This window comes from Tauraco erythrolophus, chromosome 22 (genome assembly GCF_009769465.1).
Source record: "Tauraco erythrolophus isolate bTauEry1 chromosome 22, bTauEry1.pri, whole genome shotgun sequence".
In the NCBI taxonomy this organism is placed as follows: domain Eukaryota; kingdom Metazoa; phylum Chordata; class Aves; order Musophagiformes; family Musophagidae; genus Tauraco; species Tauraco erythrolophus.
This window is the reverse complement of record NC_141486.1, coordinates 7,440,504-7,581,593: the sequence shown is the minus strand read 5'-3', so window position 1 is coordinate 7,581,593 and position 141,090 is coordinate 7,440,504. Positions and strand designations below refer to the sequence as shown.

The 141,090-nt window shown below is 41.7% G+C and overlaps 1 protein-coding gene across 2 annotated transcripts; it reads left to right on the top strand.

Moving 5' to 3' along the window:
• The first annotated feature begins 20,123 nt into the window (after positions 1–20,123).
• Positions 20,124–115,470, top strand: MED27 (mediator complex subunit 27). Of its 2 annotated transcripts, XM_086625105.1 has the most exons (8): positions 20,124–20,334; positions 22,923–23,067; positions 57,245–57,375; positions 86,050–86,143; positions 96,558–96,665; positions 103,647–103,688; positions 112,351–112,428; positions 114,973–115,470. In XM_086625105.1, the coding sequence occupies exons 1-8, from the start codon at positions 20,129–20,131 to the stop codon at positions 115,105–115,107; spliced, it is 939 nt and encodes a 312-aa protein (XP_086481231.1). In that variant the 5' UTR covers positions 20,124–20,128; the 3' UTR covers positions 115,108–115,470. The 2 variants fall into 2 exon arrangements, with proteins under 2 accessions (XP_086481231.1, XP_086481232.1); XM_086625106.1 differs by lacking the exon at positions 96,558–96,665.
• The last annotated feature ends 25,620 nt before the right edge of the window (positions 115,471–141,090 follow it).

The window sequence follows — 141,090 nt, the reverse complement described above, 5'->3', positions numbered from 1 at the left end:
GTGCATATCCTTAAGCAGCACACAGAAAAAATTGATGTTGGCATATACAAAAGGCACAGGATGAAACCTTGTGCTACCACAAGAAAAGGAGACTATAGGTTTTTTTAAATTAAGTCAGGCAGCGGTCTGGCTGCCAATTAATGAACACATTACTGTTAAGTGATAGCTTTAAAAAAAGTTCCTGAGTTCTCATAATGGTTCTTGCTCCCCTTCCCTCCAACCATTATACTGACTTCTCATTTACTGGAAGCGGAGCCCCTCCAGCAGCGGGATGCAGCAGCTCAGGGCCTGGCAATGAATAAGGATCCTGTACTGTAAGTGTTAGGGGGGGGATCTAAGCCTGCAGAATGTAATTCCACAAATTAATTTGCTCAAGACCCAGGGGTTAGCACTAATTTTGCTCTAAGTACCAAGAGAGCTTTAATGACCGCAAATAGCAAACACCTCACTTTTGACTTCGTCCCACTCCGAAGCCAAAACTGCCAGGTTCACAGTGCCCTCTAGTATCGCACAGGAGCATTAGCTTTCATGTGCCACCTACTGAAATGCCACATCGCAGAAGCATTGCTCACTACAGCAGATTTTTCCTTCAGTACTTTTGCAGCATAACTGTACCCGGTGCGAGAGAGGAGCCCACGCTGGCTGGAGCTGTGCTCAGAGCTCTGCTTGCCCTTGCTGGCAGGTGAAGTTCCTGACTTTCATCCTTATGAACCACTGTTTTAGGATAAAAACGTGTGTGAAGGTAAACATGCGTGCTCTGCTCAGAGGGTTGCAGTGACCAGGCTGCTCGGAAGAATGATGTTTGATAGTTTGCGGCAATTTGGCAAAGTGATATTAATAATCATTTGCCTTAAAATGGTACTTTGCAGCTGTTGCTGCATAACCACTAACTAGCAAAATGCACACTGGTGAAGGAGAAGGAAGGACAAAGGAAAAAAACCTGAGTCATATGAAACCCATTAGACATTACCGGGGACCACATCCTAGCCAGCTGAGGTCACTTAATGCAAGGACTTGTCAGAGCTGTGACCTTCAGCCTGGCAAGGATTTCTCCGTGGAGCAGATGCAGGAAAATTCCTTGGTGGAATAAGACGTGGCACCTGCTGTAAGAGTGGGCATATTTATAAAGCACCTCTATAGATTTCCAGCTGCTGAAGTAGCCTTTGGAGGCTGCCTGTCTAAAACTGAGCCAATGTTGCGGCGTGTTATCGCTGCTCTGAACGGCGCGGTGGGAACGGCACCGATTCCCTGGAGCCGTGGAGGCAGAAGGCAATCTTCAACTCCTGCTTGCCTCCAAAACAGAGCTGTGCTGTACCTGGGAGTTCTTCCCCAGAAAATCCTTTTCACAGGAGTTGAACTTCTACTGATTTGTAAAAAAGCTGCCTAGATTGTTGTGATTCCAAGAAATCTTGCCAGTTCCTGGCAGTGAATTAGTTGCTCCAGGTGGTGCCCAGAGGTTTTTCTTATGGGTAGATCTACTTAACTAGTGAACTCTAGCAGGGGCAATCAAGCTGTTCATCCATGGAAATTATTAAGTTACGTTAATTAAGCAAATTTAAAGAATAAGTTAACACCCATTTTCAGATTTTTCACATTGTTTTACGTGGCTGCTGGCAAGATTGTCATGGACAAAAACTGGATGGAGCTCTGCTAGTACCCCGCGTGACTGGTGTAGGCACTCCATGTGTCAATGGAGTTCTTTCCTTTGAAAAATGTAATCATAGGAGGAAGCTTCCTGTCACCTTAGGCATTGACTTCTAGTTACTTGAGTTCCTGGGTTATAAGACACTTGAGCTACCCTTTCTTGACTGCACAACAGAGACTAAAATCTGGTTAATAGCACCCATTGTTTTTTGAGAAGACAAATAATTCTTCCTGTTTTTAAACCACGTGTAAGTGTATAACATTAAAAATGAAAATATTATATGGAATAGTAATCAGTGTGTCTAAAGGACAGGGAGAAGAGATAGTTTTCTCTCTTTTGTATTGTAGGTCTGTATGGTACATACAAGTGCGTGTATTTTCTTAAGTGCCACTGCTGAACAACAGGACAAGGGATGTATGAGGATAACCTGCATCCCGAACAAGTATTGTCCCTTCAACCCCCCCAAACTCGTAGCACAATAACAATTTCTGAAGCACAGAATGGAAACATTATTGTGTCTAGCCAGACTCTTTTTCATCAAAATATTTCCATGCCCTCTCAGGTACTATGCATCCAATGTAAATGCTGAACTTTCATTGTTTCCAACGTGATCTCTCCACATGGAGCCACAAGAGTCTGAAATATGAGGTCTAGAGCCCTTCTGCTTTGAATTCCAACTCCTGCAACTGGTGTGCTAGAAACAAAGAGCTATCTCATTGTATATGCAATATGTAAGTAGTTTGACAAGGATGTCTCTTTACAGCTTAAGTGTCAGCTCCGAATAGATGGATCGGAGGTCTTGAAAGACACGCTACACATCTTCGCATCATCGTTTGTAAAAACTTTAGTAAGTGTCTTAAATTCCTTGCACAGCAGTACAAGCGACTGCCTCAGCTTCTCAAGGGCACTATACCTTTGATAATGAATATATTTAAACAAAAGGGGGAAAAAAACCTTTGCTGAATATAATAGAATGCGGCTTTCTACTTTCATATTTCATGGGACGTGAAGGTTCATCATTTATTGAAAATAAGATGTGGACCATCAGTAACATCCTGTCTAGGTTTCATTTTCAGAGTAAAATGCCTTTCCAGTAAAATTACATGAAACTGCTTTTCTCAGACAAAACCCTCATGTTCAAGCTGTGCTGCAGTATTCTCTGGACTATTTTCTCCCTTTTGTTGTGCTCTCTGTTATAGCTTGTTTTGCCAGCTGAGAAACTTCTTTTGCAAATCCGTTTTCTCCTTTATATTTAAAAATTATATGCTCCATGTGGGCAAATTTCCATAAGCCTTCAGGGCTTCAGATTTGCTTTTATTCCTCACTGGCCAACAGAAAAATTAATTTGATTAGAGTTCAACCCTCAAGAGAGAATTTTGAGGGAAGCAGAGTCCAATCAAGGAATACCTGGGGTCAGCTAATGAGTGAGCACCCCCTCAGTAGTATATTCTCCCTCTTTCATGAGCTGAACTCACTGTAGATGAGCAACAGCTCCAGATCCAGATGTCACAGGACATCTTCATTGCAGCAGGAGGACCAAGGAGTGTGCTGCTGGAGAGCTCACAGCCTCCAGTGATGGGCACCACTGACCAAACCCTGCAGCAGGTATCAGTGAGCTGATGTGAATGAGGCAACTGAATGTCAAACCCCAGGCACAAGCACCCGAGGAAGAGGGCTAAAAGTGACACCTGATCCCTGTCCCACGGCAACCAACTGACGCCAAACAGTACTAAGGACTGAGGATTTTGAATGAGGGGTAGACATGGCAAATAGTGTTTTCTAGCAATAGAAAAAACCAGGAAAACTATCATGTTTCTGAGGCAGTTCTCTGGCCTGCAGTACTTCTTTGACATCCAAGCTAAGTTGTGCATTCCCAGAGGATGAGGATGAGAGCATCAAATCAATGGGCTGCACCCGCATCACCTTGCAATGTGCTATTTGCAGCTCTCACAAACTAACAGGACTGATGGGTCAGTGGCTTGAGGACAGATCTCAATGGAAACCTTCTGTGCTCCAAAACTTTATTTGGGTGGCTCTGAAGCTCTGCTTCCTTAAAATCAGTTTTGGATTAATGCAGTGGTATTAGATTGGAGGCACCATGCTCTGGGAGATGCTAGCTGTAAGATGAGATATGGAACTGAAGTGTACTTGTAATACCTACTTGTAATATTTTAACAATTCAGCAACATCTTCGTAAGGCAGGTTATTAGCCAGACTGCGTGAAGCAATTCTAGCCAGAGTAGCTGAGTTCTCTCACCATGAACCTTGCCCCTGCATTTTTATTTCTGTATAATATTCCTGACTTGAGTTCTTGCACGGTGTTGCTATGCATTTTTAAACTCCCTCTGTTTTCCACTCCAGAAATGGCTGCATTTAGATTTAGGTGAAGATGCGGTGGAAAGGTTAATCTGCAAAAATGCTATATAAGTGCAAACTATTAATTACTTTACATAATAAATACTTTTGTATTTTTAAGCTGAGAACCCACAGCTGCAGGGATAAAGTTGGTGCATTGGCTCACTAAGATACTAAGTACTCATACTCTCCCTTTGGGAGAGTGATTTACTCTCCCTCTTTTTCCCTTTTCCCTTTTCCTTTTCCTTTTTTTTCTTTTTCTTTTTTCTCACAACAATATAATGACTAGATGATTTATCTTTTTTCTCATTGTGAATGGTCTCCTAAACACCGAAAGATGCCTTGGGGGGCTTGTTCAGAAGATTAGCATCTCTTCTCAGAGCCGGTCCCCAACTGTACTCACATTTATGAGTCCATACAAAGAACCCTGAAGAGTAATATATAACCTGATGATGCAACAAGCCAGGAGACAAAAAAATAGCCCATTAAGAGGACAAAGCTAATCAATACTAATAGCAAAGACTAAGATTTTAAAAGCCTCTCAATGAAGTCAAGCACAATCTTACCAGACAGTCAATGAAAAATGAAGTGTGCCTGGGGGGAGGCTGGGGGGCAAGTCAGAGAGAGAGGAGACCCTCTTTTAGGAGAGACTCGATGGGTTAGTTCCCCAGGATGGCACAGCATGTCCTGGCTGCAGCTGGGTGAGGTGGAAGGAGCAGCAGTGCTTGAAGGGGTAAAATGCTGACAGCACATGGAAGAGATCAATTTGGTCTCCTCCTTCCTTCCTCCTGCCTCTCCTTCTCCTTAACTCTTCCAAGCGCAGTTAGGATCTGAGCAGCAGGATTACAGACCCAGCGTCAATGCATCTGTGCTCAGCCTTCCTCTTGTATTCCTAGATCTGCTCACTTTTCAAGACAGGAAGTACTGCAGTTTCATTCCCTACCTGGCAGTAACTAATTCACCCAGGAAACTGGCAGATTAAAGTGATTCCTTCTCATTGCTCATCTCCATGAGGGAGGTTATAGATTCAGTATTTCCCAGTTGTGGAAAAGACATTTCAAATGATTCTCTATTATTTTGACTATATTTTTTTGTTTTGGCTTCCAGAATTCTTCCTAGCCCCTTCTTGATCTAGACTAAGCTCTTTGGTATGTTTCCTGTGCAAGCTCCCTTTCATGCCATTTAAAGTTCATCTGGTGTTCCCCAAACATCAATACTGCAGACTGTCCTTCCTCAGAGTCATGCCAATCCTTCACTCAGCCTGTCCCAGTCTGTCTTACAGCTCCCATCCTGTCCTCACCTCCAGGTTAGATTGTAGGGATTTTTTCCTGCATAGTGTCTCTAAAATGCGGCCTCTGATATCCATCCACATAGACAAAATTCAGACCTAGACTTAATCTTGTGGTTTGTGTTCCTGTGTGTTGATAAGGCCAACATCCTTTCTCTTGGCCATGGCTGACGCAGCCTCGTCCTCCCCTGCTCTTACAGAAGCTGCTGGTAGAAGTGTTTTCCTACCTTTCTTTGCACCCTTTCTTTGACTTCCCAGTATATCTCCATGAGGGAATTCTTCCGTGAGTGTTTGAGAAACTACCTCATGCTCTTTCAAATCCTTCCTACTTGCTCATTTTCTGTCCTGCTCCTGCCCACCATGTCTTGTATCCTCTCTGCTGTGTATTGCACTCCCTCTCTCTCCCATACTCCAGCTGGAGGTAATCTCCACCCAGCACCCCGCTCTGCTCTCACCCCAGCCCTGCTAGACAAATGCTGGCCCTGTGACCCAGAGCATCCTTCGCTCTCCCCTTGCAGACCTGGCAAGCTGGTGGATGGAAGGGAGAGCAGTGTCCTTCTGCAGGGATGGACTTCCAAACACAACCACCACGTCAGCCAGCCCAGCTGCATCTGGAGGAGATGGTGTAGGCAAGTCCTTAACTCTCAGAGATAAACTTTGAGAGGACTGAGCATCTCTTCACCCTGTGTTTGTGCTGTGCATGGTAGAGCAGAGACCAAGTCCAAAGGCATATGCACTACAGAATTAGTATCAATAAGGTAAAATGCCAACCAAATCTTCCCACCCTGTGTATCAGCATTGGTGCCTGGCTGTTAGCTGCCTGTGAAGAAGAGGATGGTTGTTCAGCTGCTGTAGTTCTGTCAGCCTTTGTCCCCTCTCCTGAAACTGCTACAAAGGCAGAAAATCACTTCAGCTAGGACTAAAGGACTAAAGGAAGCAGCAGTGCCATGGAGCTGCACTGGGATCATTAGGGTGGTTAATATTCTGCAGGCATATCCCTAAAAAGACAGTGCATGCTAAGGAAAAAAAGCAACAAAACCCAACACTGCATATAGGTCTTTCTGTCAGCGATATTAACAGCGGTGATGGGTTTTGTACAACAGTCAACTAGTATCCATTAAGACCGGAACCACTGCTCTGCCACATCTCACCAAGGTCATTGTGGAGCAGTTGTGAAAACAGCCCTGAGTAACATAGGCCATATGTAAGGCCATGAATTAGAGATTAATGCTTTTTACTGCTTTATTGGTCCTCCAAAGATGACTTCTCTACTTTGGCACAAAATATTTCAGTCAAGTTGGCATTGTGGCTTTGGTCAGGGGTCCAAAATAAGTGGTGCTAAACTGTACCCAAACCTGCAGGTACACATAAGATATATATTTTGCAAGAAATCTCATTTAATTAATTTAAAAAAAATCAGAACTCAAGGAACTCCTTGAAAAGGCCCTCAACTGGAGATAAAGGCTGTCTGTCATCATAAAGGCAATGTAGCTGTAAAAGGAATTTTCAATATATATAGAGACTCTGTAGTCCAAAATGTGTTATCAGGCAGAAAAACCAAATCCCTGTAAAGGGCCACCTCTTACTATAATGCAGGTCTTTTCTATAATAGAGTCAGCTCTGATATAGGACTATTGCTGCACTGCAAGCTGTAATAAATATTAATGTGTCAAACTGTACGCCACCTCTATTTCAGGATGGAGGCAAAAGCCTGACAGAGGATGAGTCGCAGCCCTGCTAGGGAGCTGGTGCGTTCCCAGGGCTTTTGGTAAAGAATTTTTATCTTTGCTGTGATTGCATCCTGCATTTCTCTAAAGAATCACCAAACCCTCCATTTTATTCTCTAAGAAAGGCATGAAATCTGTCTGTGCTTGGGGCTATGCCTTGGGGGAGTGATATTTGCACTTCATACTGTGTTCACTGAAAATCTGCCCTCGTGCCAGTCCAGCATTTTGTAATGCAACACCCCAAGGTCATTCCCCACCAACTGACAAGTCATATGTTAAAAGCCCAACATATACCACCTTGCAAAGAGATTCTGATATTTATATTGCATTTGTTTCTCATCGTGCAATTACTCTACAGAGAAAACTAAATATATATATAGTTCTGTGTCTGTGTATGTATCTTATAAACTGATCCTTTCATTTTCTTGGCTGCATCATGACACTGTATGAAACATCTTATCTAAGCACACATCTATGAGTAGTATTACTAGACCAAATACTTGAATGTATACTTGTCTTTAGACATAATATTATTCTAAACATAGGATAGAAGTGTAAATAAATATTATACTAAATATTTATATTTACTATCCCACGCAACAATAGTTTATCAAATATTTACTAGACTACTTACCTGTGCTCTTGTGGGCATAGCTGCATAACTACTTGTGCTACAGAGTGGTTTTGTGGTTGATTAAAATGCATTTGTGTGTATATCTGCAGTGTTTGGTGGGCCTAGTTGAAGAGCCACTTACAGAAGAGAGCAGTGAATGCTACTCCTTTTTAAAAAATTAAGCTTGTTGTTATAGATTCTGCAACATTCCTTAATATGAAGCTTCTATTAGCATCATGCTAGGTATCAGTGGAGCAGCAGGTGATTTTTAAAGTGTTGGGATGCCACATACAGTGTTACTCTGGAAAAAAAAAAAGGAAAAACAGCTTCCCTTTGTGATGAACTCTGATCATTAGTTTCAGCTCACAACACATTGCTGAAAGAGAACTGTTTTCCTTTCGCAGAAGCGTGTTTTTCTGTCCAGGAGTGATCCTGTTAGATTAGGAGACAGGAGAGAATCGGAAGAGTATCCCAATGTTTTCTTCAGCAGAGAGTGGAGTAATGTTGAGAATGAGATGACAATCCTGCTCTCCCATATCACAGACTGGAGAGGAAAGGAGATGATATACTTCCACTGCAGGAGGAACCAGGCAGCATTTAGTGTTTATTCCATCCTTGTTAAACTTACTGCTCTACAGGCAACCACTGTTGCTGCTGTTCACTCAATATACATGCCAGCACAAGTAATTTGCCCGCAATTAGTCAGCAATGGAACTCGGTTCTTGGGCAGTCTCAGGTGGCAGCAATCACAGTTCCTGCTCCCTCTGTTCTCTCTCTAAGCAGTTGCATGTTCTCATGATACAGAAGGACTGCGTTCGCCGACAGGAGATGATCAGCCCTACTTTTTGGAAAGTCATTGTATAAGACTCCCAACAGAAATGACTGCTTTGATTCAAATTTCATGGTAGAAAGGTACTTTAAATCCTTGTTCATGAAGCTCATTGCTAGCTAGGTTATTCACAGAATGAGGAAGAAACACAAGTCTTTGCTTTTTTGGTAGATTCTAAGCAAATAACCTTAAAGGCAATAGGTTGATACAGTTGTAATTTCATTAATTTCAAAGAAATTAGCTTTTCTGGGTCAAATTATAACCTGATGGCATGTTGTTATACTGGAGAATGTCGGGCCAACCACTCCACAACCATGTCGTATCAGCCAGGAGGGCTGAGGGAGGTGAACTTTGTAAGGAAAAAGAGACTGCAATGAACACGAAAAAAAAAGACCTCAAAAGAAAGCCATTAAGTGCTTTTTCATCCTAACTAAGTTCATTGTGAAGGGTGGTTGGGAAAAGGAGTAATATGAGACTTTCTTATTGAAAAAAATATTGATTGTTCGGAATCAATAGCATTAAAAAGCTGTGTCTAAAGCACCAAGCTTTGAAGGACTCCACAAGCTTTTCCGTTCACTGTCTATTCTCCTGCCAGAACTTTGATAGCTTTAGCCTGCAAACCAGCAAATGCAGTGATTTGATCGTGGCCAATATATATTAAAAAAATTAAGGTGTCAAGCATGAATTTTATTATATCTGCAATCAGATGTACTTCCTTCAGTCAGCTCATTTGCAATTAAGTCCAGCTGTTCTCAGTAGAAAGGACTCTTCCAAGGAAATTGCTGTAAAATTTAATGGGAGGATTTTCCTTGGTGCTTTGTTGTAAATATTGTTTTCCTAATAGGCTTGTAAAGGGCTCTGCTTTTTATTCAATGAGCAAGAGAAATCTGTGATTTTTCAGGCATTAGAAAATGAATAGGTCAGTGATAGAGCTCATAAAACTTATAAAAATATTCTCATCGTATAGCAACAGAAAGAGCTTTAATAGCTTGAAGGAGAGGAAGTTTTTAAAGATTTTTTCTGGTTTGTGTAGTTTTTTGTTTACAAATGAAAGGCTATTTTTTAACGGACACATCAGAGTTTGATCAATATGGTTTATTGGGTTTCTTCAGTCTAGAATCAGGTATGACAGAGAGAGCGGAGCACCAAATTGCAGACTTCAAAGTCTGATCCTTCATTTCAGTATAACATCCCGCAAAGGCCAAAATGTTACACCACAAACTCACAATACTGCAGTGCTCTAGTTTGCTGTCACAGAATCCTGTTTGGGTTTTAAGCAAATGATGAAAATTAGAAACTTTTGTACCTCTTCGCTACTGTGTCCAAAGAGCACCTCTTTCCTTTTTGCCACTTAGGCAAAGCTTAGATGTGTTTTTCCTATCTTCCAGCAATCTCTTCAGCAACATTTTCAATCTGTGTGCTTCTGTCACTCCAGGAGAACAGTGCCTAAAATAAAACAGTGAGATTTGTAATTATTGACATTATTTTAATATGTAATGCTGAAGCATTAAATAAAACAAAATGAAACTATTTTGAGGGGGAATGTTGAGACAGGAACAATAGCAAGTACTATTACTGTGGATGTATTTTCACTCAAGCAAAAATCAGACTCCTCCTGTAATGGTGAAATATGATCTGGCTCTTGCAGAGAAAGTAATTTGCTAATTTGTTTAACGTTGTTATCTAAGCAGGAAAGCCTTGCAAGAAAAAGAATTCAGAATAGATCAAAAGTGCAGGTTATTTTTGGGCACAGAATTAAGCCACTTTTTATTCTTTAAGACAGTGATCATATTCCTTCTTTGGCAGCTGTGAATACTGAGGAGAAAACAACTCGTCCTGGTCAAAAGCTGTGTTATCATTGCTACACTGGTTTGCAATGCAAGAGGTGAAACTAATGTCTTATCAACAAAACCCTTCTGCTGAGGCAGTGTAAGTCCTTCTACTAGTAAAGTTTATTTGAAGAACAGGAATGAGCTATACAGTAAGAGAAATATCCTTTTGCTAGTATATGCATATAGATACCTTGGCAAATCCTCATGGTTTAGAATCCCATCTCCTATGTCTGCAAATAGCAAGAGTTAGCTGGCACAGTTTGGAACAGTTCTCCAAAATAGTGTAGGAGAGAGCTATAGAGGAAATATCTGCCGAACATGTATGTTCCTGTGTACAGGCTTCAGAACAGATTGATAAACCTGTTAAGAGATGATTAATCAAAAGGGTTTGGATCAGGAAACGATAACGGAGTCAGAGCTAGCTGCAGAGGAGTGTAAAAAGATTAGGTCTCTGTAGGAGAAGAATCTCTTTCATAGAAGGGATTAGAAAATGAACCTCAGAAGGACATGAGTAATAGGGAAGGAGAGAAAGGCTGGAACACTGTAAAGTTCATGCTTGGGGTGAACCTATACATATGTGTTTTATTCGTACAGCTTGCTTGGTTTTGGTTAAGTCACTGCCTCTGGAATGAAGTATATGATTTTCATCTTGAGGTCGTTCCTGTAGTTACAACGTTCGGGGCTTTTTGCTGTTGTATGGATTAATCTGCTGGGTCTTCCCGGCAGGATTGAAAGGAGAAAGCAGGGGGCACAAGCAATGAAATAGGTCTCCTTGTCCAGTGCTTGTCTTTCCCTTTTCTAATCCATAGGCTTACGGGCAATATTCAAAAAGGGAGTGACCCAAAGTCACAGTGGGGACTGTGGATAAATAGCACCACTTGGATGAGAAAGCTGCCAATAGCACCGAGGCGCCGTGGCCTGTTCATTCATTGAAGTTCTTTGTATGCCTCTTTTCCAGCTTACATTTAAAACTTACACCTGATATACAGAAACATTAACGGTGTCTGGGTCACATTTCAGCTAGTATCTGCTAAGAAAAAAAGCACAATTGCACCTTTTAGCTCCATAACAGAGCAATTGCCGTAGGAAGCTGGAGATCTGGGCCTGACTGCTCCCGCATGAAGTGCATTTATGGTTTGTGTGCAGTGATCCATCAGGGAGGTGCATGACAGCTTCTAGAGAAAGCTTTTCTGGTCTCTTAAGGATTCCCGCAAGCATTATCCAGCCATCGGATTCACAGCCTCTGTATCAGCACTTACCGACGTATTTGGCTTAAGCAAAGAAGAGCATATATAGAAGTCTGGCTCTGTTTAAAATAGTTGATGTGTTTGAGACAGGAGCCTGAGATCCAATATTGTACTGTTTGAGAACAGGCAGGTTCTACCTTGCATCTAAATGTTTTGGGTTTTTTTCTCCTTTGGTTTCATTCTAAACTCAGAAGGTGACCAGAATTAATCTCTGTGTCTTAAGTTCAAATTTAAATTTAACAAATTAAAACAATTTAAAAAATTGTTCATGGAGCTTTGGAGGCTGGAGGGCTCCAAACCCTCAGGATAATACTTTCCATTCTCTATGGGCTTCAAAAGCAGAAGGAATCTTTCCATGATGTGATGGGAATCCTCACGAGAGTACCAGAGAGCATCTTCACCACAGGAGGTCACGGGAGGTTTGCTTTAGGGACCTGACTGGCAGCCCCTACTTTTCACAAAACATCTGTCCCTCCGGTATCTGAAGTTTTCGTTTGCATCTAGTGTCTTGAACCCAGCTCCCTGTGACACCTTGTAGACTGAGCTGCACAGGGAAACTACGTTTGGATGCCATTCCTTTTGTCCGGCAGGTAATGCCTTGTGTCCATAAACAAATTATCTTCTAGCAGTGTATCTCATCACTTAAAGGGAAATAATTAAACAGTTTTAGAATGAGAACAAGATTATTGGCATCACTCTCGACCACTCCTTTTGCATTTCTTGCTGCAATTCAGAAGAGACACAGCGAGGTACCTGCAAACAGCTTAGCCCCACACACGATCGATAGCAGAAAAGATAAATCTGCTGCAATTGACTACAGGCTGTACTGTCACTAAGTGACGAAGAAAAATGATCACTACTTGAATACACTGCATTTTTATCTTTAAATCTTTCAATAGAAGCAATGTCAATAACAGAGCACTAAATAATCTCTAGATAGAAGGAAAATCTTTCTTTCTTCCTTTTTCTTTTAGAAGAAAGATGGATGTCACTTTTTTTTGGAGACCTTAAATATTGAAGTATGGAATTAGACCTGCAAATTCCAGGAAGTGATTGTCTGTTTAGACAATCTCTGTCTCATTTTAGGAAAGACTGGCTGATTTCTCCTTGAAAACATAGCTCAATTCCACAGCATGAATGCACCAGCGTAACTGTAAGTGGAATATGCAGAAATAAAAAAAATAAGGATTTTTTTCCTCATGTTTCTTTGAGGATAATATATCTCTCTGAATTGGATACAGCTGCCAGAGATGGCCTTTCTTTACTTTAAAATATCTCTGACCTTTTCCTGAGCTAACTGGATGCAGTTTACCATATTGGCCCAAGTATAAAGCACAGTGTTTTTCAGATAATAGCCTCTGGAAAAAATCCAATGTCTTCTGTATCTGCTGACCGTGCCACACATGGCTTTGGTCCTTCCCTAGCCCATGGACACTGTTAGCTGGCATGCCAGCATGGCAGCAGACCAGCACCTACGATGCACGCTCCTTCGTGTTGCTTTTGAGTCTGTCGGTCTTGAGGGAGCAGCACCCCAATGGGGCACATGCTCGTGTTTCTGTCCTGACAAAACAAAGGTAGTCTTTTATTTGAAGCCGGTTTATATCCACATCATATGGTGCCTCCACTATCTCTAAGTGTTGTCCATTTTATCCCATATTATGAGACAGCAAGAAACGCAGTTGAATGCCTTTGACACCATCAAATTGATCAGCTTTTGTTTGCCTCATGCAGGACATTTTCCACAGCAATGTCTCTGGGAGTAGAAGCTTCTGAGTAAATTCATTCTGGTAGCAATTTGAGGAATGCCAGTTGTGTCCTGCTAACATGTAGAGCGCTGCAGTGACTCTAGGATGCTCTGTGCAATTTTCGGATGCGCATCTTCCACATGGAGCCCACTGCAGAAGAAGTGCTCTTTTGGTTGCAGACTCTATGAACTGCGTTCAGTTTAGCTGCCCTAAATAGGGTCTTGAAGCAGGCAGCAGGGCTGCAGAAAGGCTTATCGATTTAAAAATCCCTTTGTGTGTACTCCAAGTTTGATTCAGATGCTTTCTTGAATAAAGGTTAAGATGAAGTACTGAATTTCTGAGATGCTGAAGTTCTGAATATCCCAGAACTTTGATTTATTCTGCCTGTTTTGTCTGGATTTCTGTTAAAAAAACATGGTTGTCTGGCCTCCTTAATAGATTGACGAACAATACTGAGTTTGAAACGGCTTGAAAGAAAATTCTGATATATGCAGTTGTTAGAACTGCTTGACTTGTCTGGAAAACTGCAGGTTTCCATGCCCTCATTCAGCCTTAAGCATATCTGACTATATTTATGTTTGTTGTTGGCCTCTCTCTTTTACAGCTGGAAAAGAAATGAAAGAAGGCATGCAAAAAAAGCTAAAGAGTAAAAAATAAGACCTTGTTGTTTCAGGATGGTTGGTGCTTTAAGGGGAGATCAGCCCGGTTTCATCTGTTGAAAATCCTGCTGAGATAGATTGGTTTATGGAGAGGTGATTATAAAAGCCAGCGAGTAGCTTAATTAGGATGAAGATTTATGAGAAGTAGCTTGGCTTTTGTAAGAAGTACTGGAGCAAATGACTCTTGGCAAGGGACTGGTGGAATGGGGAAAGCTAAGCTCAGGAGTTAGGCAGGATGGTTGCTTGGCATGCTGCATTCGTATTTAGAAGGAATAAAGCTGAAGATTGCCAAAATCATACCTGAATTTGGTTTGTGTCAGGTATTATTGTCCTGAGATCACACTTTTCTCAACTAATATTTACTAATCAGGAACTTAATAATTTTACTAATATTTACTAATGAGAAACTTCAGAACACTTTGAACTTGCCTCAGTGGTTGTTACTGTGTCAGGGTTTTTTAAAGAGCCTGGGGAAAAGCAACCTTGTCTTTTCCAAGCTGCATGTTGGAGTTTGCTCCTGGCAAGGAGAAATACCATATATCGTCCCATGAACTCCATCATATTTACTGTCATCACAGCGGATACGCTGCCATCTAAAACTTTCATGTGCCTGTTCAATGAAGAGCAATAGCTACTGGATGTGCTCAACCATGTATTGAATAACCATCATGTTTTAAGCTTTCCCTTGCCTGCTGCAAAATCCTACCTCCGCAAGAAACTGGTAAGGAGTAGAATTCAAGCATTATGTATTCAAGCAAATTCTGCTGACTGCTGCTAGGCAGTGAGGCTGGAATGATTGTGCCAAATCCTGGTCTTTCATGCTAATGGAAGTGGAATTTTCCCTAGAGCAAACCAGTGTCAGAGAGAAAACCCAGGGGACAAGACAGAACATTCGAAAATACAGCTCAGGCACTAAAAAAGGCAAATAGGCTTTAACTAGTTAAATTACAGAATACACTAATATCCCAGAATTATGTAAAAGCCTGATCCTGCAGTCTTTGGAGAGGAAAAACAATCAGTTTAACTGACTCTAATGCTGCAGAATCATCAATATAGTCAAGGAGCAACTGGGTCACTCTGTCTCAGCCACTCGCATATTGCAGAACTACTTGTCTGTTGTTGCTACTATTTCATCCCTGCTAATGTCTTATTTAACCTGCTCGGGATAGTTGTCATTTTGAAAATGTGCAAAATATGTTCAATTTTAACTGCGTCATTTAAAAACACATGTATTTGTGCAGGTTTTTCAAAGTGACTAGGATCCGAATGCATAGGGCAATAGAACACGACTCAAAGCCCAATTTAAAGAAAGTGTGTTTTGAACAGGCATCAACAGATAGACTGCAAAGCAAGGCAAAAGCATAGGTTTTTTTTAGATGTTGAGTGGACTAAATGCAATGTGAATTTATCTGCAAACCATCTGTGATTTCTGGTATTTTTTGAAGCCTTCACAGCTCTAATTTTAAGCAGTTATGTAGCCTTTAAATAATGATACGTTCTTCCCATTCGGTTTTACATCAGCTTCCACACTCGATCACTGAATGTTTAAAGAAAAGAAGCGGTTGAGTATACTTTTCTGCAGATTGCACACATACAGAATAAAACAGCAGCCTTTTATTTTTGCAAGTAAAATTTGACATATTTTGGGACAGAATTCCGCATGCATAAAGTAACACCATGAGTTTTGCTGGGTGCGGTTTACTTTTTGTATTTTGCTTTACACTTCTCATGTAAATTCAGTGCTGGGATAAGGTGTTAAGTTGACTTCCCCAGGGACCGAAATTCCAGAAGCAGCACAGCCTAACAGCAGATCTCTCTGAATTATCTTAAAACTGATATTAAGCGTGCCAGTTTCATCAGACAAGGGGAATCAAAGAGTCATAATCCATCCAGCCCTTAGCAGTTCTGGAGACAAATCTGTTTTGTGCTGGATTTTCTGTGTGTGTGATGTGGATACTTTATAACTGTGAACTGAAACAAAACACTCTGGATAAGGACCGGAATAGCCACCTGAAAATTGTATTTCCTGCAGTTACAGTGACACTCCAAGGGGACTGTGAGGCCTCCGGGTCTTTTTTCCACATCTTGTGGGGGAAGATCCTTTTGAATGTGAGCCAGGTCACCCAAGAGCCTGAAACAACACTAAGCTAACTCTATTCATCCCACAGGAAATGTGATGATAACTACATCATTGTCAGCTCAGTTCGTTATTTCACTGTTTCTTCTGGCAGGAGTGTTCAGATAAGATTTTCGCTCACTATTGTTGGATATAGTGGGAGATTCTGATTCAGAGAACAATAGGAAAGAAATAGCACTGAAGATAAAGGCTCCTCCACATCTGAAAACGTCTTGTGATTCCAACCTTGTCTAAAAGGAGGCAGATCGCATTCCCTTCTCTTGGCAGAAGCCTCAAACACGAGTCGATAACATCCTCGCTTCTCTTCTGTTTCAATAATGCATCGTGTAGTAAACTCTGTGGCTAACTGAAGACTGAAATCCTGAAAGAAATTAATAGGAAAGTAAAAATAGCAAGAATATCATACCAATTGCACTATTGAGCATCATAATTATTTGAACGACAAAAAAATATAAGTTTATTATATTTATCTGAAGTGCTGTCAAGAATGCATCAATGAAGTATGAAGAAATGAAGAGGCTCTGGTGATGAATATCAGTCCAACTTGCCACAGAATAAATATCAGCATTTATCTGTCTCAGAGGAAGATAAAGATCATTTCTCATCATGTCAGTTATTCCAAATGTTGAGTCTTGTCCAGACATTTCGTGAGAGATTATCTGCACTTGGTATGAAACTCAATAGTCGCCATCAGTTGTCTCTCCTGACAACAAAACTAATTTCTCTTAAATGAGAATGCATTTCTAATTGGGCACTTTCTTCCCTAACAAATTGTTTACAGTACATCTGCAAGGATTCTGAAATCGTCCCTTTTCTTTGATGTTGCTGATTAATTACAGCCCACTTGGTTCTTAGTAGCTGCAATTTGAGTAATATTGCTGTAACATACTTTGCTGTGAAAGGTTCATCTTAATTACACGCTCCCCAGTCAAGCTTCTGCTTCAGAAGAGAACTGTACTTCTCCTGTCAAACTGCATGTGATGCCAGGTTGGATTGTTACTTTTTTTTCCCTCTTTCACTCCAAGTGAGTTCAGAGCTTATGTACGTTATGAGACTGACAGCGCCCAAAATGAAATTCTCTCTTCAGCCACAGAACAGATCCAGAACTGGCAGATCGCTGCAGTCTTCTCTATTCCATCTCTTCGTCTATCTCCATGGCACGGTGCAGCAGTGTGTGGAGATAACTAGGCTAGCTGTAGTACCACCGTGCTAGCACAGTGGTGTGCCAGAGCTAATTAGCAATGCTGAGAGGCAGGGTTTATTAGTCTGGTCAGAATGCTGAACTAACAGCAGGCTGCTTCCAGGTCTGCAGTTTCTGTTTGCATCTCTCTACAAGACGCTGTGCTGTGCAATGTGGATATAACCCATACGCTTTTAAAATTGTGATCTTTTTTTGGAGGGAGATCACTAGGTCCCTTCACCTTCTGGTGGAGAGGATAAACGATGTCGGTTCTGATGCTCGCTCAGATGTGGATACGTGTCTATATTGGGCCACCCAAATAATTTTGCAGGAGCCCGCTCAACAGCTGTCAGTAAAATTTTTGGATGTTTTGAACATCAGCTGAATTCTTGCTTTTGTGTTTTGCTAGTGATTTTAAGGCAAAAAAACCCCATTTTTATTAGTACCTTGGAGATATCCTGGTTTCAAGTATTTTACATCCATAATTTCCACTTGCTACATACCTACAACGAAGATGAAATTAGCATACTGCCTTGGTTTGGACAAGCTGCCACTTAAGGAATATTGCTTAAAAGAAAGTAGTGAGCAACTTAGGCAAGGCAATGCCCTAGAAATGGGCCCAACAAATTGTGCAGTTTTTTTCCTTCTAGAGGCAGCAAAACAGGAGGAGTACTAAGAGAAACAGGAACTCTTGCTCTCTTCTTTATCCATCATCTTTAGATGTTGAAACAGAGTCTGCCTTAACTCCCCAGGGAGCCCACAGAATTCTTATTGCTCTGAATCGCCTGTTGTCTGTTCAGGAGAACTTGGTTCCTCATTTATGCAAGGAAAAGCAGACTCCTGGAGCAAAAAATGTGAATGGCATCCTTTGAGTTTCTAAGCCAAAGCTATGCTATGTTCTTTGTTCACTTTGTTTGTTTTCAGGTCACAGTTTCATTGTTACAGTTTTGAAATAGTAAAACAACTGTCAAGCCCCTGTACTGTTCCAGGTAGGGTGTAAAATCAGAAATCCTTGCACTTGGGTACCACAATGACAGGGATCTTGGAAATAGTTAAAATGAATGTGATATTAACAGCTGAGAATAGATGTTTAAAAATAATAAATCTTACATCAGAGGAGAAGAAATGGAAAAGAATCATCCGTTTCCAAGGGATAACGTACAAAACAAGTTACAGACATCTGCAATGTGCACCCAGAGTCTGAACTTTGCAGTGAGAGAAAACAAGAATAATGCCATGCAGGAATGATCTTTCAGCCTACAAGTATTCCCTTATAATAACACAGAACCTTCTTGACCAATCTAGCACAGTCCAAGGAAAGGTATTTTATGTCTAACATAACTAATATTATAGATCTATAAACAGTTTAAGTTGCTGCTCTGGCTGAGATAGCCCTGTCTTTTCTGCCTCTGGCTGCCGTTCTTTGATTCAGTGCTTTTTTACATAAAGAACTATTCCTGTCTTGTTCATATTTGCCTTACTAAGTGTGCTCAGTCCATTGCTGACTCTTTGAAGCACACCACTATGCATCTCAGTGTTTATGTGGGAGGAACTACATTGCTTCAGACTATATTGCTTCCAGGTTTGCCTTACCTCTGCGCTTAGATACAACAGCTTTACTAAGCTCAAGAGGAGCAGAACCGCAGCCTTTTCATTTTCTCATTCTTCATGCTAAGTAATAGAGTTTCACCTGTCAATACCTCGCATGTTGTCTGAGAACATTTAATTGATCGGATGCAATTTTGAGAATCCGTTGCATGACAGACAGGAAAGTGTCACTGAGCGGAGGGCAAAGCCTCGCTTCACTTGGCCAGTGACACATCTGCCCGTCCTTGTCGAATTCATTTCCATTTTACATATTGTGAAAAAAAAGCACCCCTGACTAAAGGATCTGACTGTGCGGATCGTGCTTGCTGAATTTAATTAATACCTCTATGAAAGAGGTTGTTATTTACTTTAGAAGCAGAGAAAACAACAAACCTAGCCCTGCGCTGCACTTTACTCTGGGTGGAGTGACTGTTGGCCCGCGCAGCGCTTCATTTATTTCAGGTCTGTTTATTTGAGCTGCACTCTGAGGGTGAAAAGAGCTGGTGGCGGCATCGGAAACATGAGCGGCTCCGACAAAATCCAACTCGTGCTACTTAGTGCTACGACAGCGGCCTCGAACTTGGCCGCGCTTTGCAAACATTCCGTACCAAAGGCTGATCCTCGTCCTGTTGGTTTCAGCAGCCACCATGGCTGAGACACGACCTGTAACACGTCACCTTAAAATCCGAGCGCAGCCTGTCCGTGAGCATACGGCTTCTAGAAGCGTTCTTGCCTGCTCACAGCCACGCACAGGTGCAGCAGGACGGGGGCCCTGGATTTCTATTTTAAGTAGTTTTATTTCTGGCTCTATGCCTGGAAAATCCCATACAGAGCATCCAAAGGAGGGAATACAACCTGTATTATGAGCAGAGAGTGACGCGCAGCACAGGAAAATAAAAGAAAAGAGGACATTTAACTGGAAAAAAAAAAGCATTCTGAGGACGGAGCGAGGTGTTTTAGAGACGCACGCGCCGGTGCTCGTTTCTTTTCCCTCCGGCTCCCGCCCTGGGGCCGGGCGGGCACCTCCGCAGCCGCTCTGGGCACGGGCGGTGGGCACGGGGCGCGCGAGGCAGCCCCCCCTGTGCTGAAGAAACGCCCGAGGTCAGAAAGAGAAGACAAAAGGCTGAAAAGCGACCCGCTGTGCCGGTGCCCGCCCGGCGCAGCCCCCGAAGGACGCGCCGCTCCCGCCCGGCCCGGCGCCGCGAACTACATTTCCCAGCGTGCCCCGCGCCGCGCTCTGTGCGGCCCGGCGGGCGCGGGGCGGGGCGGGCGCGGCCCGCCAAGATGGCGGAGGGGGTGCTGAGCCCCGGCGTGAACCTGGAGGCCTTCTCTCAGGCCATCGCCGCTATCCAGGCGCTGCGCTCCAGCGTGACGCGGGTCTTCGACTGCCTGAAGGATGGCATGCGGAACAAGGAGACGCTGGAGGGCCGCGAGAAGGGCTTCGTGGCCGCCTTCCAGGAGAGCCTGCACTCCGTCAGCCGCGACCTGGGGTGAGCAGCCCGCCCGCCCCGAGGGGCCGTCCCGCCTCGCGCCGGGACCCCGCACCCGGGCCCGTCCCCTCCGAGGCGCCCGGCGGGGCCGTTTCGCCTCCCAGAGAAAGTTTTAGACCAATAAACGCGAAAACGGTTTGGTTTATTCCTTTCGGCATTGTGCGTGTTTCCTCCTCCGTGGTGTTTCATTCCAGAGTCTCCAAAGGGATGAGTGCTGCTCGTAATGTTTGCCTGCTTTCGTTCTGGTTTTGTTTTAAAAAACGAGCTGTCGGTGGGATAGCATTGACAAGGTGAATGCTTTTGGTTGCAGGGAGTTTTTTCTTATGTGTTTTTTTTGTTGTTAAAAAAAAAAACAAACCATTTTTTAGGCTCTGACTATTCAGTAGCATCCGAGTGTTTCGAGAATGACCATTTAATTACCAGAACTTGTAAGGCTGGAAAGTTAATGTAGGTAAATAAGGTTCTTTGGTTCAATCTGGTGTGTTTCACACAAATAGGGACAAACTGTTGCGGCTGATGGTCCATGTAGATCCTGCCAGAAGGCTGCTGGGCCCAGTTGTATCCTCCTGGGAGCCAGCAGCGATGGCCAGGGAGGTGTCCAGGGGCAGGGCGAGTGTGTAACCACCCTTTCCCAGCACGTCTGCTGGCCTCCAGGGACTTGGGGCTCAGAGTCTTCCGAACAAGAAGTTGTTTCTTGTTGGTTGATAGGCCTTGCTGATTTTTATTTTGTTCTGCTCTTGTTACCTACTTCTTCCCTTCTGTTGGGAAAGATGGTAGGTAATCAATCTTAGGAATGATTTTGTTATACAGCTTTATAGACTTCTGTCGTACCCCTTTGGTTTTTGTTGTTCTCAGGTTGAGGAGACTTGATGGTCTTTGGTTATCCTTCTTGTCTTGCTTGGTAACTTTTCAAAGAATTGGCTGGTATAACCCCAAAATCTTGTTCCCAAACAAGAACAGATAGCAATTGGCTCTGACCTGTCTTGTCTCGTGTAGTATTTTACGCTCCTCTGCTTTACAGTTTATGATTCAGTATTTCAGTGCTGTGAAGTTCTTGTGTGATTCTTTGCAGTCGGTCCGTGTCCTCACTGCCATACCTGAGAGTAGCTTCATTATCAGCCTTCATCAGTTCCTTTTTCACCAGCTCTTCCCCACCATCAGTGGATATGCTTGTCACTGCTTTCATGACCATTTCTTTCATGATTCTTTGCAAAATAGCTTTTTGGAATATTTTTGAGTATGCTTAATTTGTTTATTTTGAAACATAACTGCCTGAAAATATTGTGATTTATGTAGCATGTAAGTGTTAAATGTTCTGTTACATGTCTGGGAAGCACAGATTTCAAGTAGCCAGGGAATACTCCAAGGTGGATTGAAGTTAATGATGTCAGTGGATTTTGGCTCATGTCGTGAAAGCTTTGACTGGGATCCCTGTTCAACAAATCCTTAGTTGTTATGTCTGTTCACATTTATTTTATTGTATTCTTTTGTCAAGAAATGCTAAGCATATTCATCAATGTTCGCAGCACCAGAGGCTTAGAATTGTAGGTCATGGGAACTTGAAGGAATGATGGATTAATAATGGAGAAATTTGTGGTACTGCCAGTTCCCTGATAGTTGGTGTTTGGTTTTGTAACTTTCATTAAATGCAAATTGAGATGTTTGGGATTTGTCTTCACAGAGATTTTCAGAAGTTACCCTTTGGTGGATCTGAATCCTGCTTTTAATCTAATGGAAGTTCTGAAGTTCAGAGTAGGATGTGACATTCAGAAGTCAAAAGGAAAGGCATCTGATTAGTGGTGTCACTTGAAAAACTGCGTTTATAGCTGCAGAAAGTTGCCAGTCTGTCTTCTACAGCTGATTAATGCAAGTTTTAAAAACTACTTAACTTTCATTATTGTTAAATGTACTGTTTGACAAATGAGACATGAAGCAATAATAGATATTTCACAGTGAGCTTTTTTTTTTGTGGGAAAAGTGTCATTATTATGCTTCAGTTGAGTATTTTCTACATGTCCTCAAATGTAAAATTGCTCATGGGAAACAGAAGATGCTTCCTTGTCCTAAGAACTTGGGATATCTATACTTGCTGAGAGTAATCACAGACTTTGCAGGACTATCTACAGGCTTAGGACTAATGCCAGTTCTTCTGTTTATTTATGAGGACAATTTTAATTTCTAGATCCTTAATGAAATGATCAGGCATCTGCCTTCTTGATGGGTAAAAAAGTCTTTCTGAGGGTATGCATTGCTCAGAAGATGCCCTGGGTTCTCGAAGCGTTTGTGAACAGGAGCCGCCATAGTTTGGCTCTTCCCAGGTTGTCTTACAAAGACTCTTGACTTGTACTTTCTTTCCTTAGAAGCACCAAGCTCAACAACTAATAGATCACTTCAAGTTGTTCAGGTAGTGACAGTGGTTAAGTTATTTCTTTATTTTATTTTAATCAAATGGAGTAGGTATTTAAAACTCACATAGATACTAATTTAGAGTTCATGCATGATAGCTGTCGCTGCAGGAGGATTGCACATCTCAGATGTTTGTATCTGTAGACCTGACTTTAAAAAAATGCCATTCCGTTTTCTTTCAGTGAACTGGAGCGTCTAAGCAACCTAGTTGGCAAACCGTCTGAAAACCACCCCCTGCACAATAGTGGACTGCTGAGCTTAGATCCTGTTCAGGACAAAACACCTCTCTACAGCCAGCTTCTTCAAGCCTACAAATGGTCAAATAAGGTAACAGAATACATCAATGTCGTTTAGTTGTGTGTTCCTACAGAACGTTTGATTTGGGATACAGTAGACCTCTGAGTGTTTGAGACTGTCAAACTTGCTGAGTGTGTTATGAAGTTGAGGAGCATAATACGTACCTCAATGTACTTTTAAGGGTAAAAAGAGTGCTTTAATTGAGAGAAGACTTTCCTGCAATTCTGAGGTGTGCTCTCGTTTTTCAAAGGGGGTGTTAACTCCCAAGCAGAATAATACTTTCCATGTTAGCTGTTTAGTGTCTTATGTAGATATAAAAGTATGTTGTGTTCTTGCATCTGGCAGTAAACACTGTAGCAGAGGGCAGTGGGATATTAGAGTAGAGAATCAAGAGCTTATGCCACCTCCAAAAGTATTTCTAGGAAGGAAACATATTGGGAAGTTGTCATCATCAGAAACCTTGATGCCATTCCATACCATTTGCTGCTGCTAAAAAGCAATTGCACCTGGTCTCAGAAGTAACTTTATATTCAACAGCTTTGGCACACCAGGTGTTTTCAGATTGTATGTATTGCATTGAATTTTAAGTAATGTGTTGGTTTTTTTTTTTTAAAAAAAACAAGCCAGATAATGTTGATGTAGTTTTTTACATTTTTTAAAAATTGATTTTTTTGTTGTTGTTGAAGGAAACTTCTTTCTCATGAGCGTAATTCAGTTCCATAAGCCTGTGTGCTGCCTGTATCTAGAGACAGAAATCGGATAGGGTCTTTGCTTCTCCTCTCAGCATAGTCTACTTGTGGGTCCAAAATATTCCCTCACATCTGATTTTATTAAATTAGTAAACATTGCATTATGTTTGAAGTTGCCTGTTCTCATCCTGGATTTTTTGAGCATGCTTATTATTTTAATAGAAATATTTAAATGAATACATATTTAAAAGCTTTCTTAAAATTATCTTTGAAATACTCATGAGCTGTTACAAAATGTAAAAGATGGATTCGTTTCTGTGATCAATCAATTATTTCGTGATAATTGTTACTAGTGAGAGATTCCAGAGTTTGTAGCTTTTAACAGCCTTATACAAGACAGCAGGAGTAAGCAAGAATAATAAATCTGAAAATATTTAGGACATTAAAAGAAACAATTCCACTTTAAATTATTTATTGCGATGCATGAGCAAGGAAGACTTTCAGACTACAGAAGTACTTCATAGGCAAATTCTTGTTATATATTAAGCCAACCAATAGTATTATTCAGATTTAAAATAGAATACTACAGTAATGTTTTTATGAATACCACAGCAATGTTTGTACAGTCCTTTTTCAGGATACGAATATGTGTTAATGTCTTCTCAAATTAATAGAATTCAGCATTGACTGAAGTTTGGTATGGTTGGAAAATGGGGGACAGGAAGGATTTTTAATTAGAGATTTATTAACTGAGAAAATGTTTCATGTTTGATTGTGTTTCTCGTTAGCAGCAGATTATTTGCACTGAAGAAAAAATAATTCATTTGCTACATCCAAAAAAAAAGACAGACGTCTCACGTTTATATGTGAAAACTTCTAAACTTGTAATGCAGTTAAGTCTTCAGTGATTTAATTACTACTTTAGATCATTATTGGAGTAAACTCAGCTGGTAATGAAATAGCTTTGGCAGAGTTGTTCTAATGGAGTTTTTTATTAACTTAAGGTGTTACGGAGCTTTGAAGAGCAGTTTTTTGCAACACTGGATTCTAATTTCAGAAAGCAGAAAGCTTTAAGTCCTGTGCACTCGTATACACAGTTAAATGTTCCAAGAGAAAACCAGTATTTTTTTTCTTTGTTGTCTTTGACTTCTGTTTTACAGCTAAAATAAAAGATACTGTTTTAAGCATATTTAAATAGCTACTTTCTACCTGATGGTTCTCCTGAACTTTCCTAGGCTCCTTTCTAGGGTTTGCAGTAACCAGCAGGCATGTGTTTCCTACAGCAGATGCGTTGCCTGTCTGAGGGCATTGGCTGCTGGATTTACCATTTGCAGCGAAGACCCTGCTGATGCTCATGTATATTGCAGCTTAATTCTTCATTGCTAAATACACTTCTTGAATAAGTGTTATTTCATTACATCTTTTGGCTGCCTTCTGTTCTTTTTATGTGTGCCTGGTGTTTTCTGTTGCTTCGAAGAGAGAATTTAGATGTGGTGATGTGTCAATACACTTTATGTCTGTCTGCATTTAATTTTTAATTTGTGACCCCTTTGTGGCTCGCTTGCTTGTATTTTTGATGAGCTGAGATAAGGGCATTTTCAACTCTCTTTGATTGTTCATGCATTACTGAGAGCATGAATAGCCACACGGCTGCCAGGGGAGGATAGATGGAGCGGGGTTTTGGGACTGTGGTGCAGTTCAAAAAGGATGTTGATGAAATACAGGGAGAATGAGTACATAGCTTTGTGCTGCGTGTTTCAGTGCATTCTGCTTATTTTTAAACCACGGGGAGGCTGGTGGTGGTAGCTTTTAGGACAAGCATAAGTTAGTTTGGTGGTAATAACTGGGTTATCTCATGAGAAGCGAATAATCAAAGCACTATACGTAGTACTATATATTTAAAAAAACAGACTTTGCTGCATGATTTTTAAATCTAAAATGGAACAAACTATTAGAGGCCTGAAATAGTAATTGTTAAAAAAAACCCCGAAACGCCAAAAACCCAAACCAAAAAAAACCCAGCATTTAAAAAGTCATCCTATGTAACAGTCTGTTTGTTTAAAAGCTGAGATTTTTAGTTGGTCCACTTGTACCAGTATTTCTGCTTTGGAAATGATAATCTCAGCCAGTTTTTTGGAGAATATAGTGACAGTAACCTTCCAAATACTGTAAACTACATGAAGATCTTTAAAGCATAGTACTACCAAATTGGTTCTCTTTTTCTAGTATATGAATATACCTAAAACTTAAGCAGTTTTGTAAATCTGGAGGTGGATCATATCTACTGATGTCACTTGTAAGTTTTCTGGCACAATCGGTTGCGCAAGTACTGGCTTGTTTAGTTTTGTTTTTTTTAAACTTCAGCTGAGACTATTAATCATCTTTCCTTGTGGTTCACTAGATACTGGATGTTAGAACAGTTATTTATTTATATTTGCAGTTTTGTTTTGATGCTGGGTCAGGCAAATGCCCAATTTTGATCTGGTCTTGGATGCATGGACAAGCTTTTTGGGTTAAGTAGCAGCGTTGGGTGGGAAGTGTAGTGAATATCATACTCACAGGCATAAAGAGGAAATTTTGTTCAAGATCTGAATGTTAATGTAGGAAATTAGACTTACCTGACACTTTTCAACTTGTTTCATTCACCATATTTAATATGTGTAGCTGTGGCTGGTTGTGTATTGTGAGCAGGTTCACTTCTACGCGACCTAACTTTGGCTTAGTGCAGGAGAGATTAATTGCATTTAATTGTGATTTCAGAGATATTTGCCCCAAACCTTATTTTACTGCTCCTGTGAGTCACAGCACTGGTTCCTCTGTTTCCGAGTATCTTAAGTTGTCTGCTCCAGCAGTATGGAAAAGTACAGTGGGAAAAGTTAAAACTTTCCTTACAGAAGGGTGTTATCTTGGCAGTGTTTGTTATTTATTAGCACCTGCTATCCTGATATTTACTTACTGTAGTTTACCCAATAGTTTTGCAGGTGGTAAAGTTGTCCATGTAATGGAAGCAGCTGTTTGGGAACACAACAGCTTGTCAGATGCATTAATTACATACACAGGCAGCTGTAAAGGAACTTTACTTTTCCAGGTGTTTAACAGAGCTCACAAGCCACAGCTAAAAAACACAAGAAGTTGATCTTATTGCAAGCAAGAGCTAAATGATTTCTCTTCTTTGCCTTAGATTCTTTTATGTATCAGTAGAAATCATACAACTAAATTACTTTGTGGGGTGTGTGGAGGCGTGTAGTAGCCATGGAACAGTATTTAGGTCTCCTTGATAATTTTTTTCTCCCCTCCTCTTCAGTTTTATGTAAGAAAAGAGTTATTCTTCCTTACAATTGAAGTGCTGTTTCCCAGAAGGATCTGTATGTGCCCTCTGATGTAATACTGAAGATACGATATTAAGTAAGACAAAAATGAGCTATCATTCTGTATGGGTAATGCAGATGAAGTATTATTGGTAAGTTAGGAAGTTTGTAGAAATCAGTAGTGTTGCTTTTTCTTTTGTAATGTGTACTGTCCCTGTCTAGTAATTGTAGTTCATTTCTGGTTTTAGTAATTACGTACATCTCAGCCGTTGAATTTTTTTGTAGTATGATTGTTGTGTCTGAGCAGCTGAAATCGAAGATGACAGTAGCAGTCAGAAGGGTTTCTGGTTTGTTTGTGCGTGGCCTGGTACTACTTGGAGTAGTAGGACTTGGTCTGCAGAGTGCTGGTGCCTTCCCTGTCACTACCAGCTGCTTGCTGCTGGCATTCTGTTGGAATTCATGGGAAACTACCGCCGGGGAGAACACGTTTGCTATAAGTTTAGATGAAAGGAATTGTTAAAAGCTGCTCACAAATTAGACTGAAATTTTGGTTAAGTTTTGATTTTTGAAAAAAGATGTGACCTCACTTCTGTTGCTCTTCAGGACGCTTCCGTAGCAAGTCCCTTTATGCTGTCCTTCCTTGCTCCTGGGTGCTTCTCATTTTCCACAGTAGGTGAGACCATGATCTCATGAACAAAAGCATCATTTACTAAGCAACTGTGTGTTTCTTGGTATTTGTTCACATTACTAGGTGACAAAGGGGTTTTGGCGGGGGGGGGGGGGGGGGGGGAATCCTTGTTGATGATATGAGTAAGCCAATATTATATACTTATCCATATATAAAATGTCTGGTAAAGCTTGCGATGGCGTGGTTGCCTGGTTCAGCTATGGTAATGCTGGAAGTCGGGATAAGGTGCAGGTTTTTGGAATGCAGGAGTTTGAACTCATTCTTTGAGTGGTATGAACTTTTCTTTTCTTTTCCATCTGCTGCTTTAGTGAGGTTATTTGTTGCCTGTGGTGTGTTTGTTCATCCGCTTTGCCCTTGGCAAAGCAGTTGTACACTGTGGCCCTGTGCATGCCCGAGGCAGTGTCTGTTACGGAAGGTGTTTCCGTTGACTCCAGCGGAACAGAAAACATCCAGCGTGTTTTGTGTCCGCTGAGCAAGGCCAGTGCTTTTCTAGGGCAACTTTCGCCCTGTAGTTTGTGCTTTAATTGCTGGTAGAGATTTTTTGCTTATTTGCTTTTGTTTGTTTATTCGAAGATGATGTGCAAAGTGGGTCAACTACCAAACCAACACTGGAGAATTACTCTTTTGACCAGACTTAAGAAACGTTGTGTTTTATGGGTAGGTGGAAACTCTCTTCCCTGAGTTGTGGAGTGATAGCGGTATTAGCACACTTTACTCACCCAAGTGAAAATACTGTGTTCTGTAAGTTGTCTTTCTTTTTTTTCCACACCCTCTCCTTGCTCTAAAGAGTTCATTTCAGACTTTCAAATAATATTAACAGCAGTAGAAGTGGGGGAAATTTAGAACAATTGCAGTCTAGAACAGGTGATGTTATTTTAAATTTTTTCCTTGACTTTAACTTCACTGAAGAAGTGTTGTATGCTCTGCAGTTTCAGACTGGCATTTGTCCGTTTACTATATTTCAATTCCAATGCTTCCATAGTTTGAACTTGGGTGGGTGGGTGTGAGTGGAGATGGTATTGTTTTATCCTCGTGAGATGGAACTTAAAAAACACGGTAACTACGCGTTTGGGAAGGCTGTTACATACCACTTGAAGCAGAAAGGAAAAAATCACTTTTCTGATTTGGTGACTCCAAGTGAGTAGGATTTAGATCAAATTACTTAATTTTTTCATCTATGAAAAGAAGATTATGGCAACTTGCATAAACTTTACAGTATCAGTGTATTGTAAATATTCAAAGTGAACAGAGCTGGACAGTTGTCATAAATTTATTTAAAAGTAATATGCCAGCACATACAAAATGGAAAAAAAATTACTGTTGATCTGCGTGTTGAAATATACGAAAAGATATTTTGATTTAAAGTTGCTACTTCATAGCTTCCTCTTTATTTTTACATAAATTTAAAATCGAACTGTTGAGATAATTACCTTTAATGAGTCAAAATGATTTTCTTTCACATGGTAGAACAGAAAAGGAATATATAGGTTTTGCTTATTAAATTATTTTGATGTATTCCCTGATAAATTATTTGTATAAATTGTGTTTGTTGTAGGTCTCAAAAAAAGAAATCAATAGAGCCTGTAGAGAAAGTCCAGGCTTGTTACGACTGCCCTTGCTAGCTTAGTATTGATTAGACACAAATATTGAGTTTAGTGACAATAAATGACATTAAATGTTAACCATAATAGAGGAACACTGTTGAAGTAATTTTTTTGTTGTTGTTGTTCAACTTTATTGTAAAATGAAGTGTTCATTCCAGGGAACATTAATTTTAAATTTTGGATGCATTCAAAGATTTTGAATTTAATGTAGTTTTACAGTAGCATGGACAATGTAACTGAATTATTATGTTGGCAGTTCTTTGGAAGTTCAGGCAGGTGGCCAAGATTTTGTCCTTTCAGGACTTTTTTTCCTACAAAAATGTGGTGTTGTAATATTGTGACATACTGTTGCATGGAGATCCAGCTTATTCTGCTGAGATTTCGTCCACCCAAATTGGTGTACTGCAATATCAGTGACAGATGTGTGGCATTGAGGAAAACTGTACCGTGGTGGCTGGGTCATTTGCTTGCCCGCTGTTTCTGGAGGCCGCTTTTGGAGATCACCTGTGCTTGCTGGGCAAGAGTGGGAAGGTTAGTGGTGCAGCTTGAGATGCTGATATTCTCAGTGAGCAGGAGCTCTAAAGAAGTTACTTAAAGACAAGATTTGAAGCGACCAAAATCCTTTGGTTTGCTTACAGAAAGGAACAAGTGAAAAAAATAAACTAAGATTTTAATTGAAGCGAAGTGACAAGTCAGTGCAAGAATCTCTGATGCCCTCTGAAGGGCACATTTTAACCTGCTTGGTAAGAGCAGAATCTGTGCTTCATAGAGGGAGCGGGATGGAAGGGCACTTGGGGATTATTGGCTGGGGACTACTTTCCTGTGCCCATAAGCCATGGGAGTTTATATTCCTGTCACTGGAGAAATGAATGATGCGCAAACTGGTGTTTTCTTCTACGCAGGGCACGAAATAGGAGCTGGGCCACTTGGATTCTATTCTTGCTTTTTTTATTAATTTTTGTTGTAACCTTGAACAGGATGCATGATTTTTCTGTGCCTCATTTTTCTTATGGATAAAACAGGATAATAATACTTAACCTACTTCTTGGGAGAGTTTCTAGTCTAAATGTGTCTCAAGTGCATTGGGTTCTTTGGACAGAAACGCTTTGTAGATGCCAAATATTATACAGCTAGTGACTAATGTTGTTTGCATGGCAGTCTGGAAAAATGCCCTTCATGGGCTTTTAATTGTGTGCAAAATTTAGGCAAATGTTTTGGTGAAATGCCCTTGCTGTTCAGAATTACATTAATGTTCTTTTTTTCTTTCTTTTTTTCTTTTTTTTAATGTGAGTAAGAAACAGGTGGTTACCTCTTTGCCTCCAACTGCTGTAGTTACTAATTATTGCTCAGTTGTCTGTCTGGAGAATATTGACTTTTATTATTCCAGGGTTGATTTTAGTGACCAGCAATGGCACGGGTGGCAAATTCAGGCAGTGTGCAAATTATCCTTGATTTTATGGTGCTGAGGGAAAAAGCACTGGAAAAATCAGTGAGGAGGAAAAAAGTGCTTGTACCAAAATATAAGGAGAGGGGCAGGAATTAACAATAATCTGTGTATACTTTACTGGAGAAGGAAAAAGGTATTTTTCTTCGGGTCTCTGAGCTATGCAATGATAGTTTAAAAAAAAAGAAAAAAGTAGTGAATATATTGAGAGGGAAAAATAGTTAAAATAGTGACAGCCATAATGAAACCAGGGAAGCTTATAATAATAGCAACAGTAAAAGTAGAGGCAAAATCACCAGCTACTGTATGTTGGATGGGTTTTATTCTCCCTAGAGATCCTGCCTAAGGCAGCATGTGGGGCCGTGGGAGGTGGATAACTTCAGTCCGTCCATCTTCTTTTTGGAGGGTGCCTCTTCCCTCCTCAGCTGGGAGTCCCTGGCGTCCGGACTCTTGGGCTCTTACTTTGCCTGCAATTCCTGTGCTGGTTTTGAATAAAAGTCCAACCCAGGGTTATCTTAACTATTTTATTGTTACTATGCATAAGTATAAAAGTGTTTTTGACATCTAATAATTGGAACTAAAGGAAATGAAAATCACCAATTTCTTTTTTTCTTTGCATTACCAGAAAGATGCTATGGCAGGTGAGAATTTGCCACATGTGCCTCCTTATGCCAGTATGTTTCCTTTGCAGGTTAGCTGAATTTCTTTGGCATTTTAGTAGACTGAGGTTAGTTTGTTACTTCAGGAAGAGAAGAGTGATGATGAATAACTTGTTGCTTAAAAACATGAGAAATAATTAGTCTTTGTTTCTGTCTTGTTTGTGATATAGTTTGAATGTTTTCTATCTGTGATCTTCCCAGAGTTAGAATAGTAATAATTCATACTAAGATGCTATTGTGCAGTGAGGTTATATTTCTTACTGGATTTTGCTAGAATACTTTGTTCCAAATTTGAAGCAGCCTGAGAGCGTGATACGGTTTTTCTATTGTTGTGCCTAGTGTTTGTTGGTATTCAACAGTATTTTTCAAGGCTCTGATCAAAATAATGCTGCAAGCAGTACCAGTCTCGCTTTTCCTAATTATGGGAAGTGATATATCAATACAGACTATTATAAATCACAGCCCCCTTGTCAGCTGGTGGGTATTATTTAATGCTTTGCAACACCTTTATTTGCTAATGAGTGTTGTTTTTTTTTCTCCTGTTTCTTTGATAAGTATTAATGTTCTAGCTGTTAGCCTATTTCAGGATGGAAATGATTGATGTTACTGTATTTTAACCAAAGCACTTTGCCCACTCCTCGTTCTTCCTCCCCTAACTCCTTTTTTTACCTCTGCAAGAACTCTTCATAGAGTTCGTATTGAATGACTGAATTCTGTAATTTGTAAGTCAGTGACCACTTTCCCTTTCTAAGCTGTATAATGTGGTCATCAAACCAAATTGGTTAAAACTGCATGGCTTTGTAATAGCAGGCTTTGAGTGAAACTAAGCCATGCGCAGGCACAGAAATGCAGCACGTAGATGGATAAGTCCTGGTACAACCATCAGAAGAAAAGGCTTTACTTTTAGAAGTTGAGAAATACAACAAAGTAAAACTGGAAATCCATGTTGTCTAGGGATTCATTGACAAATATGTAGGACTGCTGAAGAAGAGCAGCATTGTAAGAAACCCTTGGACCTGGCACTCCTTTCAATTTCACATTTGCCTGCTATCGCAGAGAGGCGGCCCAGAGAGGTTGTGGAGTCTCCTCTGGAGATGTTCAAAACCCACCTGGACACATTCTTGTGTGATCCAATCTAGGTGGTCCTGCTCCGGCAGGGGGATTGGACTAGATGATCCTTTGAGGTCCCTTCCAATCCCTGACATTCTGTGATTCTATGATCCCAGCTCTTGGTGGCTCAGACTGACTTGCTGCTGGTGATGAAAGCCTGACTTACCTTCCAGTGGATGGCGGCCACCATGAAAGCACAGATCATGTTTCCAGAGACTCAAAGTTGTGTCTCACTTTCTTTGAGGCAAATTAAAGTTGTTTGTAAAGTCTTTGGGGACCTTCATATGAAGGGCATTCAAGGAACACAAACACTAATATAAAATAACTGATACAGGTGATAAGCATCCCATTGGTATTCTTTATATGGAAAAGATTAGTTTTTTTTTCTATAGCTTCTAGAGGAAATCAAATAAAATGGAAAATTTAATGATGTCACCCTGTTGCTCTCTACTATTGTTGCTGTTAGGTCTTTTTGTGTGACTGTTATTAAAACAAATAATGCAGAAGTGTGCTCGTCTCTCTAATCTTTTTTTGGAGTTCTCTTTTGGACTTACTAAAGTTGGCCCCTTTAGTTCACAGCATGATTTAAATTGTGTGGATATAAGCAATACTCAATTCTTCCCCATCATATCTTAATCAGATACTGTTGATAACTGGGCTACAACACATGGAAATAGCCCTAAAAGCTAATAAACTTGAAAATAGTCTGTGTAAGGAGCTGTATGTTTCAAAGTGTAATTCAGACCACTGGTTTGGCTACTGCTTCATGGAAATGCACATTTGGCAAAAATGAGGCAACAATTTTATATTCAGCAGTAGTTAATACTGAGCTTCTGATGTTGAAGGTATGTAACCTAGAAGGTCTGTGGTTATTCTTGAAATCCCTTGCCTCTTCAGATCAATGCATACTGATTTTTATTTTCCTGGAAGAAAAGAATAATCCTGCCCTGCAGGAGTGTTGTTTTGTGGCTCTGATGCTGTGGCAATTGAAGAGTGTAAATAAGAAATTACAGACCATGATATCAGTACCATTACTGTTCACATGTGTCTGGTTTTTGGTTTTAACATGGCTAGAGGTGTATTGAAGGTGATGTTCAGTTGATCTTGGGTGACCTTTCAGAGTGAATTCATTCTTTCCAAAATATTCCTGTTAATAAAATAAAATTTTGCGTGATAATTTGAAGCAAATTGTCTGTTCTCCCCAAAGTTGTAAGATTTCACTATTAATGTTATGCAAGCCATTAATGAAGTCCACGCTCTTCAGTAGATGTGGTCATTTTACATTCTTCTGAAAATAATTGTTTGGTTTTGCAGGTGAACTTTGTTTCAGATCTGGCTGGATATGTGACCCGGCTTTTAGGGATGCTTGTATTTGTTGTTCTGCTCACTGCAGGACCTTTGATAAATGACTCGTCTATAGAAAACCAAGACTTTCTGTCTGTTGTAAAATGCTGCCTCTTGAGAAATGGACTTGGGGTGTTTTCCTTCCCCCCTGCCCTCTGTAATTATATTCTTTCTTGGGTCAGCTGGAAGTAGAAATGTGGAAAAACAGTATTCTAGATGTGGTAATAAGAATTGTAGCCTCTGTAACTTTATGGCTCGCTGCCAGGTGTATTAGATAGTTGCAGAAACATATCTTGGCACTCCTAGAGGTTTGAGTAGCATCACAGTTGGGCAGGTTTGGGGATTGATCAGAGAATATGAACATGGCACTCAGAGCTGTTTCACTTCTAACTCCGTTTCTTGTTGGTACATCTTCTTGGTGTGAGCTATCATTTAAATGAAGTAGAGCTATAAAATCTTAAAGTTCTGGAGATAAAGATGACTTATCAGTACATGTTACCACTTTCTCTGCCATTACAAGATAGCCCAAGCATGTGTAGCAGTTCATCGTATCTATTTTTAAATGCCTGAATGTGAGGCTCCCACTTGCACAAGAAACAAAAAACATGCGTAAAATCTTTTACCTACTGACATTTGTTCAGATCCAGTATACCTAGAAAAAGATGTCCTCTGAATTAATAAAATAAGATTTGGTGAAAGCTGAATGATTCTACCAGGTGCTAGTCCTTCACATTTTTGATCTTTTCACAGAAAGATCAAAAGTCTGTGTGTCCTGAGCAGCAGTTAGCTGCTTGTGTTCTTTTGTAAGGTTCTGGGCTTAGTGTGAAGCATTCAGTCATGCCGTGGTGCTCCACTGAGTTTGCTGAGAACGTAACTACTCGAGTTCAGTGCCTACAGCCAGGCCGTGTGAGTAATCCGAAAGTTGCAGTGGCGCATGACCGCGGTGGCACGCTTGCCTGGTGTCTTAGTGAGTTCAGAATGTGTTTCTTGGAGTGTGCATTTTTTTATGTGCTCATGAATTAGCTTGTTCCCAGATACTTTTCTTCAAAAGCACGTATGCTGACAGTGATAGCTAATATACTTATTGGGTAGAATTAGCATATATCATTATTATGAAAAGTAATGAACACGTTGAAATGCTAAGGCTGTTTTCCAGATTACTTTAGATTTGGTTGGGAAGTAGGGTATAATGGCAACATCTGACGGCATGTAATAAAATCACAGGGGTCTTTGATGCTCAGAGTTGCTCTTTGGAAGATACAGTTCTGTTTGAAACCAGCACCAGTCTTGATTAATTGGTGGTTGTATTGGGATTCTCTTAGCTTGTGTAACTGGCTGCAACGTGGTGTAAGTGGTGTGCTGTATACTGCATGGGCCATTAGACACAAAGGAACTATATCTAGGTGTGACATTTTACAGTATATTCTAAAATAGATGTGTTTACTTCTCATTATGTGAAACTGCAATTTCTGTGGAAATTGATATTGAAAATACCCACTAAAAGCCTCCTAGGATCTGCAAGCATGCACAAAAGGAGCTGTACCCCTGTACTGTTACTCACAAGCGGTGGATTAAAGTGAATTATTTCAATCTTTTCATGTCAACAGCAATTGAGTATATTTTCCTTATTGCAGCGTCCTGTTACTGCTACAGAAGATGCAGAGAATGTGGACTAGAGCAGAAAGACTCCTCAGGTGTCTTTAAACTGTTTTAAGCTGCCCATGGTTTGAAAATATTCAAGAATCTGTGGTATGAGCTGTTTGACATTTTTCCTTTTCCAAATGCTCAAAGGAATAAATCTACATAAAGAGTGTTAAAAATTAGAGAGTCTTTGCGACAACGTCTGGAATCTCAGAATGTTGCTTTATTTCTCTTTTGGCTGACCACCATGATAAAACAGCTGAATCAAATACATTCTTTTATGTATAAAATATATTTTTTGGGTCTTGACAGCTTGTTTCCAGTTTTAGTCTAATTCAGTTTGAAACAGCTGTTCCTAATCTCTGCAAAACAGTTTTTTGATGGAAATCATGACATTCTCAACTACTGCAGTGTTACTGGGCTCTATCTCATTTCAGAAGTTGGCTTTTCTTTATGTTAAAAGAATTCTTCATTCAGAGAAAATGTCACTTTTGTATCAAATAAGCTGCAGTTAAAAGAGTAATAGCTGCCTCCTTCCCCCGAGGTTATCGCTCAGTGAGGTTGCATATATGTTTCTCTTCCTACGTGACTTTTAAGAAAAAACATTACTGTGTGTTTTACCATTAGTTAGATTTTTATTCTAATGTTCCCTGCCCTGCCCATATGCTTTCAGTTGGGTTCTATTTAGAGTCTTCTCTGCAGTTGTCTCTGCACTCAGACTTAACAAGTTCTCTGGATGCCTTATGGTTCAGTTTTACTCTGGAATCGAATCTTGTATTTTCAGAATTTTCAATGTAGCATTTTCAGTTTGCTCAGTACTTTTTTTTTTTTTTTTTTTGGGGTTGGCTGCACTGCTTGGTGCCTCTTCCAAAGCTGTTTGTAGAAATTTCATAGATCACAGAGTCGATAAAGTCTGTAAGCTCTCTTGTGCCTGGTAAAGCAAAAGCTGACTTTCATTTCAAATTTTCTGGTTCTTTCGGACACCCTGGCATGTAATATGGAGTGAAGTTAATGAATTTCTGCTTGTAGAAGAAAAGAAGAACTTGCTATTTGTTTGACTGTGTGAACACAAGTGTGTGATGGTACTGCGTGTGGACATTTCAAAGCATTTCTGGTGGGGGGGTGAGGGTTTCAGGAGTGATGGTGTTGCCAAGTTCATAATGAGACTGAAGGGACTTTGGAGTTTTGCGTCCTCTTCCCTCCTCCGTCCTTAGCTGGCTGCATGAGGTTTCACAAGGCACTTTGTTATGCAGGGCTTTGTTTTCCCATCTGTAAAATGAGGATTGTGCTACGGAATAAGTGCTCTGAGAAATCTGAGAGAGACACTGCGTCCGAGGATTGCTCGCGGTTGCTGATTTCACTTCTGAGCCCACTGTGGACAAACACCATCCAGAAGCCTCTTTTGGGGTATTTTGTTAAAGCACAGTTTATCAGCTGAAATAGAGCTAACATCTAACACCACATGAAAGCTTTACTTCTTAAAGAGCTGTTAAATATGTTTTCGATTCCAAATTGAACATTTTGCCTGGCAAATACTATGGAGTGTTTATCATTTTCCTTGCATTCCCCCGCTCCCCCCCCAGCCTAAAGAACCTGAACTGAGGCTGTGTTAGGATTAAGTGAGATTACTACCATCTTCTTTCCATCCCTCTTGTGTACCTTGTATGAATACATCCTAATAATTATTGATATTGCATTCATCCTGCAAGAAGCTAAGACCTTTGGTGTCTGCTGATGCTGCAGTTTTGATGTTGTGTTTTTCTTGCAAGTAAAATCAATTCAGACAAATCTCAGTAACTTTTACAGCAAAATAAAATGGCTATGCCAGGCAGCCAGTGGAAGTTTTTTAAGTGTAGGTATGCTCTTAGATCACATATACAGGGTTGTTCCAGCAGAATTGATTAGTTGATCTACTAGATTTAAAGGTCAACTGTAATCATATTTCAGGAAGATTGAGGAAGATATAAAATTGCTACTATGCTTTTCTGGGTGGTATACCCGCTCCTGGTGCTCCTTGCTTTTCCCCTGTACATCTTAATTTACTCAGCTAGAGCATCAATAAAGGGCACATGTCAACGTCCTTGCTTTCTCCTGTCGATGAGGGAGCTAGTTAGTTGTATTTCCTCCAAGCCAATACCTTCCCTCTGGAAGACCTGAAGTGGAGAGGAGTCCACTACAGTCCACAGAAATGGAAGAAAGAATCGTCATGTTCAGGGGAAGGCTGGGAGGAAAGCTGCAGTCTGGCTGTCTCGTTAGATGATCCGTTCAGTTGCAAGAGGGACCCAGGGATGATACTGTCCATTCAATGCGCAGTGGAAGAGAGACACCCATAACCCACTTAATGGGTGGAGACCTTTGGTTGTGGGGAATCAAAAGAACATCTCATTAGTAGTGTTTTATGCGGCAGCTTGGTATTATACAGATGTCCATGGAGACCAAGTGGCTTCGGAGTATTATGTTTTGTAAATAGGGTGTTTAAAAGTTATATTTCCATGTGATAGGCAACTATATCTGCATACAGGAGTGAATAAATCTCTTGTTAATTTTTTTGCAACAACCCAAATGAGACAACTGCTTTGCCATAGCAGATTACGTGAACTAAGAGCAGCAGGGACATAAAACATTCACCTGCTCTGATACAATTCATTTTTCCTGCAACAAAGCAAAAGGAGTCCTGAAATGAAAGAGGGTTTGATGGGAAAAAAGAAGATTTAATTTGATAAACCAAAACACATTATTCTTCAAGTTTTTTTTCTCTCATGAGCCATATTACTGCTGTATTGATTTGATAGGACTTTGTTCATTGTTATGTTTTGCTCTTTTCCTGTGCTGATGGACTTGCTGTCCTTCTGTGTGGATCTTCCATAGAGCAACAGAGGAGAAAAAGTGTTTAAAAAGGAATAGACTTTAATGGCATGGAAACTTCCTGAATCAGAGAATACTGCATTGCCAATGCTTTTAGCTAATCTTAAAACAAATTTCAAAGTAACTTTATGATTTTGTGTAGCTAGTAAATGCATATTTGATGATGGTAATGCTATAGTAAGGGTTTTGTTGTGTTAACAGTACATGGAAAGATGTCTCTTTTTAAGAGTCGCTTTCCCCCCCAAAAAATCTGTTGTAGGGTGTGTTAACTGTTTTACAAAGGTTATTTGTAGTAGAACTCCCAGAGTATAAATTAACTCAGAGAGTACTGTCCTTAGTGCATTTTCATATGTGCTAACTTGCAAAATGTAGTAATTCCCGGACGTATAGAAATCAAGGGTCTGTGGATTTTCTGTAAGCATCCATGACCTGCTTTTAAAATAGACACTGACATACAGCAGTGGCTGAAGACTCTGCTTGAGTGGACTGTGGACAAATTTATTGTGCATTTATTTAAGGTGGCCTTTTTCAGAAATTCTTGCTCTGATGGCCTTCTAACTTCGGTATGAATTTTGCTTTGTCAGCCACAATGTGAAGTCTGGGAAACTAATGTCTCGTGTACACTACGCTTATGGTAAATATGGAAAGAATATTTTTGTTTAAATAAATCATGGACCAGGCATAGTTTTCAGAGTAGGAGCAAATCCTTTGCGATTTTCCCAGGGGCTGAGGAAGTCAAACAGTGCTTTGACTGGCTGATTTGGTTTTTGTTTCCTTGTGAGTTGCTTAAATCTATTAATTTTGGTTTTTTAAACCCTTGATGATGTCTGTCTTCATTAAAAGGATATTTATAGAAACAATGATTTTTCTAAAGTGCAGCAGTAGTGTGTGTAGGGTACTGGAGATGTGATTGTTGTTTTCATGTGTGCAGTTGCATGTCATCCCGATCAGTAAGTTAGAAAGACATGATTGCAGAGACTTCAGAGAGGTTAAAAACAAGAATACATGATACGTTTGTGAAGTCTTCAAGCTACAGGGAATTGTCAGGTTATAAAAGAATGCTGCTATGTGGAAGTTCGCAAGGTAAAAAAAAATGTCAGTAGGATTATTATAGTGTCATGGGAACTTTATGCCTTTTTATCCTCTTTTTTTCCCCTCCAAATCACAGGGCTTTAGTGTCTCTTCTTTCTTCAGTTTGGTAATTGTAGCAGCAGATTGCTGTTTTGAGTGAACCAGTTTAATATAGAATCCAATGGTTGCCAATGTAAAATACCCATTAGAAAAGGGAAAGAAAAATACCTTTATTATCAAGGCTATTTAAGCAAAGTAGCAATTTAATCAATCTTAATTGTTTGCTTTCTTGAGAAGAGCAATACAAGTAGCAGCAGTCATGGCAGGAAAAATGCTGCTGTGAATATATGTGCTGGTAGTTAGTTTGCAGGTTCTGTTCTAATTCTTGTTGTACAACGTTCTCATCAGGCTTAAGTCCGGAAGAAGAGACATGTATTTTGAAAGCACCTTCCTTAAAATAAGCTTACTTCAATTTCTTACTTGATTATTACTTTGAAGAACAATAATATTTGGTTGGTCACTGAGAATGATAATAAACTTGTGCTTTCGTGTTCCTTTTACAAACTGAACACAAGTGCAGTTGTGTTTTAAGGCTGACTTCTTCCACAGCAGTGCTGAGCTGACGCCTCCATCCGTGTTCAGACAGACAGTGCACGATCCATGTGCTTTGGAAATGCTTCCGACCAATTTATTTTGCTTTTTTTCTTTATTGTCTGTAACAAGGTGTATCTGTTGGTGTGTTTACTTGCAACGAGTTGCACTTTTCTCGCCTTCAACAGAATTTATGATGGCATTTGCATTCCAGAGGTTGTTGCAGCCTCATAGGGAAACATTTGGATTTCAGGAAACACGGATAGGTAATGGTATTGAGTAAACAATACCTGGAGATTGTTTTAGTCAAATTCCTGAACTGTGGAAAGTTTGAATTGGAAAACTTTTCAGAGGCATGGAAGGCTGATGCTTTGGCAAAAGTTCCCTGGCTCTAAGTCATATTGCAAAACTGCGTGCTGAGGCCGTTGGTTTCCACTGCCTTATACCAGCATCAGCAATTGTGTCAAGTGAGTTTTGATTTAAGAAAAATAATAGACATATTCTACAGTAAAACACTTGTTTTAATGTTTTTTTTTTTTTAAATTAAAGTAGTCTTGTTGCTAAAACAGAGAATATGTCAGCATAATCTCTTGCTGACCGGCATCGCCTGTCCTGGTGTGCAGGGCAAGATGATGCTTCCTCTGTTAATTCCAGCTACTGACCTTGCCCTTTAAGCAGCCTGGTTTGTCATTTGAAAGTTGCAGAGGAAGAAGAATCTTATGCTTGGCTTTAAACCTATGTTTTCATCTGTGCTCTGATTCCCTAGAGAGCATGTATATGTTTTAAGAGGTTCCTATGGCCAAAGAGTTGATAATGATGTCGTCTTTCTGATAGGTTGCAGGTTAGGTTTTTGGATTATTAAAAGTCCTCATGTGACTCATATATCGCTTAGTCACAATGGCCTTGAAATGTAATATGTAAAGAAAACGAATTAGTTGGAGTTCCTCAACACATTTGTCAAGAATTCCTTCACCTATTCTTTGTGTGTTTGTGCACTGCGAGTTCGTTGCCTCTGAGTATGTCCTCAAGGTCCGAAACAGGACTTCCATTTGAAACCAGCCAGCTGCTCGTCTGCTCCAGCATGTAGTTGGAAACTTCCCTTGGCAAATTTTGGTTTTATTCCATGAATTAAATAAGTGTGCTAGAAGGAAAAATGAAAAATAAAACTCTTACAGCTTGGTAAGGCTGCCCAGTTGCAGTCTGTGCCATCTCCATGGTTTTGAGCCTTCATTACGCAGCTTTCACTCATCACACTTTTATTTAAAGCAGAGCTAAAAGTAGAACTAAATAGCTGACGTTCGCAGCCGTTCAGTATGATGCGGAATTCCTGGAAGGGGGACGGGACAGGAAGAGGAACATTGCTGGTGCCATGTGGATTAGGCTCATTTATTTGCACAGAACTATTCAAGACTGTCCAAAAACTCCCTAAGCTAGACCATGCTTTGTCAAGGAATGTACCGTAATGTAACAGGAAATTCTGTTTTGTTTTGCTCTCCTTTACTTCTGTTGTATATCCTGAAGTGATGCAATTCAGTTGCTGTGGCTGTTGCAACAACCAGACAAACTATTGCCACGACGTTACGGCAGCATCCCTGTGCCGACTGCTTTTCGTGGAGCCATCTCCATATTGCAGAGCCATCTGTTTTCTTTACTGTCCAAGCATTAGGCTCAGTAGTATAAATCACTAACTGCTCCGTGGCTTTCAATTGTTCCTGTTTGTTTAGTGTGCCAGCAGCAAGCCTTCAGCTCTTTCAGCACATTTATAAGTTTTCCTTGCTCTTTTATTATTTTTTTAATGCCTTGGGCAAAAGCGATAGTTGAGCGAATTGTCGGTCGTTCATGGTGCTGAATTATTGACTTGATAAAATAAAGTTTGGGATGTAGGTAGGTAGTGTCCTCATTTACAAAAGATTTTGTAGCTAGAGAAGTGATAGAAACAAGTTAAAATATCATCGTTTGTGAAAAGCAGTATTTTGCTCCCCCATCGCCCCAGTTTCCTTAAATGCACACCAGTTTGTCATATTGCTGGCAATATGATCTCATGCAGAAAGATCCTTTTCGGCTGTGTAAGTCTGTGCGCTGCTGAAGAGTTAAGGATACTTTGGAAAACTGAATGCTGAATTTATCAGCTTGTGTCTGTTTTGAAACCTAATTGTAATATAACAATTGCGTAGTTTTTTAAATGTAATTTCCTCGTCTATCTTTAGGAACAAGAAGATGCAATAGGTTTTTTTTTTCTTGTATGTATAATGTGCTTTTACATTCTCAATTCACTGTTCAGGCTAAACTGGTCATTTCCAAGAGTTCTCTGATGTGCTGCACCCACCGTAGGCGCAGCGATGGGCGCCAGGGTGTGCTTAGCTCCGTAAGGTGCTTGCTTCTGGGCGGCTCAAAGCTGTTAGAGGGGAAGGAGTTGCTTTGGTTTTTGGGGTGAGAAAGGCAAGAATAAGTGAGAATATAGGGAACAGCATTTTGCGGCGGTTTGGGAGTGGCAAGTTTTGGAGTGCGGTGTGATTTTATGGGAAGCAGTTGATAAGATGAGGTGGATACCAGTTCACAATAGGGTGGTACTGAAATTTTGGTACAATGGAAACTGTGTGTAGGGAACTCGGTGCCATTCCCTTAGGTCAGCTGGTCTTCAGAGTTTTCCAGCCCAGGATGGAGGAGTGATTTTGAATAATATACCGTAAAATGAACTGAACAGCAAGGAGAACACTTCTCTCTCTGTATTTCAGATACCATGTCAGGCAGCTCAGACCTAGCTCAAGGCTTTGTATCTCCGTAGCATCTGAAGCCTCGTAAGCTGCTGCTGCTATTTCAGTCGGGCTGTGAGGTACGGCAGGGATGAGTGTTGCCTCTGCCACTTGTCATTATATATACTTTATATATATACACTATATAAAGAGAGCAAAAGGCCGATAGTGGCCATTCGTTCTGACCAGTATATCCTCAGGACTTGTTGGCAGCGTGGCCTTCAGCAGAGAAGAGTGAAGTAGGTGAAACAATCGCAGAAATTTGTCATGATTTGAGAGAGGAAACACAGCTTTTGGTCAGATGAAGCTGTGTAGAAGAATTTTCTATTCCAGTCCAATGTTATTACCTGGCTTGTTGCACTGTGGTCATTAGTGCTCTCAATTTACCTTCCAGTAAGTGTGCCAGATAAGCCACTGTGGCCAGCCACATTATCTTTCTATTTATTTTTCTTATGATGGCCACCTGAAGCAATAGATTGATGTCTGCAGTTTTTACTTCATTAATAATGAAGTCCACAAAGCAGTGAGAGGAGTGCCTGTTTACCTGTTGCCTTAAACTGGGGTACTGATGAACTGCTGGTTTTTGATCCAGTAAGATTTTCTTGGTGATTATCGAGATACAGCAATGAGGTATGTCCAGATTTCAATGAGGAGCTGAAATGTCTGTGGGTTAGATGGAAGACATTTAAGTGGTAATTGGGTTATTGAAGGGTGCCTGCAAGCCGATGCATGAAAAGTCAAATGTATGTCAGTCTCCTTTGAAATCCATAAAAATTAATCATTTAGGTTTTCCTGTGGTTTTAACTATGTCCCACAGCAACTTAAAAATGGCTGTCTCAAAGTCTTAAAACTCTTCTGATAGCATCAGCACAAATTCCCAGCTAAATAAAGAGTCTGTAGTGTTTATAGTTTCCAAAAAGTATTTTTCAAGTTCTATTGTGGCAATTAGTGAGAGGAGTACTGTAGAGCTGGCGTGGGAGGGGGCGTGTTGTGCTGAATACAGTGACAGCTGCAAGTCTAGCCCTCAGAAACCTGGATTTGGCCCTAGTATCATTCTTTTTCCCCCTCTATTCCTATTTTGAGTCCAATAGAGAGAAGCATATGTTTTCTTGCATCAGCTACGTTGGTGTTACCTCGTGAAGCATGACAAGGTCGTGTGTTTGTATGGCAAAAGAGGAAATCTCAGATGGTGTTTGAGCTTTCTTAGACCTGCTTTTTAAAATTTTTTTTTCCTGTAATGTATTAAAGATTTCTGTGATTTACATGGTTAAATTCTATTTGTGTAGGTATGCGTGTGTTGATGTTACATTGCTGCTCCTGAAATTGGTACTGTTATATTATTAATATTGCAGATGATGCCAAGAAGGTGTCTTGCATTTAATATAGAACATAAGAAGGTTTGCCTACCCCATATGAAAATCTCAAATTGGAACTGAAGATGGTATAAAAATTTAAAAGGGACAAGGTCAGCCTGAAAAACTCTGTATTTTAAAAAGCAGAAAATCATCTATTTTTAACAGCAAATTTCCTTACCGGTTAGTACCTGTACAAATAACATTTTCAGTTATTAACACTTGAAAATGGTTTTAAGCATTATTTTTGTTGTAAAACTACTTAGTTACCATTTGTCTAGGTGCCTGTTAATTTGGAGTTTTCTAGTTGAGAGACGTGAGGACTGATCAAAAGCATTTGGGTTCCTATGCTCCTTCTGTATGATCAAACAAGTTCAATTTATTTCACTCACAAGAGAAAAGATAATGGATGACTCGCTTGCTTTGTACCAACATCTTTATTGAGGAGGAAAATGTGGATAAGAGGATTCTTCATTAGAACAAGCAAAGACAAAAAAAAAAAGCGATAATTGAAAATAGAAGTTTAACAAATTCAGACTACATCTGAGGTGCATGGTTTAAACACTGGTGGTAATTAAGCACTGGAAGAATTGGAGAGGAATAGAATGGGACTCGCCTTCCATGGAAGACTTGCAAGATGAACATATGCATATTCTTTTTTTTCTATCTACATTTACTAAATTATAAACGTACAAATAACTTGAATTAGGTAAGAGGCAGGACTAAATGTCCACAAAGGTTCTTTTAGATTGACTTAATATTTCCTTAATATTAATAGGAAGCTTGTGGAGAGGATCAGCTCCAACTGTCCAGGCTCTTAACCATAACGTAAATCTTCCCCCTCCCACCCCCAATTCTGGGCTTACTAACTATATGCCTTCTAATTTGAGGACTCAAAATGAGAAGGGTCTGTATCCATGAGAACATGCTGTCCTCCAAAGCATAGAATTTAATTTGAAAGTTCAGAATCTCAGTTTTTAACTTATTTTCAGAGAATAGCTGGCAAGATGCACTTTGGTTGCAATTAGTGGCTGATCAAGACAGGGAGTAATGGTGAACTGCAACAAACTACTCCTTTGTTTCAAGAGACAGAAGTGGGGATAGAGATTCCAACCTTGCCATGACCTGATTTAAAACCTTTTCTGGCTGCTTCGAAGACTTGTTGAGCACCTGACTGCAGTTATTATCTGTAGGAACTGTGCTGCAAATATAGTAAGTAGTAAAAACATTGAGTGTTCTTAAAAATCTGAGATTCTTCAGATCCACACCCAGCATGAGTGGAATAAGATCTCTGAAGGTAAATTTAACATTATTTGTAAAGAAGCAAGATAAAGCAGAAGAGTATCGTACAAGATTTCTCAGAAGATAAGTGTGGGCATAGTGTGAAATACTGTAAATAACATTCTGTGCACGAAAATGGATGCTGAATAACTGCCTCTTCATCCATGCGGTCCTGCAGACGGTGGTAATTTGAGGTCCTTTGGAAAGAAGCACGTAATCAGAGTCTGAATCCTTAGCACAAGCAGACTGATTTAGATTGCTTAGGCAATAGGATTTCCTAGTTACTACATTCTTCATTTGTAACCTTAACAATTTTAATGTAACTTTTTTAGCATGCGTAACAGTATACGGAAAAACACTACTTTTCTCCTCCTGTATGTTAGCCTTCAAATATGAAATGTTTCTTGGGTAAGCACAAAAGCTCAGATCTCACTGTAAATTGTGTGTTAGAAATACCTAGATAAATACGATAAAAAACTTTTGGAGAGGATTTCTTCCTTCTCCTTCCAGTGAGAGAGGGGTAAATAAGATAATTGATGTGCCCTGTTAGCTGTTGACCAAGTTTCATGTGTCATGTCTTTCCTTTGGCATGCATATAGCAGCAGCACATTTTAGCACCTCGCCTACAGCATCCACCTCCTGACAGCAAAACTTGCCAATAGAAAAGCATTCAGCACTTCATTATTTCTACAACCTGAGTGCATTTGCAAATTAATTGATGTGTGGGAGGAAAGGCATCTGCTATTGTAGAAGCCCTTAACTGTTGCAGCAAAACTAGAAATAAACTGATTAGCTGTAGCGAGTTGATATGCTGTTGCAGGTGTTGAAGCTTCTAAAGTGGCATCTTGTCCATTTTTCTTGTTGCCTTTGATATTTTTTTTTAAAAACAAACCACACTGCTCACTGTGTTATGAACATGGAAACAAACAGCATCATAAAAATAATACCTTGTATACTTATATATGGTTAGTTAGCAAGTGGTTTCATATTTCTTGGTGGCTTAGCAACAAAAGAGTTTTAATTAGGCCTGTAATGAATGACTGGGAGCATTTTAAAGGCTATTAATCTTGTGGTGTAATTGAGTTAATTATAATGTCATCATAAGCTCCCAGGAAAATAACGTGAAGTGTATTCCATTTGTTTTACTCCTAAAGATATTTCTGAGATTCCCCGGCTTCATCTGAAATATTCCCACTGGAAGTCTTCAGCACTGGCACAGAAAACTGTAAAACTGCTTTACATGCCATCCCATCAAACCCTTGCGTTCGGCGCATCATCCTGTTCCCAGTCTCGGGATCTCCGAGCTGCTGTTTCACCTGGAAACCGCGGGTAACTTCTTGCAGTGGAGTGTGTCTCTCTTAGCTTTCGTCGTGTGGTGTAGTATTTCCTTGTTTTTCTGGTTTCTGGTCGCTTAGCTTCGCCGAGTGTGGCAGATGAGAGTAAGAATATGATCTATTTTCAGAAATAAAGATTACAGCAGCTTTTGAACTGTTACTCTTTGTGGTGTGGTAAAAAAAAATGTGTAGCAAAAGAGGTGTTTTTGCAAAGCATATGGCTTTTCCACTAGTTCAGACTACAGTAAGTTTTGGATTTGGTTGTAAAACATCTCTGTGCTTTTTGCACTCTCTAGGCAGAGTGTGACATCTTCAACAGATGGACAGATAAACTTCCCATAATCCGTGTCTTTCCTTTCAGAAGAGGAGATGAGATTCTCATTTGTAAAAGTTGTTGAGGAAAACCTCATCTGTATAAGCCTGTTGTATGCTTGGAGGTCGGGGTGTGAAAATTTGGTGGATACGCAGCTAAGCACTGGAGTCACTGGTATTTTTGGGGCTGTCTTTTTGCAGGTGCAGAGTCAGCCCTGCTTTTGTACACACTTCAGGCCTTATCAGAGCTCTTGCTTTATCTGTTTTCAGAACCGTGTGCTTAATAGTGGAACAGGCATGTGGCTCAAATCCACCTTCTCTGTTTTGGCTGATAGACTGTCCTGTTTGCTTTTTGTAACCCTGCATTATCAGGGTTGTTTTGGTTTAGTGCTTTTAAATTCTACAGTCAAGAGTTGTTTCTAGCCTTTATTAACTGCTGGGCTGGTCGAACTGCCTTTGTTTCTTTCAGTAACTTTGCTGGTCACACTTCAGTATTTTCCATCCTCATGACTATTACAGATTTTGTAAATAGTTTAGAAATGCCAGCTTGTGATGTATGAGACCTCTTTAACATTTCTTTGATTTATGTGCACTGTGCTGAAAAAAAGCAGAGGAAGCATATTATTCTGGAAAAAAATGTTGCCAGTCTTCAGTTTTTTCAGTCTTAGTTAAAAGGTACGCTTTTATCAATCAAACCTGATAGATTCTTTTTTCGTTCCTAAAAGCATTCATGACTTAACTCTTTGAAGTCTAAAGAAATAATTTGTCTAAGACTTTTATCAATGTTTAACTATTTTTTGAATGTCTAATTTGAATATCTTTTAAACTGATTTTTCTAGAGTGGACTTTTTGATGCATTACAGCTTGGTTGTCTAAAAGTAGAGACATTCAAAAATCACTAAGGGTGGAGAGTTTATTCTTTGAAAATAAAGCTTGGCCATATGTTGCTGTTATCAATAGTGTATTGCACAAGCTGACGTCATAAAATAAATTTTAGTCTCTAGCAGTATTGAGTAAGATGATTTCTCTACCTCGTAGAGGTACATTGTACAAATGGCAAGGGTTGCTGATTTATGATTATCCAGCTTCTCAAGTAAGTGTCCTAATTAAATGCAGAGAGCTAACTTTTTCCTAAGTCTGGTGTCCTGTTTCAGATAGAAATTCCTGAAAGTCCGTGTTGTAAGCCATAAGTGGCTATTCTGAAAGGTTAAAAAAAAAAAAAAAATTGAGTTTCAATTTAGAGTTCTTAGTTAATGTTTAATATTGGTTTAACTGGAGAAAATTTTCAGTGAAACTTCTCAGAGAAGGAAGAGCTCACACTGCTGTTGGGGATCAGCAGGATTGTTCAGTCTCGCAAAAGTCAATGTGAGGTTGAAGACAGGATTCGGATATGTCATTAATTTTTGAACATAGGAAGCTTGAGTAAGGGCAGAAAAGCTCTTTTTAATTGCCTTGTGGAGACAAAAAAGAGTTTCAGATATTGTTGACTGTTACATTTCAGCATTCTGCTTGCAAGTGCAGTGATTATGGACATCTTTCCAGTGAGTATTCTAGAGACATCCATTCCGTGTTGAATGCGATACGTTTTAAAGGGGGAAACGATGCTTCTTTTTGATGCTCATCCTCCAGAATGCAGCTGATCTCTAAATTCCAGCCACCTATGTTGATTCCAGCCTTTGTCTGTGCAAAAATGTGTGTTACAAGAGAGGGTGAGGATTGAAACCTCTTTCTCTAACCATTTTTAAGTGACCTTTATCAGTTGGCATTGTTTGTGTACGAGTGCTTTCTGTGGGTCACTTTATACTGTCTTGGAAGGAGTATAAATTCTTCCAATCATGAATATGCTGAAGCTATAGTAGGAATGTTCATGTAGGGAATTAGGCCACATACATTCTGTTCCAGGTCTAACTGTTCTGGTTCAAACTTTAATTGCTTGTCCTTGCTAGCAGGCTAGAAATTAGCATTCCCAGCAGCATTGCTTCGGGATGCCTGCTGGAGGTAAAGAAAGAGGATGTTAGTGAAAGTAACCATTTCAGGAAGAATTCTCTCCTGATTTGGTAGGTTCAGCTCAGTTTAAACCGTATTTGTGCAAACCATTCTGCAGGCACAGCAGTGTGATAACCTCTGGTGGAAGAGAGCAGCGATGTCCCCTGCAGCTTGGCAGAGTATATCCATCTGCCCATGGCACACCTGCGTCGGGATGAAGTGTGTGCTGGAGTTCTGGTCTTGGAGTACAACTTCCCCTTCAGGAAGGCCACGGGAGGCAGAGTAAAGGCAGGTTTCCGTCTGCTGACAGCAAGACCCATTGGCTGTTGTCTGATACTCAGTGAGGGTGTTTGCTAGTCCAGGTATGCTGTGCATTTTAATTATTGTGCAAGTGATCAAGGCTAAGGAAAGGCATTTAATAGACATTAAAATAATTAAATTTAATGAGATGGGGGGAAGAAAAATTTAGCAGCCCCAGCGCAAGCCAGGATCATTACTGCTACGTTGCTTATCTGTGAGCAGATTTCCCTCTCATCTGTTCTTTAGCCGTGTCGCTCCCCTTTGTCTGACAGTGCAGCTGGACTAGTTGGGTTTACATAAGCTGCACCTTGCAGACATTTTATGGAAGAAGAGTAGTCATGTCTTTATTTGTCTGAAAAGTACTTCACTATAGTAGTGTAGCCCAACCACAGTGCTGCAAATCATGGCATGCTGCTAGGCAATTCAAAGAGTGTTTCTGTGGCTGATTCCAGCCCTTTATTCTACCACTCACTTTTAAAGTATCTTCACATTTCTTATATAAGCACCTGAGCATCCCCTGTCACCGAGGCAGCAGGCCATTCTTTATCCTGACTTAGCTGCCACCTGAGCCCCTGACACCAAAGATTTAGTCTAGGGCTTCAGAAAATATTAATTTTAGCATGAGAGCAATGTCTTCAGTTCAGAGTTCTGATGGCTTTTTGAGGGAGCACAGCAGCACTGGGGGAAGACACTGTTTGTGTCCTTATTCAGTTTTGAGTTTTAATGATGACTTTTCCCTGCTGCTTTTGCCTGCTATTTGTCCTATGCAAAGATAGTACTTTTGTCAAAAAGAAATGAAGATTTCTGTCAAATATTGATCAAATGCATTTCTTGGGTCTTTAGTGAAATCCATTAAATGAACACTCAAGTGTGAATATATCACGTAGAGTGACACTGAGACCATTTCTGTATTGGTGGACCTCTGCACCAACTACTACCCTTGAGCTCAGGGTTACTCAAAAATACTACTGTTTGTTAGCGCACATGGTTTTATTTTGTCATTTAGATACTGAATGCAGTGTAATGATTTTACTCTGCATTTTGTAACTCTGTTATGTAGTTGTATATCCAATAAAATGCCGCTTCCTTTAATTATGTTTCAGGAAACATTTATGTTCAAGCCCTTCAGAGCACCCGGAAGTATTTCTAAACATCTTAAGGATAAAATACAGGTATTATTCTGAAGAGGTAAATAAGGCAGTGTGTAGCCTCAGATTTCGATTATGCTGCCTCTTTATCCATATCAAATACTATCAAACCTCAGAGCCTGCTGGCTGTGTAGTGTCCCCTTGTGTTGACATTATCCAAAAAGCAAGACTATGTCACTGATGTAACTATTAAATGGATTCCAGAATACTTTAAAAAACAAACAAAAAAACCCTCAACAAATAAAACCCAAACAAACAAACCAAACTTGGAGGAGGAGTAGTGGTTTTTGCAGAGACTTAGAATGGCACAAATAATTTTATTGGCAGCAAGGATGCAAATGCTGATGTTTTGACCAATTCCTTGAAGAAAGTGCCACCAGATTTGCTATCTCTGCAGGGTAAAAAGCCAAAGACTTGCAAGCAGTATTGGAGTGAGGGAACGTTGCAGTCATTCATCAGCAGAACTTCAATGTTGTAGAAAGAAAAGTATGGGAGGAACACACTTTAAAGCTGGAATCTGACACTAATTAAAACAGTGCTCTCAGCAAAAATAGGAATTCAAAGACAATGGAATAAAAGATGTAGTGAAGACAAGATGTTAAAAGAAACAGGGATATGTATCAATGCATTTCTTACTGGTGTGTGTGTGTGTATATATATATATATAAAAATAAATATCTTACTTTTCAACTCTCCAGCTTTGGGAGAGAGGAGGAGAGACCTAAGGGAAAAGCAGGATTGGTGGTGCAGGGGCACGTGCAGGTAGATGTTCTCAGAATGCTCCATATCTCCTGGTTGTGAATCTCAATGCAATGCAAATTAGAGCTGTTGCTTGTGAGAGGTTTTTAACAGAATTGGGAGCTCATTAATTTCTCAGTTTAGTTGGATCAGGGTGTTTAGGAAAAGATGCAGTAACTTTTGTACACTGATTTAAAAAAGAATAGAATGGGTTAGCCTTTGTTCCCGTCATGGAAAGGTATTTGCTGCTTAAATGTTCTTGTAAACTGGAAAGAGTTAGGGGGGCATAAATGCTTTAAAAAAAAATAGAACAAAGTATCCTAATTAAATTGTAAACTAGAGCAAAGGCACAATGTCTAGCTTTCCTATTAATTGAAAAGTCTGCAACCCAGTTCCACAAGACAAAAAATGATGAGTAAATAAATTGGAGACTGCTCTTTTGGTTTATTGATGCTGTTTTGGCCAAGTCAAGAATTCAGCTATCTTGAAATGATCAAACATTGTTTGGAGAAAAAGAATTTCCAAACCAGCCTCATTATCTGAGATAAGCTTAAAAATAATCAATTAAGGTAGTGTAATTTCTCTCTTGCCTACTTTAGTCTGCAGAGATGAAACTGTGGGAGTGCCCTGCTTGCTTGCTCAGTGCTCTTTTCAAAAGAACGACTAGAGTTTTATCATAATGACAAATCCCTTGTTAGCTGCAAGGGAGAAATAATTTAATGATGAGGGGCAAAGTACTGTGCATCTTAAAAGGAGGCGAATGTGCGTGTATTCACCGGAATTATAGTGAACTCAGGAAAATTCCACGATGGGCGAGCATGTGTCAGCCACTTCTGTAAAACTCTACTTGTTGGCAGAATGGAAATAAACGTGTAGTTTTGGGTTTTTTTTGTATTACCTATTTCTATTTCTGAGAAAATGCTTTTCTCTTTATGTATGTAGGCTGTAAGTATTTACATGAAGATGGAAAAAGTATCCCAACAGGGTAATGTGATCCCAAAGAAAAGTCATTCTTCTGATTTCGCTTTTTAAAGAAAACCTATTGGTGCTTAAAAAGCGTTAAATGGTGGTAATATGTAAATTTAATATGCAACTGTGAGTTGACATCATCAATTGTAAATGCTCCAAGTGATTGGCTTTCTTTTTTTTTTTTTTTTTTTTCCCTTATTCTTGCCTTCTTCCTACCCAACCTATTTTTTCAACTTTAAATGGCCCTGTAAGCAAGTGGAGTGTAATGACTTGTTTGGTCAGCAGTCAGCACATGCAAAATCTCCAGCCCATGAATTATGTAAACGAAAGACCTTTAGACCCAGCATGATTCTAATGATAAAGCTTTAATTTTAAAAGTTTTAAATTAGCACTGCATACATGTTTGTAGTTTCATAGCATACTCTGTAGAGTAATCCTACAGACCAAAATATAATCTGTCGCGATACGGTCGGTGCTTTCCTGCGGAACGAAGGGGCCTTGCTGCATTGTTCTGTTCGAGCCCTTTGGCTGTAGCAGAAGTTCTCTGTCTACTCCCAACGTTAAAAATCCTTGGCAGAAGATAGTGTGATCTCTCAGAGGGGATGGAGAGGTTCTTTTTTTGTTTGTTTTGATTGTTTCAGGGAGTGTGTTGCCTTGTTTCTGATAAGAGAGTCACCAAGGTAGAATAAATAAAAGATACTATGTGGTTAACTTTTAAAAAATATTAATGCTTTTGGAACTAAATCCAGTCTGTATTTCTCTAATACAAGTTCTCTGTTTAAATAGTTCATGTGAAAGCCATAGACATCTTATGCGAATGAAGAAATTGCCCTCCTTACAATTTCAACTGTGAGAAAAGTGACTCTGAAGTGCTGTCTCTGTTACGTGTATTTCACTTGGTGAGGAAGATTGAGAGCCGTTAATATGTGATTGTAGTTTTCATATACTCAGGAACACTGAAAATGTGAATTATGGCACTTGTTAAACATTAGTGATAATATTTTCTTCTAGAAAATATATTTCTTCTAGAAAATACAGGCCATGTTGCCATTAACATAGAAAAATAATGAATCTCAAAAATAATGAAATTTAAAAATAATGCAAGTTCTGTTTTTATTTACCTTCAGGTAAAGCTTTTGTATGTAACTGAAGTGTTTTCAGTACTTTTCCTACGTCCTTGAGAGCTAGAGTCTCTTTTGATTTTAAAATGTGGAATTTACACATCTACTTGAAACCACAGTTTTAAGAAAAATATCAGCTATCATGAGACTCATCATAAAACTGTACAAGTTTTACGTAGAGTTGGCACTGGTGTATATCCTAGCTGCTAAGTGTGATAATTTTGTTGTTGTTGTTGTTTTCCCTTAGTTTTCTGAAATAGATTTTGTGTTTTATCTGCATATATTGGGGGAAAAAAGATCAATCTTGTTGAAATTTTACAGAGGAATATTTCATTAGAAAGTAAAGAGCTTAGCTTCACATAAACCAGTTGGAATTCCCCAAAGCTGAAAGACATGTCCATAGTGTAGGCAGCAGGTCAAGGGAGGGGATTCTGCTCCTCTACTCAGCTCTTGTGAGACCCCACCTGGAATACTGTGTTCAGCTCTGGAGTCCCCAACACAAGAAGGACATGGAGCTGCTGGAGCGGGTCCAGAGGAGGCCACGAAGATGATCCAAGGGCTGGAGCACCTCTGCTATGGAGACAGGCTGAGAGTTGGGGCTGTTCAGCCTGGAGAAGAGAAGGCTCCGGGGTGATCTTATTGCAGCCTTCCAGTACCTAAAGGGGGCCTACAGGAAAGCTGGAGAGGGACTTTTTACAAGGGCATGTAGTGATAGGACAAGGGGTAATGGATTTAAACTGAAAGAGGGGAGATTCAGATTGGATATAAGGAAGAAATTTTTCCTTCTGAGGGTGGTGAGGCACTGGCACAGGTTGCCCAGAGAAGTTGTAGATGCCCCATCCCTGGAAGTGTTCAAGGCCAGGTTGGATGAGGCTTTGAGCAACCTGGTGTAGTGGAGGGTGTCCCTGCCCATGGCGGGGGGGTTGGAACTATATGATCTTTGAGGTCCCTTCCAACTCAAACCATTCTGTGATTCTATGATTCTATGACATGGCTGCTTGCTGTAATAAAGCCTCTGAACGACAGGGAGTTGCTTAGCGACTGATCAAGAAGCGATTTGCAGTAGTACCTGGTGCTGCACAATACTCGAGTTCAGTGAGTATTTAACATGCTTTGTGGATAAAGCTGTTGCTCTTTACCGTTCTGCTGGTTTGAATGAGCACGGTAGTCAAAAGCGGAGGGAAAGTCGTTGGGAATACACTTACAGAAGGCACTTGTGACCATCCACAAGTGCCCAACTTTGGCTGCGTTGGGTCGCAGGGTCTCCTAGACCTGCGTGGACCACCCTCTGCAGACACTGAAACACCCAGCAGCTCTGCTGGCTCACGCCGAAGGCTCGTGTCGCACCATCTCTCATCTCCAGCAGTAGCTGTAAGCACACGTCTGTATGTGATGTTCTCCCCAATGTTTTTCCAGGCATCAGCAGTCTCTGGCTCAGGGACTTCTTGAGCTAAATGCGGTTTCTGTGTGTTTATTAACCCTCAGAGGGTTTGTGTCCTGTGAGCTCATGTCAGCTTCCCTGCGTGAGCCTTTTCGCACCCATAATATCCTCTGACAGTGTATTTGATGTGACTTCCCTAAGGAGAAGATAATATGTTAGGAAATGGCATTCTCTTGTTGGTAAACAAAAATTTTGAGGGAATTGATACGTTTTGAGCTGAAATTTGCTGTCATGGCTGATGCTGACAGACAAAGGTGGTTATTTTGCAAGAGGAAAAAAAAACTGAATGGCACACTTATTATCCATCAGGACCGCTGAATCTCCCAGCTGCGGTTTTCATGCTGGTGGTGCTGCTTTGGCACTATTTCAGTCTTGTTTCTGTTCCTCAAAACAAATGATTAAGAAACAATTTCCCAGTCTCTTCAGTTAACACCCCTCCGCCCCAAAAAGGAATGCATTCTGTGCAATACAGTATGTGATACTTTAATAATATATAAATCAAGTTGGACAGAAGCTGCCTGTCAGTTTATTAACTTTGACCTTTTCTCCCATTATAAGGATGGTTTGGTAAATATTTAATGGCCCTTATAGATTTTGACAGTTGGATCTGCATTCCTGGGAGCAAAGGTAGATTGTAAAGAAATACTTATAATTAGTAAAAATAGCTTAATCACTGGGAGTCAGCCTTCAAGGACAACTGGTTTTTAGAATTTATTTATTTTTAATTCTTTTTTTTTTTTTGCCTGACCACTAAATGTCAGACTAGCTGGGAGGTTATGAAATGTTTTTAAAAGGTTGCATTTAATATTCATCTCTGATTAGCACCTGTGATTACCGTCGTCTCTGAACCAGTGTCCAACTGATGTTATTTACCTGAAATACCTGGCAGTGTCGTTCTGCACAGTGGATGTAAGTGAAGGGTGTCAACAGCACAAAATGGCTGAAGGAGGGCTGCTCCTAATAAGATGCAAGAAGAAAAGGGAAAAGCCTGCTCCTGGAGTCAGAGGGGTCTTCTGCCAGAGCAGTCCTTCCCTTTAATTCCCAGTGTATTGCACTGACTGCACATTCTGGTAGTGAAGATTGAAAACTAAGCCCCTGACACTTTGAAACATTGCCTTTCAAACATGTGCTGTCCCTTGCTCTCATTGATTTTTCTCATTTTAGAAATCTGTCAGAGAAAAAGAAATTTGAGCAGGATTCGTGGGTCTGAGCAGAGCTGTTGGGGCAATGCAGTCCCCCCATCCCCGGCAGAGCGCGGTTCTCTTCCCGTTAGGAATGTGATGTGTCTTCGTGTTGTGCCACGGCCGAGATCTCGTGACAAAGCAGCCAAGTGAATCAGGAGCCTGTTAAAAAGCCTTATGGATGCTCTGAGCATTGATGTTGGAGTCGGACTGGCTCACGGGATAGCTTCACTCATTTTAATAGCTGTTTTCAAGTAGATCACTTGAGCCAGCTTTGTTTCCCTCATTTTCACCCTGTACCTTGTGGAATAGCTTTACCTAAGACCACTTTATTTTCTGAATATTTGTAAGTCATGGTCTTCCAACTGTAACTTTTTTTTATACACAGATCATAGCATTAGAGTTGTTAACAGTTCACCTTTTTTCAGAACAAATATTGAGCACATTGATGCGGGACAAGAACTATGAGGGAAATTGCGTTTGTCTGACACTGAATCTTGAGCTTTTTTTCCCCACCACCTTCTCTTCGAATATGAGAAATTAAGAATATAAATTGAACATATTCAGAGGTGAGCTTTTAACTTGTTGCACTTGGAGCTGGTTTCAGGACTGACACAGCACTGTAGCTGTTCTTAAATCTGTGAGCAGTGGGAATGCACTCAAAATCTTGCAGATTCATGTTGTGTCCTTCAAATTTGTCTTTCGTTGGCAAGTAAAATAAAAGGTTAGAGGAGAAAGCTACTGAGTGTGGATCTTTCTGTTGCAATGCTATGGAGACATGCTAGCAGGTATTTTAAAGGCTGTATTTTTCTTTACAGTGGTAGAAACTTCTTTGTGAATGTTTTGTGGTTTTATGTTAAAGAAAAAAAGATGAGTGTTATTTCTAAAAAGCTGATTTATACAGTGTAGAAGTTGCATCTCTCTTCCTCTTATCTGCTTCCAAAAGGTAAGAATGCTTGATCCCTTGAGAGGAGAAACAGTCTTAATGTTTAAAAGCAAGCCCAAGTTTCAGGAGAGTTAGGACTTGAGAGGAAGACTTTGATTCATCATCTTACTTGCCCTATAGCATGATTTCCTTGTTATACCTATTTCACATCAGACTTTTTTTATATGCTTTTGTTCATATCGTCTTCCATCCAAGCAATATATATGAAATACCGTACATTAACTTACAGACTGACTGTAATTTGAATCAGATGGTACAGATAGTAGAGGTCTGACATAGACAGAGTACTGCAGTGGTGTGTGTTTTAATATATATGTCTTTTATTATCCAGTTGCAGTACCATGCCGGGCTAGCATCTGGCCTTTTGAATCAGCAGTCTTTGAAACGTTCAGCCAACCAGATGGGAGTATCTGCAAAGCGCAGACCAAAAGCCCAGCCAACAACTCTTGTCTTACCTCCTCAGTAAGTAATGGAATATTTTGAAGAGCTTACATGGTGGGGGGGATTCTTTTTTAAAGAAAAAAAAAACTTTTAATGGGAATTATTATTTTTTTAAATCACCCTAATAGTGACTTTGTGCTTGCATTTTTGTTTCATACAAGATGAATTGTTCTTGTTGGGTGGGTGGGGTATCCTATGGAAACAGTATTTGACTTCTTCCGTTCATGGACTCATTGTGACAACAGAAGAGTTGCAAAGATGCTTCTTTGTAGCAGGTCATAAAAGTTTTTGCGACATGAGATTGTCATTGAGGAATGATGTTCCCCTGATTAGTATGACTTGGAGCTTCAAGTAGGACTTTTCTGAAGGTCCTAAAGGGCTGAAGCCAAAAAGTCTTTGGTGTGAGTACTTTCTCGACAAACGTCTGTTCTGGTCCATCTGTTCACCATATGTTAATTTTGCGTTGGATCTAAACCTCTTTTACAGGTGACAAGCAATTATGAGGACACTTAGAAACTGTTCGAGGACACAGAGTATCAACACTTCAGGCGGTCTGTGTCCTGATGCTAAAAACACAGAAATGTCCACAACTAAGCTTATAAATTAATAAACTGCTTAAAATATTTAGTTACCTATAAGAAAATGATTATTATGTAGAAAACAAAGTGCTGAGCAATTATTCATTGTACTGAGCATCCTTGTAGTTTGTGGAAACTGCTTGGTTTTTTTTCAAAGAACAACAAGAGTCACTGATGTATAAACACTATGCTATAAAAAACTTCAAATTTGTAATAATAAGTCCCTGTTGTCACCAGTCCATAGGCCTAAGTTGATGAAGGAATCAAAGGAAGTTTAGACTTTTTTCCTTACATGAAATGAGGAAAAAAATCAGAGTCAACAGAGCTTTCCCCTTGTATATTAACTTTAAAGGACTGCTAATTCAAGAATCCATAAAATGTTCTATAGTTTTACCAATATGTCAGATGAAGAAGAATGGTTAAAAGGGCAGATCTGTCAGAACTACAGGTTTGAAAATCATGTATTGTTTCTCCTATATCTGTGGAAGAACAGGGATATATTGTGACAAACTGGCTAATTAGTTTTCTTCCTTTGTTGCGATATCAGGTTTATCTGGAGCTTGAAATGGACTTCTCTAAGAAGTCGATAAACTGAAGTACTGTCATACCAGTTGTCACATTTTTTTATTCAGAGGTCTTAAAATGTTTTGGGTTTTCCCTTCTTAATCATGGCTTCTCCAGTTGTTAGAAATATCTGTAGTGAGAGAGAAAGAGCTAGTTTCTATTTTTGCATAGAAAGTCTGTACTTAGACAGTTGCAACTGTGTAAATCTTAATATGAGCTATGTAATGTACACATTTAAAAGTGTTGTGTGTCTTTTTATCTGCAGGTGATTTTCCTTCAATAGTGTATTTACCTAGAATTTGCAGATAGAATGAAATTTTAGTGGGGTAACTAAACTTTAGCTGGTAGTTGAATTATGTTTCAGTATCTTATTACCACTTCCAGCATTATTCACAGGGAAAATACATTTATGCTGAGCTGGCTCTTTATCTGTCCCTGGTCTCCTCCTCTGGCTTCTTTTTGACCTTTCCATATTTATCCTTATTTGCTATCTCGGTGTGCCTTAAGAAGAGAATAATAGTTACATGAAGTCAAATCAAATACCTGTTGAGCTCAATATCATGTCTCCAACACAGGGCAGAAGCATATTATAAAAAGACTTATGAAAAGTATTCAAATTAAAAAAAAAAAAAGTATGGTAAATGGATTTTAATATCTTGATTTTGCTGTAGTTTCATGCAAATAATGATGAATCATGCTGTGAGGGTTTTTTCTTTTCTTTTTTTTTTTTTCCCCTCATTATTCTCTATAAAATGCAAAAGAAGAAAACATCCAGGTGCAAAACTACATATCTCTTTGAAAGGGCATACTGCATATTAATTTTCCCATGGCAATTCAGGGATTTTTATTTCTTTTTAGCTTTATTGATTAGTCAAGAAAGAGGCAACTATTTCTTTGTCTTTTTTTTTTTTTTTGCTTTGATGTATGCTATTAAAATTAAGTTCAGTGACAAGTCTTTGGGCTGACTAACAATGTGCTATGAATCAAATACATATTAAATGTTGAGAGCAGCTGTATTATTTTGAGCTTTTCTTAAACGGAGGTAGTTAAAACTGGCTATGTGCCAAAATGTCATTTTAGGATAGCAGATTGGAGCAAATAGCAACACTGCAGTAATCTTTTCAGCCAGCAAAGGAATGCAGAAAATACTGTTGCTCAAGACGAAACGTAGGTGATGATTTGGACAAAGCATCTTCTAATAACTTTTATTTTTATGCAGATTTTGCTTATAGATAGTTTGATATTAAACATATCGTAATTCAAGCTAAAGAAAGCATTAGTGAGCATGTTACTGATCTATTTATTTATATTCCTGTTCCTTGAAGAAACTACTTGGGTAACTTCCGCTTTTGCACGTTACATTCTTAATGGCAGTGATGCAAACTGAGTAGTTATCTTGCAAATCCATGTCTTTGATCTTTACTGCTATGATGAGACTTGAGTTTTATTCCACAGACTGAACATATCTAAATGGTCTGTCTTCTCAGAAGGGTGGAGATACAAAACTTGATTCTTGTGCTGTGTCAACTCGTCATTCCCTTGAGCCTTTATTCTCTTTCCCTGCTCTGCTTTTTCTTCTCCTTTCCTCTCCAAAAGGCTTTTTTTAAAACACACACACCCCCCACAAAAAACAAACAAACAGAAATCCCCAAACAAACAAAAAAACTCAAACCCCAAACCGTCTCAGCCTGTCTTGGAGGCTCAGCCATCTTTTCCTACTTTGTGCTCACAGGAGGAGCCAGAGAAAGGGTTTTGCTAACGGCAAAGCTGATTCTTGGTGGGCCCACTTATTTGTCCCTTGCCAGCCTTAGGCCAGCTTTTGATGTGCTCTGGTTTGGAGGGGAGAAGCTCTAGTTTTTCACTAAGATATCTGCAACAGCAGCTGCAATTTTGAATCAAAAAGGTATTTTTAAAAATGGAAGGTCTGTCCTATGCAACCAGTACCAGGAAACTTCATTTTCTCACTGTTTTTGTTATCTGAGGGCTTCTAAGGGTGCCGAACAGTTTTGAAGAGAGGCCTTTTGGTGTTCAGTTTTGCTTTTCAGTATTGATTTTCACTGGTGCACTTCAAAAGTGCAGAAAGGAATACTAGGTTGATATGCATCTCGTTTCTAGCCAAATGTATCTGTACGAGAAAATGACTAACTGCTGGCTTCTTTCTCTCCCTGCTTTGTCCCTCCTTCTGTCTTCTATTAACAAGACATCTCCCTGTACTTGCTAATAGATGCGTTCCCTCACATGCTTCTCATCTGGCTGCTGGTTCCTTCCTTCTGTTACAGAATCTCAAAGCAGTGTTTGCTGAAGTGCTGAAAGCTGTCAGCTCCTTCCAAGTGACTAGGAAAGCATATACATGCCACCCTTCTGAAAACCAGGATGGCTTCCTCTGGTTTGGAATAAACAAATAAATATGATAAGAAACGATGGTTGTTCTTTCGTCTTGAAATGTAGTAATCGATGCAGTTAATGAATCTTGTATTTCTGTGCTTGACATCACATCTCAGAAGCAAATGCCCAGTTACGAAGTTGTCTCCGTGACTCTGTGGGAGCAGAACGCTGCACCCCAAAGAATCTGGGGTGGCTGAGAGCAGTGAGCCCAGGGAGGCAGTCCCTGCCAGTGGACCACCTTGCTGAGAGCCTAACTGACTGGTGTGTCAGTGTCTAGCTGGAAAATGACAACAGTGAGTCACTGTGAGATGAGGAGGAAGAAAGAAAAGACAAAGCACAGGATGTTGACTTTTTCTTGCAGTTGTGTTCGTTGGCACATGTAAGAGGGTCAGTTAGTATTGATGGGAATTTTTAGGGATCTCAGCTGAAAACTTTGTGACTTTGATAGCTTTGTTGTGTGGGGCTTTCTCAGTGCTCCCAGTTTATTCATCCATCTTCTCTGTCTGGAAGGAAATTGCCAGAACAAGAACTTGCTCATCACAAAAGGTACTGAGACTCTTGCCCTTTACTGTGCCTTTTGGGGTCATTTGTTGTGACATTGCAGGTTTGGGGAAATAAGCACCTTATAAACAATAAACGAGTGGAAGTCTGGTTCTTGTTTGACAACTTCAGACTCAATGGACAGAGAGGCTTGGGTAAAAGAGTCCAATTTTTTGTTTTAGGGCTTTTCATCTTGTCTTGTAAATCTCTTGTGCTCTGATGTATGCCCTAACCTGACAGAGAAAACATTGTCATAGATTGAGTAAAAATCTCTGTGAATTTGTACTCTGTTGCTAGGAGCAGACCAGCAAAATTACTTTTCCTTTATTAAAAAAAAAAAAAGAAGACAGGGCTGCCTATGATATTCTTCTAGATAAATAAGCAACAAAAAACTGTGAAGATAATTTTTCTTTTAGAAGATGATCAGGACTTTGAGGATAGAGTGCTGGGTGGAGACTCAGGAGGGCCAAGTTGTTTCTGTCATTTCTTCTGGGTGAAATGGAGGCGGTCTTTATTCTGCTCTCTACACCTCACAATCCATCTGGATTCTTCTTCTAGAGAAGATGGATATATTCAAAAGAAGTCCATACTTGCTCCGTCCTTTGGAGCTACATTAGCAAAAGATGCTCTTTAGTGAGTGGTCTCCTTTAAAAGCTTAATTTGCTGGCTCAGCAGATATCTGTTCATCTGGATTTGGAAAATAAATTTACAGATATCCCAAACTCTGTGTTTACTGGAGCTTCAGTCAATACCAGCATAGTCAAAGTGTTGTTCTTTTGTAGCATTAATGCACTATCAGTTTTAATGATTCTGTCGTATAACTAGTACTGTAAGGTTCTGTTGTATTTGTTCTAGAGCTTTCTTCAGGACACACAAGTTGAGTCTTAAGGAAGGAATTTAATTTAAAACAGTCAGTGATGTAGTATTCCAAAAAAAAGTTGCTATTTTTAATGCTTAACTGAAAGGGGGGTGTGTGTGTATATATATATGTAAAAACTATACACCCAGTCATCAGATGTGCGAGAATAAATTATTTGGAATGTAATGTGTGTAATTTATCATTTTTACATGAAGAAAAATCCTGACGAGCCCTTTGCGAAGAGTTTTTGGAGGAAAAGGGTTTTTTTCAGCATTTTGTTTTATAAACAGTGTCTAATTGCTTCCTAGGTTCAGGGATTTTCATTACTAAAGAAAGAGGCAGGTTGTTCTAAAGGTGATGGCAAAGCATGATTAAGCCAATAAATGTTCATAGGTTTTGTGGTTTTTAAGACCGTATGTTTAAATTATGCTTGTCTAATCTGACCTCACTGTGTTACAGAGGTCTGAAATCCCGTCCGGGATTCATGCTTTGAAATCAAGAATCTGATGTTGAGTGTGACATCTAGTATAGAAATCTGGGAAATGTGATTATTTAACATGCAAGTGTTGTCACTGCAATAATCCCCTTCAGTATGATGAGCGGCACCGTAACATTTGGGCCTCTTCTTGGAAGTGTTCAAGAGTGAAGGAGCGGAGTGCATGGCTGGATTTTTCCATTTTGAGAAGAGTCATCAGAATTTTTTTGTGCAGTTCTCAAATTCTTCTTTCCCCCTACTGGCAAAGGTGCATTAAGTATCAATATTCATTAAATACCACAGAGATGATAATGTAATAAAGCAATAATCCTCAGGCCCACATCTATACTTCTCTCCCGAAGAGTTGAGGTTGAGAATATAATTAAAGATTAAAACTCTGTTTGCATTCTGGAACATGGAGATATCTTTTTGTACATGATGGGGAATTGTATTAATAAGGAAGAGATCAGTTTCCAATAACTTTCAATACTAGGAGCTAATTTAATATCCCTGCTGGTGTTTAAGTTTCTCACATTATTCCTTTAACTTGGCTTGAGCAAGACAGTGCAACAGGAACATGTTGCTGAAGTACATGACCCTTTTGCTCTACAGATTAATCCCTTTTTATATGAAGAAAAAAGATGAAAAATCAGTTATTTATATTGGAAACCAATCATATTTACATGAATAGGTTTAATTACTTTGCAGCTGTGTACCATGTAGATTGAACATTAATTTTAGTATTTGGTGTCTTAACTGGTATACTGATTTTAGTGCGTTCAGAGTTTATGTGCACATATTGCAGATTCTTTTCATACTCAAGTCTCTAATATTTCACCTGATTCAACTAAATAGAAAGTCTCTTTAAAACTTTCTATATTGTATTTCATCAGCCTGTTAAATAACACTTACTTTCCTTTAAAGAATCTTAACTAATTGGTTCCTTGCTCTTTTATTTTTTTTTCCTGCCCATGTGTATCTTTTTGTTGTATATGATCAATCTTTATTAAATACTTAGTTGTCTTGCTTTTTAATTAGCTCCATAATTTTGTACAGAGGGTCCAAAATACTGACTTTCCCCCTTCGAATATTGGTATTTTAACTACCAAAGCTAATCTAGCTAGGTGGAGTACTAGTTCTTAGTAACCTCTGCTGAAAAGGATCGTGATCATTGAGCAGGTGGTTTTGTGAGCATTTGTCCGTTCCCTAGCGGAAAATATATTTCAATTATAAAATCCATACCGTGCGTTTCAGGGCTTAGTATTCCATTCTTTTCTAAACAGAGCGGTGGTGGAGTGGTGTGATGCAACAATGCTGTTGCATGGCATGCATTCCCCTAAAATTTTTCAAAGGAATACAAATAGTGTATATGTAGTATTTAGTTTCTTTAAAGGAAGACTAAAGAATAATATAAACCTATTCAAACTGCCACCTACAACATTGCTTCTGAAAATAGCAACGTCTTCAAGTGAATTTTTCAAACCATGTAGGATATAATAGAGGATAATGAGCAAACAGGAAACCACTATTTTGACAGCTTTGTTACAGGAAGATAAGTGCTGAGAAATTCAGATCATAATGAATTTTAGCAGCTATTGAAAATACGATAGTTTTAAGTTATTTTAAGAAACAGGCATGTTTTGGTTTGTTTTGCATTTTTCATCAGGTTTCCCTTATGCCTACCCAGCAGAGATGACAACAGTTGCTTTTAGACAAGTTGTTTTTGGGAAGTGGGACTGTTAGAGAAAGAGAACACCTTTCATTTTAGGTTTAGTGAGACTCGTGGGTACTTCTAGTTTCCTTAAATACAGTAAGTATTGAAGTTGTATCCTAGTGCATGGGAGGAAAAGTTATGATTACGTAATCCTAATTTCTTCATTTTCTTCTCAACAGTGTTTTTCCGTCACTAAAGGCTCGCAAATCCGGTTGTCTGGATTACTGCTAAGTATGTTGCCACCACAGTATGGGGAATTCTGATTTAAGTTACCCTTAAACTCAATGGCAACATTTGATGAACTGCTCGGAGCGGATCTGGTTCTTCTCAGATTCAGAGACCAGTCCTTGTCGTTTGGATGAAAGATGATTCTAAACTTTTAAACGTCACCAGCAGTTACAAGCAGTTTGTAGAGCTCAGTGGCCGGCTGTTCTCAGTCATTGCTTTATCCTGTTTCTTTTTGTCTGTTTTGTTTAAATACTGGGGGGAAAAAGCAGTCTGCTATTAAATGTAATAGCAATCTGTCTCTCTTAGTTATGTGGTATTTACTGTTTAGCACTCAATTTAATTTAACTGGAAAGAAAAAAATCCAAAGTACTGTTCTGATTCATGAGGGACTTTATTAGACAGCTCCAATGAGATCAAATCCAATAACTTACCAGGGATATAACATTGATTAGTCATCTGCTGTTTGTAGCCAAACATACCTTACCAAGCTCTCCTCCAGAAAAGCGAGAAGGGGCTAATGCAGCTGAACTTGTGATTTCAGTGTAAGAGGTAAATTTTAAAACATGGTGCTGTTAATTTGTTGTGTGTCTCTGCTTTGTTTTTGCTGCTGTTCACTTGGCTTCCCTATCATGCGACCTTTGGAACCATACGTGTTTTGTAACCCGTTCAGATGTTAAAGGTACAGACAGCAGGCAGATGATTTTCCCTGCCCCCCCTTCTTTCCCTTTTCAGTCTGTGGGGCTCTCGAGGTCAGTTGATTGTCCTTTTCTGTGCTTTATTTGAGGCTGTATGTGGTTTCTTTAGTTAGGGACAATTTTGAGTAGTGGAGCAACACAGATTTAATGAGAATCTGAAATCCGAGGAAAAAATGTGATCTGCTTTTGAAGTTTGTAGATGATGAAAACGTACGATAGCACTCAGTCCTTCAACAGATAGCTGCTGGGACCCATAGCCCATCTGCATCTCTTGACTTCTAAACTTTTGTGTGGTGTATTGTAATACAATATAAATCCAATTGTCCTTTACACTGTAAACTTCATCACTCCAACAGTATTAAACCAGCATTCAGACAATAGGAGAAACCCTCTTACAGTGTTAATATATTTTGGATTTTCATTTACGTTTATCTTGGATCAGTAGAAATGTTGGAGCCTCAGTTAGAGCTGTATGACTTGAGGAACTGGTAAGAGGGAGCAGTTCCATAATAAACTGTTGCAGTTTTTAGCAGATTTGGTGCCAGTACGTGTGACATGAAGAGCAGTGGGGTGAAGAGGCTCTTCCCACTTCGTGCTCGGCGCTGTCCTGCAGTAGCCAGTCCATGGGTCATAGGGTGGCTTTTGTGGAAGATCACCAGGTGTTGCCAGAGGTCTTGTAGTCATCTGGGTACAACTCCACATTGCCACTACTTGGGTACAACGTGACTTTGTGTGGAAGTTTTGGGGTTTTTGTTCTGTGTTTTGGTGGGTTTTTTTTGGTAGCAGCTGCTATTCCTGAGTCTGGTGATGCTACTAAGTCAACACCTTTGCTGTTCTGTGCTTCTTTAGAAATGATTCTTTTAAAAATTTTAATCTTGATCTAATCTCCTAATATGTTGATACATCTGACAGCAGGGGTTTCCGTAATAATCTTCTTTGTTTTGTTCTGCCAGATCAATGCTTTTTTTTGGCTATAGTTATATGCTGAATTTCATTTCATTAAGTATCATACAGCTGTGTATTTTCTTACAAAGTAATTACAAAAAAACAGCAGGCATTGATCAACACAGATTGTCCAAATAAAAGGTTTTGGCTAAAACCAAATGTTCCTTATGATATTCATTAACAGGATAATAATTTCTATCCGTACAAGTACACGAGACAAGGATTTTGGATGCTGCTTTGTCCCTAGTAAATTACTGAAATGTGCGTTAGTTGTGTTGTAAAACTTTACAGTGTGTTTTAACGCAGGGGGAAAAATCAGGTTTATTTTTTCAATTTTCAACAAATATTCTATCCAACCACTGGGGAAAGAGAATGCTTGTAATTAAAATTTCATCAGTTCTTTACAGTGTATAGAGATTCACTTACTGGTGTGTTGTGAGCTGTTATGGACTGATAGCCTTAGCTCAGATGCCCTTGTAGGGAGCACCTCCGTGAACGTTGGCCAGAAGAAGCCGGGGACTGATTGCTGTTGATATTTTGGTGTCATATTCCACAAACTAATCTCACAAATAGGATTGCTCCGAGTGTGATGTGCAGCCCTGTGTGACTGAGCACAGTGATTTGAAATAATTCCCATCGCCTTTGCTGAAGATTAGCAGGAACACTCCGTTGTTGGGAGATGAAAACGCTGGATCTCTTTGGAAACTTCTGCGTGTTCGTTTTCCAGAATACGCACAGATCCAGAGCAGTGTGTAGCCGTTAGTGTTACTGGGGATTGCAGTTCTGTTGTAAATGAGCAAATTTCTGACTCTTTGATGTATGTTTGCCTTAAAGGTAATGTTTGTGAGAGAACCGTGCCATTAAAAGGTGGCAATTAATTAAAAGTTGTTCCACAGTCCCAACCGTTAGAAGATGCCCTTGCAGCATTTAGAGCAGAACACTAATATTGCACTGTAGGGAATCCCTGTACTATAAGTAAAAAATAAAGTTAAGGATGAAGATTTTGATGTGTAATTAAAGACTACAAATACTAGTTTAACTGCTTGTTTCTGTATCAAAAAAAAAAGGGAACACACTACAGTGATTGGACTAATTAGTGAAGAACAAGCTAGATGAGAGAGGAAATTTGTATGAACTTAATAAGGATATCAAAGCTTTTGCTAAAGCTGTGATTTTATCATATGATTGCTTTAACTCCCTTTTTTTTTTTTAGCTTTACTATTTGAGGGAGGGGGATTTAGAGGCTGCTTTACTGCAGCAGACAATCAGTCTGAAAAGAATAAATTAAAAGTGCAGCTTGCCAGATTCCGAAGCGCATTACAGCAAGTGTTTCCATCTGCATTGGTTGTATATTCCGTTGTCAAAGATGACGAGCAGAAAGAGCGGAGCTGTAATAAGGTGGAGGGAGGAGGTCTCTGTATTTTGGTGGTTGGCAGGAACGTCGTTATTGTGTAATCACATTGTATAATGTGATGTGATAGGAACGTATTGTGAATGTATTTATTAATGACTTTATTTCCGTACCTCTACATGATTCCAAGTAACCTTTAGCTATTTGAGAGGAAAACTAAACAGCTGTGCTGTGAGGGGGGGTAAAAGTACTTTCAAATGTGAAATGTGTACTGCTAAGGAGGAGGAAGCTCTAGGTGTGTCACAGTAAGAAAACTTGGAAACAGAAGTTATACCTGAAAATAAAGGCAATTAGAAAGCCCCGTGTAATTTCAATAGTAACTCTGCAAAAAGGGAAAGTTTTTCCAAGTAAGAAACTGTGGAAGGGGGTTTACCTGGGGACTGAAGTGGCTGTTCCCCGCGGGCCGCAGCGGATGGTGGGCTGGTGGTGCTGCAGCGACTGTGTTCAGTATGTGACCCATCAAGTGACGGCAGTTCGGAGTTTGAGAAAGGCAGTGAAACGCCCTTTCTGACTGGAAAGGATGCATAGTAGCAGAACTGCTTCGCTCTGCTTTCTTCAGGTTAAAAATAACTGTTATTACTTTTTAATTTCACTTTAGGGCGTTCTCTGGATATTCATGTGTTTACGAGGAACTCTATGGATGGGTTAAATGAAAAAAGCTTGGGTAGCAAATCCTTGCTGATGACTTCATAGAGTTTTCCTCTAAATATAGTCTTCATTTGTAATGATTTGAAGTGTTTTGGTACAGTTATTTCGCTTATCCTCTTTTCCCAACTGCCGGTGGAAAAAATAAATTAAATACAACCGTTACAAGTTTCACTGGGCAAAGTGACTTGGTTTTCATTCCTTTACAGCTGTTATTTTCTGTTATTTACATTTATTTTCATTCCTGGTGGTTTAGTTTTGCAGAGCACTTCCTCCTTGCTGAATGGAGTTTACCTAATGAAGTCTTAGCACTGTTTTTTGTCATTTCAGCCATGTTATTCAGTAGTATGTGTATGGCATTTTGAAAACAAGTGTATTAATAGTGTAACGCACGTTTCTAGTTAGGCATAGATACTTTTGCCTCGCTATTTTAGTTTATTTCCCTGTTTCTTAATTTTGCATGGATAACATGGGAAGTAAAACACTGTGGACAAGGAAGAACTTGTTAACATTGGTAGATTTAGTTTTGTCTTTTTTCTGTGGCTGAGTGCTGGTTTTTTTTAATTGTCTGTGAGTCACGGCCAGGAGAATCCTGTATTAAGTCTTCTAATTTCAGCAACTAAAAGCATCTCCATGCAGCAATCTTTGCATTGAAATTGCATTTTTCTTTTCTAGTGTTCAGGATTGTTCTTACAAATTCTATTTTGGGAAAGAAAGTGATAGTTTTGCACAGATCATGGTAAAGTATTTAATCACTTATTTAACCCTTGCTAAGTTTACGTGGACATCTTGAATGAAACAAAATAAAAATTACATTCTCTGTATGATCCTTGTGCTCCACTATTGCCTACAATATTTTGTTTCTGTCTCTTACAAAACAGGATTGTGGCGTAGTGTTCAGCCTTTTCATTCTGTACCGCGTGTGTGTAAACGCACTTAAAGAGACAGAGATTCCTGAATAAGTTACTGCAGAGCAGATTACTGTTCTGTGGAGTTCCTCTATGCCTCAGTTTCCCCATGTGAACTGTGTGAATCGTATCATCTGGGAATTGTGCAGGAGTGCTGAGAGTGACTTGAGTCATATTTGTACAAAGCTGGGGTAAGAGAAGGCGTTCACGAAAAGGCAGATGCTTTCCTACAGGGGAAGAGTCTGGATTTTTGTCTTTTATTGTCAGTTGTTCAAGACCAGTTAATTTTTTTTTACAAAATTCAAAGTCCAGGAGCGACACATTGTGAAGAATGAATGACCATATCATTCCTACTTGCAAGACCTAATAAGAAGCTCTAACTATCCACTGTCAGCATTCATTCTGCTAAATGAATGATGATGTATTATTCTGTATCCTGTGTGTTCTTGCCTCTAGGTGTTCATTTTGGTGATGGAAGACAAAGTGCAGACACATGAAATAATTACACAGCAAGCTTGGCTGGAGCCTGTCAGTCTGTGTCAAGCTCCCTAGACTTCTTGAATCTCTAAATTGTTGAGTTCTCTTGCTGATTGTTGCATTCAGTGTTTGGTGTTAAAATCAAATGTGCTCTAGAAGTGGCAAAAAATATTCTACTGTTTTGATGTATTTTAAGTCAGAATTTAATATCTGTGTCCAAAATAGCACTATGAAACTGAGCTTCCCTCAAACCAAAAACCAGGCTTTTCTACTTTCCTATTTTAATTGCAGAATCTTCTTTCATTTTGGCTTTTGCATTTTGACAGTTGCTCAGAAAAGATGATGCATTTGCTCGTGACAACTTTGTATGTGCCTTGTAGACAGGTCTTATAAAAAGAGCCTTTTGTGAAGGACTGAAAGACAAATCAAACTTGGATCTAAATTTGAGGCTAATCAGCTATGTGGCAGACTCATAGTTTGAAGAATCGTAGTCATATCTAACAGTACTTTGCCGTTACGATAAATAATACCTAAGTTTAAACATTTAACTGCTTTTTAAGTTTTCTTTGTGGTTCAATTTTAAATTTAAGTTAAGAAAAGGAAAGAGGGTATTAGGCTGATGAGCCGAATATCGCTGAGGTGTGTTGTTAGCAAGCAACCCATGAATTTGAAAGTTTAGGAAATAATTCCTGGTTGATAATCATTGGTTTGGTGTTTCAGTTACTGAAGTGTGATCTGTCCACTGAGCACACTGAATAGGCTCCATAGTGGTGATTCTTCCAACTGTTCTTCTGTGTGTTTATTCTTCAGGTAGCACCTCTGCTAACCCTCTGCCTGCTGCAGCTTTTTGTGTTTTCTAGTCAAGAAGACATTAATGGAAAAGTCTGCTGTGGCTGTGGATGCTCCAGACTGTCAACTCTGAATCCTCTTTGATTTCTAGTTGGTGATTGAGTTGGAAGGGACCTTGGGAGGTCATCTAGTCCAGCCTCCCATTCAAAGATACTCTCTTGTCACAACTAGATCAGATGAGCCGTGGTGTGGCTTGACTGAATCCTGAAAACCTCTGGGAATGGAAGACTGCACTTGTGACGATTGTCAGAGCAGTTCACCTACTTCTAGAAGTCCAGTTAGTGCTGTTCCTGTTGAAACAGATGTGCTGAAAACCCACATCTTGAAGATAACTCTAAGGAGCATTTGAGGTGGGGTGGCTGATGGAGAGAGAAGGCAGATACTTCTGGAGAACGTATATTAAGCACTGTAGATTATAGTAACCTGTTGTTTAAAAAACAGACAGCAAGAAGCAGATGAAGTTCACTAAAAGTAGTGCTACAAGGAGGAGTGCTTGAGATTTAAAATTATGTTTATATGATTTTTTTTTTTAATCTGCTAGTTGGCTTAAAAGCAGTTTATATGTTGCGACTTCCATGGTCTTTTCTACTTCTAAAGTTGCTCTTCATTTACACAAAAGGTTACTTCTTCAACAATATGATTTTACAGCATATTAGATGACGAGCAAATCTAATGCTATCTAATCTTGGGTATTTCTAAGGAAGTGAAACTAGTTTCTTGTCATGACAGAGCAATGGTGGCTCTTGCATGCCACTTGTAAAATGAGCTTGTTGACAGAAAATGCCAGGTAGAACTATTTTAACATGTGATTATGCTTTTAAAATGAAAATTTATTTTCAGTGCAAAGATAGCAACTTTAACACCACAGACAGAAAATCAATTATAATTTTTGCTAGTATGGCTAAAATATTATCTACTGCTACTAATTTCTTTTTGTTGTTCCACAATTGCTGTCTTTCCTCTGTTTTTTATAGGGTTGTTAATGGGGACAGAAGTTCTGATATTGAAGCCTGAATGTTGTAGTATCCTTCTTTCTCTCCTGCTGCCTACTTTTGCATCTGTCTTCAGTACCATGGTTAAATCATCTTGTTTCTACGCTTGTATTTATTTAAGCCACTTAATTTTTGTGTCTTTAGGCATCATCCTCCACCAGCAAGCCCTTGGGCAAGTGAACCACTGTTTGGTTTTGCTATTAATTGCTTTGTTAAAGTATATATTGGATCTTAAAAGATATGTATTTTGCAGGTCTCTCAAATACCTTCTGCTGAGGTTCTTCTCCATACATCTGAAAATACTGGTGTAAACAAGCTCCATAGAGAACCTGGTTGTTGGATGGTGTCGTGGTTTAACCCAGCCAGGAACTAAGCGCCACCCAGCCGCTCGCTCACTCTCCCTTGCTGGAATGGGGCAGAGAATCGGAAGAGTAGAAGTTGGAAAATTCGTAGGTTGGGATAAAGGCGGTTTAATAGGTCAAGCAAAAGCTGCACGCGCAAGCAAAGCTAAACAAGGGATTCCTTTCCTTTCCTTCACTGCTTCCCATGGGCAGGCAGGTGTTCAGCCGTCTCCAGGAGAGCAGTGCTTCATCACTCGTAACGGTGACTTGGGAAGACAAACGCCATCACTCTGAACGTCCCCCTGTTCCGTCTTCCCCTAGCTTTATATCCTGAGAATGATGTCCTATGGTATGGAATATCCCTTTGGTGAGTTGGGGTCAGCTGTCCTGGCTGTGTCCCCTCCCAACTTCTTGTGCACCCCAAACTGCTCACTGGTGGGATGGGATGAGGAGCAGAAAAGGCCTTGACTCTCTGTAAGCACTGCTCAGCAGTAACTACAACATCCCTGTATTTTCAACACTGTTTTCAGCACAAATCCAAAACAGAGCCCCACGCTAGCTACTATGCAGAAAATGAACTCTATCCCAGCCAAAACCAGCACAGGTGGTCCTTAGTTTTCAGGTTATTTCAAATATTTCCTTATCTATTAATTTGTTCCAGTTGATTGTTTCAGAGAATTTCAAGAAAGAGGTTTTTTCTGTCATAAGGTCTTTCTAAATAGTTGACTCCCTTCACTTTCAGATCCTAAATAAGTAGTTCATTTGCATCTCCTGCGTGTGAAGTATAGAATATATTGAGACAAGTTCAGCTCTGACCTGAGCGTAGAGCCTCTCCAGATGTGTCAGCACTGATGCAGTGTGGCATGTGAGGATGGAAAGTGCTCCTTGACTGCCCTGTGGTACTGGGAAATGTAGGTACACACACGGGGTTAAGCTAATGTTTCAGAGTTTGGTGGGTTTTTTTTTTAAGCCCTTGAAGAGAGTAAAACGAGCCCTTTGTTTTGTTTCTATCTTTTGCTGTTGCGGACTTCTCACTAATTGCAGCTTACAAAGAAGTCTGTTTTCGGTGTAATGGGATGGGTTGCAGAAAGACAATCAAAGCAGCAAACCTTTGAGTAAGTAGCACCGCTGAGGATGTAACTATAACTACGTTTGATTTGTTTCCAGTCGGGCTTCCTTTTTCAGCCTTCTCAGTTCATGCTTTCTTTCAGAGATGATGTGCAATGGTGGTCTCGTGTCGTTTGCCAAGTAGTTACACAATACAGTCAATGGCTAGTATTTCTGTCTCCTTTGTAAATATACTTGAAAAATGCTATTAAGACTGTCTGACATACTAGAGCACTGCAGTTTTATTTTGTGTTTTGAATCTATAGAAAACTTGATGATTGCAATTAGGCAAAAAGTGAAGAAGAATTAAATTATTAGGCAGAAGTAAAATAGAGAAATGCATGTCAGTGCAGTGAGTACTGAATGCAAGGTGAGCGTGGATGGAGAGCTCCCTTGAACCATCTGCAAATTCACTGATGTTTGGAAATATAACTGCGGGACAATCTTTTGAGGTGATACATACTATTTGGTAATATTTTATCTGTTTCTGTAGGCCATCAGCTTCAGCTGGTTGGCTCTCAGTAGCTGCATGTTAGTTAATTAATCATGTAATATGCTGTCGTGTTACTAGGTGAACCTGTATCCTGGTAGCAGCATAAATTTGAGATAATGGTTTCCTAATGATCGAAATAGTGCAATAGCCCTGGCCCTCATGCTTGACTTCAACTTTCCTCTGGTTGCTTTTAGAAAAATCTTTGATGTAAGGTTGCTTTTAATGAACGTTCTGGCTGCTAATACAGCTCGTTTGCAGCTGTATGTATTAACAGAGCTGAGTCCCATTCTCTTCTTCGTACAGTATATTTTTAATTAAAACACCATGCTACGATAATACATTGGTATATATTGTACGTGCGTTTGATATCAAACTATTCTGTAGCTTTTACTCTGTAATGAAGCAGAGATTTATTTTTTTTAATTGGATATGTTTTTTTGTTTATGCTATCATCAAACCTTTTCCTAGGAAAATATAGAGCTCTCTGTTGGGTGCAATACTTCAGAAGATTTGCTAGAGAGTTTTTAACCAAAAATTTATTGAACTCTTTTTCACAAGAAACCTTTAAGCTTGGGCAGTGTGTATAACATAAACAACCATCTCAAGAAAAGGAAAAATATGAACAGTAAGTTATAAAACAACAAAAAAGCAAAAGTAACCTTGCCTTAAATACACTGTCGTTTATTTCCAGATTTAAAATTTTGACTGTGTGCAGGGAATGTCTTTAGTCAGTGTAAAAATCTAATTAAATCTTCTCATGGTTGTGATTCATAGCTGACCCTCACTTTATTGGAGCATTTTATTAGAATAATAAACCACTCCCTGCTGAGAGCCACTGTCATTGACAGACAGGCGAGACGCTTCGGCTGCTGATTAGAAAGGGTTGATCAGGCTGGTATTGTCTTCAGAGTCTGCAAAAAATCTTCTATTGTCCCTTCTGTGGCAGAACTTGGGAGATGCCGTTTGGCAGAGTCTGGGTTCTCATTTGTGACCATGTACAGTCCCATCCAGTGTTGGATTATTTCATGTATTTCATACCACTCAGCCACATTACAGAGGACAGTCTTTCTTTTTTCTCTTTTTTTTTTTTCCAATTGAGGACTGTGAACGCATACAGACTTTTCTTTTTTTTAATCTGTACCTGTTTCCAAATTGTCAGATAATTTCTAATAGTAATTTCTGTACTTTGGGTAACCAACTTGACATTCCTTAAAGGAACTTGCTTTTTACAAGTTTTGAGCTTGATATTCATGAAGTGGATGCTTAGAATTAGGGAAACGTATCTAAGAACAAAGCTAGGCAGTGTTAATAATCATGTTAATATTTACCTAAGGAGATCCTCATTCCTTGTTTTTCACTTAGGCAGTTTTCTCTGTTAGTATTCTTACATAAACAGAATAGTATTATTTTTTAATAGGCTGAACATTTCTCCCTGATAGCACCAGGGAGAGTAGTTCTGAAGGGGTTATTCGACTTCAAATATATTTGGTGTAAAAGCTGGTTTATGTTTTATTTTTTAGAGAAGCTCTGCAGGTGGTGTAGAGCGATGCAGGTACAAGAATACTCTTCTAAACAGAACTGTATTTGCTTACCATGGTACTGCTTTGGCTTTAGTCCAGGTTTCAGCCCTGTGAAGTACTTCAAACTCTGCTCTGCCAGTTCCGCGCAGTGGAGGAGTACAGGAAAAACAGACACTCCAGCGTTTAAAAAGGCACAGTGAACATAAAGCCTGTCTGATCTCTGCTATGGTTGCACACTGATCCTTGTGTGCGAGGGGAAATAACGCCGGAGGAGAAAGAACCCGATTACAAGGGTGGGAAAATGGCCAAAAAGGTGCAGCAGGTCTCTGCAGTCGCTTCGCTGAGATGACTGGACTGCATTTGGCAAGGCCAGAGTAACTGCTGTGATAAAGCCTTTCCTTTCACCTACTCTGTTGGTTACTTCTGCTAGTGGTGGTGTTTAAAGAGAAATTTTTTTCAGGGAATTTTCTTAAGGGAATTAGCCCTCCTCCTCCACATTGACTTTCAGTGGAAGCCATGCAATGAACTTCCATGAGCCCTATAAAAATCCCAACCTAAGGAACAGCTTGTCATGTTGGAGGAATAAGTGATGAGAATGTGTTTTTTAGAAAATAATATTTTGAAGGGCTTCTCTATCTAAAGTGTTTGTACTGGGAGAGTCTTGAGTTTATAAATGTCTAATTGTACTTGTTATATGCAGTTTTCATACTGGAGTGTAAAGATGACCTTGAAGGAATCTTTTGATAAACCTCTCAGTTTTAAGATAGATTTTTCTCTCTGTAGTATCACAGGCAGATGGAAATACTTGGTCAGAGCATAATCCTGAAGAGAAGAAATCAGGACTAATTATAAAATTCCCTCAAGAAAACTTAAAGTAGGTGATCACAAAAGTTGAAATGAGTGTTTGGCAAATGTTTGTGAAATAAATTGCACTGAGCTGTGCAAGCGGTCGTTTGTTACAGTATCTCATCTCTTCTGGTTTTATCTTCACCTTTGCTTCTCTCTTAATTACAGAAGAACAAATTGATCTTAAGTGTCCTTAACGGCTGATATCAAGTACCCTAAGTACCCTTAGAACTAGTGCTATTAAGACTTGTCTTTTTGTACTGTGGTTTATAATTTTAATGAAGCACTAGATCTTGAAGTGGATGCTCTTTTTGAGTGGCTGCTTGAAGTCTATTGATGAGGCCTAAAATTTGAGGTTTTACTTCCTAGTCCTGTGTATTCTAACGTCTTGTTCTGTAAGAATAATATAATTTCTGTAGAAAGAATATAATTTCTAATTTCTTCTAAAGGAAGAAATGAGAAATGTAACAATACATCACTGTGAGGACTTGAATGAAATGAGAAGCCATAGTTTTAATGCCTTCATGTCTAAGATGGGTTTTTTTGCTTGTGCTGTTTTTTCTTGCCTAATTTGCTCCTTCAGGAACTTCTGTTGTTATCTAAGTATGCTTAGATGTTAGCATGGTTACGAGCTTTAGAAATGTACTTGCAAAATATAACAAGAGTCCAGTGCAGATTCTAAGGTGAGTGATAGCACTGTGTCTTAACTTGGATGTATAGGAATGAAACTATAAAAGTTGAGTATCTTCATCCCAGTAGTTTCTAACAGGTCGTGAAACATTGGATATGGTAGAGCCAATAACCGTACAACACACCCTGTGTGCATTAAATAATGACGCCCGAAGCTCTGGCACGCATGCTGGTGCCTGCCTTAGATGCAGACACGGCAGAGACAATAAGCTGTTGTGTTTTTAGCTGAAGTTAAAAGAAACATATGGTGAGGATCAGACACTCCAGTGAGACAGCTTTGCAGAGTACTGGGCCATTGTGAATTTAGAGAATGTTTTAAAACCACATGATACTGCCTGCATGCTTTCAGAGAGTCATTTAAATAGGGGACACTGTTTTTAAAAGCAGAAAATGTCAAGGCTTTGGTAACTTAACTGGTATGAACAAAACCTGTCGTACGAAATGACCCTCTCTGCTCTCCTGTTCTGATACATTAGCCGTTCTCCAGAGGGTTATATCCTTAGTCCTCCTTTCCTCCCATCCTCTGAAATTTGTGTTGCCTTCACTAAGTTCTGGGAGTTGATGTGCCTAACGTAAATGATCACTGAGATCTCTTCCTTCCAGCAGTGCTTGTCATGTGGTCAAACATAGTGTATAAAAAGATCTAACTGTGCAAAACACACTGTGTTTCCTATTCATCGATCTCTCCACCCAAAGGTAAAATCTCGCTGGTTTTGATAGATATAGAATACATGACAGGTATCATGCATCATCTGTTGCTTTTCACAAAAGGAGGTAAGTACTGTAATTTCTGCTCAGTTGAGGGAGAAGTAAAGCACAATGAAAGTGAGATGACTTTGCTATTGAAGTAATTCTTCAATAGCAGAGCTGAAAATAACATGTTATAAAATACTGAATTCTAGCTTTACAAGAGTGAATTCAGGAATGGCAGTGTGGAGTAATGTGCAGCAGCAGAATCCCATCAGGCGGCCAGTCCACGCCATGGGACCTTTCCCGTCTGCAGGGAGCCCCAGTTACTTTGTCTGGGAATCTGGCCGGGCGGGTGGGCTGAAACCCAGCTCAGCCCATGACCTTTTCTAGAAGCAGGGTTGAACTGGATGCGTTGAGTCCTTTGTCAAAGCACCGTCTGGTGTTCACTGAACATCAGCATGTCACAGCTTAATCCTCTCTCCATCGCCGCATGATTGACTGGCGAGCGCAGGAGAGGGGATTTCGCCTTACGGTGCGGACCCGAGCGACCTCAGATGAACTCTGCTCAACTGCAGGTGGTGGAGAGGGTGGGGGTTATCCATCTCTGAAACCCCGTGGTGGGGAAATGTATGTAGCTTGTGCAAACAATTTTCTGTAAAGGCCGGCTGAATCTCTTAGGTTGAGTTTCTCCCGAGGACTTTTGGTCTAGCTTTACTGTATGGGAACGTGTATGTGCGTGTGCAAATTTGGGCTAACAGGTGGGCACAAATTACTTGACAAGTTAGGAGTAATTCAAGAACTATCTTGGTAGATAAGCACTGATGTAATAATTCTGATTCTCATCCAGGCCCCTGAAAATTACTGTTGTTAACACTTATTGTTGGGCTGTGGAGCAACGTCTAGTTTCGTGAAGAAGTGGAAATGTAAACAATACATATATACTGTGAAATATTGCTTCTGAAATTCTATTACTACTGATGCTGCATAGTTAGGGAGGGCTGTTTTTCCTCTCAAAGTGTGTATAAAGGAGTTAATGATGTTTTCCATAAAGCACAAACTAGTAACAGGCTCAGACAAGATCCTGGTGATGACTGTAAAGTAGATGCATGCTTATTTTGTTAACCAGCTTTCGCACACTCTAATATCCGTATTCCTCTCTTGATTACTGCTGTGAATTAAAGGCATTTTGAAGAGTGTTCCACAGAGTACAAAGAAAGCTGTTTCAACAAATTTAATAAAAATATCTAGGGGAGTTTGACTGCAAGGTCTGTATTTGTATCTTAAAGTTTTCCTTATTAAAGTTACACTTTTTAAGGTGGTGCACTGGAATTTGATATTGTGAACAGATATCTCTTTTGCTCTGTCTTAAAAAACAAACTGTGCATTGGCAAAATGTGGGTTTTCAGAATACATTGAAGAGGTGTTTGTATTTAAGTTAAATGTGCAGATGTCCAGAGGCTGTTTGATTCAGGGGGCAGGTTTCCATTTCGTGAGCATTCAGCGTGAGACCCTGGGTGCGTTTGTAGCACCACTGTCAGCTCATGACTTTGAGGACATTCCTTGCAGGTTTGCACCATGTCGCATATCAATGGATTCACAGTAGCACTGAAGAATTCAGAATTGTGTGTGTTATATAAACAATGCCACATAAGTAACACATTTTACCATAAAACAATATTTTATTGTTGTGATAGAATGACCCCAGTGTATGATATTCCTGGCCCATGATGCATGGTCCCAGCAGGAATTGTGCTGGCACACAGTCTGTGCAGCCAACAGGGAGCTGAATCATGAAACCAGTTTAGATTTAAACTAATACATTTTTGTTCTTTTTTTAAGATTTTTAAAAGCCAGAGCAGTTGTGTGATCCAGCTCTCCCAGCACAGCACAGTTGAGGGGGCTGCATGCTGCAGCGTGCGGGAGGGGATATGTCAGTGCCGTATGTCACTATTGGTGCTGAAGACTGAAAATTGTTGAATCACAGCCTCGGGTTTCTAAATGTCTTTGTAAATCCAACCCTTAAACACTCTGTCTTGGCTTCTGGAGAACTGTCCAAATGACTTCCCATGCATCCTTAAGTGCTGTACCAGGTTTGGCCTTTTGTGAGTGAGAAGTGCAGATGGTTAAGTGTTCGATACAGCTATATGTGCATATGCTTTTGAAGCAGACCACTCTGTGTTTATATGTAAACACTTCTAGACTATTTAAGCACATAACTTAATCTTTTGCATCCACCCAATAATGAAATGTAGTTCCTCTGTGACCGAAATAACATCCTGTGCAAAGCTGAAAACAAGTGAGCTTGAAAGAATAAGTGGAAAGCTGCTTTCTTTCAGGTTTGGAGTTGAATCTTTCAGTGCTTTCAGATGCATGTTGTCTTGCTTATCCACTGCAGGGTGGGGAGGAGGTGGGCATGAAACTTAGCCAGTTTGTTCCTTAGGACATTTGTCCAAGGTCTCTTAGCAAATTTGTTCCTTACAATCCGCATGTTCTGGCTTGCTTCTTCCCACACCTGTGGATTCATATCACCGAGACACTCCAGTGCCGAAACTCCCTTATGCTGATGGTATGTTGTAGCCCCAAGACTGAAGAACTGTGTATGACTTGAGAGACTCAGATTTGCCCCTTCTGCCCCCCTCAACTTACTTCATGGTAGGTAGAAGTGACTTAGTTGGAACAAGTGACATTTTTCCTTTATATATATAATATGTCATGAATAAAGATTTCACAGCAGACCGGAGGCATTGAAGGAGTAGCAGAAGACTGAGTTAGTGTGCAGATGAAAAGGGAACAGAAGGAAACAAGATGAGCCAGGAGCAGCCTGACTGGAGTCTTCCACCAACAGAAACTTGGAAATTGAGTGAGAAGAGAGAGGAAACCACTGAAGAATTTTGTTCAGAAAGGGCAAGAGGACAGTGTTAACAACTATAAGAGAAGGCAGCCTGGCAAGGAAGCTTATAGCTGGAGTAGTTGGTCAAAACAAGCAAGTGATTTTAGTAGTGGAGCCAGGAAACGTGAGCATTTTTATAGAGGTTCTAGAGAAGAAAAGAGCAAGAGCATGAATTAACAATAAAAAAAAAAAAAAATCCCAGTAAAGCCTGTGGAATCTGGGGAAAGAGGCAGAGACTTCCAGGATTGATGTACAGATGTCACAGATTGTGCCAGCTGTCTGATTTAGTCTTGAGACTTGAAGTCGTTTTCTTAGTGTGAGAGTTCTTGCATTTCTTTTCACACTCTTCATTGCCTATCCGAGCAGAAGTGTCATCTCTCAAAAGCTGGCAGAGGTCACTGTTTTAATAACTGTTGTTAATTGATGTTTCTGAAAAGCCTTCTATCAACTTGAATTTACTACCTGCAGAGACTTGCTCAGCAGGTAGCAGAATCAAATTAAAACTTTAATTCATTGATTAGTAAATCACTCTAGAACTGTGGCTACCTTGTATGTTTTGAAATACAATATTTCTCTAGTCAGTTTGCCTGAAAACTATTTAATCTCTTTATAAAATCTTTAGTATTTAAAATCCTGCCACTCCTAAAAGCTTCAAGTTATATATTTTATCTAGTTCTGCAAAAAATAGCTGTTCCATAGGTCTTCAGAGTGCAGGCAGGCTCTTTGCACCGATGCCTTCATTAGTGATCACTACATATGCTGCCGAGAGTCTGCAGGGCCAGCCCATGCTTCTGAAATATCAGACATGTGAAAAGAAATTATTAGCTGTGTTGAAAATAGTCACTGAAAGCAAAAAAAAAAACCCCACTATCTGAGAGCACGTAAATACTGTTCTAGTAAGTGAGAGAATGTGTGGAGAGTTTCCCCTAGTGCTGCCCAGAATATCACGAATCCAGATTCAACAGAATCGTGGTTTCTCTTCGTCTCCTCTGCGCTGTTTTCCTCGGAGTGCATAGGAAGGATTATGCTCTTTTATATTACAAATGTGTATTTTTTTTCCTTTCTTTCTCTTTTGCTTTCATTTAGCAAAATTTTCTTTCTTCCGAAAGTCATCCTCAGAAAATTATTGATACCTGTATTTCTAATCTTTTAAATTGTTGTATTGAGTGGAAAAAATGAACAGCATGCAAGTTAAACACTGTGTGGGATAAATGCTATTTAAATCTTGTCTAAGCTGTTAAACATCACACTAACATTGGATTGCTGGATCTAATCCAGTAAAAATAAAAAAAAAAAAGAGAGAGAGAGAGAGGTCACATTAGAGAACTAAGCCATCTGTCCAGTGTGGAATTGAAAGGCATTAATAATGAATTACTTTTCTGTGTTACTTTCTTTTGGGGGCCTTTGTGTGGATCAAAGGGTTGTTACATGACCACTTACCTGAAAGATGATTCCTGAATATTTCTACCTTGTCAAACTGATGTTTTAGTGTAAAACTTCTCAATTAGCATTTTGCATAACTAATTAGTCTCTTATAAACAGTATTTTCTAACTGACTTCGAAAGTGTCTTACGTCTGTTCCAGGCATTGTTCCTCTAATATGGACTAAAGGATTTATGTATGCGCTTATTGGCAAATTGTGGAGCTTTTGCAAAGAATATCTCTGTCGATTTTTGTGCATGTTCATAACAAGATTTCATTTGGATTGTAACATTTTGAATTAATTTTAGTCTTTGCTACTGTTCATGAAGTAGATTGTGTTTGAACTCTTGCAGTATTAATGTAGCACGTTTGTAGAAAAAATTATTCTGCCGCATTAAAATAAAAATAATGATTTATAATGTTGACAGCCTTGGAGAGCATCTGATGTCAGGTCTGATCTTACTGACTGGTTCTGTTGCACATTCAGATGCATACCCCTGAACGATACTGTTATCATTTTTTAAAATAAAGATTTTCTGCCAAAAATATAATTTTGAAACCTCCTTAAAAATCATTAATCAGTGTCATGAAGGAGAGAAAGAAGAGAAAAAATGGGAGAGGGAAGTTGGTACAAACCTGCCATTAAAGCTTCTTTTAAAATCCTCCCTCTGACTAGTAAAATTACATTAACAAAATTGGTTTAGTATTTGATATGATTTAATGATCGGAAGCCCTGTCAGTTGAATCCGTTGTTCTTTCTGACTAGGATGCATACGGATCTGGATTAGGACATAGGTATTGATGAAGTTACTTGAAGCTTTTTTGAGTAGAATGGGACTAACTTAAGATGTTGCAGTTTTAAGATTTGAGGCTTAGAAGAATAAGATGAAATTCTGTCTATAGAGAGTTTAAATACTGTGCCATAACGGAATGTGGGGATTACTGGGTGTGATCTTTTGCAGACATTTGTGGTCTGTTTTCAGACCTTTTTTGAGCATCCTTTGCATGATGGAGAAGAAGCTATGGGGAGGGAGTTTGTCTAGACACTCTCTTCAGTCCTTTGTGGGTGGAACAAAGCCTGTTCTAGGACAAGAGGAGAAGCTACTACCATATTATTTCAGCTTGTATTTAGTTCTGAAAATTCCATGAGTTTTTCTTAAGATGAAGATATGCCAACTGCTTGAGCAAATCTATTTCCATTTGCTTTTCCCTGCTTTGCATTATTTCTTCTGGGTTTGTAAATGCTCATTCCAGCCAGCATCTTTTTACAAGTAGGAGAAAACTGAGATGTGGTAAGTACGTTAAAAGTTAGAAGTGCTTATTGACAAAGTAAAATTAGACTTTTCTCCATCCTTAAGTGCTACACTTCTCTGAGACTGTGTAAGAGGTTCTGTAACATAAATAGGAGCTATCATATTTTTAAGCTAAAACTTATTGGAGAGATGCGTAAATTGTGACTCTGCTCATTTTGGCAGCAAATTAATGCATTTCAGCTCTGCAAAATAAGTTGCAGACAGCATCTTTTTCTCTGACCCTCTTTCCAGACAGCCTCAGGAGTGCACTTCATCTTCTCTTTATCATATGTTCTTCAGTTTTCTCTGAAGTCGTCACCAGTTACGCTTTTGCATTACTTTGCTGCATCTGATTTATCATATCCATCCCTTCACAAGATGTTTTACCAGATGTCCTCTCTGAAGGGCATATCTATAGAAGAATTTTGCCTCAGATTAGGTTGTTTGTCATTTTATATTTGAGGCCGCCACGTAGTCAGGCTAATTTAGTAATTATATATGCATCTTTGAAGAATCCTTCTGTTCTGATGAGTCCTCAAGAAACCCCGATGTCTACTTGAAAAACGGCCAAGGGGCAAAACTATGATATGTACATCAACGCGCTTTTATCATATCGGTCTTGGATTTTCTCTGACATCCTCTTGACTGAGAAGAGATGGAGAAGGCTACCTGTGTGAATGGTCCTGATAGAGTTGCTGAGCCTTGCCAAGGTTCTATTTCCTTAAGTGTGGGGGTTTGATTTTTTTTTGTGTGTGTGTGTCAAGTGACCTATGAAGAGTGGTACAAAATTAACAGGCTTTGAAGCCTCAAGAATCTTAGTAATTCATCTTTAAGCCCTTTCAGAAGCCAGTTAATACAAATTAGAAGATTTCTGGTTTGCTGGATGTGTGATTTCACTTAAAGGGAAGACTCTTCACAAGCTCCTTGTGGATTCCCTGTTCTGCCTTACACTTACCAAGGCCAGGCTGGATGAGGCTTTCAGCAACCTGATCCTAGTGGAAGGTGTCTCTGCCCGTGGCAGGGGGTTGGAACTAGACGATTTTTAAGATGCCTTCCAACCCAAACCATTCTATGGTTCTATACTGCTCAGGTAATACAGGAGACAGTTTGGTTTAAGTCAAGTTTTAAGGCACATGGTCCAGACAAGTTTTACATTTAAAAAAATAATAATATCTAAGAAAGAGTTGAGGAATTGATTACCTCCAGCCAGCCTGGATCTCATTTTCAAAGGATAAATGTACGTCTCTGCTGGGATTTTTCAGAAGGACCTAAGCAGATTAAATGCCTAAGTCCAACTGTTGTTTATATGAATTAAAATGACTTGAATTTTCCTTCTTTAATGCATATAGACTGTCAGTGTCTTGTTTTATGCAACTTCTTATTTTGTTTGGGTTTAAATTATTGTTGCCCAAAGCTTGGAAAATTAGAAAACTTGAGTTATGCAATAATCTGCATCGTAGTGTGCAAGGCTACCAGACAAGTTCCTAACCACATACTAGTCGAGGAACACAGAATCTCTCCTTGCCTGTTCACGCACAAGCGATAGCTGAATTTATTTGTGGAGCCTGGAGTAACTGCGTTTACAAACCGGTACAGACTCTCATGCTGTATAAAAAAGGATGCGATTCAGTAATATTTAAAAATTAGTCAGGTGTGTGCTGTCGATGTGTAGTTTACTCATCCCGAAGCATCGTCTTACGTACCTCCTCTTTCACTGTGCTAAGGAAGTTCTTGGCTTACCGATGTTTTGACTTTGCTAATCAGCAAGCAAGCTGTTAATGAGTCATTTAGATGAATGGGGAAACTTTGCTCTGCATGAGAAGTGCGGATTAAGGTCTTTATGCAAAATTGTCATAACTAATTCCATTGTTTTGTTAGTTTTAAAAGTGGGCTGACTTTGCCAGCTGTGTAAGTGGAGCTTTCTTGATTTTATTTTTTTCTGATGATTTTTAATCCCTTGCAAAATAGCAACTGGAGCATAGCAACTCATTGTTTTCAGGGGTTTTTTTAGCAACTAACACTAGAATTGAGTAACTTCTTTGAAGAGCAAGAATTCAACATTTTTTGCCTTCATTTAAGCAGGTTAAAGAGAAATAATTAGATTTTTCAGTTTTACTGTTAATCTAACCGAGGCAACCCATTTCTCCAGAATCTTTTTTTCAGAGCAGATACGTAGGCTAGCATGAAAACACTTTTATCAATAAATTCATTCATGGATCTGATCCAATTGTAGAGTTTGTAGATGCATATGATAACAAGGCAGTAGTGCCCCTGCCGCCTTCTGCATACTTCAGGAGAACTGAAAGGAGCACCAGAGGACAGATTAGTGCACAGATGATGTAGACTCTTTTGTAAACTCGGCCAAAGCAAATACTGTGCATTTTAATGTGTCCAGAGGAATGGGTGAAGGATGTGAGACGTGGCCATGCAACAGGGTGATGTGCCCTGGGAAACAAGGTGTCTCAAAGGAAGTTTTCGCTGTTAGTGGATGCCAGCTCTTAATACAATACCAGGGAACCAAGACAAATGTGTGTTGGCTCACTTCGGCCTGCATAAGCAGAGGGATTATACTCAGCAGAAAGGATGTTATTTTACCTCTGTGCTTGATCACCCCAGAGAAACTCCTGGAACGTGCTAGCCAATTTGAGAGTCACCAGTGCATGAAACAAATTAGAAAGATTCAGAGGGGGAAAAAAAACCCCACAAACCTATGAGTAGTTTGATGACTTTGAGACAATCTCTGTTTTGTTTATCAAAGAAAAAGTAAGGAGGTGACAACCTATGAATTCCTATCCTGGCAGAGTAATTTTCATAATGTATCCTTTGACTTCCAGAGGCAAAAGTACAGAAATATGATGGCACGAGTTTGAGCCTGACAGATTTGCTCTAAAAATCAAGTGAGAGCATGTTTTTAAGGGCAGACTAATTAATTTTCAAAACAACTTACATAGTGCCTTGATATGTTTCCTCTTATTGATAACTTTTTGAATTATGCTTGCTTGAGTTTCTGAAGAATATACAGATGTCAAAGAGAAATTAGTTCAGAAAAGTTCTGTGGACGTTGTTAAAAAGGAGTAACAACCTGAGCCTGTGGCAAAGAGCATGTGTGTTAATTCCGTTGTTTTGGTTTGTTTGGTAGATATGTTGATGATGTGATCAATCGAATCGATAGGATGTTCCCTGAAATGTCTATCCAGCTATCCCGGCCAAATGGAACCTCTGCAATGCTTCTGGTAAGTTGGATCATTTAATTCCTTAAGATGGATTTATTAAGGGACTGAATTACTGTTCCTAAACGGTGGGTTATTAAAGATGATTTTTTTCAGAAACATACTGTTCTTCAGTGATCACAGCAATGTAGGATCTTTCTTGCTCTTAGGCAAATGAGTAATAAAAAGAATTTCACCTTTAAACAAAAGATGTATTACTTCTTATTGTTAAATGTGGTTGTAGAAATATGAGCGCAAACTTAAATATTCGCTGCCTTTTTCAGCAGTCTTGGCAATGACTGAGTCTTAGTCATGATAATTAAGAAGGAAAAGAGTTTTTGGAGGAAGTAAAGGAGGAGGAAACCAATATGATTTAAATTTGTTCAAATTGTTCTTGGGTCAGTGAATTTCTGTTGTATGATGAAGTCAAGGATTTGCCTTTGAAGTAAATGAGGAGTAAAGGCTGGATTAGAGATAAACAAGTCCCATACATTCGACTTATTTCTGCCTGGCCAAGCAAGATTTCATTCCAGAAGAGCCTATTGTTCACATCAATTTTCACAGGCAGCTGTTGTGCTTGTAGCAAGAGAAGTCTTTAAAGCTTTTACTCTTAAGACAGCAATGAGGAAGTGGAGTCAGTAGCATGGCAGTTGGATGCTGATTTTCTTCTGGTAGGGTGAAAGGCAGAAGTCACATCTTGTGCCAGATTTCAGATAAAACTAGAAAGTATGCCGTATGCACGGGTGAAGAACTGGGACTAAATCAGTCTTTTCCTTCTTAGATTTCTCATGGCACTTGCTCTTATTTTTTCCTTTCTCACATAGACTAAAACAAAAGACTTGGGTGTAGTGTACATGTGAGTATATTTCTTGTTTCCAAGCGAACAGTAAAATGAATCTGAATCAGATATTTTGTCAAAACAAAATTCTTCAGTCAATATAAGTCAACATTAGGATCGCTCCTTAGATTTTTATATTGGTTTTAGAGTTTGACTTTAAGACATGATTATGGTTAGATTTTTGCCTCTATTTTTCAGATTCTGTTAATTGCTTTGTAGTAAGTATAGCTGTGATTATGTTTAGTTTTAATTAATCAGCTAACATCCCATTATTAACTTTCTTTGAACAGCCTCAAATTTGCAAGAGATTAACTGAGTCAGAGGTTAAAATAAACAGCTGGCCTTAAAACATTTAATCTGCAATTGTTAGATTCACCAAGTGGAACAATATATTCCAGAAAAGAATTGAATTAATCAATGCAGTCTTAAGAAGCTATAAGTCTTGGATGCTTTCGCATTTCCTCTTAAGCTAACTTTATATTTAACTATTTGTTAACTATAAAAATGTCAGGGTTTGATTCCTTGCTTTGAAACGCTTTCCATTCTCTTAGAGCCCCTCTTTGCATACAGTAAGTGCTTTCCACTTCTAATAGCTTTTTGAGGTCAGAAAACAGATAACGTGTTTCAAGGTTCAGGCACAGTTAGAAAATTAGGTAAATTATCTTGGAAGTGACTGATTAGGAGTAAGGTAGGTTAGAAGAGTGTTAACTCTAAAAGAAGCCCCTTTTACAAGCAGTAGTAACTTGGTGAATTTCATGTTGCAGTTCCTCTCAAAATCAAGGACATTATTGTTGGTACAAGGCAGCAGCCTTGTGTTGAACCAGCAGTATGCATCTTTTCCTTGGATCAGAGATCAAAAAATTGTTTTTAAAGTATTTTTGTATGTGATTGTGTGATGGGTTTATCATTTCTTCTTCTCTTAGGCAGGTTTTCCCTCTTTCCCATCTGTCTCAGTTGATGTTGCCAATATGGCACTTTCCATCTGGCCCTGACTGCTACAAAAGCTTTTGCTGTTTTCAGCCACAAATCATTCAGTGAAAGGTGCTGCAGGATGGGCAGTGTGAAGAGCACCTCCCCCAGAAGAAGGGAGAGTTCTTCAGTACTTGTGATTTCTCACTCTGAACTTACCCCGAGTTAGAGTTGGAGTTGCTCCCTTGCAGCAGCGTGGTTTACCACAACACCAACGGATTCAGATAGTGCTTATTTTATTTAAAAATATTTCACAACCATACTGTTTTCCCAGAGTTGAGTAACTAACTGTAAAATATCAACCATTCTCATCCTTGGACTGTTCATATCGTACCTGCCGTTGCTTTTGAAAGACTTTGACGCAAAGATGTGGTTGTTGCATTAAAACATCTGTAAACACAGTCATTCCATTTACCAGAAAAACCACGTATTCGTCTTCAAAGGCACTGGTAAGCAGTATACGTTTTTAAGAGTGTGCAAATGATCGGAAGGAGAAGGGAAAGGGAGTGCCTGAGAGATTCTTTGAAACTTTGGAATAGCTGGAGACTTTGCCAAATAAATCATCTTCATGAAAAAAGACCTAATACAGAAAGTTTCAGCCCCAGACTGTACAGCTTCGTGCGCATATGGAAATCAATTTATGTCCTTAGCTGTAGAGATGGGACTTCCATGGTCTAAGGGTCATCTGGTGTTTCAAGAGGAATAATTACCAGCTGCATGAGCCTGACAGTCTGGCAAGTAACTCTTCCGGCAAGTAACCTTTGTGTTAAGCGGGGTTCTCCCTAACTGGGGTACAGCTTTCCCATAAGCTGAGAACTTTAAGCAAAGAGAAAAATAAACTACTCCTGAGAGCATAAATGCTGTGTCTTGAAAGGTTGCTGCCTCCCAGTCCTCCGAGGTTACTGTTTCCTCCAGACAATGAGGAAGTTTTTTTGTACTTTAGATTTATACACAGCAATTGTACCTCATTAGTCTGGATTTATGCTACACAGACCAAACACATAAATAATTGAAACCTTTCAGAGCTGTGTGAAATCCTCAACTGATTTTAAAAGCAGTTTATCATGGCATTTCAAGGTGCTGTTTAATCCCAATCTTCACTAGTGATTTTTCAATTAATCTTTTAATCGCACTATGCATAAAAAAGACTAAACATAGAATTATATCAGCTTTAATAACAGTGTTATGCAAAATTAATTTCCAGCAGCAGCAGAGGGAACTGTGGACTCCTTTAGGTTTTTGTGAGATTTTGTTGGTCAAATGCCAGGAATCATAAATAGATAAACCTCATCTTGTGTGTTAAGAAAACATGATTTGATTTTTAACTAATGAAAAATACCTAGATATTTGCTGCTTTGAATTATTAGTTGTATTCCTAGATATACATTATTTTTTCTAATAAAATAACTTGATGGTGTGATTATTATATGATTGTTTCAAACACCTTGTTTCCGTTATCAAAATTCAGACTTTTTTTTTTCAGTGTGAAACACTTCACTGCTTGTGTACAGTTCATTCATTCATTAGTATCACAAATATTTTAGAAAACAGTAAATGTTAGCCCCACTTTTCCAGCTGACATATATAACTTCCTTAGGGTCATGTACGCAGCCAGCCCTAGTCTGGTGTAGAAACTTATTTTCTTGTCTTCATCTGGGAACTGCTTTGTCTTTAAAATTGTTTGTCTCCCCAGGTTTGTAAAGCTATATAAAAGCTATATATAGGAGTTACAAACACTGGGCAGATATTTTCACAGATAACTGAATAGTTTTCTGTAATTTGAGCTCTTTCTAAAGGATAATGATATGTATAACTAACTTCTGATTTGACAAATTTTCCTTCAAACTAAAGCTCATGGCAGAAATCATGATTTTCTTTTCATGTTATCTTACAAAATTTTGATAATTTTCTAGATTTCTACTGATGCCTACATTTTTACTAGATCTTTCGTATAAAAATATGAAACATGTTTTTATACAATTTTCTTTATTCTCCATAAAATCAGACACATTTGCATTCCAACTTTCAAGTCCTGTTCCAGGCATTTTAAACAGTCAGATTCTATGGAAGTGGGCTGTATTAATTGCAAATAGGCTAGACATCTGTTCACTCAAACTGAATAATTTCTTATGTCTCATTTTTGTTTATCAGTGTTTTACATAAAATCGTTATTATTTTCTGTTGGAAACACAGATTCCGAAGTGTATTATTTGCCCATTACAAAAGGCCACCAAGCTGATTTTTCTTGAAGAGATCATGTTGAAGAACTGGGAGGAGGGGAGGGAAATCTTCTAAGTAATGTGAAGTTAGTATTGATGTCACATTTGATCAGAAACAATTTAATGCTGTTATTTTCGAAACTATCTCTTTCCTCCAAGATCCTCAGCAGTGTAAATGTTCCTCCTTACCAGTCTGGTGGTTCATTAGGAAACTGGTGCAAAGTAAGGACTGGATAGAGGTAGGCAGGTTTGTGATAGAGATATAGATTTGATTGTCACCTTTGGTGGCTTAGGCACCTAATTTTAGGCACAGATGATGAACGTTAGTTTAGGGCTTTACTCTCTTGGTAGGTTTCAGTGTTTGATTGAGGTACTGGGATGTTTAAGGATCTCTGGTGTGAGCTGGATCTTGAGGAGTCACTTCTGAGCTCATAGTGGGACTGTTGGGACTGCGGTGGCTTCACAGTTTGTCTCTTAAGATTGAGAACCAGCATTTTAAAAGCATTAAGTCAGCATTTGAGGTCACATGTGGAAGGAGAATGTCTTGAATCAGCAAAGTATGTGAGCAGGGGGTGGCAAGTAAATTATAAATTATTCTCTGTTTGTCTAATATAAGAATGAGGGACATGAGGAAGGGTCTTTTGATGGGAAAGTGAGCAAGAGTAGAAAAAGTAGAGGAAGACCAGCAAGACATTTCCTCAGCTTTGCTCTATCCACAGGGTTACTGTGTCCCAGGGTTGCTGTCCAGTGCCAAAGGCTCACTGATCTGTGTTGATACTCCCATAAATATATATTCTGCAAGATCAGACATCTTTTCTCGTCCCTGTAAAATTCCTGGTGTGCTATAATGTAGAAGGGAAAAAGAGACAGAAGCCATTTCATCATCCGTAACAATGCTGGACTAGGGTGACCCTTCCCTAAGTGTGACTGGCCACTGGCAAAATCTGTCTTTTAACCTTTGAACAATATTCTGCTGTGCCAGTGTGGTCATTTTATTAGGAGAATATGCTGTGTTACCGAGGGAGAAGATCACCAGCTCATCCCTAATACAGCAAAATCATTTAAAGTCCTTCATTTATGTTGACTTTTTATCATGCACTATTGCAATTAGGTTAAATTAATGAAAGGTAAATTCCAGCCCTTACATAAAAAAAGAAATCCTTGTAAAGAACCTAATTAGTATGTTTGTTTATTTAGACTCTAATGGCTTAATTGCATCTTATCTTGCTATTTACAAATAGGCATCATTAAAGAATAATGAGCATGCGAGGGAAGGCGCAGCATTCATACCAGCAGCACATGAGACATAGGGAAAAAAATAACTAGTTTAAAGTCTGGATGGGTTTTTTTACTTTATTTTTAATATAAACCCTTACTTTTAACTTGATAGATAGGTAGATATATGATTTCCAGGCATTGTACTGAATAGTCAGATAGTTACCCAGGTGGGAGGACAGCTTGTGGCTGGCTGTGTGGCAAGGAGCTGGTGCCTGGCCTTTTGCTGGAAGCCTGCACAGCTTGGTTACATCTCTGGTTTGGTCTTGCCGTGCTGTTTTCTGAGGTGAATAAAAAACCCCTGCAAACCTGTGCTCCTTTTTAGACGAGCAGGGAAGTACCCGTGTTAACCATGTTAACGGAAAAGAATGTTTTCTTTCTTTTAGCTCTGCATTGCAGAGCATCTGCAGCTCAAAGCAGCAGCAAATTCCCTGGGATACGGAGAGGAAATCTGGAGCTTTGGGAATTTTTTGCAAAGTGTTGGAGTTGGTGTTGTCAGCATATGTTTTCCTGATATCAAACTTTTAAATAAATTTGAAGAAAGAATGTTTGTTAATGCGTTCTTTAAAATTGTTCATAAAAGGGCTTTTCGTTCAGTATCCTTTTCAGTGAGGAGGCAAAATTAAAGGGAGGGATTTCAAGCTATTTCCTCCTGGCAGAATTCTGGCATGATAAATTAATTTGGATCCTTTTCATTTCATAAACTAATTTTGACCCCCATCCTAACTTACTTGAAGAGGTACTTATTTCTTTTCCAATTGTAAGTGATGTTAAACAAGAACTTTTTTAGCAGTCGTACAAGAAATTATCTAAGCCATTCTCACTGATTATTCCGTTTCCCCCTCCCCCTTTCTTGGCATGCAGTGTCTGTCATATGCTCTTTGAGAATTATCTTGGTGATAGACAAAATATTTTTAAAAGTGGGATATTTCAAGATTTTTATTTTTATAGATGTATCTTTGTCAGAAAAGCTGCATAATATTGCAGATTTCAATCAGCTGCCTGTCCTACCTTCTTCTGCAGCTTGCCATTTTAGGAAGCAGGGGATTTATGAATTAACCGTCTGAATTTAGTATCTTTAACTAAAGGGAAGTTAGAAGTGTGTTGTTATTACATAGACCAAAACAGAAGCTACAGAAGTATTTAACTTGCAACTGTTCCATTTTCAGCTCACAGAACTGTGGGGCATATTTTTTCATTCATATTAATTGAATTTTAAAGTGACCTTGTACATGTATTGATTTGAATTAAAATTTTCTACATCAAGGACAAGTTGGCATATATCCTTCAGGCAAAATATTAAAAAGCCAAGTGCTGTCTTAACAGGATATCGACAGAAGATGTTGAAATTTAATAGGAAAAGTTGGCTTAGAAAGGAAATTTTTGCCTTTTTGTCACAATTGAAAGGTATCTTTTCTGTATAATGAAAGAAGTTTCTTTCAGTTGGTATCTGTGGAAGTGAGGGGATGTTTTTAGTGCCCGTTAAATAGGGACCATCTGGGTGAGTCCTGACTTCCAGAAAGGAAAGACCTGCACTACTGGATCTTAGAGTAGAACTGTCAAATTACTTCTTTACCAAAGCCATTAGTTTTTTATTACCTTCTTTCAGATGCTATAGGGACACAGTTGTATGACTATAGGGGTAAATTATATTCCATACATAGACCTTTTCTGAACGTGGACTCCAGTTAGCTAAGTTGAGAAGCCATTGAAAGAAAATGGTTTGCTGGAAAACATGATTTGTAAAATATGGTTGAGGTGGACAAAAACATTAACTTCTGAAAACAGTTACCTTTTATTTTTGCCTCTAATAATCAAGACTTGTATTCTATTTATCGTGCACAATACAGAATGTGCTTCACCCTGAAAATAGCTGTGGAGCATGCTTTTGGCTTCCCAATCTAACAGCATCCTTCAGTCTAGTGACAGGCAGTTGTTCATTCTTTGTACTACTAGCCTCATTCTTTCAATGCTGTTCAAATGATGAACTATAATTTCTGAGCTACGCTTAGTTTTACAAAATTTCTGCTTCTGTCAGACATTAATGGTACAGTCCTGCAAAAATCATCTGAAAGTCCCAATCTCTTTTCCAACCAGCGTGAGATCTACAGGAATCTCACATCAAAACAACAGCAGTGCAAAATAGGAAAGTTTTCTATTTCAGTGCCAGAGCACTGTAAGACCTAATGCAAACAACCTAGCACCAACCTGGCCAAAGTTGCCATGTATTCCATCAGTCGTTTGTATTTCCATGATGCCTGGGTGCCCCTACTCCTGGAGAGGACCCCTTTGTACACACCATTGTCTAAGTTGAGATTGCAACAGTAGTGTATTCCTTAGGGAGCTCGTAGTGTTAGGTATCCATCTAAGGATGGTTTTACACAGCTCCTTACACATGTGGAAGACAGTGTAACTGGGCTTTGTTCGACATTCAAGGAAGTGGGTGATTGAGGCTTACTGTCCCAGACCAGCCTGCAGAATTTGACCTTTTAGTATTGCATGACGGATGATAGCTGGGGTCTGGGTAGCTGTGACAGATTCTGAAAGTGTGGAGTGAATCATTGGAAGGGTATGAAAATAGATGACCTGGGAAAAGGCCACGAGCTAATGCAGAAGCATTTTGAAAGCATTTGTGCAGGTAGATCTTGTGGGGAGGTTTCAGGCCCGCAATAAGTGTATTCAAGCAAGCTGGAGTGCCAAACATGGTATTTTTTTCAGCTTGTTACATTCCACTGTTCACTGAGGATTTTCAGGAACATCCCACGCAGGCTTCAGATCAACTTAATCCAATTTTTTTTCCACCTGGCAGCAATGTGAGATATCATGAACACAGAACGTAAGGGAAGAGGAAAGAAGTGAGCGTCCGCTAAGGTGTGTGAAGGCAACAGAGACAGAAAATATTATACATGAAGCTGGGCCTGGGTGTTTGTGGGGCAGCCTTTGTGCCCTTCAATGAAGAAGATTGCTTTTGGTTTTATTTAAAATTTACTCTTTTCCTCCTTTTAATTTTACTGTATGTTGTTGATGCCTAGTGTGAAGTTATCAAGAGTCAATTCTCTCAGTAGACCTATATCCTAGTGAAGTGCCAGTCTTACTAAGGTAGAAGAATAAATTTAAAAACCTCATAACTCTGTATGCTGACAACTTTTTTCAAAGTGACTCCATTTCCTCATGTTAGCAGTTCTGACAAAACTGTCTTTCTGACTGTCTTTCTGATTCTAGTGGATGATCAGCATCATAGATCGGACACCTCTAGGTCATGGCATAATTTTTAAGTTAATTGAGGCAGTGGTAGGTGCTGAAATAACTCTGCCAATTTCCTTTATTTGTAGACCAACTAGGTCTTACTACAGAGTATCCCAGCAAGATACTACATGTGGACCCAAATTCACAGTACCTGATACCATGATATGGTTGCCTGAGAACACCAGGCAGTTCCATACATGTTCAGAAAATCCCAATCCCTTGTAAGAAGGTAGGAACCAGAAAAAGCCATTCATGGTATGCACATGGCTTAGGCCTTGGTACAAGTTACCCTATTTCAGCCTGTAACATTTTTCTTCAAAATTTTGCCCATTCTTCTGACCTGCTTTTTGTGTTTGTGTTCTTGCAAAATTATACTTAGCAGCCTGTCTTCGTGAAGTCCATCATTGACTCTTTTTTTCCCTTCTCGTTTCCCTGTCTCCTCTCTCACTGTCAACTTGTTCTTCCCTGTTGTTTAGACTCTTCTGTCCTGGAGTTGCTTTCCTCATGTCCCATGCCAAAGAATTGTCATTAGCTCTTCTGAGGGTTTGCAACTCTGCCCTGTTATCTAGTGCTGTAATAAGCAGCATTTACAGTAGTGTGGGTATCCATTCTGAAAAGTCCTGTATTGTCACCCCGTGCCTACCACCATTCCCACTCCTAACCCTCCTCCAGCATGGTCCCTGCATGAGCTTTGAGATGGAGTCTGTGCCAGATTTCGTGTCTTCCTCCTTGGGGGGGAAGAGCATCACTTGGCACTTCATAGTTAATTTGCCCTTTAGTCTCTAAGGTAGTCAACATCAGGTTGAGGTTACTCACGTTGAAATAAGGTGGTAGGTTGGAGTCATTAGCAGGACTTAAAAAGGAAAAACAAGTAACAAATCAAGAAAATGCATATTGACTGATTTCTTTGGGTGTGGATTTGTCTGCTGAGGTTAGCAGTAACAACACAATTATTCTAGTGTGTGTTAATCTGTACTGGAGAAAATGTTGGAACGCAGACAATGGAAGATGAGCTGCTGCTGGTTGGGAAATATTAAAGTGAACTAATTGTTTCTTTTTTATCTCTCTTTTTTATGCTTTTGTGGGTGAGGAAAAACTAATAATCTCTATGACAAAACACAGAATTACTGTTAGACACACATCTTAACAATATTGAAATGCAAGTTCATCTTTGAAATGTAAATTGATTTTTAGATTAAAATATCTTCACTATTGCGTTTTTGTCAATAATACAATTTAGGCTTGTTTGTGTTGTTATATTCTGACTGACCCTTTATATTTTCCATGATACTAGTTTTATTCTTTACACTTTACCACTTTCACAGAAGAAAATTTAACCTTTGAAAATGTAACATTTTTACTTTTTAGCTGTAGTTTCCTTTTAAATAATTTTACGTTTTTATGGGATCTAAAATGTTTTCCATTAAACTCATGACATGCTTTTAAGAGCTAGCATTAGAAGAATCCAATTCTTCTTTCAAATTATTTTTCTCGAAGTGGACTTACATTGGAGAATATCAAATACATCAAAAATAATCACATTCGCTTATTGTTTTTGACAAGTTATTGAGTTGTGGTGTTAATAAAATTGAGAGTTGCTTGGCAGTGTCATGTCTACACAAGGGAATTCTGTGAATTCGTACATTTTCAGTTGCAAATGAATGTTTGTTTGTTCTGTACTTTATAGTTTATCTCTTCCTCATAACACGCAGAGTGTTTTTAGACATTTTATTTTGGTCTGTCTATAAAATATTGAAAGCTGAAATTGCATCAACTTAAGCTATTAACTTGATGGTCTTGTGGATTCATACACCATCAGCTTTCCTTCAGCTTGTTTTTGTCCTTCTCTTGTTCTTCACAGGTGTTTTTGTCCTTCTCTTGTTCTTCACAGGTTACCTTAGGAAAAGTGTTAAAAGTGATAGTGGTGATGCGGAGCCTCTTCATTGACCGAACCATAGTAAAAGGGTACAATGAAAATGTCTATACTGAAGATGGCAAGGTAGGTTATTGTACATCCAGCCAGATTAAATTTTATTTTTACCTGATGTTTAAATAACAGAGAACAGGATTCCCATCACAAGTATACTAGAAACATAAAACTGTCAAAAGACTCTGTAGATGTTTTGCAGAATGCTCAGGTATAAATTTATCATGGTTTGCCTGGATTTTTCATACCCAAATATCTGACTTCTTTCTAAGCTCTGAAGCCCTTGCTTGAATTTCTAATTTATCACCTTAGACCCCAGTTGCCTCGTTAATGGTGTCTACTGAGAAAACATTTTTTTCAGTGTACCAGCGCATCAATAGCCGAAGGTTCAGATTTCTCTTTTCTGAGAGCCATTGGGAAATCTTGGGCTGGTTTTGTGCTCAGCTTGATAAATGCAACTGTGCGAACCATTGGTAGGTAGTCCTCAATAATTTGCTTGTCAGTAATAGCACATCTTGAACAGCAGCTATTAAAGTAAGTGTTACCTGTTTCCACAAGTGATTTGTTTTATGAGCAATTCACCCTGCTTGAACCTCAGATTTCTTCCGACTGCAGACACTCCATATGGCTCTCTTTAGCGCATCAGAAGATGTTAATGGGACATGACGGCCTTCAGCTCGGCTTGTTTCTCTTTTCGGGGTGGAATGGTCTCTCTTACCGAGACATCCGCCAGGACTCTCCTTTGCCAGTAACAGTACTAAATACCTCCATGTTTCACGTTTTCTCTCTGGAGCTTTCTCTTCTGATTATGAAGCCTATTAAAATAAAAAGTTCATTATATCAAGATGAGTACTTGGCACCCATAGGCCATGTTATAATGAGGTGAGACTCTTTTTCCCTTCAAAAGTGATAACTGTGTTGTAGCACACAGAAGCACGTTGTGTACTGACCCAGGGTTCAGCGGCTCCGAGTCTGATCCTCTGTTCCCTAGAAAAGGCCAGGAGCCGATCTGCTGAAGGAAATAGCACAGCTTTATTTCCCAGGTGAGAGATTCTCACTGGCAGGGTGGGGGATTCGCCTAAGAAGTAGTAAAATAAAAATTGCCTGATTTTGATTTGCATTATTCAAATATGCAGGTTTAAATACCACTTTGCTGCAGAAGCAGCTGCACCACACTCCCTGTGTGTTAGCATATAAATACAGACTGAGAGCACCAGCCCTTCTTCACCCCAAGTTCTGCTGGGAGGTGAGATGATAGTCTGCCTAAAGAGCACTGACAGTGCGTGATGGATTCCTGTGTCACACTCCATTTGGGTGTGCTCATTTTCTATGATGAATCCAGTTTCCTTTGAAGCTCTCTTGAAATACAATAATGCCATATGTGCTGAAAAGCTAGGTAAAGGAGTTCCTTTCTGAAACTCAGCATCTGGCATTGGGCTTCTGTTTAGCTCAAGGTTAACTCTCTTGAGGGACGTATACCATTTCTGTCATCGTTTCTGCAGGGGGGAGAGCGGGACTCGCCAAGGCCAGCTTTGGGCACAGGGCACTAACCTTTGTCTGCTGTCAGTGGGGAGCAGTTCAGCTTCTCCAGAGCATCGGTGCTAACACCTGGCTTGTTTTCTTGCTTTAAGCCAATCTGCAGGGGAGTCTCTTTTCTGCCGATTCAGCTTTCTGTGTCCAAAGCTAGGCTATGTGACTGCTCCCATGGGGCTGCGTGAACCTGTGACCTTTACGTGGCAGTTGCTATTCCATTGGCCCATCCCAGGGCTTTCACAAACCTGAAGGTCTGCGTTTTAGGTATAAATAGGAACGTTTCATTTGACTTAAGTAGGATTGGAGTTGTAGCCACTTAAATCACGAGTAAATTTGGCTTGGAAGACTGAATAAATGCGTAGCTTGCTAGTTGTGCCAACTGGAGCACATATTGACAAACAGTGTGCTCCCTCTTTTTCACTAATTAACTACACTGGTAATTGGAGAATAAGAACAAGATTGTGCTCTTGCAATGATTCGCTTTACTTATTGTGCCTGCTGGGAATGAGCGATTACAGTCAATTGCAAACACAGTCCATTCCAATTCCTTCCCTGTCACAACAGATGCTGTTGGGAAAGTACTCCAGTGAGGTTTCGCCATACTATTCTGGCTTCTTATTTTCTGGCCTGATAGGGGGAAAAATGCACTAGCATTCAGAAGAGACACAGAAGAGTATGAAAAAGGAGAAGATCAGCGATTATCTTCTTTGGAGAACCCTCTGGATCATAGTAGGAGGTGATCTTTTTCCAGTGAGCAGTTTACACAGTAATTGCTGATTTGGCGGTTTGCTTGTGTGTTCTTAGGGTTCTTAGGAAGCATTTAATATTTGTAAACAGCAGCAATGAGATTAACTAGGTGGTATCATCCAATATGGTGATTTTGAAGCTCCTGTCTTTTCTATAAGCCATGTTGAAGAAGTGACACTGGATAAATCTTTGTGCTTCTTTACACTTAAATAGCTGAATGAGGGTCTATTGAGTGACTCTCCTAACTGCACAAGTCAGAAGGTCCTCTAAGTAACAAAAGTGACATTCAGTGGGGGGCTTTCTCCAAGTAGGGTGGGGTTTGGGGCAACAAAATTTATTCAGCTATATTCAACACAAGAAGAAACTGCTGTCATCAAGAGACTGAATGAGCACACAGTAAGTGAAAAATGGACTGTGCACAGAAGAGGCCAGTGATGTGCTTGCAGGTCAGGGGAGTCATCATTTATCTCTGAAAGTACAACTGTTTTAGCAAATTTCACGTTACTGGGAAGAAAAAGGGAAGAGATGAATGCAAACAGCCAGTCTTCTGGCCCATTAGTCAGGCAAGTCTAGAAGTAAAACAAATATGGGTGTTTCTCGTGGTTGTGGGATTGTGCATGGTGGCATACTAGCAGTTACATGGGGAAGCTGACATTGCATTATCCAGGTTGCCTTAGCTTGCCGTGTGCTTGTATGTTCTACTGGGTAGGTTGACAGGTACTTGGGTGAAAGCTTCACGTGGTTTCTGCTGTACTGAAGTCTAGTTAAATTGGGTACTCCCTCTTAAATACTTTCAAAATTAAGGTGGAAAAATAGCAGTCTAAGCATGCAGTGAGTAAAATAAGACACTACATTCTGGGGTTTTATTTTCAAGCTTTGCTTATACAGACGAAGAATCATTGCATTTCCTAAGTGCTTCATGTACTTCGCTCGTGAATTATTCACAAACCCTGCAGAATATGTCTTTGCCACGTTGCCAGCTGCATAACTTAGACGTTTTTGGTGACACTGTGCAAAAACAATAGGTGAGATCTGGCAGCCTCTGCCGTGTTGTGGATTCTGGATGCTGATCACTCTGCAGTCTCTCTTGCTTACCGTACCAGCCCGTTGCATCCACCTCATACTGATGCATTTTAATTAGCCCCATGGTTTTAGCGATGGCACCATGCCACCCTTAATTTCAAACTTCGACATACTCATTGTGCACTGGAATTTAACCATGGATAGTAATTAATTACTAGTGTTGTCCTGATTCCTGAATAAATGAAGCTATGCAGCTCACCCTTGCAGGGCAGGCGTATTGTCAGCTGAGCCATTAGTAGCCCTAGTCTGCCAATAAAAATAAAAACATATTGGGATTTTTTGGCATAACAATGCGGTGCTTTGCTTTGGATGCAGAGGCCAAGAACCACCTTGACAGGGCGTATTTAGAGTGGGTACTTAACGTTGCTGCCTCGCCAAATTCCTATTTTTGCATCCGTTAGACTTAACTAAAGAAACGTAAGTGTCTCTGTTGAATTATCATGTTAAGGAACTTGGGTTATGTTAATGCTATGGCTTCATTAATTACTCCATATCAATAAGAAAAGGCAGCTTTTAGCCTCCTAGCGTAAAAGAGGAAAAGAAATAGTAGTATCAAAGGAAAGCTTCAAAGACAGGCAGAGCTGTCTCTCGGGTAATTTCTGATCCCTGCATTCTTTCCACTTCAAAGCTGGACGTGTGTGTGTTTGGGTGAAGGGGGGGTTGAATCCGATTTCTCTAATAAGTGTTGGCACCGAACCTGTTTGATATTAGATGCAGGGAACATTCTGATTTGTTATCGCCTTTGAAATCGTTCAGACGACCTTCAGAAAGTGGCCTCTTGTTACTTATGCTGGGGGTGGGTGGGGAGAGTGGGGCACTGGGAAAAAAAGCCCCGGTTTAATTCACATGCAGAGGATGCCCTGAAATTGTGCTTTCAGCAGTTTTTTAGTTACAAATGTGTGTCTTGATTGAAAGTGAAAAGTTGAAGAATAATAGACCTATAACGATACATTCTTTAATCCGCCTCTGCCTTAATCCTCTGTTTCGGGGGGAAAGGTGGGCAGTCATTTAGGATGTATGCATGTGGTTTGGGGGGTTTGGTAGCTTTTTCTTTTTTCCTTTTTCTTTTTCTTTCCTTTTTTTTTTTTTTAACTTGGATAACATCATGTCTGTCACAGACATTCATTACTTTCAGCTTTTCAATCTTCATGCCAGCTAATGAACATACAGAACCTGTTAGACTCATCTTAGTGCATCATCTGAAATGGACTTATGTTTTTTTAGATCTCGAGTCTAACTAGAGAGGATGACATACTTGGTTTGATCACTAGAAATTAGCAAAACCATATATACATTCCAATTATAGCAACTCTGCTGCAGCCAAAGAAAGCCTCAAATTACATGAAAACAGTTTTTTTTTTAAATACGCATTAATTTTTTATTTTCAAATGTAGATTTTTCTAATATGGAAATGTGATGCTTCCTTCCCAGCAGGCACAGGTCTGTTGTTAAATCAAGACTGGGTCCAAGTCCCGGCTGAACTGCTGCTTGTGGACTGTAGAGTACGAGTGGGTTTGGTGTTCATACAGGTTCTTGATCCCACCCTAAGACCCAGTAAATGGAAAAGATTTGTAGGTACATGCCTCAGGGTACTTCTGTCTTCATCTAACCTGGAAAAGGCATCGAGACACAAGCTGCCTTTTGTCTCATGGCAAGGTCAGCAGTGCTAAGCCACGAAACATCTATCTTGAAGTGGTTTTTAAAGTCTTTAACATCACGTCCTGTCCAGACTCAGGTTTGGGGACTCTGTACAGAGTCACTTCTGTACCATTATTTAGAAGTGGGTCACACTTAAGTGTCACTCTGAAGAGAATGGGAACTTTTAGCGTTCTGAACCTTTTTAGCAATGTGAATTAATTACTTGGCTTCAGCATCCTTCCCCTTCTCCTTCCCCCCTCTCTAGTGTGTTTTACTCGCTTCATATGACTTCCTTCATTTCAGGCTCTAATTTTTGTGCCTTTTGGAAGACTTGCAAATTCAGCTAGAGCTTATGGACCATAAGACAGAATTAAAATAATCAATTGTACTATATAGTAAAGGAGATAAACCCCTATTGTGGTAAAGTGAGTGTCTGACCATATTATCAAGCACTAGAGGAGCTACACCTGCTTCAAAAACACACAATTTTTTTTTCTTTTGCCTAGATTAAGATTCCCGAGGTTAATGTTGTAGCAGACACATTTCCTGTGGCAAGTTTTGTGCATATGGAATTATTGAATACAGGGGTATCTGTAGAGGAAAAAAAGGGATTTGCAAGTCTGGGACTGATGAAAATTCCTCTTGTTTTTTCCTGCTGCTTTTCCTTGAGAGAGTACAAGATATTCCATGATCTGGGCTAAAAGAGCATTAGCATGTCAGCTGAAATTGTTTAACATGTGAGCCATTTGGCTGTTTAACAACGACGGCCTTACCTTGTGGTTTCTGGGGTTAGTAAAACTTACTTCAATTTTGTTCTTTTAGTTTGTCTATAGTTGAGCACACATTTAAGTCGTGGATGTGTGCATTTATCTGCAACCTTAAATCTCTTTTAGTGTGATTTTCATCTGCAAATGTAAATGCAGTTTCCTAAGGGATGTTTTGTTTAGCCACAGTAGACCACTGCTTTGGCTTAATTCAGCTAAACGTTCTTTGTGTCATTTGTAACTGAATCACTTATTCAGACACAAGACAAGCATAAACTTAGTAAAAATGCCCTCATTTTAGAAACAGACTGAAGCTGATGAATATTTGCATAGATCAGCCACAACCTCAAACAAATGAAGATTTTGCTTTTTTAAAGAGAATGTGTTAATTCAACAGGCTTTGTGTATATCTAATTTTTTTTTTTTACTGAAACTGTCATGAACTATGTTCATGCTTCATTGCAATGCAAAGGAAATTGCATGTTATTAATTCCCTTTCTTGAATTGTGCAGTGGTTTTAACCCAGCCAGCAACCAAACACCACGCAGCTGCTCGCTCACCCTCCTCTGCCTCCAGGGATAGGGAGAGAATCGAAGGGGTAAAGGGGAGGAGTGTGGTAGGTTGAGATAAGAACAATTTAATAACTGCAATAAAAGTAATAAAAATAATAATAGAATATACAAACGAGTGATGACAATTGCTCACCACCCACTGACCAGCGCCCGGCCCGGCCCTGGCTAGTGATCCTAGAGGAGAGAAATCCCAAAACCGCAATCCTGGAAAAGAGAGCAAGCTTCCTGCCCAACCCTCATCTCTATTGAGCATGACATTGCATGGTATGGAATATTCCGTTGGCCAGTTTGGGCCTCAATCCTAAACCTGAACTGGAATCCTGAGATAGGAGTTGTGGGTCCTTTGCTGCGGCCGTGCTCCCTCCCGGCTTGTTGTGCACCTGCACGCTGGCAAAGCACGGGAGGTTGAAAGGGCCTTGATTTCTTAGCAACAACTGGAAGCATCAGTATATCATCAACATTCTCCTCTTGCCAAATCCCATACTAAATCCAAAACACAAGGCTATTCTAGCGACTAAGAAGAAATTAACTCTATCCCAGCCAAAGCCAGGACAGATCACAACAGGTAAAGGCAATGGGTCAAAGTAGTGAGCTGAGAAATGCAGCTCCATAGATCTGTTTGCCTGTTCTTTAATTGGAACAGCTGCTTAACTTGTTTTTCTCAGTAATCAACATGTAGTAATATTTTGCTTTTTTTTTCTTCTCCCCCAATATAGCTTGACATATGGTCTAAATCCAACTACCAAGTTTTTCAGAAGGTAAGTCCCACATTGTTTCTCTCTACATAATGCATATAGGAGATACATGGACGTTATTTTAAGTATTTAGGCCCTTATGTAAAAGAACTCAGAATTTATTCCTTTGTCATCACAACTTGCAACTAACAAACAATAATCTGTAATAATGGAAAACTGTGAGTAGAAAAGGAGATCACTTCTGCTGTTGTTTAATTTGGATTTCATTCCCATCACAGTTCCAGTCCATGGTTTGAAATAGGATATTGGAGATTATGCTACTCTTGCCTTAAAATTTGATGAGGCATCTTCAAGTACTCTTTTTTAGTTTAAATTTTTTTGGGGAGGAAGGACTGTTTCAGGTTCATTTGGATTTTGTTTTGTTATTTTCATTGCTTTTGGTTTCCCCCCTTTCCTGGGAGCTTGAGAACTTGCTTTCCAAAATGAGTTTGGAAATTTTTTCCATGATGTTATTTTACCTGCTTCTCTTCCCATGATGGTGTAAACAAAAGGAATAACTTACTGAAGTGAATGCCATTCCAGAAAGTAAGAAAAGACTAATGAGAGAATGGGGGCAATAAGTGTAAAACTACTAAGAAGGTTAAAGTGTATTTTGGAAAGATCTGTATCTCTCTATTTTCTGGGGAGGGAAGAGAGGATTTCTCTTTGAATGTCTCTTGTCAAAATACTGTAAGTTCAGATGGATCTGGGTTTAAATTCCAGTTTCCTTACCTTCAAGCCACAGTTCAAGGAGCTCGAGTCTCCAGCTAGTGCACTAGCTTCCTTTCATCTACTTTTGTAGTTTGTGTAACAAATGGGGGTCAGGGACTCGAAAGGGCATAAAAACAGGGGTCAAAAGTGTGGCATATTGGCTGTATTTGTGCATCTTCCTTCCAAGATTGCAGATGTGGTCGGAAGGGAAGACGTTTGACCTATGATATTAACCTGCTAGAGATCAAAGGGGACAGCTTTTGGGGAGGGTGGTTACTCTCACTGTCTGCCTAGTGTTAAAGAAAAAATTTCCTGCAGTTGATTCTTTACCCCAGAGATTAGTGGATTGAATATTCTTTCTTTTTTTCTTGGTCCTCAAAAATATTTAATGTCAAGTAGGGTAATACAGCAGGAAGTAAAACAGCGTATATCTTAGTAACTTGTTTATCAGTATGCCTTAAAGTAATTTCTGCAATGAAATAAATTTAAGGTTCTGTAATTAAGTGCATCATCTCAGTTTCCCCATGTGTGTTTGATTTTAAGCTCATTTGAGCATAAGATTATCTTCTTGGATGTTTCAGTTTAAAATAACTTGGAAGGGTTAAGTCATATTGCCGTGATTTGTGCTAAATGATAATAAATTGTGAGGTTTTGGTTGGATAATTTTAGTTGTCTATATGCAAGATACCAAAGTAGAGTAAATGTACAGGTTTGCTTAAGAGCCCAAGTTAAGGACTTGGGGAGTGTAAATACGAAGAGTAAATTTCTCTTCAGGTCCAGGTGATGGCCTTCAGACCAAGAGTGGAGGAGGTCAGTGACAAAGTGCAATGCCCCACTTGCTGCTGCCTGTGCAGCTGCATTATGGATAAACAAGAATCTTTGTTCTCTTCCTGATTCCTTAAAATAATGTGATGCGACATGAAAATTAAGTTCCTGTTCTCCAGTTCCCTCTCTGTAAAGAATACCAAATGCATGAATATTTACAAAAAAAAAAAAAAAGACTGCAAGAGAAAGGGTTGCCTGTAACCAGATGAACAGCTGTCTGCATTTTTTTATAGTAGTTTTATACATTTTGTTCCCAGCTCTGTCACTCTGTTACCTCGGGCAACTTGGCCTCTCTTTCCATCAGTTTTCTGCATCCCTTAGGCTGGGGTAACACTTGTCAGCTTCACAGGAGCTATTGCTGAATCGGTTGTGTAGTGCTCTCGGAATCTTGCATGAAAAATGTGATGAAAATGCAAGGTGATGGTACTTTCTAATCAATAGATTCTGTACTATTGAGCTGATAGGTAAAGTAGTTAAGGCCAGGACCTAAGTCGAGTTTTCAAAGAGATGGTAGAAAATGCTGTGGTTCAGCATAGTAAGTTTTCTCTCTGTGGTGCTGTGCTTGGTTTGATTTTCTCTTTATTCTCTGAACCTGCACTTGTGTCCGTTTGTAATACCCAGGAACAGTGATTTAGCAGTAGCAAAATGAAGGAAATAGATAAAATAGTGTTAGAGAAACTATTATGCTGTGTTACTAGTGTGGGATCTGTACTGCACGATCTTCAGAACAAATGTTTTCCTGCCATTAAAAAATCGTCAGTAAATGTGTCAGAGCACATCTGAGTGTTCCTGAAGCGTGTTTCTCTTGGCAGTCACCAGTACCGCGGCGTGGAAGTGCTGTGCTGAGAAGGAACAATACGGATGAGTAACTGCTCCCTCCAAGGAGGCTGGGTGGCCCTTTCAGCTCCACTGCCTTGGCCACTGTGAAATCAATCACCTCTCTGAAGGGCAGGGCTGTTCCCTTTTAAAAGCTGGACCAAGTTCTCCAGCCCTGTCTTCACTGATAATACAGCAACATCTGGAGCTCACTAGATACCTGCCAGTGTTAGCTGCAGGCATGTCAGATTCTCACAGGGTTGCAGCGTGACTTTCTAGGTTAAGGACCAGAGACCTCTGATCTTCAATCCAACCCTGTCAAACGAAGCTAAATTTGTCCTGACTTTTTGTTTGCAAACGTTGGCTGTGTCAGCAAGCCTTTTCTCTCTCCTCCTTATTAGGCAGGATACCCGAGTGTGTATAATTTGATGGGGGACGGCTCCCGGAGGGCCCATTACTGTTAAAGTGTACAGTCATTTTCTAAGTTCCCTGGAGACTCCTTGAATCTGGTCCTGGGGTGAATAAGCTTTATAGGCATTGAGTCCAGCAGCAGGGTTGGATTCAGAGAATGGAGCTGGGAAAGAAGAGAGGGAAGGCTGAAAGGGCAAAAGCACAAGGAGCAAAGAAAAGGTTTTTCAGGCTTCCGTGTTGGTCTGACATTTAAACTCCACAGGAGTGGCAACTGTTTTGATCTTAAACCTCCTTATTTTAACACCTTGTGTCTCTTGATCCACTAGCACAAAAGGAGGAATGAAACAGGAAGTTTGGAAATATTTTGGGTCTTAAATCTTGGTGGGAAGAAGAGCGTACATGAGTGCTGCATCGTTCCAGGTCATTGTGCAGAGGATTAAAAAAATAATGTATTGTAGAGAATGACGTGATATTCATAACTTTCCATTCAAAAAAGAGGCAAAAATATAGAATAGTGGAACTTCTATGGGTGGATCAGAATGGGAGATGGGGTCAAACATTAACTGGTTCATTTATCAAGCTACTCAGTTAAGAGCAGCATAGCTGGTTTTGCTGTATAATATGATAACTTTGGCAATTTAGGTCATATGCATAGGCTTGAAAAGCATATATTTCATTCTGATCTCAGAGTCCCACTCTTACTTTCACCTAAATGATCTGTCAGTTTTAGCATGCCACAAACTGCTTTTGTTTGGGCTTGATATGCTTCTTCCCACAGCATGTTTTAACCTAAACTTCAAGAAGCTGTTTGTGCCTGTCCACCTGTTTGTGAGCTCTGTGATCCCAGAGTGATGGAACTCAGGAGCACGATTTTCCCCACTACAAGGGCACATAAGTATTGTAATGTATGAAGATGTATTCCTGTCAATAATCTCAGAAGAAAATCACGTGCGGGATGAATGCATGCATGAGACAAATATTGGGCTATTGATGATGTCTCTTCAAGGAGAGGAGATGGACTGTTCCAGGGTCACCTGCATGATTGCTCCTCTGCGTGATCAGTACTTGGCTCTGCTCAGAGACCTGCTTGGGCGAAATAAAATCTCCATGACCCGGTGCAAACAAGCAGAACAAGCGAAATAAAAACTTAAACACACTGTGAGCTCTGAAAACAAGTGATAAATCCTATGCTTCGGAAAAGTCTGGTAGTGCTTTACTGAATTGGGAGTGGGGAAGGGTGTGTAAAGGGTTTGTGTGGAGTTCATCAGTGCCTGTTTGTAGAGGCACCATCTATCATCCTTCCGAGCGCCCCTCAGGCACCACGTTCCGTGCACCGGATTCCCTCCAGAGAGACTCAAACACGGTCCTGGAGAGAAGATTGGGTAATAGGAATCCTTGGAAACGAACAAAGGCACTCGTGCAGTTTTTCACACTATAAAAGGTCTAAACACTAATAAAATAACTTCTTTTTTTTTTTTTCCTTTCAATGCTGTGATCATGCTCCAGAACTCATTCCTACAGGCAACTGTTAAGGCCATGAACTTAGCAGAGTTTAGAAAAAAAAAAAAAAAATTAAAAAACTGTCAGGGGATTTAGAGAATCCCTTTATATTAGATGGAGCTGTCAGTGCCATACTTGAGGGAATAAAACAATATTAAGTGGCAAGGAAAGTTATGACTCTTAAAGGAAGTTTTGCACCTACTTTTGAAAAGCGTATTTGCTGGAAGTGAGATAAAATACTAGAAGAGAGAGAAAGCTTCTATAATTTAGTCATGTGATGTTTATATTTTTATGTTTTAGTTTTTATGCCAGGTATAGCTTCATGCATCTATGGAACATACCTAGTTTATGGTGGAGCAACACTATACCATAGATCTTATTCTGGTTAGAAGAAGCACTTGTTCAGCTTCCTCAACCTGTAAATTGTAGAATGCTTTTTTTTTTTTGTCTTTTTTTAAAAAAAGAATTTTCAGCTTTGGGAATGCTGTATGACTAACAAGTGTCGTCAAGACCAAATAATGCCATTTTTTGGATGTGTCACCTTTGGAAAGCACATTTCAGCAGAGCAGTACTTTCAGGCAGGTCGAGAAATGTCGCAGTATTGGCTCGGTTGAGACAAATAACCCAGCTCATCACCGGGGGTTGGTGTCATGACTATTGGTAACTTTGAGGCGAGCTGAGCAGTCGGGAGGGACACCCGGAGTCCACGTCTCCCCGCTGTGCCGCGGAGCAGAGCAGCGGCGTGGGCTCGGCAGGCCGGTGCCCGGACAGCCCTGCTCTTCCTGGGGCCTGGTTGTTAGCCAGGAGTGACAAGTACGTAGGATTTAATTCGCACAGAGTCGCGATGAAGATGAGGTTTGATCCAGCATCGGTCTGTTTTGTATTCCTCGTGTATGGAGTGCTCTAGACAAGGGAGCAGGGATGCATTTAAGAAGTACATGGTTATAGTCCACTTGAATTTGGAAGCAAAAGGAGGAAAAAAAGTTAGATCTCAAGTGATATAATTAACTATTAATAAGAAGGGAAGTTTTCTTGTTCAAATTGAGTCTCTTTGCCAGATTTTTTTTTTTCATGTAACTGAAGTCTCTTTTGCTTTGTCTCAAAGAGCTTAGTTAAACAATAGCTATTTTATTTAGCAAAATTGTGCTTCAGGAGATTGCCTTGTCTTGCCTTTTTTTCAGACAAAAATTCCAAGTGCTTTTCAATATATGAATTGTGAAATATTGAGCTTTTCTGCAAGATCTCTTCAAAATCTATTTCAAGGTCCAGAGCAACAGCCGTACCAATCAATGTGTGCTCTTCTGAACACATTCCCTCATAAAAAGAGGTAGAGAAATTAGAAAGTGACCGATTACTTAGGTAGCAGTAGGTAAGGTAGAGCAATAAAAGTGAAGTTAATAAAATAAAACCCTGAAATGTACAAAATGTCATCCTACACCCAGAATAAATTAGTTTGTGATTCCAATTTGGCTGGAAGAAAAAGTATATCCCTAAGTGAGCTGGCGCATATGCGGTTTGTTTTGCTTTGCTTTGGTGTGAAATCGTATTGCCATTAGTAAAGCTGGGTATTGATCTTTTTTTTTTACTTTTTTTCTTTTTTTTTTTTTTTTCCTTCTCTTTTTTAATCTTGGCCAGTTTGTGCTTTCTCTCATCATCTGTGTTATCTTAGGGGAGTTTAATTCTTCCTTCGCTCCCACGCGCTGGGCAGTTTATCATTTGCCCAACTCTTTTCTGTTTGACATCATGTTCTTTGCTGGGGTGGGAGTGGGGGGGGGGTCATTTCCCTACTCCTCTTCCTCAGATTTGACACCTACTTTGATCTTTTTTAGAAGCACTTTATCCAAACTTGCTTGTGGTAGAAATCACCTCCTTTTTGTTCAGAAAACATTATTAATGTTCTAGCAATGCTGGGATGGCTTTTATCTCCCTGTGGAATCTCATTAGCTTTACATTACAATAGGAACAGCATATGTGCAACTTGCCAAAGTGGCCAGTCAATTTAAATTTGTTAATAGCAGTATTTTTTTTTTTTTTAAGCAACTTTCTTCAGTGCCAAGAGAAAAACAACTTTGTTGTTTAGGAAGAAAAAAATACAGTTTGTTAGAAGTAGAAATACAGCAGAAGGAGAGCGGCTGCTCATAAATATCTTCAGAACTTTCTATTCTTTGACATGTCTGGTACTATCCTATAAAATAGCACCGTCTTAAAAGACAAAAATTCACATAGCTAGTAGGGCTTGGACTACAGTCATTTCTGAACGCTCCATGAGATGTGTTTAAAAGAAATGACTGATTTGAGTTGTGCTGTGCTATTAACGCGCTGTTAATCACCTTCTTTCCAATGTTATTTTTTATATGGTAACGTGTAAATGGCTTAAGCGAGCCAAGGTCCACTTTGGGAATATTTTTGCAAACTCACCAGAATGTGCACGGTCCCAAAAGTTTTCCCTTCCAGATGTCAGAATCACACATCCTTATTGATGCTGAATGGAGCTGCTTTTGGAGTTAGTTGTGCACGAATGATGGGGAGCAGAATCTTGTTTCTAAAATTGTGTTAAAACGAGATTCAATGTAGGACAGACTGATTTGATGTCGTGTTCAGCGGAGGAAGTTTGTGTGGTGTGAATTAGAGCCTGTCTATACATGGATTTATTTAGGAATGCATCTTTCACAGATTCACCTCCCTGAATAGCTTTAAGCATGAGCATCTCTCTCTCCAGTGAACGTTTGGGTGCTTCAGCACAATTCGCACTGCTGAATTAGACTAAATACAAATCAGGAACAAGTGGAGTTTGCTGGGAATAGCAATTGTCATTTCAGTTCACACTTTATCTTACTCAAAATTTACTATGGTGTATATAGACAAGCCCTGGGAAATATATAGACAAGCCCTGAGAAGAGCACCACTACTCCATGTTAAAACTAGAAAATACAATTTAATCACTAACTAGACAGTCATGTAGTTTGTTGGATGCTTTGATATTGCTGATGAGGACCATTCATAGATTTACAAGTTACAAGACATGAAAGAGCTCTTGTGGTTGTGTTGTCTGAGTTCTTTACCAGTCCAGTCTGAAGAATTTTGCCAAGGATTTCTGCATTAAGCCTAGAACTTCTGAGAAGCCAGCTGTTGGCTGTGCTAATAACTTAGGAAGCTGACAGACTGAATGCTGTTAGTGAATTGTATCATAGCTGTCAGAAACTACCCCCCTCCAGAATCAGTTAAAAATAGTGGTGGTGATTTTTTTTTTTTAAGTGGAAAAAAATATATTAAAGCATTGGTTGATTTTCTTGATTATTTTTTTTCTTTAATTATTCTTGTTGTTATAAATACAGTTTATATGTATTGTTCTAGCTGTAATTCCCAGATGTAAGATCTTGTTATATCTGTGTCTGGGAAATTAAAAAGCTTTCTATCAGAAATCTGTTGCTAATGCAAGTATTTATAAACCATAATCATATTAATTGATTCCTGGTTTCAGAGGAAATGAAACTGAGAGCTTGATTCCTTTTTGTTCAATGTAAGCAACCTGAAATAGGACTACAAGAGTTAAATATTTTAAGTTTTCCCATTTAAAAAAATGGAGAAGAGGATACTCATTTTTCCATTAAAATGTATTTTCAATTCAGGGTTTTGTTTTGTTTTGTTTTTAATAAAACAGACCAGAACTGAAGCTTTGGCTTTTTTGGAAGTCATAACCTCTATTCTAATAAGGTAGTCTTCCAGAAGTATTTAATTTAGCTGCATTATTGACAATGGTTTTTCTTTTGTTGTGCAAATCGTCATAGATTAAGAGAATCTATTCTCTAAAAAAAAAAAAAAAAAGAAAAAAAAAGAAAAAAAATGGGACTATTTAAAGAGAAAACCAAAGCGCTTTCCTCTAGTGACTTGGCTTGTTTATGCTTTCACAGAATACATGGATTTCAATCCCAGAAGCACAGATTCTGCTCTTATGCTGTAGGTGTTTGAAATTTAGGAAAATTATTTGCTATGGAGGCTCTTATTTTATATGGTACAGAAGATTATTTTTTTTACTTTTTACCACTGGATTGGTAGTTCAAAGTGGGAAGCACAGCGTGTTAGTTTAGTAATTTTTCCTTGTGATATAGAGCTGGATGCCTTCCTCATCACTTGACTCGCATTAGCTACCAGTCTAGAGTCTTTTACTTATTAGATTTATCATTTTTGAACTTGCAGAGTTGTATTGGATTTTACTATATGCATATGAAGTTATTTATCATGATTGTTTCAACTGATTCTTGTATGAAGCTGACAGTGGGAATGGAATGAGAAGGTCTTCACAGTCATGTAATCATTGGTTTGCTACTTCCCCGTGGAATTTGTACTGCTTCCCTGCAGATTAGCACTGCTTTGTCTGAAATGCACCATGAATAAGGGTATATTCTCCTTTTGTCTGATACAGGTGACAGATCACGCGACCACTGCTCTCTTACACTACCAGCTGCCTCAAATGCCAGATGTGGTAGTCAGATCTTTCATGGTAAGTGTGTTGGAAAATACGTTTTCCCCGATAGACTGCAGCATGCTTGCAGTGGCTGACATTAGGCAGTTCTGATGCAGTTGTAATTTCACCTATTTAGACAAGCTGGACAGTAGAGCATGACTGTCATTCTTTGTATCTGATACCTTGACAAGGATGAAGAGCTCATTCTCGTTATCTTGGGATAATTGGTGTTGGAAGACTGAGCTGTATATGGTTCTTCTGTCACAGTTATCAATATTAGGTTGATGATTCCTATTTGCAAAGCTAGTCTAGGTCATCTCTAAAGGTAGCAGGAAGAACTCTTTATCAACCAAATTCTTTGTTGTGGCCCAGCCCTTCCACACTGTTCACACTGTGCGAGGAGTTGAGTTCTGGATGTAGAGTGTCTGCTCTGCTGGAAGTTGCCCAGTAAGAAGAAATTCCTAGTTATTGTATTCCAGATGAGTCAGCTTGCTTGTCAGCTTGTCCAGTATGGGAAGAGATGTGTGTTATTTGGGAAATAATGAGAGGCTAGAACGTGACAGGGAAGAGTCCACTTCGCTATATCCACTCTCAGCCCACACTTTGTTCCTAAGGAATTGCAGGTACTCGCCCTGCACAACGGCAGGTTCTCCTGAGAATCGAGGAAATGCTTGCTGAAGTATTGAGCTGTTTTCTTACTGATTAAAATAAATCGAATACCGCCATGTCTTGATATGCAGATTTAAGTTTATCACCTTTAATTCTGCTTGTATTTAGAATTTTATTTGCAAAATAAGCTTGTTAATCAGAGGATGAGAACAAGGGTTTATGATTCAGAATTCCTTCTACCAAGATGAATCTGGCAGTGGAGACTCTTGCTGTTCTCTCTGCTGCAGTCTCTGAGGAGGCTTTTGGGAGAAGTCATCTCTGCTCCTCAGACTTTTTGCTTCATTTACTTCCACGACGTTACCCCTTCCCCTGGAGCAACCTAACTGAGACTTTTAAAAACAAACATTTAATTTTGCCATTTGTAATTTTTAGGTGTGTACAGTAGCATTGAGTCTTTTGTGTCTTCAATTTCCACTGCGTGATTTCAGATCAGTCACACTCCCTTACCTGCTGTGCTGGTTTGTTTTTTTTAATAAAAAGGCCGTTAAGATGAGAGATTTGCAAAGGTCTCTTCTCGTGGAGTGAATCTTAAAATAATAGGTTTTGAAAGGTGGAAGCAACTCTTACTGGTTAAATCCATGTTCCAGCATGTTTCTGAAAATTAATGGAATGAGTAGCACGTTTGTTTAAGCCACGGACATGCCTTATTGATTTGATAAAACACTACTAAAACTTTTAACAAAGCAAAGCCAGATGTACACCAGAAGTGTCAATATGTTGGTCCTTTCACATGTCAGTTGTGCAATCCACATGACAGGATGTAGTGAAGCCCTAATTTTCTTCATGGGAGTAAAGAACATTTTTTTTTCTTTCAACAGATGTCTCAAGTGCACAATTTAACTTCATTTACCTATTTTTGTGTTACGGTTCAGAAAATTCGATTTCTCTGTAGAGCAAGCAAAGCCCATCCAAGCTGAAGTAAATAACAGCAATTTGCTTGTAGTGTTCTGTTGCCCTTGTCCCCGTATTTACTGCTAAACCCAGAGACCATCTAGTTCTTTTGGAGGAGAGTTATTGACGGCCAAAGATTTGGTTGCTATAGAGAAAGCTCTGATGAAGATGGAAGGATTTGTTTCAATAAACTCGGCTGACCTCTTCTTCGGAGAACAATTTTCTCTTATCGATGTAATTCAATAGGACTTTAAATGACAAGATTCATGTGCATCTTTCACGGTATAAATCTGCTGGTCTAGGTGGTTTTCAGTTGTGTATCTCCTTGAGTTGGGAATTGCGTTATGTAATGCTCGTTGCTATGTATGCCAATGGGAACAATCCACTTCAGAGGCAGGAACTTTACCTAGGAGCACCTGAACTTGCTCTGTGTTGTTCAGCACTAGCCTTTTATATATATGTATTTGTCAGTGTAATTAGATTTAAAATGGTACAGTATTTCCATGACCAATGAGTATTGATCTTAAAATTGCATTAGAGAGGAAGTTAGTTAGCTTGCTGTGAAAGTCCTTACATCTTCAGCTATGAGAGTTGAGACTGTTGCAGTATGATTGCAGTAGGGGTGTGATAGATGATCATAGGAAGAGACAAACCAATATTCTATTGAAGAAGGTACCCATCAAGAACAATTATATTCCAGTAAAAATATGAGGAGCGTTACAATAGTTGCCTTCCATCATGGTTCTCCAGCTGCGAATACCTCCTGCTCAGAGTGCATGAATTTCTATTAACAAATTTGCTTAAGTGACTGAAAAAGCAGAAGATGATTAATAAAGTGGGAATTCAGCTATACAGTGACCTTGTAATCTTGGGCATGTTTCTGTTTATAAAATCACTGTTACCTCACTGGGGCCTCGCCAAAGTACGTTCTCTGTCCTTGCTATCCCTGTTTGACAAGAATGATGACAAAGGGGAACATCCATATCCAGTCTTCTTAATTTCTCTCCCTTTTCCTTTCAGACTTGGTTAAGAAGTTACATAAAGCTGTTCCAGGCTCCGTGCCAGCGCTGCGGAAAGTTTCTGCAGGATGGCCTGCCACCCACGTGGAGGGATTTCCGAACGCTTGAAGCTTTTCACGACACTTGCAGGCAATAGTAGCCCAGCCCTTGGCAGCACGAGGAGCGAACGCTCTGTGGGGCTCGGAAGAGAGCTGATGGTTTAATAGATGGTTCCATATCTGAACCTTTCATCCCGTGTTAAGTAGGGAGGTTGCACTATTACATTTAACTATTTAAAAGCCATCAGTGTGCAAGGCACATGTGAGACTAATGTATGTTGAAGAAGATGGTGAGCAGCTGTGTGTGATCACTTCGCTTCTGAGCTGAAATATGTCCGAGGAGATCTGACAGTAATAATCATTATTCTAAATGTTAATGAAAATACCAGTGTACATTTTGTGTTTCGTGACAGAACTTGCAATGTTGAAGACTTTTATAAGCTTGAAATAAATTTTGTATTCTGGAATTTGTGCCATTTATTTCATTATTTGATCAACAACATCTTCAGTTTTGGTGTGGATTTTTCAGCAGTGCTCTTATCTTTAGAAAAACTGGAAGCCTTTAAACATGCATGCTGATATGGTGGGGGGTGGTTGTTGCAAGGCTGCTTATCTGAGTGCTGGTCTTTTTCTGGAAGAGATTATGGCGTTGATTGAACATGGAATTTCAAAAGACATGGCAGCTTGGAAGATGCAATGTACTTTCTAAGGCAGGGGAAACAGATGTTTTCCTTTACTAAAATGATAATGAAAAATGTTAGCAAAATCTGCATGTATTAAGTGGTTAGAAAACGCGTGATGAGCAGTGACAGTGTGTGTAATTCGTCATGTTTTAGAACTGAAAGTAGTAAAATAATTTGGCCCTAAAGCACAGCTTCTGCAGCGCAGACACATACAGCGTCTATCCGAACTGATTTAACGCGACACACCGGTGAAGAGTAAGATCCCTCTCAGTAATTGTTCCACTTGGAACGGATGGGAATGTTCAGCTTCCACGAACACCAGTCATTTTTCCTTTGCCCAAAGACCAGGAGGGTCCCTGGTCCTGTCCCAGCTGAATGCTCACTGGCCTGGGGTTAAATGTCTTCTCTGATATTTTCTTGAGGACTGTGTGTTTTATCTGTCATCTCCTGGTAGCCAATTTGATTAATTCAGCTGTCCTTCCCACTAGCACACCCTTGTTTCCTTTACAAGCCACAAGCGCTTGGTAATGAGTTTGCTTTTGGAAGCTGATATGGGGAGGTCTGGAGATGCTTTGTCACTGGGTTAATCTTCAAATAAATCAACACTGAGGTGTAGTGCTGCAGACTGATTTTCAAGGTCCCATCTGCCTATGTGAAAGGTTTGTGTTGCAGAAAGAAGAGACACTCCTCTTGGAGGCTTTGGTGGTGGCAAGGTTTGGTTTGGTTTTCAGCAAGGAAGGGTGAGCGAAATTAAACACATTTAATAAAAAGAAGGGGGCAGGGAGGACACAAACAGCAGGGAGGAGAGGGACCCTTTTTTTTTTGCAGCTGATTGAAATCAGGTGTTCAGAGATTTTTAAAGCACTTGTTTAACTTCATTTGAGCCTACAGCATTGATGAAGAGCCCATTTGATAGCTGTGGAAACTGAAAAATTAAGAAACTTGAGTATCACCTCGTACTCGTGTGGTACTGTATTAATTGTGTTTGTTGGTAACATAAAAAACTGAGCTCCCAAGAGCTCCTTCCTGCAAGGACAACGTGTGATGTGGGAGTTTCAGCTTTCTAGGTATAGAAATCTCTACAAGACTGGCCCGTGTAAAAGAGAGAGGAACTTGAAAGAAAATATGCACTTATGACTTCTTTTGGAGGCACAACATTGTGTATGAAGAATGACCGTGTGCTTGTTTGAGGATGTTGGTGAGATCTTATTCTTTTTTTTTTTTTCCAACTTTTTTTTTTGTTTGTTTAATTATCCCAGTCACCAAACAGAACCAGTGCCATAGCAGTGGGATAACGGCCCTTTCAAATCTGGCTGCCATTGAATTACCTAATGAAGACTTGTTGTGCTGCTGTTTGACCCCAGTAGCCTTCTCGGGACAAAGATCACCCAAGACAGAACGATGTGTGCATCGCGGATGAGAAAGCGCCTGGTAAATGAGCGGCTCTGCCATCCGTCCGTTGCTGTGCCAATTAGAAGGCCTGGCTTTCCCACAGCGTAAGCAGGTTTTTGTTAATAAAAAGGTCGGAATACGGTATCCAACCTGCTTTAGATGCTGCTGTCTGCTCCGTTCTGTTTATGCTTAAATAGTGGTGTAGAAAGCAAATCCTGAAGTTCACAAAAGTATCGTATGTGGAATCATGTCTGGGCAGTTGGAGATAATTAGTTGCGGAAAACAGCATCAGCCAGTCAGTGTGTTAATTGAGCCTGAAATTTGAAACCCGTAATCGGCGAGCCTGGTGGAGAGCCATAAAATTCACTGTAGGTACCTCAGTACAAAAATAATTGTCGTACAGAAGCGCTACGCAAACCTGTTTGTCATGGTCCTTTCTCCAGAAAACTGCGGTAGGGGGGAATCTTCTCCCCTTTAGAGGCCCTGGGAGATACAGTGATTTCTGTCCCTGCGAGCCTTCGAGTGCAACAGGTTGGAATGTTTCCATTTTGGGGAGTGGAACTCAGCTGTCCAAATTCTTCTAAAGCTCACGAATTTCAGCAGTTTGGCTGCAGTGTGTGCTTGTCTGCTCATTGTCCTGGAGGTCCAAGTGCTCGGTGGCCAGTGCCTGATGGTTGCCAAGATGTGGATTTCCAAGGCAAGCAGAAGCTGGCTCCGGGTTTTGAATGCGAGGAACAGAAGATGGGAGATGGTTTCTAACTAAAATGCCATTCTCACAACACAGCGTTTTGGTGGTGGTGTTCTTCAGCTTCATAGCTCAGTTAGTGGACAGTGTTATTTTTCTTTTCTACCCTTCGTTAAAAGGGATGGGTGACAAAATGCAGTCTGATTGCAGGATGAGCGATCTCGATCATTTTTGTTATCATTGGAGTTTGTTGCAGTTTTTAAAACAGCTCAGACCTTTAGGATAAACAGCGAGGACCACGATCCCCGGAGAGTGGTGGCTCTCGCCTCTTCTAGAGCATCTTCCAGAACCGCGTTGCTCCTGATGTTTATTTCTGCAAGGCAAGCGCTGCTGCAGAACCAGACGCAGCCAAATTTAAGAGAGAAAAGGAAACTAATCTACATGCAGAAATAACAGTGCTGCTTTTGGTGGCTCAGGTTGCGTGTTTTAGAGCTGCATCATTCCAGCCTTGTTGTTTCTAGTCCAACCACACATTAATCTCACCTCACGCTGCAGGAGAAGTGCATCGCCTCACCCCGTGAGTGTCGCCTCGGTATCGCCCTCATCAGAACACGCATTGGGGTCTTCTATTGCATCCCTGATGGGAAGAAATCCCATTTTATTTTCCCATGTGCAAACCCCACCTACTGTGATTGCAAGTGCTAAAGGTTACAAAATCCATCTTTTTGCTAAGAAAGCAACTTAATTAATGTGAAAGTTTCTCTTGCGAAGGGAACCCAGAGCAGATCCGCAGTGCACATTGCAGCCGGCTCCCCTCTTCCCTCCCAGCACCCCTCCCAAACCACTTTAATTTCTCTGCCAATATTGGACAAATGTAACAGGCTGACTTTTTAATTTTCTACTCCCAGGCCTCCCTTGTCCCCTCATGCATTTTTCATCACAGCTCATGGCTCCCTCCCTGCCTGCCCTGTGAACAATATTGATCGACTGATTAAGCCATCAAGCCATGGCAAACAACTTTAATTTTCTAACCAAAGCCTTCCAGTTTTCTTCCCTTTCTTGTGTATTTGTTACCTTCTTATGAAGTTTTTAATGTCTGCTTGGAAACAAATACATTTTTTGAATCGTCCCTAGGTTAATTGGGAGCTACGTATCACCGAGAGCTCCGTACAGAGCAATCTGCATTAAAATATTAACCCGCAAAACGTAGTAAGAGAGAGCAGGAGGTTCTGGGTACGGTCCCCTGCTTCAAAGCCGGAATCGTTCCTGCCCAAGACTTTGGAGAAGGACTTAAAGGAGACTTGGGGTGCTCGCCTTTTCTCTTTCATCTCTCCCAATAGCCTTATTAGAAATTTTACTGGGAAGAGAGGAAGCCCACGCAGCAGTACAGCACGCCTGGTCGAACCTACAGCGCTTGGGCTCTGGGTACCAGGCTGTACTTCTGCAAGTGCTCAGACCACAAATTACCATTCTCAACTAAACCCACCGAAGGCCCATCAGGTTTCTTACATACCACCACCTGCACGCTCTGAAAACCATAAGAGTTCCTGCAAGTATACATGAGACCTGGATTATCCTGAAGAACAATTTTGAACCATGACGATGATGAAGTGAAAGGAGATTTATCTGACCTGAATCCCAGGGCTGGCAGGTGGGTGGAAGCATCTTCCTTGCTAACTCAGTCCACGTGGTTTCAGTGAGGCTTGTCACATCGCTCTATGGGTTTGAAAATTGCTTTTCAAGGTAAAAATGCAGCTTAAATATCAGGATATTTGTCTCCCACTGGAAGCTTTAAAGCTCTGCCTTGTGCAGCGATGCTGCAGTCCTGTCTCAGGTGCTGGTCTTTCAGGTAGCACCGAGCCACGAGAACACCAGTGGTGAATTGCAGCACGTGTCGAGGATCCCCATGTCGAGCGTTGGCTCAACTACTTGTTCTGATGTCTCCAGATCTGTGAATTGCAAAGATGAGCAAAACTTTCCACTGTTGATAGAGGGTTTGCACAAAGGCGGAGCCAGGACCAGGCATCTTTACACCCCTGTGACGTCTGACTGGTCTTTCTATGAGCAGTTAACTGGGAATCGATTGCTCCTTGCTCTGTATCAACACCCACAAAGAGCTGAGCCCCTGTGGCTGGGAGATGTGGCTCCAGGTGCTTACAGGAGGTGGCTGAGCAGGAGGCTCAGTCACCTGGTTCAGTAGCTGTTACCCACCACTGCGTGGAAACCTGAAGTGTTTCCATTGCTGCCCACACCTTTCCCTGTGTGACCTTATTGCAGATTCGTGCTCTGGATTGAGTTCAAATACATGCAGTAGGGTGACAGGACAACCTTAAAGCTGGCTCTCAATGCAGGTTTCATCAGTGAATTTAGCACCTTAATCCATGTTCCAGACTGTCTCCCCTGGCTCCGTGTGGGAACTGGCTCATCCATCAGGGTTGAACCTCTCAGCCTGTGCCGAAGCCTCCAATACCCCCGATTTATCACAAGCACCGTTGCTGGGCAGGGCTTTTGTTCTCCTAAACTCACCTGGTGTCCTTCAGAATTGGAGATTTTTCTGCAAGTAAATGGGGGATGTGTTAGCTTCAGCTGGGTTTCTTTGCATCAGAAGTCGGCTGGTTTGCCCGTGGGCATTCCTTGGTTGGAAGCAGTCGGTGTCCGGATGGAGTTGGCTGTTTTGTGAGCGACAGCTGCAGAACAAAGCTCGGAGTCGTCGGGGTTTGTGTCACCTCTCTTGCTTTGAGGGACTCCGATTTCAATATCGGATAATTGGTTCCTGTAAAGATGTGTATGTGTCATGAACTTGTTAGAATTTTTGAGGTCGTCTTTTTTCTTCCCTTTTCAAGCCAAGTGATCAAAACAAGAGTCGTCTCCAGATGTGCTCCTTGTTAACATGAGGAGAGCGGTGAACCCTCGGGGAGGTCAGGAGGCCTTTGCAACAATCAGAGTTTTTTTATCATCTGGTGTTTTATCCTCTGTAAAGCTCAACAGTGGCACTAATACCTGCTTACCGGGTTTGTTGTCGTAAAAATGAAAGGGGATTAAAAAACATGAAGTATGACATAGGAATGTAAATGGTCTTTTATTGTACGTTGAGTTGTGAGAACCCAGGGACAGCTGAGCATTTCTTATTTTATTTACTTTTTTGTGTTAATAAGGAGGCTAATTTAAAATGAGAGTCCTTGTGGTTGGTAGTAGAGGGGTTTGTGCTGATCAGAAAGTTGCTCTGAAAACCAGAGGGCTGGGGTCAAGGACGGAGATGTTCTGTTATTTGGGTTCTTGGACTAGAACTGAACATTTGGGGTTTAGAGATGCCAGCGTGCACCACGCTCGGCTCTGTCGTTGTTCAAAATCTCCAACAAGTTCCTGCAAATCAGCTGAGAGATGTTTCCAGAAAACAACATATATGTGAAAAATATTAATGGCGAGATACTTTCAAATTCATGAGAACAAATATTTGCATGGAGAACATGATTATAAGAGTTACACTCATGACAGCGTAGCGCAGGCTGGGATTTATGTACCCCATTACAATTAACTCATAGTACCAACATCTCAGCTGTTGAGTTCTCACAATGAGCTGCTCGTTCGGCATCCGCAGGTGAGGGATTATTAGCAGGAAATTCCACCGTAGCCGTGGTGTAAAGATAAAAGTGATGGGGAGGAGCAGCAGCCTGTGCTCGTGCAGCGCTGCCGAGCCCTTGTCTCTCACCATCTGCGCTTCCTGCGCGCCTTTCGGTTTTATTAAGGTATTTTTAGCCCTTTTTCTTTCCTTACAGCCTCGCTGCTGTTGACGATCCCTCTGTAAAATGCTGAGAAAAAAGCAGGAGCCTTTTTTCTCTCTTTTAAAGGTGCTGAAGTCCCGGCAGCCAGGGCTCAGGGACGACAATGGGGCTGTGGCTTCCCCTTGGTTCAGAACAATCCATAGAGCAGCTGCAGGGAGAGGTGGCCTGTGGACACCGCTCCTTTTCTGCCAGATGGAAAAATCAGCCCGTCATCGCTTCCTAGAGCTGAAGAGGCTGGAACCCGCCTGGGGAACCTGAAGGAAAGGGAAATGTCAGATGAGAGCAGCAACTGAGGAAAGCTCTGCCAAGGGCTGGTGGTTGGCTGAGTCCTGCTGGGGAGGAGAAAGCTGATCCTGGGGGGGTGAAAGAGCCTGTCCAGCCCCCGGGGTCAGGGTGAGCCGGAGGCAGGTGAGTTCTCGAAATACTGGATTTGAGCAAGAATTGCTAAAACAGCACCTGAAGAGGAGGCTTAACTGCATTTTCTTTTCTTTCCCCGAGTTTTTAGCCAGCTCTTGTATAAATCCTGCTCTTGTGATAAATTCCTCCTGAGCCAGGAGATGACTGTTCCGATGAAACACTCACTTCCCAAACCCTTCTTCCTAAATTTCCCAAAACATGGTTTTCTGGCTCACATGTGCCCCCAGCTAAGGGGAGGGAGAGAAACCAGATCGAACCTTCGCGTAAAGATCTGTTCTGCTCAGGCACCGTGTGAATTCACCTGAGCTTTGGATGGCAATTCCCTCTCTGCGACTGCAGAGGGGAGTGACTGATGCTGACGGACGATGTGCTCGTGACCTTACTCTCCCTCTCGATTCAGTTTCCACCATTGCACGTGGGTTTGAGGCAAAAGCCGTGGAAGATTACAGTCAAATTAGATTCTTTGTATTAAATGTTTTTCTCCTACTGAAAAACATGAGGCAATTAAACAAAGAGTATTTAACAAAACATGCCAGAAAGTAAAGCTGCTAAGCTCTTAATATTTCCTTTTTGGTTTTTTCTGTGCACCTCGCTATACTCACATAATTACAGACACCCGTGAAATTAAAACTGCAAATTGCTGATGTAAGGGAGTGGAGAAGCCGTGCTGTAAAACAGTGAAAACTACTGCGATACGACATCTCTCCATCCTTAAAGGCGCAGTGGGCCATTGGTAAGGAAGAAAAGTCCTGCTCAAACTCTGCTGACGATTGTGTTAATGGTACTGGGGGGTCAGAGGTGAGCGCTCAGGTATCGTTGCAGCTGACACCAGTGGAGTTTGCAGGTGAGTGGGGGATACTGCCCTCTGCAAGAATCTCCCTCCCCTCCTTGCTCAAGAGGCTTTAAACCGGTACATTTTCATCGCAAATTTAGCTCTAATCCTCGGATATAATCCCACGTTTGACATCTCAGTTTCCAGACCAATTTGTCTGCTGCTGTTAATAATTCTTTCGGTTGTTTTACTGTTAATGGACTGTTACAAAATTCAGCAAAAAAGGTTAGTAATTATTTTTCATCCAAAAACATTTTTAAATGGTTTTCTTGGGGATGGGGGAAGGGAGGTGGTTCACCACTACTTAAAAAACAAACACGGGCCTTTTCCTGGCAGGCTCTGAACTAGAAAAGAGCTGAGTTAGCTCTTTTTTTTTAATGCAAGCCACCTTACAGCACAAGGTAGGGAAATCGATACACCCTTACCCACGTTATCAGAAGCGCTGAAAATATTTATCATTAAATAGTTGGTGATATAAACAAAAAGTAACACCTTCAGCTGTTGGAATTAAAAGTGGATTTACTTGATTTTTCCCGAGTATGGTGCTGTAAGAGCTCTGCGCAAGTAGCGTGTGAAAACTGCTTGTAGAGACACAGCATGGAAAAAGTAAAGCTTTTAAAGGGCATTCAGAAGGCAAAGTAACCAAATAATTAAAAAAAACCCCAACCAACCAGAAACAAAAGACCCCCCACCTCTCAGTCAGTGATTTGTAAGGTGCATTTTAAGTGGGTGCTGCCAACCAAAACTTTCTCTTGAAAGATGCTTCGCACGGAGTAAGATGCTCTTGATCTATTTTAATGCCCTTCAATTCCTTTGTTTTACCAGCTTTAAAGCTGTTCCTTTCTAGGATCCTATTCCAAAGAAATAACTTACACATTTGGATACCTGGCATTTTGTCCTCTTCCTCTGTTACTTCGAGGAAGCTGGAAAAAACAGGGGTTATTTGCTATTCTTTCTTACTGCACTCAAGGCCATCGGTGCTGAGAAGTCTCCTGGCTTGTAGCGTTCTTCAACGTGAGTTCAGAAGTGGGTTTTGGCACACGGGCTCCGCTCTGTCCTCCAAGTCTGTGCTTAGATTTCAGCAGCTTCCCCCTGTGCTCAGCGTCTATAGGACGAGAACGATACCCTGATTTTCATTCCAACAGGCAGCGCTGCTTTTTTATTGGCCACAGAAAATCGGATTCCTTTAAAATGTAAATTTTGAAAATAGTTATATTTTTATCTTTCATCCCCAAGGTATCACAGGCTTTACAAACCCTTTTTAATCTTGGATTGATTGATGTCAATGGGAGTTTTCCACTGGCTTCAATAGATCTTGGACTGGTCCCAGGGTGCAGCAATGCAACGATCTCTGGGAGGGAATGCAGCAGCTGTTAAACCTCATGAGGTGATGCTCTAGGACAAGAGGAGATGCTTTATCAGGCTGAATAAAACCAAGGTAGCTCGTGGGTAGGCATCTGTGAACCCCTGAAGCAGTAAGAGGTCAGAGATGGGTCTGGGCAAAGAGCCTGGATCCCACTGTTGGTTCAATAACATCTCCAAGGGTGTCCTCTGTGGCCTCGGTCTGAGCGCAGGACGTGCTGGAGGACTGAGGCTCAGTGGAAGGAGGGGTGGCTGGGACCTCCAGGATGGCACAGGGACACTGGGGAGGTGGTGTGCTCCGAGGGGGTCCACGGGGGCTGGAATTAGGGATGCTGAATGAGAAGGGATATACTGTTTGATGCTCATCTTATGGTTGCACGGAGCTGGAAGAGGGAATGAAGCCTGGTATTGCTGGGGGAGAAGAGGAGAGAGGAGGGTCCAGAGCTCAAGAGGGCTGTGGGGGTCACGCCATGGGGACACCCAACACCCCTCGCGTTGCCCCATGTGCAGCACGGGGGCAGGGGAAGTGTCAGGTCCCCGGTGTACTGGACTGTCCTCTTCTCCAGCCACTCTTTGTAGGAAGGCGTTTCTCCCACCAGGATTTATCACACCCATTAAATGTCTCCCCGCTGTGTTTACACAGCTAGTTAAAGAAACTGTGCTGTTGTGTGTGGGGCACGTACTTTTATTTGCTCAGGGACCAGCTGAAAGAAATATCCTACTATGTGGTGAATATAAACATAAATCACATCGCTCTTCTGGAACTTGCTTGATCAATCTGTGCTACAGATCCCCCCGCTCCCCCCGTTCATAATGGTCTGTCCGTCTGCAGTGCAAGAGTAACAGTGGCCAGTTGGAGAACATTAAGATGACATTATCTTGAAAGAGAACAAACACCCTTTGAATCAAGGGTTGAGATGGGATTGACATTCCCAGTTTCTGTGGGAAAAGGTGACTGAGCGCTTGTGCCCGTGGAAAAGCTCCTGTTGCACAGATGGGCGTTAAACCTGGCCCGCAGCAGAGCGTGGACACTTGTGCTCTGCACGGAGAGACGGTGGATCAGCCTCGGGGCTGGGAGGGCATCGAAGGGGCCAAACGGTGGCACAGCTCCATGAAACGCTGGAGATTATCACGCGCATCACCTGAGGGTTTCTGAATGCCGATTTCACACACGTGGCACTAACAGGTACCTTCCCACGCACAGTCCTGTGAAGGAGCTGATAGATTTTCTCTTAAAGACCGAAAAGCCAAGGGGTGAGACCCCAAGAGACATGTTAAAGCCACCATCCTCCTTTCACACACTTTGAAGAAGCTCAGCGCAAGGAAAAGCCGAACTCGCCGCAACCTCCTCTCCTCTCCTCAGCTCCCTCTTCGCTTCCCAGCTCCACCATGAGGACCTTTGCACAAAGGTAACTCCTCGACACGCGGATGTCCTCTACTTGTCCTGCTCTGAACTATTTGGTTGCAGCTTTTTCTCCCAAGCTCGGTGCTAAAAATACTTTAAAGGTAAACCCTGGGGTGGCTCTTTGCACCGATTCATTCTCCTCCTGCCTCCTCCTTCCCAGGCAATATCCCCCACAGCCGAGCTGGCCCTTTTATCCCAGTGGAAGGTGGGTATTGATCTCACCACTTGACAAAGGGAGGGGAAACACGGCCCCTTTCATCTCCTCCTTGCAGAGACTGATCCCCTGGTCCGTTTTGCGTTTGATGACGGGAGGATTTTAATCCAGAAGGATTGGAAATCTTTACCTGATCAAAGGATCCCCCTACACGGTGAGGGCTTCAGACAGGGGCTGCAGCTGCAGCAAGCAGGTGGAAAAATTGGGAAGCCCGGCTCGGAAGCTGGTCTCAGGTGTTTCTGGGGATGTAATTGCAAAATGAGCTCAGCCGAGCGTCGTGTGGCATAAACCCTCGCACGGGACGGCTGCTGCCATCTCCTCAAGTGATACCCAAACTCCTGTGCGTTTGAATTCCCCACCTCCCTTCTGCTTCTTCATTAACTCAGTCGTTTTTGAGCGTGAACACCCAAGCTGTAAATCCGAGGCCATTTAGCAGGTGAGGTGAACTGTGAAAAGCAGATTTGCACAATTTGCAGATTGCTTGTTGAGGTGAGAGCTAATGCTGCTGACTCACAAGCTGATCCGATGCTGTTGGCAATCCCTCCCCAGTCTCCAGCTATTTCTATCCAGCCCTTCAGCCCTCTCAGGTTTTGGCAGCATCCAAAGTTTATTCCAAGAAGAGAAGTTTTCTGGATCCAGCAAAGCCACCTGTTTTTCCCCAAACGGTGCAAATACAGCATTGCCTTTTCCAGACCCTGGTCCCAAAGCTGCATTCAAGTGGTCTCAGCTCAGACGAGTAATTAGTATTCAGGCAGGAGAGCGGCTGCCGCGGGAGCGGGCGGGATGCCTCGGCTCCATCTTTATTCATAATCCGAAAGGCGTGTTTGCTCTCCCGGTTTGGGTTGCTGCAGTGCCGGAGGAGCTGGCTCCGGCTGAGCTGCAGAGGACCTCTGGGGTGCTCTGAGGTTTTGCTGCTTTTTAGCGTTTCTGGATCATTTCTGTGCTCAGGCTCCCTCCCAGCCCAGGAGGTGCAGAAAATCTCCCCGGCTCGGGGCTGGCACCCCCGGCAAACCTCACTGGCGCTGGCTGAGTGGCGGTGGGCACCTCCCTTCATGTCCTTCTGCTGGGTTTTCTCTCCCCATCACAGCCACTGTGTGTCCTGACATAAAACTGCCTCCAGCTACGAGCTTTGTGGTGGTTTCCATTGATCGCTTGGAAAGCTGTTTCACTGGCAGTGGGCAGGGAGGGGAGAAGGGTTCCCTGCCCTGAGCATCGCTCCCGCCGACCCTATCGCTCCAGGGCCCCCCAGATGGGAGAAAACCACTTGTTCTTCCAGCCCAAGGGCCTTTAGTCTAGACTTTGTGCAGAAACAGGGATTATTTTTTTTAATCCTATTTCTCACTGTGGTTTGCATCCTTCTCTCAGGGGATAATAAACTCTGGAAGTTTAGCAACGTCTTCCAGGGTGAAGCCTGCACCCGCTCTGCCCCAGGGATGGGATTTGTTGGGAGAAGGGGTGAGGGATCTGATGCTCTCAGAGAGCAGGTTTTTGGCTGTGCCTCCCTGGCTGGACACCCCTTGGTGTCCTCAGCGACCACAAAACAGCTGCCACAAGACAAACATCTCGTGAGCTCCGTCCTCGCGCTGCCCAGGGAAAGGCAGAGATAGATTAATCTGAACAAAATCAATCAATAATTTATGCTGGTGTTTTCACTCACCTGGGGTTTAGACAGACTTTGATATGATTTGATGGGGTCAGACCCACCTTGCTTTAATTAAACGTGATGCCGAAAATTAAAAGGAAAACCTATTGGCTACTGGAACTGAAATCAATCTGTGATCAGTAACGAGAGACTGATTAAAGAGGTGATGCCCAGGAACGAAAGGACAGATTCAGCAGACGCTTTCTGAAGGCCAGATTAGTGGGACATATTGAATGTAAATACACCTATTGGCGTTTTGTCACGGCGTGGCCTTTAGCGAGGGAGCCGTTTGTGCGCGGTGATAAATGGCTTTGCACCAGGGAAGGTGCTGCGGGAGCTCAGGGCTGCACTGGATGTTCTCCCGGAGCATCGCGGGGGTGTTGGCTGGGGCCAGCGTGGAGCAGAGCGAGCCGGGACCGCATCAGTGCTGAGCCTTGTGCACCCACCACCCCTTGCTCGGTGGGGTACAGGCAGGATAAGGCAGCTGGAAATGCAGTTTGGTTTTTTGGCAGTAAGTCACCTGCCAGCAGGTTTGTGTGAAGGCAACTTGGGCAGGACCCTGGGCATGGCAAGGGACGGGGTCTGGGTGCAGCCAGCTCCTGTGCCTGCTCTTGCCTTCCTCTCTGGCTGCTGAGCTGCTGTTGGGCTTTGCAGGAGCGGAGCTGCAGCAGCATCGTGAAGAGATGAGAGCAGGAGGGTGGTTAATGACAGACCCAGCGCTTTGCAGGGACTAATTAAGCAGCATCGCATCCGCCCTGGGAAATGGAGGTGCTCTGGGAAGAGAGATGCTGTAGGAAGGAGGTTGAGATCGGTGCTCTGACAGCACAAGGCTTGGGGTGGGGAAGACAGAGAGACCAAAGCCAGTGCTTTCAGGAGGAGAGGTCTTTCCTCTGAGACCAGGACAGGGTTTTGGGGGCTCCAAAGTGAATTAGGGCTGGTTGGTGGAGCCACGGGGAAAGGAGCAGTTCTGGGAGCAGATAACCACCCTGGGCTCTTTGCTGCTGTCAGTAAAGATGTAAAATGTCCTGAAATTAAGAAATAATGGCGAGGAAGGATGCTTTCCTCCAGTGAAGCTCTCACCTATCCCCAAAGCAAGTGGCGAGCAAATTGGGGTGCTCTGCACCGTCCTGCCCATCGCCTCGGCACCAGCGTGGCCTCACGCCACTCCCCTGTGACCCTCCTGCGGGAGCCGACCCTGCGGATCCCCTCCTGCCAGCCCCGGCCACGGAAGTGCCCGGCCTCCACGTGTCGGACGTGTTGCCGGTCACCACTCGAAGCCTGGAGCATCCATGCGTGTGCGACAGTGTCCCATCCCTCTTTGCAGGGTGGGATTTTCCCTCTGAAAAGCAAAGAGAAAAATAAGCCGAAACATTTCCTCTTCTCTCCATCCCACCCTCGACCCTGTTCCACACCAGACAAGGGGGACAGGTGGAATTGTTCCAGTCCCCGCGTGCCCCTGTTCTCCGCATCTGCGGCTCCGCGGAAGACACCTGCCAAGCCCTGGAGAGATGGGGACGGCTCCTTCCCTTGGCTGCTGCAATTGCTCTTTTTTAACTTCCCTGACACTTTTGGGGGGGAAAAGGAGCCGGTGGGGAGGCAGGCACTGGCTGCAGTGGGAGATGCAGGATTTTAAGATCTTCAAAGGCTGCGGGCAGGAGCTGGAGTCACCGAGGGAGAGGAAGAGTCGGGAATGAGGCGCCCTCAGTTAGTGCCGCGCTGGCAGAAACAGGCTGGATTTGGGGGCAAGGGGGAGAAGCCTCTCTGGGAACAAGGTGACTTATGTGCCTTAAAATAAGCTTTTGCCATCAATTATTAACACTCAGGGTCCTGGAAGGAGCTCAGAAACTGGGGGGGGGGGGGGAGGTGAGCGGTGCAGCGCTCATGCTGGCACCAGCACCACAGCCGTATGGGGAAAGGACGGGGATGGGAACAGGGTCAGGGACAGGGATGCAGACAGGGATAGGGATGTGGACAGGGAGGGGGAGAGAAGGGGGTGATGTGTGGAATGTGAGCCCACGGACCCACTGGCCACTCGGGGGGTTTGGAATCTGCTCCCTCCCCCGCCTGCCTTGTTGGGGCTTTGATTCCTCTCTGACAGCGCTGAAGGATTGATCTGAGAGGGGATAAATAATTCATGAGCTTTTTTTTTTTTTTTTTGAGCAGCTGTGAATTTTGAGACGTGAGCTTTCACAGCAGACGCTGTTGGGACTAAAAGAACAGTTTGAGGAGAAAGCTGTATATTTTTGTTGTTGTTGTTGTCTGTTGCCGTTTATAATTTCTAATCTCCTTTTTCTTTTTTTTTCTTTTTTTTTTTTAAGGTTTTTTTCCCCCCACACAGGTCTGTTTTGTTCCTCTGGCTCTCAGCAGGTGGCTGTGGCAGAGGCAGCATCTTGCCGCACATGGATGGCTCCACCAGCCATGTCTCAGTGCTGGGTGACCCCGTCCCTCTGCCTGGAGGGAGATGCTTCCCAAGGGCATCCCCCTGCTCACCTGCACCCATGGAGCACCCGAGACCCACCTCTGACCACTGGCATCTGCAAAGCCCGTGCTGCTCCAAGCCCTGAAGTTCAGGGGGTTTGTATAACACCTCGGCTTCTGCTGCTGTCTGCTTCCGATGGGCAGCACACGGATCCCCTTGGAAAACGAGGGTTGGAGCCGCTCTGTGCACAGTGCGGAGAGGGGATGGTTGGGGCTGTTGGCAAAAAATGCCTCTGGAGGCTCAGCAGGGACTGAGGACCTTTCCTTGGTGGTGTTTGGGCACGGGGCAGGGGCGTGTTGCTAGAAAAGCTGAACTGCAAACCCCCTGGGGGCATCTGCCCGGGCTGCCAAAACTGCCCCTGGCCCCTGGGCTAAACCCCTGCGACAGCACACAGTGCTTTAACTGGCGTTTTATGTTTCCCAGGTGACCTGGCAGCACTTGTTAGCTGGGACCCCTGGTCAGATCCTTACCAATGGCTTAAAATCAACCGTGCAAAGCCGTGAACATCACAAGGAGAAGAGCTTCCAGCCTAACCCCACTGATCAACACTCGCTGCCATGCGGGATGCTGCAAAACCGTGCTGAACAGCCCGCGCTGATGCCAGCGGATCTCAGAAAGGGAAAACATTGCTCAAAAGATTTCATAAGGAAAAATTATCGATAAAAAGATTCTGTTTCAAGTCAGCCAGAAGTCGTAGACTCAGATTCCTGGCTCGTTTTACAGCTGGGTTGGTGGCAGTGGCAGAGGCTGGCGCGCAGGGAGGCATCCGCAGCTGCATCCGAATCTGGGGGGACCCTCTAATACGAATCAGTGCAGAAAAATCTTTGCTGTAGAGAAGTTTATTTAGGCAAACGAGAGCAAGAGACAGCCCCTGCACTGCTGAGGTGTGTGCGGAGCCATCCCAAAGCCCCCGAGGGCAGCGAGCCCCGATGCGATGCTGCAGTCAGCCGGCCGGGGAGAGGAGGAGGGAGGTGAGATGGGAGCTTTTTGCCTTCCTGCACCCCCCAAAACCACCCCAAGCACTGCTGTCCGAGCCCAGAAAGCCCCTTCCTGGGGAGGGGGTTTGCAGCTGGGTGAGGCTGAGCTGGGGGCTTCTGCAGCCCCACGGAGAGAGAAGAGACGAGACCAGAGACGTGCTCAGTGCAGCTGAGGTCTTCTCCAGGGGTGTAGGGACAGACCCCCTGCTCTGCCCCAGGAAGGGGCTGGGGTTGGGTCCAGACCCTTGGAGGCCCCATGGGCCCTTGTTTCATGGCTTTTGCTCCAGGGTGAGATCTTTCCTTGTTGCTCCAAACAGCTTTTGTTTGCCAGAACAGTACAACTGGTGCAAAACATCAATCAGGATGTTCCCATCGCAGGGAGGAAGGTGTGTTGGGAGGTTTCGCACCACTTCGTCCAACTCATCCGGATTCTCATTTGTTTGCTGTAGAGCGAGAAGATGGGATGGAGTCTGGTCCATGTTGAACCCAGCAGAAGACTCATGGGGAATTTGGAGTCACCTCTCCCAGCAAGTCCCGCAGGTCCCCAGCTCCCAGGAGCTGACGGCCGTCTGGCTGCTGGATCTCCCATGCCGACCGGAGCCGAGCGAGAGGGGAGAGGATGCCCACATCCATAAGGGCACTTTGGGTTAAGTTTCATCAGTGATGTGATTTCAGGCAGATGGAAATTATTCATAAACTTGTTAGATGAGGAGCTGATGAATGGAGGGTTGGGGTTTGTGTCAAAATGTTTCTTTATGATACTTAACAAATGGAATATCTTGACTCTTTGTTTTGAAGTGATGCTAAAATAATTAAATTTGGCCAACACTCATTTCATAAAGAAGGGGAACACCTAAACAGTGTGAGACATCAGGTTTGGTGGCGAAACATTTTCAGTATTTTTTTTTCATTTGCTTATTGTGACAAAGGAAAGAAGGAGGAAGCTTGGGGGGGGATTTTGGTTTTTTATTTTGTTTTTCTGAAGGCCACGGCAGTTTTTATAACCCTGCCTTTTGCCGAGTGGGTGGAGGTGGAAGGGGACAGTGAAACAATTCCTGCTATTTAATTTTTGGCCTGTTATGTAGAGGAGAAGGAAGACGTTTAAACAACAGTAAGTTATCTCCACCACGCCAAACACATCAGGGCTTTTCTTCGTTCCCCTCTGCAGCCCGGTGAGCACGTCTGTCATCCCAGCACCTTCCTGCAGATCCTGGTTCCCTTCACTGGCCAGCAAAGTGACTGAGAAGCCGCCCGCGTTGGACACATGGATGGTTAATCAGCTAATTAATTAATCAGCCTCCGGGATCCAGCTGCTGACTTGATTTAGCTGGGTTTCATTTCTCTCTTTGGTGGTTTAATGATGTTCTTGACAACTTTTCCTTCGGACCGGGAGAAGGACCTGCAGCAGCGAAAACTTTTTACGTCAAGGGCTTGATCTGCTCAGTCACAGCCGCCTGCCACGACGGAGGCACAGCTGCGCCGGGAGAAGGAGATAAACACTTGAAACACGGAACGAAGGAGACTTCAAACATCTCTGCTGCCTGCAAAACAGATTTCTGTTTCCAGCTCCCCTTCTGAAAGCCACAGAGATCACAGGGAGACACTCAGAACAGGTGGAAATCTGCAGCGAGTCATTACTTATTCATAAAATAATGTGTAATCATTCCTGTAAAGCGTTGGGGTTGGAAGGGTCACTATAATTCAGATGAATCCCACTTACTCATTTCCATTTCAGGGGCGGTGGAGCCCCGCGCCGAGTGGGACGAGGCTCCTGCGGTGCTGGAGGGGACCAGGCTGAGGGCAGCGGTGGCACTTGCCTTTCTTGCAGTTGGAAAAACACAGGCACAGCTCAGGAAGGTTTTTCTTGGAAAAAAAGCTGCTTGAAACATGTTCCTGCATAGAGCTCTGTGCCCTGCGGGAGAAGGTGCCAGTCCCTACCCATCACTCTGAATAGGGATGGGGAAGAGCATCCCTGATCGCCAGGCCGATGCTTTAATCCTCTCTCCTCAATGGCTGGGTGCCCAGGATGCCTCAGAGGTGCCTCCTCAGGGCTCTATAGCCAAAAAGTGGGAGAGAACCGAGCTTGTCCCCCATTTCCTGGGGTACCTGTTGGAGCTGAGACATGCCGTGGGATGTGTGCCGTCCCCGGCTGCATCCCTCTCCCCGCGCTGCTGCTGCAAGTGCCGGGGCGACCAGCACCGGCTGCTGCATCCGTCCCGTGGGAAGCGCCATTCCTCTGCTCCGGCTCGTCCTCGGTCGAGTTATTCCTCTTCAGAAATGGTGGCGTGAAAGCCAGTGGGAAACGAGATGTCTTGTGAAAGGGGGGAGGAAACCTGTTTCATTAATCAATAGGAGATCAAATGCTCCTCGCTGGAGCGCTGCGGTGCAATTACAGTTATGAGATTCACGGGTAGTTAACATAGCGCTGCTAATTAATTTGCTGTGTTACAGTATCCGGCGAAGGGCTGAACACGGGCTGCTGGCACGCAGTCTCCCGCAGTCATTCACCCAGCACAGATAACGAACCGTAATGAGAGCTGATGGACAGCTGAGGACTTCATCCGATGTGGGAATATCGCTGTGTCTGAGGCCGGAGCCGGCAGCCCCACCACAGCCATGTCCCCAAAGGCAGTGAGGAAACCCCTTTTTTGCTAAACCTGTGCTGATTATTTGGGAAACCAGAATTTATTTGATGTTAGCACCTTTTACTTTGGAAACACATTGTCAACCTGAACGACGCTCATGGTGCTGCTGTCAACCAGACATGGGCATCTCCATCCGGTAGGCAGGGAAGAGACGGTGGTGAAGGGGAGACCACCCCCACATCCTCCCAGTACAGCAAGGGCAGGGGACCACGGGGGACCCCGCACACTCCCGGCATTGTCCAGCCCATGCTGGTTCCTGGTGAGGTCCATCCTGAGATGGACACTGGGACTCCATGCCTGAATGCCACCTCCTGGGGACAACTGCCCTGTGTAAGGTCACCGGTGCTGCACACGTGGGTCCTCGAGCATCTCGGCTCCTTGTAGCTCTTACTGCACATCATATTTTTAAAACAATAAAAGAGGAGAGAACTGATCCCAGATGCTCAAAGGATACCTGAGAGCAGACTTTCCCAACAATCCTGGTCTTGCACACATGGCTGTGACCTGTCCGGGGCTGTCAGCCCAGCCAGGCCCTTTGCTGGCGGCTGCTGCTGGCTCCTCCTGAACGGCGCCTTGGAAAAACGCCCGGTCTGCTCCTGCCCAAAGCCAGGATTTCGATAGCTTGCAGTCAAATATTAGGGCTGGTGCTGCATGTTTGATCACATTTTGAATGCTCCTGCCCTCCCCTGGGCTGGGAATCGCTTGTCCACCTGAAAGCAGAAGATGCACAGAGGCTCCTGTGCAAATCGGTCCAGAGAAGAGCCCGTCAGTCCCAGAAGGGACTGAGGAGCTGCCAGGGCTGGGGCTGGGGCTGGGGCTTGGCTCAGGGTGAGCATCATGCCAGGGCATCAGGCAGCAGCTATCCCACGTCTCTGCATGAAGCTGCTCCTTCTGCCCCCTCCCACGGTCCTTGGTCCTTCAGTCAAACTGAAATAGTTCCCAGTCCCCTGCCACATCGATAGCAGAGCTGTGACGTGCTGCAGCCCAGGTCTTCAGGACCAATCCTGCAAAGCCGGGTGCTGGGGGGGGTCTCCATCCCCTCGGTGCAACCCGCTGCCCGCTTGGGACCAGGCTGGACCTGGGGTGAGTCATTCACAAAGTGGGGCTTGGGGAGATTTGGGCTGGATGGGGCCTCGGGAGCAGCCTGGGCTCCTCTCCCCGTTTTTTGTGCACAAAACTTAGGAAGAAAAAAAAACAAACACAACAATAATACAAACTAACAAATCAAACCCAAGCAGTTCTTCAGCTTCGTTTGGACGGAGGCCTAAAGCACAGTCTGGCGAGGCCTCGCACGGCGCAGATGGAAATCCTATATGGGGCTACTGACTCACGGCACTAAAAAAACCCATTAGTCAATGTTCAAAAGGCTGTAGCTCCCGAAGACACCTTCCATGGCCCCACGGGGGATGCTCTGCCTGGGGACCACTATGGGCAGGGACGCACCCCAGGAGCTGCATCCCCCTGCGATGCTCCTGGGGCCGGTGGGCATCGAGCGCTCGAAGCCTCAGCGGGGGAATGATGTGGATGTTATCGACGGGGGTTTTCACCTCCCCCTCTCCTGTTGACTGATTTCCCATCCCTCCTCGGCACATTGCGCTTTTCAATCCATCCAGGTCACGGCCCGCTCGAGCGGTGCCAGCCACGGGGTGAGCACTAACGATATGCTAATGAGGCTGGGGCAATCAATTTTCCCCTAATCAGGCAATCGATCCCCACTGCAGGTGTTTCTCATCTCAGGCTGTGTGGGAGCAGCATCTGATTTTAATGTGGAGGGGCTCTTTGAAGCCACTTGTCACAGCGGGGACTGGGCTTGGAGAAGACTCGTAGGACTTATAATAAAATAAATTATTAAAAAAAAAATAGAGAGTTTGGGGATTGGAGCATCTTTTGAATCCATGCGCTGCTCTCTGATCTGGTAATGAACAAAAGCTGGCTGGCAGCAGCAGGTTGGCCACACAGGTCTGGTCCAGGTGGAGGGGATGGGGATGCTGCAGCACCCAGAGCCCAGGGGAAGGGGAAGGCTCCTCCCTGCTCAGCTTCGTGCCATCGACGAGGTCTCGCAGCCCCGGTGTTTTGTGCTCGCACACGTGCACCCTCACGTCTGCTCTGGCGATTCCCACGTCTCTCCCAGCAGCAGCCCCAGCACCTTCCTCGCAGGAGATGCCCCACGAGCCGATTCACTCCTCCACCATGGGGCACATCATCACTCAGGATGTTGGGAAAACAATTCCAGTGCTGCCCACACAGAGCTTTCTCCAAAGGATGCTGGAAAGGTAAAAGGTTTCTGGGTCTTTTTCTTCTGCTGTGAGTCTGGCAGAGCCTCCAGCGTGGGGGTGCTTGGAGGGACGGACACAGCCCGTCCTGCACCCGCTGCAGCACCCAGGGGATGCACAAGGATAACGTCAGTGGGACAGATCCTGCATCCCCTCCTTGGTCATTGCCTTCTTCCTGCAAGAGCAGCACTGTTTGCTTTCCCCTTCCCTCCTGTTTCCTCCACGGCTGGGGAAACGGCACCGTTTGCTCCCAGCCCTCCCCACCACAGGGGCACCTTTGCCAGCACGGAGCTTTCGGGAACTTTTACACCACCACCATCCGCACCGCTGCGTTTGAAGTGATGGGGAGAGGCTCTCCGGGACTGGTTCTGCCGCGCGGACGCGAAGGTGAGTAGCGAAGTCTCTTCTACAGCATAATTTCCCCTTATTAATCATGCAGCTTTGGGATGTTTACGTGCCTCTCTGATTTAGTTGAGACAATTGCTTTTAAGGGCTGATTATTTATGGATCTATAGTACACAGTGCCAGTAGGAATAAATTTCCCCATCTAAACCAGTTATTTTTCCAGCACAACACACTCCCCTCGAAATAGGTGCACCCACCCCCTGATCACCCACCTCGTGGGCACCCACCAGCACAGCCCAGGCCGGTGCAGCTCCCTCCACCACTTCCAGCTGCTTCACCGCACTGGCTCACCCAGACAGGATTTCCCACATGCTTCTCCCCACTGGGGTTTGCTGGAAGTGCCTGCCACAAAACAGTGGCTTTTTAGTGTTTTTTTTTACTCCTGTCTCCTATAGTAGCCACAAGCAGATGCACAAGAGCGAGTGGGAACAGGTCAGGGTGTTTGATCCTCCCTAATATTTTGTGTTTGAGCCCTCTAACAGTTTTTTTAGTGTCAACTGGGTTTGGCTAAGGGACTTTCCTAACTCTGTTGTGCTTTGCCCCTATCTCTCTGAGCTCCTCATCCACTCTCCTCTTGAACCTACGTGAGCTTTTTTCCACCTGCACCACCCTTGGGTAAGGATTTCAGCAGCTCAGCTGACCCCTACACAGGAAAATCCATTTGACTGTCTCTAGTCCTTGGACCAGGAAAGCCTTTCTTCCTTGCTGAGGGGAATTAAAATCCCCCTGTGTTGCCTGAATCCTCCCCTCCGCACCTGGAAAAGGAGGTGGCGATGGGAGGGCAGCTCTGCTGCCTGCAAACCCCGCACACGCTTCGCAGTCATTGGGTTTCAGCGTCTTGTTGCACCTGGAAAAGCTGGAATTAAAGTTGCATGTGTGTCATGTCGCATGGTCCCAGCGTGGGTGTACAGATGTGCATCCACCCCGCTCCACCAGCGCGCGGCTTTAGCGGGAAACGCTCTGACACCGAACCCAGACCGCTCCACGGCCCGCGGCGATGCACAGCTCTTGGCACGGCCCCGCTCAGCCGAGTGAAGCAAGGACGGTGGCACGGATGGATCCATTCCTCAGCCCAGCATTGCCACCTGGCAAGCTCATTAGGTTAATTAGAGGTGGTGGCATTTATGTTTTTTCTTCAGGCAAAACCCTCTCTCCCAAAAAGCCCTGCCTCAAATGAACCCAGGCTGTGCTCAGAGCCCACTGCGGATCCAACCAGGGCTCGGATCCGGTATTCTCGCTTGGTCATGTCCGGTTACTCCAAGGGGATTGAAATGAGGATCAAAAGAGCAAGAAATGCACTTAAAAAATGACCAGCATCTCCGAAGTGACAGCGCCTGGGAGCAGAAGGAGCAAACCAATCTCTGGGAGGAAAAAGCGCCTGCGGCATTGAAAAGAGATTGGGAGCAGGGGATGGCCGGGGGGTCCCGCCAACGAGATGATGGAGGAGCCGCTCACTCAGATAACGAGGCCCGCGGCAGAGATGGAGCCGGGTCTCAGGGCCCATTAAGAAGTCATCAGTATCGCCCACGGTGCGGCCGTGCCGGCGCTCAGGCTCACCGGCGGCGTTTGCCCCGTGTTTGGGTGGGGGTGGCAGGGGAATGTTCGTGTTATGGAGGGGCTGGATGTGCGAGGGCGGGAGGGGGAAACCTTGTTGGACACGTTTTCTGGCAGGTCAATTAGTTCTGTGCCCTTTTTACCCTGATGGACCCGTCAGTCCCAGTATTATCGTTAATTAGAATGTGTGTCCAGAGTCAGCTAACGCAGCGCGAGCGGCCACTGGGCTTTCATTAGCCACGCTCGCAGCAGAGGCCAGGGCTAGTTGGATTGTGTGTCCCAGTGTCCTCACCGGCACAGCCCACACCGAGGGTCACGCTGGCACCTGCAGTGCTCAGGTACCGGTAACCATCGGCTGCTCCGGGTACTGCCGGCGTCGTGCAGCAGCAGCTGCCAGCACTGCCTCTGCTGAGTCAGCAGGTTCCTCACTCCAGCTGAGTCAGCAAAAAGCATCATCTCACCCACCCACTCAGTGCCAGACTGTGCCCCGGGGAAGACAGACACCGTCGGGGTTGATCCCCCGAGCACCTCCCTGGCAAACGAAGGAGCAGGTGCAATATTATGTTTCTACCGGTTGGATGCCATCTGTGGCCAGATGCCAATCCTGGTGTAACACCAGCACAGAGAAGACTTTGGCCCCACCGGCAGTCGATGGAAGGTCAGTGACTTGCACGGGGACACTACAGTAGTTTTGGTCCTGTAAGCTCAGCCCTGGGGCTGGATTTACCGCTGTGTGACTGGCTCTGAGGTCCCTGGCCGCAGACCCTGCGGGTGCCACCCCACCGGAAGCCGTAGGGCTTTGCGGGACAAAGCCACCTTCCCAGGTGGGGTGCAGGGTTCCCCAAACATGGGTCGCTGCAGCCTTTGAGCTTTCCCAGCCCACTGGGCTCACCTGCACGGGGTTGAATCCCCAGCCGGAGAGCAATGGGGCGATTGGGATGCTGAGCTGGGCACCGGCACCTCCCCTCCAGCAGTCCCTGCACGGACCCCTTCTTGTGTCCATCCCATCCCACCTCCCTCCAGCGTCCTTCTCCTGGGACTGGCATGTCCCTGCTCCTAGCTGCAGACCGTCATTGTCACCAGTTACAGCCTGGAGTTGGCATCACCCATTTCAAGGTCAGGAAGAGCTTTGGGGTTATCTCTGTGCTCCCCCCCGGCTCCGTTTTCCCACCAGCGCGCTTCCTTCATCAGCAAGAAAACTGTCTTTTCTTAACACTTATTAAGCCCTAATTTTCATCTTATTCGTTACTACCAAGTCATTAAGCTGGCAAGGAATTAAACGAGGTGAAATGAAAAGAATTGAAAGAAGACTGAAGGGTTTGGGGTGGTTGGGTTTTTTTAAAAAGAGACCAGAAGATAATCTCCCAGGATTAAGCAGGTGAGAGCGACCAGCCCTGCGGAAGGGCATGTAAGGCTTAAAGACGAGGTTTCTAATTAAGAAGCAGCACTGAAGGACCTGAGGGGGGTTCGTCCGCTCCTCCCTGCCCGCCGAGGGGACAGTGAGGACAGCCGGGCACCGGCAGCTCCGGGCATTAACGTCTTTGCTCAAACAAAAGATGCTGCAGTGAGAAATTGGGGCCCAGTGGGCATTTGTGAGGCTTCCAAAGATAGTCTCTGCCAAAGCCCGTGCTGTTGGTGCCAGACTTGGGCCCTGAGCTTATATATATATATATGTGTGTGTGTATTTAAGGATGTCACCAAATGAGTATGGTAACTATAAATATACTAATATATTAATACATGTAGGGTGTATATTTCAATATATACATACATACATAAAGCCATCACTTTCCAAAGACACTCTCTAACGCACGGGGTTATTGACCAGCCCTTGCTGGGGGTTTTCTCCAAGGATGGTTTATCGTCAGCCTCACTGAACATGCGTATGGCCTTCATGAAATGCTTTGAAATCAAACCTAGTAAGTGTCTGTCTGTCCCTGTCCTACTCTCCATGTGTTTGATCTCCCGCTGCCTGCGTGTCCCCAGGGCTCCTGGCAGAGCTGGGCACAACCCCGGGGCATCTCCTGGCTCTGGGACGGGGCTGGGTTTCCCTGGTTGAGCAGCCGGGAGGTGCTCACTGCCCAGCATCGGGAAGACCTGAGCTTCTCCATGGGTGATCTGAGCATCCCATCCCTTGAGGAGCTCATTTCACCCCCGTTCCCAAACCCACCACCCACCTGGATACCGCAGCCGCTGGGCAAACCGGAGGGATCAACTGCTACCTGGGCATGTCGCACTGGTACGTGGCTTTTTTATTTTTATTGTTGTTTCCTCAGACTGAATTAAAATAGCGGTTCCACCGAACAATGTCAGACCTGCCAAAGGAATCCCAAGTCTCTTGTGACTTCATTAGCGCCGGTGCCTCCAGTCAGCAAAGTCACGGGGCTTTATTAGCGCACGGTGGGTTTTCTTCTCTCGCCCTCGCAGACGCAGAACCCTCATTAGTGGGGAAGACGGAGACTTAAGAGTCCCGTTAAGTTTCCGTCCCGACTTGTTTCATCTCCGCCTTTCCTGACATGCTGCCCTGTCACCTCCGGTCCCACTGGCAGAGTGAGCGAGCTCCTGCCACAGACATCAGGATTTGGCACACAGCATCCCCCCAGCACCATGGTGCTCGTGTCGTGCTGGGCGCTTGGGTCACCCCTTGCTCCCCCCTGTGCAGCCATGGGGACCCCACCGATGTCTCTGGCCCCACATTAGGGCTGCGCTCGCATCTCTCATCAGCAGGCACACACCGAGCTGGCTGGTCTCTGCTAGTGCCAACTGGTGTTATTGGATTTAAACCCTCCTGGGTGGGAAGGGCTGAGTTCCTGGAGCCCGGATTTACCCGGCGCCTGGTGGGTTGGGGGTTTGTGTTCACCACGCCGTTACAGCCCTGCTTCACATTCAACACGTCCCTGGTTGCATCGCGACCCTGCCGGTCTCCCATTCATTTTGATGCATCCAGGACGGTAAGAGGCTGTTATTTTATGATGGATTAACGACGCTGTATTTGCTTTTAGCCTGTTTTATGGTGCCCCGAGCGCCTTGGCTATAACTCTTCTGTTTATTTGTTTTATTATCCCAACAAGCTGCTCATGGAGATTACTCTGAAAACACCCACTTTCCCACCACATGCTCCCCTGGAGAAGCCAGAGGAGATATCCCACCCCAGGTAAGGCACAGGCCCACCTGTGCCGTGGGAACGCTGCTTCGGAGCTGGGCTTTGCCAGCTGCAGGGCTGGGGGCTGCCGAGGGAGCGAGGCAGGGGGTGGGAGCTGAAGTTGCTTTAATTCAGTGTCTGTCTCAATGCATCCACTTGCTGTGTGCAGGGCATGGCGGGGGCACCACCCTG

What these genes read in the sequence shown, in the direction of transcription:
- MED27 (XM_086625105.1), top strand. Translation starts at nt 20,129, where the DNA reads ATGGCGGAGGGGGTGCTGAGCCCCGGCGTGAACCTGGAGGCCTTCTCT. An exon ending in CCTACAAATGGTCAAATAAG is followed by an intron (nt 23,068 to 57,244) that starts GTAACAGAATAC and finishes TTTATTATCCAG; the next exon opens with TTGCAGTACCATGCCGGGCT. An exon ending in ACTCTTGTCTTACCTCCTCA is followed by an intron (nt 57,376 to 86,049) that starts GTAAGTAATGGA and finishes TTTGTTTGGTAG; the next exon opens with ATATGTTGATGATGTGATCA.